Below are 144,179 nucleotides of genomic sequence, written 5' to 3'. Positions count from 1 at the left end.
AGAGACTTTGTTTTTAATGTTTGTTTGGTTTTCTCTTTATAACTTGTCAAAGGAAGCTTTTATTATTTTGGGTTTTTTCAGAGTTCTTAACTCTTCTTTTGTCCTCTCTTTCATCTCAGTGTAGTTAGAGACTGCTTAGTTTATCTCCAAGTCCCAGGAAACCCCAGGGGCTGGCCTCCCAAAGCCTTTTAAAGTTTTGAGTTCACTCACTAGGTACACTGGAAAGGAACAAACTACATTCCTTCAGTGTTGACCTCCCAAGGCACACCTGGCAGTTCAAACCCAGTGTGGATTTTGAAGAGATACACCTAATTCAGCTCATGCATGCTATCCATGATTCTGCTGTATGGATCTTGATGCCAGTAAAAGCCTAAAATTTATTCCAGGATCATCTCAGATAACATGGAAGTGATGAACATAATTGTTCATTCCTCTTGGTAACTGTGATTACAAGCCATGACACTTCCTTGCATGAAACCAAAGCAAACTGAGTTAGTAAAACTGCCTGTTAGAGATTCTATTTAGAGACAATTGCTATTCAGGATCTTGAAACATTTCAGAAAGAAACATAAAAAATATACAAGTCTTGCTGAGGAAACAAGTTTTGAACCAAATAATCTAAAAATATTTTCAATTATCCTTTTTTTTTTTTTTTTTTTTTTTTTTAGAAAATATTGTATTTGGAGAGGGCACAGGAAAAATAGCTTGGAGGTGGTAAAGTTATTGGCACATATTTGGCATGGATGGCACTAGGAAGGCTGACAGGTTTCTTCTTTTCAGGAACCATCTTGCACTCCTTGCAGAGCCAAGTATTCCTGCTTGCACCAGGCACACCCTGACTGGGATCTGTCTCTGCAATGCTGCACTTACAGCTTAATGTATCAAAGACAGTGCACATTAATTTTAATTCCTATGACTATGCCAAGCTGTAAATTGAGGTGGTTCATGAATCATTTAGCTGGAGAGGCAGTTTCCAGGAGAGACGAGAGGCAGATGGTTGTGACAGCTAAACCTCCCCAGCTATCCCAGGTCTAACTCACCCATCTAGGGCTGTATTCTTATTTACTCTGCCTACTGAAGTCCTGTGAAGACAAAATATCACTTCTCCCCTGCAGCTTGTTCAGCTCTCCTTCTCCCAGGAGCCACTCAGAGCTGTCACCTCACCCTTATTTGTCCCTAAGCAGCTCCAGATGAAACAGGAAAGGAAAGCCACACAGCTTCAGCTGTAGCTTGCTGGTAAGAAAGTCCTTTTTTGGTCTCTAAGGGAGAAGAGCTTGTCTCAGCACCTCAGGCAATAATTCAGAGGAATAGGGACAGGCAAGGGCAGGGCAGGAGAAGCTGAGTTTTCTCTGGTATCAGCAATGAATTATCCTAGAAGCCATGGAGGAAGGTGTTGTGTCTCACTTACTCAGTCAATGAGCTGTGTACAGTAGAGCTAGAATGCTTCTGGAGGCAGGAGAAAATGTGGGCTGAGCATGGGATGCTGTGTTATCATCACATTGTGTGGGTCACATTGTCTCTGCAAAGGAGCAATCCTGATCTGCCTTGTAAAGATTTTATCATTAAGGAACCTCCCTTGTGAAGTCACACTGGCTCATTTCTCTGTCTCCTCTCCCCTCTGTGTCTGAGAGGAGGGCAGCTTCTGTGAGCACAGGGCAAGACAATTCAGGCAGGGCTCTGCAGGAGCTCTCCCATCCCAGGATAACCCAGCTCTTGCTATCTCCTGATCCCCTGGATGTTAAGAACAGACCCCACACAGCTCCAGCTCTGGGAAATGCTTTCAGCAGGAGGGATCTGAGATTCCTCAGTGGTGTCAGTGTCCAGCTCTCTGGCAGTTCTCTGGAGCTCAGTAGTTCAGAGCTGTCCTTGGGCCCTCCCTGGTCTCCCAAGGTTCACAAAAAATGTGAGTGATGGATATGGACCCAGGGAGTGCCCCAAGCCCAGTGCCACAAAAGGATCTGCTCTTCCTAACCAGCTCTGCAGTATAACAGGAGACTTTAAAACCACAGAGCTGAAAAGCTGAGGGAAGCCTCAGAATTTGCCAAATTTGCATTGTATCAATTTTGTAAACACCTCAGAAGGGATACAGCTGGAAAACTTGTTTCTAGGGTTTGATAGCACCTGCTTTGAATAGCAATGAACAAAAAGTGAAGAAAAGGAGGAAACAATGTTCTACAGCTCTATTATGTCTCCTGCAGTTCCGTGAAACAGCTCCCTGGTTTGAGCTCATGATCATTTACTGTACATTCATTTTATGGGCTTTGAGTAACTCTTCTCAGGTAAAGGGCTTTTTTCAGCACATATGGGCTTCCAAATATAGTGAAACCAATTTGCTTTGAAAAGCAATATATCTGCTAAAGGGCAGTTTTATTTTACTTTAGGTAAAGCAGAACTTTCATGCATAGCAGAATCCCCATATACAAAGCCCACTAATTGGGGGCAGGGAGAGACAGCATACTAAGACTAGATGAAAACCTGGTGAAATATTTCAAAATCTCAAAGGATCCTGATCTCAAACCCGTTATAGCAGCTATTCCCAACTACTCAAGCTCCCTCCAGCACCTAAGCAGGATGAGCAATCACTATTTTACTACCTGTCTATTAAACAAAAAAATAATTGTTTATATGGTTGGAGTCACGTATCTTAAAGGTGTTTTCCAGCTTAAAATATTGGGTGAATTGCACTCTAAATGTAGTTACACACCTGAATTCCTACCTGCCTCTGGGGTATACATCACTCCATTCACATGGGAATAGAGCAGAGGAATTGGCTGAGAAGGGGAAACAGTTGGTTGTGGGTTGCAAAAATGCATCATCAGTCCCTGTAACTGGGAGCAACCTCTGACTTTTTCTCCTCAAATGACTGAGTAAATCACAGGGCTATCAAGATCAGTTCCTCCTTACCTGCACTTAACCTGTGTCTTACTTTACTTCCATTATCTTGCAGCAGAAAAAGAAGTTTTGGATGTTATTCCTTACCTGGCCTCTCTGAAACCTGGTCTCAGGGGTGTCATATTGGCAATTTGACAGTGAGGAGGAAAAATTGAACTTTTATTGCTCAAGCATCCCCATTGGAAGAGACTACCAGATAGAGAAGGCACATATTTGCTGGTGGAGGGATTCCCTGACCAAGAAACATGAGCTGTGCCCTGTACCACAAGAGGACACAACTGTTGAGATACAGGACAACACACAAACAGGGTCCACAGAGTAATATTATACCAAAATAATGTCCTGTGGGGACATTATAGTTTTTTAATCATTATGTTCTGAGAAACTCTCTGTAGTATCTGGAAAAGCCTCTTCTCCAAACAGAGGGACATTCTGGAGACCTCAAATTTGCATCAAGTGTTGACAGAATGGCACCACCCCTCTGCTATGGCTCAACAGCTGGGGACTGTACAACCTCCAGTCGGGACAGGTTGGTCTGAATTGCTTCCAGGACATGAAGCACTCTTATATTTCATCAACAGTTCTTGTCTTCCACAGCAGTTTGACCTATTGTCTTAGTGAGAGTATTTTTTACTATTTAATACCTGTCACAATAAATCAAACTCCATATATTAACAAGAAGCTCAGAGTAAGTTAAATATCAATGGATTAGTTAAATTGGATGGATAATGATTTCCAGCTAACACAGGCATTTGCAATGTTATTGCATGTTTTAATAAACAGTCCTCCCATTAATTGGTGAGGATGGTGCCTATTCTGAATGCATGTTTCGTGCCTTGCCTCCCCTGCCCCACTTCAAAGAACATTACCTGCTGCTGTTGTGTGGTGGCAAGCTCCTCTGCATATGGAAGCAGGTGCTCCCCAGTTATCACAGACTGACATTCAGCACCTTCACTGATGTGTAGATAATGTCAGCCTGGAAAGGTGGCAGGCAGCATCTTGTCCAGCCCTCCCTGTGGTATGGAAAGATAAGCATCTCCAGCTGTCAAAATCCTTCTCCTTTCTTCTGTATGCAAAAGATACATCCCATTTGTGGCAGCTGAGGATGAGAAGTATGCCCTTGGTTTAACATGCCTTGCAGTTAATCCTTTCCAAAGTGTGTTTAAAGCCAACAGCAGTAACTCAGTATATTAAGGGATTTGGTCAGTGACCATATTCTAATGGCCATCAGACTGAGGGTGCCTCCTTTATATTGTATTCTCTTGTGATACTTTGCATGCATTGCATGTACAGGCTAAAGGGGATGAGGGAATTTTGTAAATCCTGGGGCCTGAGAGAAATGCAGCCCTGGCAGGAATAAAATGTGTGTCATTTCTTCAGGTTTTTGTGTCATTACCTATCTCAATTTGCAGAAACAAGCTGCTTGTAATTGCAGATGCCTGATGGTTAGTACTTTAAGCACTTTAAGCAGCACATGATGGGATAAGCTGGAATTGTTGTGCTTGCTCTAAACAAGGCCTGTGATGACACAATGTGATGATATGGACTGCTGCAAATCTAGCAAAAACCACCTCTAGGCATTGGTACTAGGCAGTAATAATACAGTATAGGTATCTAGTACTTTAGCAGCATAAATAAACTATTTTGATACTACAAGGAAATAATTTTAATCCTGGTTTCTTGATGTTTATGATTGCACTGTGACTGTATTTGTCTGAAAACTGTTGAGTCAGTAGCTGATTTCAATCAGCTGAGACAGAGCTTCCAAGGGTATCCTACTTCTGCCAGCTCTGTGAACACTGGGTATCTGAGCAGAGTTAAAAGAAACACATTTAACACCCTGATGGGAGAAGAGGGGGAGATAAGAAAAGAAAGGAAAGATCAAAAAGAGAAAAGGAGACAGAAAAGTTCTTGTCTTATTAGACATCAGCACATTTGCTGCCAGATGCAGATATTGGTGTATTCTGCTTGCCTTGTCCCTACTCCTGGCATCAGGTAACCCTGCACAGTGCAGCTAAAAAGCAGCACCTGCACTCCACACCCTGCCAAGCACAGTCACAACCAACAGCACAAAGACACCTGGACTTACTGCTCTGGGGTTCCCTGTGCATGGACTTCCATGGGCTGGGGAGAAACCAATTCAAGGAAAATGAGAGAGCTGGAAGGAAACACATCAGACTTCTTCAGGTGGGAGCTGATTACTTTTAGCCACTACAACAAGTTGTCACTGCTCTCTCCTGAGTATTTGTGTGCAACTGGACTTGAACCAGCAGGACTCTGAGCAGCCCTCAGTCATGCCCCAAGGCTATAAATTCCTGGGAGCAGAGGATGGGACAGATCCAAGTCTCCCACAGCCTGGTGGAGAGCTTTAACTGGTGATTTATTGCACAGCAGGACAAGCACCTGGCTGCTTGACTGATGGGAAGCTGCACAGCTCCAGAGTGTGTGCTGCATCCCTCTTGGAGGCAGGCACCTACAGGAGCTGAAAACCAGACTACCTTTGGTACCTTTGGTAAGTCTGCTCTTGGCACTTCAGGTCCCAGAGATGCTTTGTGCCACACCTTACCCTCTGTTCACTGCCTGAAGGATCCACCCCCATGGATTCCTCCAGTGAGCAGAGCCTGGCACCCACTGTCCTGTGCTGGCACTGTCCTGTTCCACAGGTGTAGAGTCACAAAATCCCTTCTGCTGGAAGGGACCTTAAAGGTCAAGGCAGTGATTCTGCAGCTGAGGAACAGCCTTCCCAGGCCTGCAGACAAGCTGAGGTGGGAAAGAATTTCTAGAGATGGGCAAGTTCATCCCAGCCCAGGCGTGTCTCACCAGGGCTGTCACTTTCCTGGGTCTGCTGGTGACACTTTTTCTAATGCAGCCCAGGGTGCTGTTGGCCTGTTTTACAGGTAAGGACACTGGTGGCTCCTTCAAAGCTGCTGCCCACCAGGAGCCCCTCATCCTTCTCTGCAAAGATGCTTGTGAGCCAACAGCCCCTGGCATGTTCTGGTGCCTGGGATTTTCCTCCCTAGAGGAAACTTGCACTTTCCCTGGTTGAACTTCATTAAATTCCTGACATCCCATTTCTCCTGCCTGCTGGGGTGCCTCTGCATGTCAGCACTACTTTGTGGTGCACCAGACACTCGTCCCAGTTTAGTACCAGCTCCAACCTTATGCCTTCCCTCAGCCAGAGCTACTGTGGAACGACACCATGCCTTGGTGTGAGCTAACTGCAGCAGTGAGATTATTGTTTCAGCACTCCAGCCAGGGCTGAGCCTTCTGTCTGGGGTGCTGTGGGCACCAAGAGACCAGGCAGGAATCTGGAATATTAACTATTCTACAAGTAAAATTACAGATCTAGAGAATTTGCAAATGAACATCCAAGGTCTGAAATGCCTTAGATGTGCAAACAGGGAGACCATGCCCTGAGCCTTCTCTGTAACTCACTTTAAATTGTTAATATCTGCTTTGCAACTACTTGTCTGAAAATGTATTTTGTCTAAACAGTCTTGCTGTGCAAGGCTGAAGCAGTGTTTTGTTGTGAGACATGCTAGACACAGCAAAAAACACATTTCTACCTCCAACACAAATGCTTGACTCCCCCATCCTTATGTTTGCTCAGGCCCAACAAAGTCATGTTTCACATTGCTTTTTCTACCCGTAGCCACTAAAAATCAGTTTAAAAGAAAAAAGTGGAAAAAACTCAGAATCCAAAAATTTTTGTGCAGTGGTGTGAGAAATATGGGTGTATTTTTAAGACTGGTTCATTTTTCTAGTTACATCCAATTGAAAAGGAAGGTACATGAAAATGTAGGGGGGTACTGTTGTTTCCATTTTTTTAATTGTAACACTCTGTATTACCTTTCCACAAGTAATCACAGATTCTAAAATATTGGGGTTTTTTTTGCTTTGTTTTTTTTCTGTCTGAACAGAAGATTTTACATGTCTTTTTAGTGCAGGTGGAGTAAACAGAAACAGTGGCAAGGTAAACAAAATTGCAGCTGTCTGGGGGAAAGGTGGGGAAGATGACGAATCCATAATCACACCTCTGTCAGCCTGGCTGCTCTCAGCTCAGATGGCAGGATGCTGCTCTCTAGGTATAATGGAGGTCTAAAAATAGCTGCATCATTATATAACCCAGCAGCAGTCTCATTCCCTTTCTAAAAATAGGCTGTGCAGCAAAGGACAGTCTGGTGATGTGTTGCTCCTGATACCGATTAATGGCATGACTCACACTGCCCAGCTAATAAAAATGAAATGTGTGCCTTGGAGGCACCACACTGGATAGGGTGAATATACACGAGCAAAGAGAAAAAAACAGATTTGGTTTTCTGACCAGTGAAGGAGAAACTGAAATCTAAGCAATTTCATAATGCAGGCCAATATTATGTTATGTGTCTCTAATCATAAAGACTTCAAAAAAGTGAGAAGCTGTCATTAATTAAATATTTAATGTCTTGTGTTCTGTTCATACAAAATAGTTTATGCCCTGTGAGTAATTACTGCAAACCCATTTGGGGGGTTATAATAATCACATTTCCTAGGTCACCATGGCTGTCATGCTTGGGATGCTGCTCAGTGGTGGGATGTGTTCACTCAGGATGCATGACCAGAGCTCCCACTGTCAACCAGGCTGCACAGGCAGAAGGGAGAGAAAGTTTTCTCTATAGTATTAATATTCTTTATGTGAAGTGCTTTGAGATCAATGCAGCAAATTGCACCTAGGGCACACTTTGACCTTCAAACTTTGTCATAAATAGTGAGGCATGTACACCCTGGTTCAGTAGTACTGCCCATGTGCTCCCTCCAGTCTGCAATCAATATTTCCATTCCACACACAAGATTTTACATCTGCCTTTTTGTCTTTAAAGTTAGGGTGTTGTCTCTGCTGCAGACCTTGCTGATGTCTTTATTTAATTACATGGTGAAGGTGAATGTCTAACTCTGATTTGTGACTTTAACTTTGATGAAGAGTGCTGCTGTGGATTCCCCTTACAGCTCAGGACATTGGTATTTGCTCAGGAAGGAAAGAGCTTTCTGCAGTGAATTGCAGCATTGTTTTGCAACATCTTCACCAATTTTCCAGGCTTTCATGTCTTCATTAGAAGCACCATGGTGGTTGTCCTGGTTTGAAGGACAAGTATCTGCCAATAAAGTCAGAAGCTTCTTTTTGAAATGGAGAATGTAAATCCCCTCCCTTCAAATTATGATAATTTTGAAATTAAAGGGGTCTCAGGCAAATAAATATATGGGAATTAGGAATAACAGTTCTTTACTTGGAAAATTAAAATAGAAATACAGTATTAAAAAGAACAATCCCAAAAACACTGACAGAGTCAGAATACAACCTGACAGTCTGTCAACCCTGACACCCTGTCAGTCAGTCAGGGTGTTGGTAGCAGTCCCATTCAATGGTGGCTGCATCCTCCTGCAGTGGCAGGTGTGGTTCAGCTGGAGCAGTGCTCCTGTAGAAGGTGCAGTTTTCCTCTGAAGGTCCAGGGATGATGTGGAAAGATCCAGTTTTCCTCTGGAATCCAGTGGAAAGAAGGTACCTTGCTGTCTAAAATCTCAGGTTTTATCTAGGTAGGGAATGCTTGGCTCCTCCCCCTGGCTGGGACATCTCCCAGTGGGATGATGTAATTTTATCATACAGTGGGACTCAATGGCCCAGCAGCAGATGATATCTTCCTGGAGGGAGGATGGGTTGTAGAAAAGATAAAGATGATTGTCCCAGCTGGTTTAAAGATGGCCCATTAGCAGAGAATATGTGTCTTGGAGATAAGGAATCACTGCCCCACCCAGTTTTAACAGATGGTGATAGAATACACATTTTTGGTCACATCAACCCAACACAGTGTTCTTCCAGGAGTCTGTTTATTCAGTGAAGCAGTTCTGGGCAGGACTAAAGGTCTCTTGGGCAGGTGAGGCAGCTCCTGCTCACCACTGGAATGGGTGCTGCTGTGTGAGCTGAGGTTTCCTGCCTGGGAGGCCACACACAGAGCACTGGATAACACAACCTGAAACTTCAGCCTCCACTTCCTTCTCAGTTACATTCTGCCCACTGCTTCTTCCGACTCCTGCCCTAAGGTTCAACAGTAAATTGACTATTTCCTCACTCTAAAATAGCCTATGGTGTTTTGCTGAGGAAAACCTTAGGTTAACAAGCACCAGAGAAGAGGGAATGCTATGCACAACTTCTTTTTCTTGCACAATTTCTCTGACTTTTCCCGGACTTTTTTTTCAAGCAGTTAGGTGTTCCATTTGCACCTCCAGCAGCCACAGTGTCAGTAATTCTTAATTCAAACGATTTAGCTGAGTTTCCCATCAAAACAATATTTTTTCTTCTTTCCCCTCAGGATGTAGAGCTCTGCTCCAGCTGCTTGCCTTTGACAGATTTACAGTAATAAAAAATAAAGTAAGAAAACTGTTATTTTGCTTTCCAACACAAATCTTTTGTGACAGATTAGACATGGAGGGATAACCTACCCGGCTGGAGGAGTCAGGTATTTATCTGCAGGACTGCACAGCTAGATTCAGCAAAGACATGGCACCAGCAGCTTGATCTTGGTCATGTGCATAACCTTAAAACCTTATAAATCCCAGGGCAATGCCAAAGAGATGCTTAAAGGGAACTTGCACAGAAGTGACAATCCTTATCAGCCAGGAGCTCCTGCACTGAAAGCCTCAGCTCTGCTGCAAAGCCCTTGGCTGAGGAACAAGGTACCAGCAGCCAGCCCACAGCTGCCCCATGCCATATGGGATGTCTCCAATCCTAAAATACAGTTCTTGGGGGCTTCCAAACCTCACAACTATCATGAACCCTAAATCTACTGTATGGTGAGGAAGAGCCATACCCAAAGAGGAGTGCTACCATTTTGATGAATTGTCACATACATAAAGATTTGTGTGATCCTAGGCATTTCTATCTGGCTTGAATGGACCTGAAGAGAGGCTGAAGATGGACAGTGAGGCAGAAGATGGCTTCCCACCACAGCCCCCTGTAAGTACTGAGCTGTAAGGCATTTTTAGAGCAAATATAAACCAAATGACCACTTCTGTGTATTAAAGTGCTGATTGAATTTAAAATACAAAGAGTCAGAGGAACTCTTTTTAGATATTCTTGTGGATCATGAGTTTTCCAGGGAAAACCAGACTGCTTCTTTAGGGACGTGCAGACCCCATGGGAAAGCTCTGGTACAGGTGTTCCCCAATGTCCTGGGCATATCAAACCCCATGCAGCAAGGAAATTCAGGGTAATTAAGTGTGAAGGCAAATGCAAAAGGTATTCTGATGGTAAAAAAATAATTAAGCCCCCAGGCAAATACTGGGGGAGCAGGGGTGCTGTTCTCTGCTCTACTCTCTAGCAGAAAGCACTGGCAGGGTCTCTGACACTGGACACGTGGTGAGGCCAGGCCACTGCTCCAGGCAGACAGACTTGCAGGAGGATCTAAAATTGATCTGGCTGGCATTTCCCCAGTGGCCAGCTCCTGCCACAGCTGTTCACCTTTCACCTGATGCTCCTGAAGGCTCTTGGACTCTCTTTGCCTTATCTATAAAGTTTCCAACCATAAGCATCCCTACCCGCTCAGTGAACATGCTGCAACTAATTTAGAGTTTCTTCCCTGATTGATTAGTTTGGAACAAGAGACAAATCATTAACCCCAGGCCTTTTATTGATAAGCTGCAAATGGAGAAAATGGTTCAATTCTTGGTATTGATCCTTAGTTACATCCACTTCCCTGCAATTATACAAAACATGGCATCTGTTGCTCAGATTGTGCAGGTTAAAGCCACATCTAGGAAGAAAATATGCCTCTCTGTGGCTCTCTGAAAAGCATCTTGTCTTTTACAAAACAACTGCAGGGGCAGAAAAGAAAAAGTAGCAATGTGCTGCCTTAAAAGACATCCTTGTGGTCCTGTGGAGAACAGAAAGGTCTTCATTTATTAGCTGCAAGGAAAAAGGTTAAGGTCCAGGACAACATGGTGATTCAAGCCTTACAAGCACAGACTGAATTTGTTGAATCTTCCAAGTTAATACACAAAGAGCCAGGTCAAAACAAAAAGATTTACAAAGCTAAAAAACATTCCTGGTTTAATAAAAGCTAGTTAATAAAGTTGGGAACTGAATATCCACCCTGCCCATCCCTCTGTCTGAAAGAACCACATAGGCCCTGTCTGTGTCCTTGGATGTCTCCAGGACCTCCCCAGGGGTGAAAGCCTCTCCCATCTCCTGCACTGCTTTTGGCAGGATGCGCCATGGGTCTGCCTGACCCAAAAAAACCCCAGCACCACCCATGCTTTACATATCCAAAATTAATGCAGCAGGGACCATATGCTAAAACATTCTAAGCCAAGAAACCTTACAAAAGTAAAATTTGAAGACTTTACCCTTCATTAACAAAATGCCATGACAGTTCATTCAAAAGTTGAAATTATTTGAAACCTGATGTATATTAATCCAAAAGTAATTCTAAATGGGTGGTTTGCTTAGCAGCTGTAATCTGTGATGAAGTCCTTGCCAAATCTAAAATAGCCTTTATTTTATTCTAGTGATAACTACCAAACCAGATTCTTTAGCCTACATTTCATATTTGTAGGTACTACTGATACAAAAATAATAGCCTGTAGGAAGATCCTGCATGGTGCAGTCTATGCCTCGAAGAGACAAGAAAAAAGGAAGAGCCTGGCAAAGAATTATCACCTTTATTATATAGCTGAGGAACAGAGGCACTGAGTGATTAGCTGTCTTGTTCATAATACCATTGGAAGGCTATAGCCAGACCTAATGGGGTCTGGTTGTGCCAGACAATATGTTCTCACTGCACTGCCATCTTTCTTTACTGATGTAAATGGCTTATTTTAAAAGTGGATTTTCATTGGCATCAGCTTGGTTAAAGACACCCAATTTCTCATGGCTGAATCACACATTAAAGCTGAATAACCCTTATTCTTCTGCTGCAGATGACTGCTGCGGACAGCTGTAGTTAGAGGCACTTGAACACTACCAAAAAGTAACATATTAATTTTAGTTTAAAAAAAAAAAATCACTAAAGTTTTAGGACCTGAAGGAACATTAAGAAAAGATCCTATTATCTTTAACTCTGTCCTGTACTGTCAGGTGACAGGTATGTGATTCTGTACAATATTGCCATAAAAAGCCCAAAATTTACAGCACCAGTAATATCCCTGACATACACTGGAGATGTAATAACCTGGGGCACAACGTTCAAAATCCATCTGATTCCAGGTGACTGCAGCCAGAAGTGTGAACAGTGTAGAGAGGTTGCTGTATCTTGTATCTATTGGTGTTTTCCCTTTGCTGAGGAGTTTTTTTTCATTGATGTGGTCATTTCTCTCACTGCATGCTCAATTTAATGGAGCAAAATCCCCAACAGGATAAATCTTCCTTTGGGCCAGCTGCTTTGTTTACATAATATGCCAGCCTTTCTAGTGCTTATGTGTTTTACAAGAATATGTAATTGGAAGTATGACATTGGGTGCAGGGATTGCAAATTAAGTAATGGTATATTAATTGCTTTCTTTTTGCCTAAGTTGCACCCAGGATCCTCAATTTTGATGTAACTAAATAGAGAGCAAGACAAGAAAATTTGAAGCACTTGAGACTTCTGAGCAGTGTAAAGGAAAGGAGTGATGGCTGGCCCTAAAAATCAAGGAATGGAAGAGCAGACCTGATGCTCCAGGTGTGTTCCTCCAAAGCACCACAAAGGGTAAAGCAGCTGTGTGTCTGCAGCCCCCCTTGGAACTGATCTGGAAATACAATCAGGCCTGATTGTGTGCTGCAGAATGAATTTTCCTGCCTGCTGAAAGGCTCTCCCAGGGATTTCCAACTCTCTAAAGCCCTTCCACACAAATCTATTAATTATTGCTGCTCTCCTGAGGACTGAGAACCAAACCATTGGTGGCACCAAAGGTAGTTTCAAGACTGATGCTTTTCCTTGGTACCAAATTTCCCTCCTGTGTTTCTGCTTTCTCCCTGAATGTGCTCACAAGCTGCAGGAGCTGTATTTAGGGTGGATGCCTCCCAGCTGACTGGCAGCAGGCAGCCACAGTAATGGTCTCTTCTCTTCCTACTTTTACCCAACCTTTATTTTCTCACATTAACAAGCTACTTTATTTGTGAAATAAAATTAGTGGTCCAGGTGCAATCTGTTCCAAGTCTTTCCCAGACAGCAAATTCTGGCAGCACTTAATCTGAATGTTGGGGGTTCTGCTAACCAGTTTTCAGCTTCTAGACCTCACCAGGAGGAGCTGAGACACTGCTTCTTATAATACATTGATTCCATATCCACTAGAGAACCCAGCCAAGCAAAAAGACACTTCTTTATCTCAGAGTGAATACATCTAGGGATTCACCAAAAAGACACAAATGAGAGATAAACCAGATGTGAAGAGGACAAAGACATGGGAAGATGACAGAAGAATTCATAATTTCTTCCATTTTCCAAGCAGCTCTGAGAGCTCTGTGACTGCTTTGCAACACTCATCACACTGCAAACTGTGATGTGTTTCAAAATAGTACTCAGGCAAGAAAGGGTGTTCTATTATTGCCCTAAATTTCCCAGCCCAATCTACCTTTCGCAGCAGGCACCTATGCTTTCATAAAACTACCTTTCTTTTTTCCTCTCTTCCTAGTCATAATTGTGCATAAATCTTTGTCACAGAAGTTTGCTACTCTAGTGAGACCACTTTCTGCAATTTAAAGAGCTGAGAAACACATTATTTGTTAGTCAAAAGGGCAGGAGATAAAAGGTTTGAGATTTCTAACTTAATTTGAGATATTCTGTGCTTGTGTTGTGTGATAATGTTAAAAGCAAAGTGTGGGTGGACACTGGTTTTACAGTATCTGAACTTCTCAGGGCCTCTTCCCAACAACACCACAATAATTCACTTGCTATACAAGCTACCATGCAGAGAATGACATGTTCCAAACCTGTGGAAGAAAACTATGACAGAATTAGTAAGGAAATGTTTTTTACTGAGTGTGTCAAGGATTGAAGGCCAATTGATTTTTCAGAGGAATCAAAAGCAATATGTATCTCCTCAGCATCTTGAAATCCAGGTCCAATTATACTTTTTTTTGTATCTGTGGAAAACAAGCTGCTTTCATGGTTTCCAGAACATTGTTCTCCTATTGCAAGTCAGGTTGCTTCATTACTTCTAGCAGAAAAATAATATTTTGGGGGGAGCCAGGCAACTGGAGAAAGATCAGAGGGCAGCATTTCTTTAAGGAGGTACCACATAAAAATAACAGAAGTGTTCACATTTACAGAAGGCTGGATTTCTGGACTAATACCCACATTTGGAAAGGAACACAGTGATCTTGTAGCAGGAGGGTAGTGCAGCCTCTTACAAGGTAATGAAGTAGAAACAAAACTTTCATGCCAAAGTTACTCCTCTCCAGGTTTAATCTGTGTTCCCCTGGTTCCTGAGTCTTTCCTTCTGTGACAGACCATAATGCTGGAGCCAAAGCCCTGGTACCTGGAGCTGTGCTGGGATGAAGCTAAGGCAGGTTTTCAAACTTGCATTTCCTCTATGGGTGCTTTGCCATATGCCTTTGCTGCCTGATGCCATCGTTGATCAGACTGAAAGAAGAGAGGGTGTGTGAATTTTAATTGTAGCTAAACCAGGAAATCACCTCCTCCCTCCTTCAGTGGCCAACTGTGCTGGATGAGTTCTCTGTGCATTTCAGAGCATTCTGAAAGGATGCAAGATCAAGGTTATACTTTCTGTTATCCATTTATTCTTTAAATATTTTCCTCTTTTCCAGCTAGGTGGCATGCCAGAGCCCATAAACCTCTTAATATTCTAGCTTTACCACACAGCCTTTACAAACAAGGTCATAGAGAACAGAAGGAAAACATATAATTAATAATTATCAAGACTTACTGCTGTGTGGGCTGCAAATCCCTGCTCAGAAATTAGAACCAAATTATTCCAGGCTTTAAAAAAGGTAGTTAAGGTATCCAGCATACCTAAATTATCTCCTCTGAGAGACTACACCAGCTCCATTAGCTCCCTGCATGCATTTTGCTCCATGCTAACACGTACCACATGCTTTAAATCACAGCAGCTGGTTCCTTCCCATTGCACTTTCCTCACTCCCCACACTCCCTGAAATGCCTTTCAAGTTCCCCTTGCCTTGTCCCCTTCACCCCAGCCCTCTGTTAACTCCAGCTGACCTGAAACAGCCACACAGATTATTTAGCAAAGTAGGGGAAAAAAATTTCAAATATTTTTGAAATAGCTGCAAAAATAGGTAGTGCAGTCCTAGTCCCTTTAGGAGCCCTTCAGGTTTGTTTCAGACAGTGACATGAGAGGGAAACACCAAGCAAGGTAAACCCTTGTTTCAAAGCAACTTAATTTAAACAGGGTATGGTGGCACTCATGACTAAAATCAGAAAGTTATCCAGGGAGATATTAAGGATGCATAGATTATAAAACAAGGATGTTACCTAATCTGACTGCATAATCCTGGATACTGAATTTGTCTCATGTTCCCCCAGGTTATCCAGCAGTTTGTTATTATGCAAAGAATTATTTTCTGGGCAAAAGTGTTTATATAACAATCTAGGACTCGTTCATTTATCAGTGAATTTCCAGAGGGAAATCTACTTTGGGTTTGGAAACTTGAAAAGCTGAGTATACATCTCCATAAGGGGTGGGCCAACACTCTCCTAGAAAAGCTCTCCCTGAAAAGTCTGTCCTCTTCTTGGAAAACAGTCCCTCTGTTTCAGATTTTATATATTCCCTCATCAAACATTGTGCACATCCTTTGCCCACAGAAAAGATCTGTGGTTAGTCAAACACTACTTCAAAGGCATCTATTTTCTCCTAGTAAAATAATAAATTATTGACTGTAAGATTGTGATATAAACATATTCACCTAGAAAATAATTACTTATGTTCTTCTGGCAAATAATAGAAGGAAATCAGATTAAGAGCATTTATTCCATAAAAAGGTAAGATTGTATCCAAACATCTGTCACCAAATAAATGTTTCTGCAGCCCAAATCCATTTGTTAATTGTCTCCTCTCTGCCTGGAATGCAGCTGTTTAAGTAATTTCTGCAGTAGCATCTATGTCATTGACAGACATCTGTGCAGAATCGGTGATGTGCAGAGAATATTCTATTTATAGAGAGGCAATCATGCCTTTCTTGTCTTCCCTCCTCCCACCCACAGCTCTTTGCAGTGATATCAGGGGAGTCCCAATCATGGCATTAATTTCTTTTCAGCTGAAATGTACACATGAAGTTTAGTCAAGAACAAATGAGTAAAGGAAAATGAAGATCATTTTTCTTGTGCTGAAAAATATTTTTAGATACCAACCATAGAGATTTCTTAATATTAGAAAAGGGCAGGATTTGCTGAAATAGAAATATAAAAATAACATTTTACAAATAGTATAGCATCTATTATTTATCATAGCACTCTTTGGGTAAAGGCCCAAAGCAAAATATTTGATTTTGAAGATGAAACAAAAAGAGGTGGCAACTATTAAAAAACCTTCTATATTTTCTTTATGAAATTTTTTTGTTGAAATATAACCTCTACCTAAAACAATCTTTCTAGAGAAAAACAAAATACAAGTTTTAGTTCTTTTCAAATGCTCATAGAAGAAAGGAGAAACTTCTGTACAATGTTTCATAAATGAAAAACATTTTATGAAGAGACCAGTTTTATTTAATTATCTATGGCTATCTATGGCTTTCTAAGGATGCTCCCATTCCATAGCAGGCACACTGCACCATAAACTTATCAGAGTAGTTCTCATGTTCCAGCCCCAGAATAACTGAATTTGATCAAATGCTCCTTAAAAGAAGAACAGGAAGGTTCTTGAGACACTTTGCAATGGAACACATACTAATTATGGTATTATTTAAAACATTTCAAAATGTACTTTATTTTACAGTGTGAGGGGTTATTCAAATATTAAAGCTCATATATTATTCCCCTACAAAGAAAATGAATTATTACTCTAAAATGGAACATACACAGCAGGGCAGATAACTCCAACATGACACAGTTGTGAATGTGAAGGCATTCTAGCTAGTAATTGTTGTTTCCAGGAATCCTGTGCTTGACAGCAGGCTTTATATGGGCACAGTTTAAGAAAAAACAAACAAACAAACAAAACTTATGAAATGTCTTCAACACCAAAGAAATTACTACACTGGTCCAATGTGAAAGGGATTTATAGATTTTGTGCTTTTGTCTTCAGAATTTTATTTTTGCTTAATTTTCTGCATTACATATAATGAGAAAATTCCATATGCTGGCTCGAAATAGCAAAGGATCTTATGGTGACTTTGAGGAAGTCAGGGTCACTGGGGTTCTCATGGCTTTGCTGAGACTCAGCACAGGACATTGCACAAAATAGCCAATTGTTTCACTATTCAACAATTTAATTTATGTCAGTGTTGTTATTTGTAAATTTTTCATGGGCACAATCTATGCTAACAGCTCCAACTTCCACTAGAAGTACTTCTAAACAAAATGAGATACTTGCAAAGATAAGAGATAGAACTGTTATTTGTGAATACCTATTCTGCAAAACATGTTAGTTCAGTTCCTTCAAAGTTAGAGTTAGCTGTAGGCATTGTAGACCCTGCTCACTGGAATGAGGATCCTCCACAATTAGTGAAAAATTTTCTGCAGCACAGGTAGGGTGATTTATTGGACTTTCCTGGCCTGAGAGATGTATCAAAACATAAAAATACTCTGCTTTCCCATTCAAGCTCTGCTGAAAGGCAGTGCTGCAGCTGTATGCTGTGTAGACTCACTTCATGTTTTTCATGTCAAATTTTTTGCATCTCAAGCAGTCAGGCTTGGTTCTGATTGAGGCCAGGCTGGAGGGCTCTGGGCAGCCTGTCCTAGTGGGTGGCATCCCTGGGGAGGGGATGTAGAATTAGGTGATTTTTAAGGTGCCTTCCAACCCAAACCAGTCTATGATTCCATGATGAGCAAAACAAGGCTTGCATTGCTAATTCCACCAAGGCCCTGTATAAACCCTCAAAAAGAGAGTAATTCATTTTTTCAAACCTGATAAACCATCCATCAGACTGACCTGCTTTCCCCCAAGCTAAACTACCCAAGAGCCCAGTGTGACTTCTTTGACATGATACAGTCTATGTACTAAGACAAATTTAGGCACAACTTTTGAAAGTCTGAAGAGAAACCCTGAAAGTCTGAAGAAAGTGTTCACAACTACTCGTGCTCATGGGAGAGGAAACCAGAGTCTGACTAGATGTCAGCTTATTTAAAAACCCACATGGCAGAGCACATCACAGAGACAGTCCTGAGTCCCGAAGCAGCACTTCCCCAGCAGAAAGAATGCCAGGAAAACATTTAGCAGAGAACAGCTTGAGGCTAAACTTTGTGTTAATTTGCTTGCCTACCTCAATATTTTCCTTTTACTGAAGGCTTTTACAACACTGCATTTGTCAATGTCAGACATGGATAAAATGCACAGTAGTCAGGACAGAGATTAGTGGAAAACTGGCCAAGGGTTGCTCCCTCCATTCAGTCAAGCCTTGTGTCTTGAAGCATGACAGTTAAATTTTTTAAAGCAGTTACGTAAAATTGGGACTGCATTTGTGTCCCCTGCAGCAGCAGGTCACTGTGCCCTCTGCCCTGGCCAGGAAGGCTCATCTTCCTGGCAGGGAGCAGAGAGAACATCATTTAAATTAACTCCTTGGCTGCCCATGAAGAGCTATTCCACAGCAGGCTAGGAAAGTGCCACACCACTTCTGGAGGCAAAGCCACCTGCTCATGATGAAGGACAAAAAGTCCAGTTTGATGCACTGTCCATGTGTGTGGTGCTCCCTGGGTTCTGTGTCTTTCCTCCTCAATGACAAGGCCACAGGTGCACTTGAAAACCAGGGACCAGATAGATCAATGTGCTATCATCCTTTTTTTATTTTTTAGTTTGTGTCAATTTTATTTTGTTTTGCCAACAACCCCAAGAAAGAGTTTACTTGCTGACCTTTCTTAGATGTGTTGTTACACATCTGACAATCAATTTCTAGAGTTAGCTGTTGTCTTTTTTTTCTTTTCCTTCCCTATAGCAGTTTGAAATGTGTAGGCTGGGGAGAGAAGTGATATAGGTTTGCTGGACTGACACAAATATAACAGGGACACAATTTATGACTCAGCTCATTCATGGTAGATTACATGCTCTTGAGAAGCTCGATGATTTATAGCTGATGTAAATTGTGATACTTACTGTGCCATTAGCAAAGTCATTATCTCTGTCGTGAAAACTTAGAATCAATACATGTCAGCAGAGACAGAAACACTATTGTGAGCTTGCTGATAAAAATGGGTTTGTGGAGAATCATTCTAGGACTCCATTTGACAAGGCCCTTTCAGAATTCTGAGAATACCAATTTTACTAATGAAAACCCTGAATTCAGGTAGTTATGCCCTTTGAAATTATTGGGTATGTGGTAATGGCCAGAGTGCATTAGCAGCCTCTCTCAAAGAAGAATTTTGCAAGTCACAACCAGGAAAAACTAGCCTGTAACATCACGCTGCCAGCCATTTCCTAGATAATAATTAATAATATGTTGAAATATTACTTTTTATCATGAAAATTAATTCACAGAATTCTTTTATTCTGTAATTGAAGAAAATGCATTTTTGGAGAAATGCAGTACTAATTAGAGCCTCTCACTGAGGAAGAGGGTCAGCACCATACATTTAGGACACTGAGAACAAGCTGGGTGTCATATTGGACATACAAGGCAAACATCTGAGCTAGAGCTACAATGAGCAAGTCACTGACTACAGTCACTTCAAAATAACTAGTCATGCAATCTGTTAGTTCAAAGTCAGTTTAAAAATTATTGTTCTTCAACTGACAGCTCTAAAGGTTTACTTCATTAAAAAAGCCATCTTTTAAGACTGTTCACTTTCTGTTTTTTTCAGGAACTACAATTTCTACAGGAAAACAGCTGAAAGAACCACCTGCCCTTTCTCTAAGGCATTGCTGAGGTCTCAGGTTGAACTGCTTTCAGAGCTCTGGAGCATTGGCTGTGGCACTCTAGTCTAGCTCACTCTGGAAACAGCTATACACCATGAAATGCTGATCTCTCTCACATTTCTCACTTGTAATTTGATATGAACAGCATTTACCATGCAATGAGTCAGGAATTTCCATAAGGCTCTTAATAGCTTCACAGTCATTATGTCAGTTCCTTCCCCCAGCTCTTACATGACTGGCTCACCACCTCAAATCCCAAAGTGCTCTTGTGTCTACCCTTGCATCTCAAATGTTCTCAGCATCCCCACACCTAGACTGGCTAACCAAAACCAAGCTGCTTTTATCATGGTCTCTAGTCCAACATCATCTAGTTTCACAGTCTTGCTATTATAGGATGAACACTGCCAGGTTTGAAGAGAACTCTGCAGAGCATTCCAGGTTTGAAGAGAACTCTGGCAGTCTCCAGTCCACTTCCCACTAAAAGTAGGATCAGCAAGAGCAGGTACCCTAGGCTGCCTCCTGCTGCGTTTGAGTGTTTCCTAGGATGGAGACACCACAATCTCCATAGGCATTTTTGTCATTGTTTGACCTTCCTCACACTGAAGATTTTTTCCCTACTATTTTTTAATGATTTTCCTTAACCCTGTTTCTGTCTGTTGCCCCTTTTCACTGCACCTCTATGAGCATAGTTTGGGTCTGTCTTCTCTACCTCCCATTAAATAGTTGTGGATACCCTTTGCCTTGTCTTCTGCTGAGAAAATCAGTCCCCATGGTCTTTCCTTTATATCATGTACTCCAGCCTCATTAATATCTTTTGGGGATTGGAACTGAACTTGCCCAGAAGGTCCATGTCTTTCTTGTAGTGGGCAGCCCAAAACTGGATGGAAAACTTTCAGCACAACCTCATAAATGCAAACTACATGGGAATAGTCATTTCCTTGGACACCCTGGGTCTGGTTTTGCTGAAACTGTGCAGGATGTGATTGGCTACCTTTGGCACAGGGATTCACTGCTCACTGATATTTAACTAATAGCACCAAATTGATAGCTCTCTTTTTGCAAGGTTGCCTGCTAATCATTTAGTCCCTGGCCCAGGTAGTTGCAGGGACTCTCCTTTCCCAGGTGCAGGATTTTGCAGTTCCCTTTGCTGAACTTCATCAGGGTCCAATCAATGCATTGCTCCAGTCTAGCAAGATCTTGCTCTACACAACTTGGCATCAGCTGTGAATTTTCTGAGTAGTGTACACTGTCCTATCACCCAGGCAATTTAAAGACATAAAACAGTCCTGTCCCAAATATGAATCCCTAAAGACTATCACAGTGACCACCAAGTAGAGGGACATTGTACTATTGACTAAAATCCTTTAAGACACAAAATCCAGGCAGTTATCCATTCACCTTATTGTCCACTTAGCCAACAAATCTCACCAGCTTGGCTATCAAGATACTGAGAGAAACCACACAGAAGGCTTTGCTGAAGCCAAAATTCACAGCATCCAGCACTCTGCTCCCTGTGAGCCATCTGTCCCACCACGGAGGGCAATCAGTTTCACCAGGCACAAATTCTGCTGGTAACTCCATGCAGGCTGTTCCAAATCACCCTTTTGACATTCAAGCACTGGGACAGGACTCCAAGAGGATTCCCTGCATAAGGCTGGTCATGCCCTTCTGTGTGCCCAACGTGCTTGACTGCTCCCTTACCCTGTCATCCTCTCCTCTGGGTATTGGCAGAGGAGACTGCAGCCAGCCTCAAGAGCAGGAGGGTCTGAAGGCAGCCTTGCACAGCAGAAAAAAGGCACTGACTGCCTCCACCTTTTCCATGTCCTTTGTCTATCAATCTCTAGCTGTTCTTACCAGCAGGCTCACAATTTCTTTAGTTTTCATTTTCCAATTCTATTATAAAGCCCTTCTTCTTGTCCTTCACCTCCCTTGCTAATTTAAACTCCAGCTGCTTTTCTGGTATCTCTCTGTTTTCTTATATTACAGTAAATTGGATAAATTCATCCCATTGCTAGTAAGAAAAGCTCTGAGGAAGAACTCACTGGAGCCACTCACACAAGAGAAATAGACAAATGCATCTAAATCTTTCAAGACTTGGGAGCAGCAACCAGATGGAAAGGGACAATTTCCAGATGCCAACCCTCCATGGAAAATTTCCAATCCTCAAAGAAAACAACTCACAGAAAAATCATCTTTAAAGAGACATCAGAGAAAGAAACATTGTTCTCTTCTGTTACTGTGCAGCTGAAATCCTTTCCCAAACTCTGATTCTTGTTCTATTTTTTTAACTGTCAATGTTCACTAATTATCAATTGTATTTTAACATTCTGTCAGCACAGTATATCTATTTTCACTAAGAAAACTTTTGGGTTTTTTCCCATGGCACATTAAGATAAGCACTTAATTAATTAAGCTGCCCAGAATTGAATGCAGATGATTAGGAGTGCTACCACTCCTGTCAAGTATGAAACATCATTGTTGGGAAAGATGTAAGACAGCTCAAAAAAAAAAAAAAAAAAAAAAACCCAAAAAACCAAAGAAATCCATGATTGAGCACATATTCAAGGGATAAAGCATTGTGTCCTTCAAATCCTTTCTCTCTCAGGACTTTCTAGGAGAATCTTGGTGCAAAAAAAATTTTGGAAAACAGTAGGAGTGTCCTCTTAGTCTTCACAATGAAAGACCACAATATTTTCAACGTTCAAATATTAAAACCCTAGAAGAAGGTGAAAATCTTTAAAGCTTTTAGTTTGCTTCCAGGTATTAATATTCATATTTCATGTGAACTATGCTGTTACTCATAGAGAGTTCAAGACATTCACTGTCTTTGCTATGAGAAATTTTTGACATTTTCTCATTAAGTATATAAGGTATGAAAACAGCAGAAAGTGAAAACAGTGACTATCAAAGGAGGACTGGACACTTACCTTTTTTTTCAAGTAACTTTCCAGTCTGAGGCTGTCACTGTAGAGCTAAGAGTAGAGTTCATCTCAGTGTCTTGCCAAAATTATGTCCTATTGCCTTTGATGGCAAATGTTTTATCTCTTTTTCTTTTGAACTTTTTGCAATGATGCATAAGGAAAGTGTTCCAGTTTTACTCCTTTTTCCACAAAACAAAGCATACACCTAGTCACACATCTGCTGCTTGGTTATTAATGCCCAGAGCCAGCCTGGCTCCTCCTTCAGTCCTTGCCTTCAGGCACATTTCTCTTTCCATGCCAGGGATCTCAGGCAGCAGGTCTTCACCTGGGTTACAGCTTAAAATGGCAAATGGTAAAAATGGCAGAAGTGCTTTGAAGCTGTCCATTTTTACACCCACTCTTGTACATCACCCCTGTGAGATGCTCCTCTGGGATAATATGACTATTACCTTGATTTCCTCCATCATGCACGTTTTTCTAGCTCCTGAAGCCTCTTCACACATCACTTTGAGAATCACTTTCTGTTTCTCATTTCATGTGGTATCTTGGCTTATGCCCTCTTGCATTTAAACATTCAAGAGCTCTATTACATCTCTGTTTAACCACAATTTAATTGTACTTCTTACACTTTGTCTGGACACAGGGAGCAGGGCTCTTCCAGTTCCTGCACTATATAATTACAGTTAGTTAATTCCTGCAAGAATTACCTGGAAATAATTTTTGTATTCACATATACCAAAGCCAACTCTTTGGGAGTAAATGTTCTTCTAAATAGTTGTATTTGTTGGTGATATCCACCATCTGCACCAGCAGAACCAAGCAAGTCTTAGCCAGTATTCATGTGTCCTTTGAAATCCTGGGAAATTTAACTTTGATGAGGAGACCTTCAGTGTTTTTGTTCTTTCTTTTGGAGCCTCCCCCGCTGTCCTCTTGACACCAAGGGCATTTCACTCAATCACCCCAAGAGAAGGACCTGTCACCTTCAATTCTGCCTGATCTGTCTTTGTTTCCTGAGCCTTCACCTAATATAACACAAGCCAAACAAACTGATCTGGAAAAGCCTTAAAATGAAAGTTTTCCACAGCAGGCATCAAACCCACATCAGCCATTGTGGAAACTGATATATTCATGTGTGAAATCATCTCTGCCCAGCTAAAGCATCCCTTGGGCACTTCTCTGTCCTGGAAGCTGGTCAGGACTCAGGTGCTTTGGTGCTGCCACACCTGCTGCTGGTGGCCTGGACGTGGCACAGGGCTGGGAGAAGGGGAGCAGGGTGCCTGTAGTCTCTGTGCTGATGTGGGTCTTCCCCCACCCAAGTTAAGCATTCCTCTCTTGGATTTCCTTTGCTTTTGGCAATGTAAACACTTGAATAATTTTGCAAACACCAGTGGACTAAAAGTTAGGCTCTGAAAAGTTTTTACACTGGGGGACGGTTGAAAAAACTAGTTAGGGAATCATTTTTTTGGCAGAAAATACAAAGCTAAATTTCTACCTAAATTCCTCCATCTAACATGTAACAAAGCAAAAACAGTGTGTACAGGGGCAGCTCTGGGCTCTGGAAAGAAGGCACCAAATACTCTTTCACCCATAAAAGAAGGCAGAGAGCAAGGCAGAACATGAAGTCCCACGTGTTTCAAGGTTTCTGTGGTGGTTTGCTCACAGAGATGTGCCTGTAGCACTTTGATCCTTGGTGACCATGGGGAAGTCACCCTGTGTCCGTGCTGTGGCAAGAGGTGCTGCTTCCTTGGCCTTTGGGAAGTTCTGTGTGTGTGAGCACAAGGCAGGGTAAGGGACAGCCAAACCTCAGGCCTCCAGGTGAGATATGCAGAATACAGCTGCTGGGGCAGGGAAAATACTGCTGGTGTGTTTTGGTTTGAAAAGCCAGGTGTTTGTTAAGAAAGGCAGGAGCCTCTCTTGAAATGGAAAATGTAAATCCCCTCCCTCCAAATTATTATAATTTTGAAATTAAGGAGCTCTCAGGCAAAGATATGGGAATAGGAAAAACAGTTCATTAGCAGGAAAATTAAAATAAAAGAACAGTAATACAAAAAAAACAAAACACTGGCAGAGTCAGAATACAACCTGACACTCTGACGTCAGGATGTTGGTAGCAGTCCCATTAAATGGTGGCTGCAGGCCTGCTGCAGTGGCAGATGTGATTCTGTTGAAGCAGTGCTCCTGTAGAAGGGCGCAGTTTCTCTCTGAAGGTCCAGTGATGTAGTAGAAGGGTCTGGTTTTCCTTGGAATCCAGTGGAAAAAGGCTGCTTGATGTTCTAAACCTCAGATTTTATTTAGGTAGGAAATGCTTGGCTTGGAGCATCTCACAATGGGATGATACAATTTTATCAGTCAGGCAGTGGGACTCAAAGCCCATTAACAGAAGATACCTCCCTGGAGGAAGGATGGGCTGTGGAAAAGATAAAGTACACTGCCCACCTGGTTTCAGCAGATGGTGATACAATATATACTTCTGGTTACATCCTGCTTTGCAACCCAAGACATGTTGCTTTGGTTAAGGTTCCTGATATGCACACCACGGGGGAGAGGGTGTAGGTACCAGGAGGTTGTTGCAAAAATCCATCCAAAAGCCTTTAGGAGTGACAAGTGGCAAATTCCCACTACACACATAGAGTTCTCCTTTGTGAAGTTCTTCCCCAGTTTTAGCCAGACACCAATTGCTCCTAGTGACACAGAAATTGGTCCTTTGTTGTAGTGCAGCTCCACACTCCTTCCCTTGGCTGTGCCTTTACAGCTCAGCTCTAATGATGGCACTGGAGGGTTGCTTTGCAGCAGTAAGTACAGAAGGAACAAGAAAAGAACATCAAACCCTGAAATTTAGGGGAAGACTGCAGCAGAGCAGCTAATCCTACTTGAAAGGATGGGCTCATGTCCAATTACACATTTTTTTCCAATCCACTGGGAAAGCCATTATACTAATGGCAGTCAGATTGGTGCAGCCACAGCAATCTTGAAAGTATTAAGGATATCTTTGATTAAATGATCTAGTGGACAAAGACTGAGATTGCTTCTCTAGGAAAACCTTAGCATGGATAGTTTTTTAATTAAAATGAGCTAATATGAGATTTTTACTTGTAAAATAGCATGAAAGGGAGAAAACAAAAGTGAGTGATACAAGAAAGGGAAAACACCCCTTTGTTTTCTCTACTAACTGATTATCACATACTGTTTTTAAAATCCCTTTGCTTCCATGTGTAATCAGGTTGATTAAAATCCTCTAAAGAAATAAAACAGCTGCAGAGACCTCTAAAATCACATTCTTCTCTATTGCATGTGCATTGCATTCTTTTCAACAGCTTTGTTTCCAAATTATTCTTTTCCCTTCATTGCCTCTGAAAGTCTATTACTGGATTTATTAAAAGAAAGCTGAATAAGCATGCTGAATACAGCCACAGTGATTGCCTCCACACATGTTGTTCATGCAAGGACTACTGTGCAAGCAGGTTTGAGCTGCTGGCTGTCACTGAGCTGAGGCAGAACAAAGGAAATCCCAGGTGAAAGAATGAAACTGTTCACTAAAGGAAGGTTCCATATTTTGCCCTTCTATCATACACTGAAGAGCTAAAATAATTATTAAGCTGAAGTCAGACCATGACATTTTACTTCAGCCCAGGCTAGGAGGAGAAATGTTCCCATCTTGTCTCTGAAATGACCTGATGCCTTTCCACTGTCTGAGTCTGGGATGAGCTGTGCTGCCACATGCTGCTGCTGCAGGCTGTGCCTTCCAGGGAATTGGGGTGACTTGGGAAGGGTCACACCGTTTGCTTCCCCCCCCTGCTTGGTGCTGATTGCCTGGCTGTAGGAGGGACCAGGAATAAAGTGAGGCTGGAACCAGAGCACACCTCACACATTCACTCACCGTGTGTACACAGCACACATGGGTGTTTGCACCATGCATGGGAGGGAGGGGAGGGCATGAACCCCGGCAGCAGCCCTGCAGGAGTGCAGGAACCCTGGCAGGAGCTCTGCAGCAATTCAGGAACCCTGGCAGGAGCCCTGCAGGAGTGCAGGAATGCAGGAACCCTGGCAGCTGGGCAGGTGGCACACCAGTCCTGCCATTCTGTCAGTGCTCATGCAAACCAAGGTGTGCCCAGTGCTTAAACAGACCTCTCTGGGCCATATCCCTTCCTCCTCCCCATTCCACCAGGTTTTTCACAGGTAGGCTTCCCTCAGGAGGTTTAGCTGCATGGGCACCTGTAACCCCTGACACTAGCAAGGAGCATTGTACCCACTGCTGCAGTGGGAACTGGTGACGGAGCCACTGGTGGCTCCCCAGGGAAGGGGCTGAGTCACCATCACTGGAGGCATTTAACAGATGTGTGGAGGTACATGGTTTAGTAGTGGGCTTGGCAGTGTAGGTTAACCATCTTTTGCAGCCTAAAGCATTCTGTGATTCCTGTCTGGGCAGCAGGAGGGTGCCCTGTTTCCTACCAAGCCCTCCTCCTGTGCTGCACTCCCCACTGTGGTGAGCTTTGTTCCTTGCTCAGCCCACCCAGCAATTTGAGTCATCTCAAACAAAGGGAAAGACACAGCTGCAGGCAGAAGCAGTTCTGCACACTGCACACAGCTCTGTGACACTGCTGGAGTTGGCATAAGCAAGATGCAAGTGCTTTTATTCCTGGCCTCAGCCAGCATGATGGCTCAAGTCTTCACACCTTTTTGATTTGTCCGAGAAATGTACTTTAATTTCTTGGTCAGGACAATGGATTTGTTTGTTTTGTCAGGCAGTACCACTTTAATGCAAGTTACCCAGACAGGCACAGACTTTTTCTGGCTGAGCAGCTTTACGTGCCCCTGGTGAGCCACCCATCCCCTTCCCAGCCACCCTGCAGCCCAAGAGCACTGACCTTGCCACGGGCACCAACAGCTTCCCTGCCACTCCAATAACACAAAACTTCTCTGACTCATCATGGAGACCAAGACATTTAGGAGAGGGAAAAACAAGAGATTTACAGAGACGAAAATATTTATTACCTCAGTGTCATAAATAAGCCTACACGTAGTTTGATGGAACATATTGAGTTTATTTTAATGATTAATAGAACCATATCTAGAAAAAGGGCAAGTTGAAAAAGCTACTTTGCAATTCTGAAAAAGTGATAAAGTCACTCTTGAAATGTTTAAAAATATAAAAATGGAGCATCTGCTAAACAAGAGCAAATAGGGTAAGTCCTATTCAAATGACTGAGGACAGGGTAGATTCTGAAAATATCAGAGACTAGAAATTTCTTTCTGGCTAGAACAAAATGTGTGTCCCAAATAGTTTAAAATTAGTAAACTTTATGTGCTGTTATCCAGATGGAGTAAAATGCTGGCCCTACAGACATTAATCACTCAATGAACTCACTGAGGTCAGAGTTTTACCCTGAGACTCAAATTTTTTTAAAATAATTCATACTTCTGACATTTTTATATGCACTCACATAGCACAGACTTACAGACTTCCCACACTGTGCCCATATATATATAAAATCATTTATAGCAGTAATTGTACTAATGCATTGTAAAACATTTTACTAATTTACAACACTAAGGAGTTTGTCATTTCTCTTTGTCACCCTATTCAGATGTTACTCCCTATTTTGCTCTCTTCTCTCCAGTCCAAACCAGCCAAGGCCCATTCTAGCAGAATATCATGAAAGCACATGTGTTGTGTGATGAAGAGCAGCCCTATTTCACAAAACACACAGATGTTTTTGAGATGCAGCAGCACTGCATTGTTTTGCAGCACAGACCAACAAAAGCACCTCTTATTTATTTAAAATGCCATGATATAGAGAGTAGCTGATTCATATGATGTGTTCCTTGGTGAAAAGAACAAAAAAGATGTATAAAACTAGAACTCAGTGTCAGAATTGCATCCTTTCTGGGTGCTCCAGACACCCAAGAGAAACCAAAGTTCCTCAAGCCCCAGGGCTGGTTGGGGTGAACTCTCAGAAGTGCTCTGACCCCACCAAGGACTGAACACACACCTGCTCCAGGAAGTTACAAAGGCAGACAGGTCTCCTGCACTCAGATTTTTCTCCCAGCAGAAATAATCTGTCAACCATTCCCCAGACCCAGCCTGGCAACTTCACATCCTACAATAGCTTTTTATTTCTTATTGCAAATCATGGCATAAATTCACGTTTTGGTTTCATTAATTGTTATATTTGAGAATTTAATATTTTTGCCTGGTTTTACCCAAATACTCAAGAGTATTTTTCAAGAGGATGTGACATCATATTTTTTCAGATTTATATACTTAGATGTCTGTTACTGACATTTCAGAAGAGGACTATGCAATGTTCATGTCAAACAGCCCAACTGGTCATTGCTCACAGCAGCACTGGTGCATTAGATAAACTTTGTGGTAGAAAAACTTTAAGACCCCTTTCCCCAAGCTTTGTTTACCAGTTTGGATGGTAGATATGGAGACATGTGCATCTCAGTTCACAACCACTGTTAATACATGCAGCTGTGTATGTGTCCTACCCCATACATAAAAGTGTTACAGCTTTGGTGCTTATGGATTATTAAAATTAGATCATTATATCTCTTTCTTTGATCACAATTTAGTGTAACACATTATCTTGATTCTCAGTAACTCCCAACTTTGATGTTATATTTAATAAAATATAAAGCTGTGCTGAAGAATCCCTTGGGTATCTTTAACTTCTTTTCTTTTTTATTAATATATATTACACTATAAATGGGATTAAATTGTCTGATTAGTGAAGCAGGCTCTCTCTGCAGCATTTAAACCCTGAATTCCTCAGGGTATTCCATAGCCATTGTTAAAGCATCTTTCCAAGGTGCTGATAAACTCATGAGAATTAAGCCTAACATTTCCCTTGTGCTGGGACTGGTTTCACGCTCTGACCCCAGCCTTTGCTTTGTTAATTCATCTTCCAGCACAGAAACCTTTGCTTTTGCCCCAGAAATGTTGTAAAGTAGGAGACAGAACTGATGCAGGATTTTGAAGACACCCTACCACCCCAAACCCAAGAGCTGTGTGAAGCCTGCAAGGGGCTGCATCACCACAGAGCATCATCCAAAAGATGCAGCAAGACCAACACCACCCATTGTCCCTCCCAGCAGAAATTGCTCCTTGCAGTGGGCCAGTGCCTCTGTTTATGGCCACCCAGCTGTGTCAGGGAACCTGGCCAGGGCAGAGCCCAGGAAATGGAGCCCTTAGCCCAGAGAAGCCCAGCTGGTGAGGCACGAGGCCCTGGCACTGTCCCTGTGCCCCAACTAGTGCTTGGTCACACTCATGAAGTGCACTGAGTGCAGAGCTGAAGTTCAAACTCAGGCGTGGCACAAAGACTATCCTATCAAAAACTCCTCTGGAAAATGCTTAAAAGCAGCTGGGAAGCTGAGAGAGGCATGGGTTTGGGGAAGAGGAGAGGGAGGGTGACAGGCAGGTGTCTCTCTTTCAGTGGTTTTTGGTTGAGACAGCTCTGCCCTCTGCCCCTCTGCAGCTTTACAGCACGCAGCCCTCACCCACAAGAGCCCATCAGATGGCAATTTTAATTGCCTCCAGCAGGGTAACAAGGGCAAGTGGAGCCCATACTCTGGCTGACTGTGCCTGCACAGCTCTCTGAGAGAGGAGGTCCTTCTTAGCCTGTCAAGCAGTAAAAGTAGTCTTGAGAACCTGGGGCACATCATTATGCTCTTTATTATATCTAATTAACACTATATATTATAGAATTAGTACTGTATAGTTGGACACTGCCAAGCCAAGCAGGTTTTGCCATACTGCAAGCATAAGAAGATTCTTCATCACTTTGGATTTATTTGCTAACACAGTTGTCTTTAAAACAGTCAATGTACTATGTATGTAGAAAAATTCAAATGTACAATAGACTGACCAGTAAATAAAAGCCAGATTAAAAAGACTTAAACACAAAATACCTTTTAAAGCACTATAGCTTTGCCTCCTGAGTTGTCAGGCTTTTAACATTTCAGGTATATTTGTGTGTATGTATATATCTATATATATATAATATTGTTGTGAGATATACTTCCAAGCCTGTAATTGAATAATACTCAATGAAAAGTTATATGCAAACCCACCGGATTATTTTATAAATTATTCAACCAGTTAGTGACATGATAGTGTTGCTACCTAAAGAATAGTGAGGTCCCCCTGCACAGGGCATGACAGAGAGTTTTATAATTCAGCTAAGTTTTTTGGTCCTTCAGTGTCCAGACCCAGCTTGGACATCCTTTATATATGTAAGCATTTTTACATAGGTGAATAGCACAGCTGCCTTTTCAGAGAGCTAAGTCTTCCACAATATGATGAGCAGAAATATTCACAGTGCATAAACTGGTGTTTAAGCATGTCAGGCTTTAAGAAAAAAAAAACAAAACCAAAAAACCCAACCAAACAAAACAAAAACAACAACAAAAAAAAAACCCCACAAACAAAAAAATACCCCAAAAAATAAAGCAAAACAAAACAAACAAAACCAAAAATTCAAACCAAACAAAACACATAGAAAAATTTAAAAAAAAAAAAAAAACAGCAAACAAACAAAAACCCCAAAACCCCAATAAAACCCTAAGAAATACTAGAATAGATTAACTAGAATAGAATAGAATTCCCTATTTCTAGGAGCTGAAGAAGGAGACATGGGACAGGAGTAGAGGCTGTTTCTTTATGTCTACACAGTAGAAAAATATCTCCTCAGATTACAAAGGTAAAAATATTTTATTCATAGGTGACCTTTTCCCTCCTGGTCACTGAAAAAGTAGATTACTGAGCCAACAGGAAGAAACATTTCAAAATATTACTGAAAATTAAGTAAAATAACAATTTTAAAGCTCTGGGAAAAGGATATATGAGGTGAAGGATTTGTTTGCATAGATGCAATAAGTAAAGCTGAGAGCAAGGCAGGAAGGCTCTGCTGGCACAGACCCAGGAGGCACAACACAAAAACGAGGCACAGCCAGGTGGTCTGAGAAAACAGAGGCAATGGGCAGAGCCCTCACAAACCCTCACTAATGTCTTGGATGACAACAGTTTAAGAACTTGCTTAATTACCTTCTGCTTTGCTTCCCAAATGGTACCAAAGCAGCTTTTCCAAAGTGGACTGCAAATTGCATGATCAGCTCTTTGCTTTGAGGTAAAAAGCAGCAGGTGAGGCAGGCCTGGGTCCTTGTGTGGACACAGGCAAGAGCAAAGCCCCAGACCTGAGAACCTGAGTGAACAGCAAGGATTTCCTGAATTAGGAATAATACTGATGAATGTACCAGTCAGCAGCAAGGACTTCTCTTTCCCCCTGGCAATGTCTGGGCTCCCTCTCAGCTGCCAAAATCAGGGTACAAAATCTTGTCATGGCCTCTCCTCCTCTCTCCTAGTGCACTGTCCCCAAAACACCCAGCTCCCTGCTATCCCCCAGCCAGAGCCTGTCCCCTGCCTGCTGCAGGAGATGGTCTAGCAAGGATGAAAGATCTTGCAGTGGTTCCTGTGCCACTGGGAATACACACACCACCGTGCAGAAATCCCTGGTATCACACATGAAAGACCCAAGTCCAACAAGGAGTGGGAAGAGTGACATTTAAGGCAAGAAACATCAGATATTTTAGAAAAATTTCTTATTCAGTACAGAGAAACAACTTCATAAATCACAAAATGACAGACTGTCCCACTAGAAAATAACCACAAGAGAGGAATTCCTGCAAATGCATCTCTGATTTGAGAGATAAAATTAGAAAACCCAAAGTTGACTGTTGTGAAACCATCTCTGCATATTCCAGTAATTTAGAAAGTTCAGCTAAGTGCCTGAGTTGATGTCCTGATTTTTCTGAGGACAACAACCATACTGGTACTACCTTTGATTGGGCCAGGATGTCAACCCTGAACTTTGTGCTGTTGATCCAAAGCAGCCAACATCAAGGCATGTCAGTGCTCACATGAACACAGAAATAAAGTCAGTACATACTCAATTTGCTAAGGAACTTTCCCATTAGCCAGCAAACAGTACCCATTTGCTAAAGACCCATACCTGCTTGTTTGAGAAAAAGATCTATGAAAATATTGCCACCTCTATTTATGTGAGAAATACGTCCAGGAAAAAAAAAATTAGTAGTGGCAATTCAAATGATAAAACTGTAATTCATAGAACTCAGGAACTGAGCTGGCATGGAGGAAAGGAAAATGCTACTGTCTAAAGAAAATTTTGATTTTTCAGGGAAAAATTGGTAAAAGAATGTTCTGGTCTTAAATCACAATATTTTGCTTCTAAAAAGTGGCAACACAGCCTTGGTGACAGGAATGTCTGCTTCCTTCACTCCGGAAGTAATTTGAGATCCTGTCCTTTCCATAAATTATGCTTCCATTATGTGCCCTCTTTTCTAAAGACACACAGGAAAATAACCCAATTTGTTTCAATTAGTTAGCTTCAGTAAACCTTCCTCCACCAAGACTGATGGACATAGGATCATAGAATGGTTTGGGTCATAAGGGGCCTTAAAGATCATCAAATTCCAATCCCCTGCCATGGGAAAGGACAATTCTTTGCATTTCCACCAGGTTGCTCAGAGCCCCATCCAACATGGCCTTGAACATTTCTTGGGATGAGGCACCCACAACTTTTCTGGGCAATCTTTTCCAGTGCCTCAGCACCCTCACAGTAAAGAACTTCCCCTTAGCATCTAATCCAAAGCTACTCTCAGTTCACAGCCATTCCCCCTTGTCCTGTTCATGTCATTGTGAAAATCTCCTTGCTATCGTTCTTGCAGACTCACTTTATGTACTGAAGGCTGAAATTTAGGTCACACCAAAGCTTTCCCTTCTCCAGCCTGACCAATCCCAACTCTCACAACCTTTCCTCATAGGAGGGATGCTCCATCCCTCTATTCCTCTTGGTGGCCTCCTCTCCCTTCCTCACCCTGCTGCCCTCAGTGCTTTGATGCAGCCCAGGACACTGTTGGTTTTTGGGCTGCAAATGCCTGGTTTTGGGTCATGTCCAGTCTCTCACCCATCAGCACCCCCAGGTCCTTCTGGGCTACTCTTGGTCTGTTCATCCCCAGCCTTTGACACAAGCAGCTGCCCAGACCTGGGTGCTGCCCCTTGCACTTGGTCTTGTTAAACCTCATGAGATTCCCATGAGCCACTTCTCAAGCTTGCCCAGATCCCGTTGGATGCCATTCCATCCTTCGTGTGTGGCAGCCACACCACTCAGCTTGGTGCCATCTACCACTGATCCCTTTATCTGTGTCATTAATGAAGATATTAAATAACTGGTCCCAGTATGGACCCCTGAGGGCCACCACTTGTCACTGATGTCCATTGGAACTCTGAGCCACTGACCACAACCCATCCAATCAAGCTCTTAACCAACAGTATTTGATCAATCCCTGTAAAAAATAGTTTCTCTTACCAACATTTCTATACTGATAAAATAAAATTAAAGCATATAAAATGATATTTTGTATATATGTATAAACACACACAATATGGATTTGCAGTAATTAAATCAGTCTAAAGAAACTCCTTTTGAAATAATTCCACTATGTAATAATGAAATCATGCGCAAGGTATAAATATATACCTTATATAGGTACCTTTCTGTTAGGAAAAAAAGAGCTGTGTGTGCATAATCCCTCACCCTCCATCCCACCCTCCACCCAATAAGAGTTATGTGTCAAAATTTTTCTGCTCTAATAAAATATCTTTTAATGAATATTCTTAAAAATAAAATTGAAAGCTCAACTGGTCTGTATTTTTACTGTATTTTTAAGTCCTTTACTCCTAAATTGCTCTTTTTTTCCAGACAAGTCAAATGATGCTGGTACTCTGTTTTTCTGTCACATACCCTTACCTTAAAATCACAAGTCATCCTGCCCCATCCAGAGCATGAGGAAAACAAGCACACTACTTACAACACCATGTAAGATCCAGACATTATAAAATCCATCATTTAAAACTGGTATAATATTTCTGGCTTAAAAAAACAAATGCAGATGAAGCTATCTTCAGCACAAGGTAAAAACTGTCCCCTGGGAAAAAAACTGCTACAATGTAAACCGGAGTAAATGCTGCAATATTTATGAGAATCCTGGCGCTGGGAATCCCCTCTGAGAGCCTCTGATTTTCACCATACATTGATTTTTATCATAAGCAGCTCTAAAATTAGAAGAGGCCATGATCTGACAAGCATCCCTTATGTTTTAGTCCTACAGATGGATGCCATGAGGTACTTTCTCAGCTTGAAACTGTTCCAAAACCAGAGGAACTAATCTGACATATTAAACTGAACTTATATAAAGTCTTGTGTCTTTACATCATGCAACATCATTTATAGCATGCTGGGCTGCGACAGCTGAAGTTATGAAAATGCAGTATCAGAGCTGGCTTTATAGCAGGTCTCATGAATTTCTTCATCCAGAAAGAATAAATTTTGTGTGGGAGCATTCTGCATAGAACCCCTGCAGAGCAATAGATTAAAACTGGATTTTAGCACTTACGTCTTGCTCAGCTATAAATCAGGAATTAGAATTGATAATGGCAGTTATCCATCAACAGCAGTGCAACTGCAGATGAGCCAGAGTAGTTTCATGGTTAAAAGGAGTTACTTTTTATTATTATGCTTAAAGAAAAGCTCTTCTATGTGGAATGTTTCTAGGCTCTAAATAGAGAACGATGAGATCCATGCAGATCATCAGCATGGGTGAGGAAGACGCATTGGAAGAACGCCTGTGGAGGTTCCAGAGCAGGGTTCTGGGGCTGTGGCAGGGTGCTGGGGCAGTGACACCTGTGGAGGCTCCAGAGCAGGGTTCTGGGCTGTGGCAGGGTGCTGGGGCAGCTCCAGCAGGGGCTGCAGCAGGCTGAGCAGCCCCAGCTACCAGAGGCGGCAGGACTCTGCCCCGCGGTTCATGGTCGTGTTGGCCGCGCACCCGAAGGCTCTGCGGAACTCCTCAAAGTTGCTCATGGCCCCGATCACCCTGCAAACAGAAAAGTGATGGACATGCAGGTTGCCTTTTGTCAAACACTGCAGGTCTGCAAGTGTTGCAGTGTTCTCATTTCAGGCTGAATTGTCAGGCTTTCATATAATTTTTTCCACAAATAAACCCGAAATGTTCAGGAGAAGGGCTCCCGGTTAAAGCTGGTACAAAGCAAATATTGTTTCATGCTTTGAGAAGCATCTTGCTTTGCTAGAAACTCGACAAAAAACAAATGCATTTTGTGATATTGTGTCCTTTAGGGCAATTTTCTAATGCAGCCCTTGGCAGCACAGGTGGGAGGTCAGCAGTCCCTGTGCATGGTGGAATCCTGCTCCCAGCCCTGCCAGACAGCAGCAGGAGCAGGCAGGAGGGTGTAACATTGAGCTTGTGCTGGCTGTGGTTTCATGTGGCTCCAGATTCCCCCAACAACACACTCTGCCCACCCACCCACAGCCACTGTGTCCCTGGGACTTTGCAGGCTCAGGGGCAAGGACAGCTCCTGATGGGCAGCTCAGCCGTGCACCTGTGAGTGTCTCAACTCCTCTGATATTTTGGAAATGTATTTTCTGATCCTTCTGCCCTGACCAGCTTCCAAGCTCTCTTGCTTCTACCTCAGGTGGTGTGGGACCGAAAGAGCAGCACATCCCTGCCTGGCACATGTGTCTGCACCTTCAGGCACAGAAGAGCATGGTCTTTGCATGCAGTCATCCTTGGCTCCTGTTTTCATGTCTGCATTATTTGATGCAGTCAGAAACTGGTATTTTACCTTTGCTTGATTGCAAACTGTGTTGTTTGCTGTTTTTTCCTATGCTTTATGACCATCTTGGGATTTATTAACCTGAAACTTGCAATTGTAGTAAAGAGTTTTCTGAGTTAAAAGCAGAAAAATATCTACTGTGATAATATTTGTATACCTTTCCTTTGTTATGCAGTAAGGAGGCATTTTTCTATATTGCAGACAATCAGCTTCTCAGTGTAGCTCAGCATGGTAAAAAATATTCTTATTACATTGATTAGACTTTCTGTGAGTAAGAAAATTTGCAGTCATCTGGCACAAAAATGCCTAAAGGTCAGTTTTATGGGGAAGATTACCAAATGAGGTAAGGCTTCAAATAAGATATACAGCTTTACTGTAAAAAAAATTGCAGATACATATTCAGGGATTGGAACAGCAAGAGCTGGTCATGCAGAACTGCTGTTGGTGGGAGTTCTGCCTGCTATGCCAGGGACTTCACTCTGAAATCAGCTTTCAAAAATAGCAAAGACACATGCTAATACTGAAAATCTGCCAATTAAAAACAAATAAATCTAGAATGTATTCAGTGAAAAAATCTTTATGTGTGCATGCTCACTACTTTTCTACCTGTGGTTTGATATTGCCACACATTAACTGAAATCAGAGTGGAGTGCCTGGATTTCATCCCATTGAGTTACACTAGAGACACCTTTCCTTAAGCAGGTCATGCTGGCCTCCCTTGGTAATCAATAGAAAGATGCAGTTGCACAGTCTAAGTAATTTAAATTTATTACCTGCTGAAAGATTATTTATAAACATATATTAACTTCTAAAATGCCATTTCCTTTTTGACTATGAAGAGAAACTGGTTGGAGTAGCTCAGATGCACACACCTGTGCTCAAGACACGTGTTGTTAATTTCTATAATTTTTATTCTTACCTTTTATAATTAGTTTTTAAAAGGCTGTTTGAGCTTTTTTGGACAGAAAGAGCTGTCAGTGTTGGAGCTAGCTCTATGGCAGTTATGCTTATAATGGTCTTGGGACATAAATTAAACCAAGTTGGGAGAAGTAAATAAGATAATTTGTTAGCCCAGCTGATATGATTTGCAAGAGGAGACAAGCACCAGTGATTTTCTTCAGTTCTGAAACAGAAGCCAGTTCTCTGTATATCACACAAAAACTAAGAAAAAGTTTTGTCTATATTTTCTAGATCTGAAATTAATCTAAGCTTTTCTGAAATTTTCTTTTATAGCCTGATGCCTTCAGGAGTTTTCCTAATAAATACTCTATCCCTAGAGTTCCATATCATAGGAATGTAACTATGTAATGATTCAGAATATAAACATACTTATAGGTTAATAAACCTGAAGATTTTAAAGACAGCAGATGGTTATTTTACCAAAATCTTAACAAGGGTAGGAATTGTGAAAAGGATACCTCAGTAGGCTGAAGGTCAGCCTGATGCTCCTGTTCTCATTGTCAAGATGTATTTTCAATGTTAAAAGGCACACATTTGCATACTGCACTGCTTTTACCCTCACTAGCTGGTATAACACTGTCAGTCAACAGAAGGAGGTAGGATTCTCTAGAAGGCAAATAATCCACTGCATTGTGTGAATTTTGTGGTGGAGTTAACATCCTTTGTCCAAATGAAGAGGTAATGCAGTACTTGACCAAGCACAAACATAAAATTCTTAGTTAAGTAAATGCAACTAACATGAATACCAACAAAACCAACATGTTCTTGGTGAAGAAGCAGAAAAATAACTCTGGCTTCCTAATTCCTATGTAGTCCCTAATCTCATGTATGCCCTTGCCACGGCAGGGAGTTCATGAGTGTCTGTGGCTAGACAAGCCTGTGGGATGCTTTTTGGCAAGGACAGACTCCCTTTGTTAAGGCTGGACTACCTTCAAGCATCTCCTTCAAGAAAAGTGTCCCTTGAAGGCCAGTGGAAGAGTTTGGTCTTGAACTGAACTCACAGGTCACTTTTTGCTTTGCATTATCAATGTAATTCAAGGTTGAGACTTAGGAGGTCTTAATGAGCTCAGACAGATGAAATCAAGGACCCTCCTTATATTCACTGTTTTTTAAAGTAGAATTACTTAGGGAAAGAAAGTGATAGATGAGGCATTTTAGGTACTCAGTCCATGATTACAGGACATCACAGGGATCAGAGAGTGTTCTGGTTCAAATGCTTTTGAAGGTAGATGCAAGCTCCTCAATTTTACAGAAGAGCATTACTAATAGTGAAAGATAAGCTAATAAAACCAGTTCAATTTCCATCTAAACCAAGAGCACAGTCCAATTTTGTGTTTGCTCTCAACCCCCTCTTAAAATGCTATATTTCTGCACTTCTGTTCTGCAGTGATTGATTCTGTGTGTACACTCAGGAAATACCATATTTGCACTACCTGAACTGAGGAGGGCTGTGAGCTCCAGTATATATTTGCTCCCTTGCAGATTCCGGTCTAAAGGAGTTGCATCTCACCTAATAAAATTTAAAAAAAATTAAAAATTTTAAAAACCAACAAAAAAACCCCAAAAAAACCCCAACAAAACAAGACACCAAAAGCCAGAAAACAGCACATTATCTGGGATTACTTTTTATGTAAAGCAAAATGCAATGTCACTGTTCTTAAGATGCCTATTATTTATAGAATCCATAAAATGGAAAGACACTGTAAATTCCTAGTTTGTTTCACCTTTGCCACTCTGCAGTTTTCTCCTGGTGTATTCTCTTGTTTTTCAAATCCCCTAATGGATCCAGTGTATACCCACTGTTTTTCTCTAATCACAGTCACTATCCCTGCTCTTTTTTTGAAGCTCTCTATAAAATGGTAGTTTGTTTTTCAGCTTGTGCTGCAGCATCTCACACTTTAATAATTACCAAACATATTTCTTGGCCTCAAAACTATGTAATTTGTATAAAAGGTGCACATAATGATGCTTATCATCTCTTATGCTTATCATCATAGAATTGCTGCTGTATTACCTGACATATTTATGCCATGTTGGAATGTCAGATTCTTTTGAAATTACACATTTTCCACATTTCCATCAGTGGTCCCCAGTCCCCTGTTCCTGATAAGATACTTAACCCAATCATAACTGACAAAAAAAACCAAATCATAGACAGAATATTTGCACAACTGAATAATCCCTCTTACACTGTATCCACTGCATGAAAAATCTCCTTTAAACTGCCCTTACCTTACCTAAGTCTCTACATTAAATGCTTCTATCAACAAACTCCTTTAAGCCAGGTTGCCCATAGGATTTCAGTGAAGTTCAGTGCAATTTTGTGTGACTGAGCACAGTTTTGACATTTTAAATAAGTCTGTTGAGTGTCTTGGGCTTTGTGGAAATAGACTGAGTGGAGGGTACCTTGCATACACTGCTCTCACTGTGCCTGTGCCCTCCCTGTGAGGGACCACTGGACATGGTGTGATTCCTGCAGTGGTCCTCTAAGACACCCAGATGTTCCCCATAGCTTCTAAATTTTCTTGGAGAAAAACTGAATGAGGGGAAACTTAATTCAGCATAAACAGTGAAAGTGGAATCTTTTTTTTGTTCAATGTAGCCACACTCAAACAGCTGTAGGCCCATAAACTGCTGCACTGGCTCTCAGCACAGAAATTTTTTTCAGCCAGGACTAGTTGCATTGGGTCCTGTTTATTCAGTTTGGGATGATCCATTCCTTCAACTGCTGACAAAACTTTATAGCCTTCTACTTCTCATGTAGGAAGTTTGCTCCAGTTTTTTTACCCAAATAAATAATTTCTGATCTTCTCCCGTGCTCTATGTTTTTTCTTAAAAACCTCTAAAAAACTCACATCCCTTATCAAAGTTTTGTTACAGCATATTTAGCATACAGACGGGAAAAATACACTAAGACTTTCTTCACAGCTGCTTAGTTTCCTTGAACAATGTACACAGTAACAAATGGTGCTAGTAAAAATTGAAGGAGGCTGAGGAGTCAATACATGCAGGAAGACCCTTTTAGTGCAGAGAAGTGGAAAGAAAGTTGCTGTGACAATACTGTGCAAATCCAAGAATAATTTCTGCAGTTCTGGCACTATGGGTAGTTGAGGACAAAGAGGGAAAGAGAAAGAAATAAAAATTATGGCAAAGGTTTCTGCATATACTGTCAAAATCTGTGTTTTGGTGATATAGATTGTTGAAAACAAGCAAGCTCATCTCTGCATTGTACATTGTTTGGGTTAATAGATGGGAATTTGAAACACATTTGTACTACTCACATGGGCATAACTCAGAAAGAAAAGCTGGTTATGTGTGAACTCAAGGCCTGGCAGCAAAGGCTCTTCTTCTCCTCCCCTCTTTTCTGTAATCCATTTCCTGTATGCCTGATAAGAAAGAGATACTAAGTGCCTTTCAGCAACATAAAGATAACCACAGCTTTTCTTTCTTTTATTTTTTTAATAATATGATGTTTCAGATATTTTTCCATCTACTCACCCTGAAAGCTTCTCGCAAGCCTCCATTATCTGCAATGTTTTCTGCTAAAGTTCTCTTCCCTTTCACCTTGGCAGAATGAAAGAACATCAGTCATTTGACCCATTTCTGAACTTTCTACTTGATCAACTTCAAAAAGAGGGGGGAAAGGAAAACAAGGCAAGAACAACTTCAGTCTATTTCAACCAGGTTTGGCTATGAAAGCTGGGTTTCCATGTGGAAACTGCCAGTGAACTATTTTCTGTGATGAGTTATCCTGGCTCTGGTCATAGATCTCCACAGCACAAAATGTAGTAGACAGAATGCACTTAAGAATCCAGTCCCTGATCTTTGAGCTGAGTGTCAGTAATTTTCCCCTAAGGACTGTTTATATCTGGTTACATCTGAGATCAGTAGCCTCTTTCTTAAACTTTGGTCTAAAAGGTTATGTTTATTTCTCTCCATAACTCTTACTATACTACTGGGATGCTAAAATAACTTCCAAGTCATAACATAAATAAGCGTGATTAAAAATAACTGTCAGAGACAGAATCAAACTTGGTAGTGTGTTCAGTGCTCTAAAAATATCTGCAAAGGAGATTCCTGTTGCTTCTCCTGAGTATTGATTCCAAGAGCAGGAGGAATAGCAACAAGAATGTATTGTGGGAAACCTCACTATATAAACTTTGTGAGGAAACTGGTCTCCTGGCATTACCAAGTGCAATATCATTACAAAGAAACCCTAATTTCTGCTGGAGTAGCATTATCTCTGCTCAGCCAGCCTACTAAGGTCCTTGTGTTACCAACTGTATTTGTAATTAAGCAGCTTTACTCTCTCCTGTGCCTTGATTAAGCAAGATAATTGAGCACAGTTTTGAGCAGGGCTCTGAAGGTCGAGGCTGGCTGCAGCCATCAGCTCTGCTGTGCCACAGGGATCAGGGCTGGGCATCAGGACTCAGTTCCAGGATGGCAAAAAAGGGGAATATGGAGAAGAAGAGATAAAACCATCAAGGGAATGGCCAGAAACTCGTGCCCTGCCCCACACTCAGTGCAGAGGACCCAGACTGGACTCAGGACATCTTACTTGATGCCTTGGGTACAACATTACAGGAAAAATGGGAGCCACAGAGGAAAGTGCAGCCCTGTCCTGCCAGCTCTCCCCTGCCCTCAGGAGGATGGAGATGCAGGTGGCAGAGGGGCTTTTAGGAAAAAGGTGCTGGTTCAGCAGGGAAGGGGGATGCACCCCAGCTGCCTTTCTGCCTGGCCTCCTGCTCACACATTTTACTTGCATTGGGCTTGTGAAAGAGACTGACTGGGACTGTAAGACCAGAGTAACCTGACAGTGGCACAGGTCATCTAAAAAGTGGAAGAATTCTTTCTGCTGATCTCAGGCAACACCGCATCAGCTTTTGAGACTACTCTGCACGGAGAGTTTGTGGCAGGGATCAGGGACCATGAGAAACCCTTTATTTGATGAGATGACTTTATGTGATTATTGCACTCTGCAGCTATTTCTATATCCACATTTTCTTTCATTAGGCTTCTCTTCTAGAGGCATTTTCTATTGTATACCAGATGAGAAGGAAGAAGAATAAATAGATTTCTTGATCCATGAAAAATATTCATACAAGGGTCAAAAACCTGCAGAATATTGATGCAAATGACAGGCCAAAATGATAATAAAAAAAAGTCTTTGCTTGCATAGCTCTTCATACAAAAGCTATAAAATATGGTAAAAAACTGGAAAAATCTTCTAACATCTAAAAAGTGCCTTTGGCTGTGCTGTGGATATGTAAGGAATGGGATGACAAGGTTGTGGGTAACAGGATGCCTTTAGTAATCCCATCCATGGATGTCAAAGGCAGTATCTACACTGGGAGGAAATTCAGACCTACCTGATCTCAAGAGACAGTGCAAAAGGTAAAGGGATGGCCAAGTCAATGGCAGAGGCATGGGAAGGGCTCAGCCACATCCTTGGGGAAGGTTTTAATGATCTTTGAGTGGCATTTTTGTAATGACAGTTTTTGTCCTACAAATATTCAGGCATGAGCCTCAGAATTTTTATTTGTAAATTAGCCCAGTATGAAGTATTTCAGGTCTGAGTTGCTGTACTTCAGCTTTGTTATGTCTGAGATCAGCACAAACAAACCTGGCAAAAGTGCTAGAATTATTGATAAGCATTTCATGGGGCCTCACTACTCTTAAAAGGCAAAGATGTACTTGTATTTCTGAAATGTTGGTAGAGAGAGCTCATAGAATTGAGTGGGAACTGGAGTATGTGTTTTGTCCTGAAAACTAAGATTAAAATCGTGCTCCAGACAACATTACTGGAATTGCAGCCACTCACTGCTGAAGGTCTGGGATGTATCCTGTTTATCCTCATTTTGGACATACATATGAATGTACACTTTTTCAAGGAGCCCATACCTCTGACAGACAACAAAACAGAAACAATTCCCATGCACTTTCTTTATCAATTCTTCCCTAGGAGCTACTGCTGTCATATTCCCTTGATTAAACATACAAATGGGGTCTGTGTGCACACATGGAAGAAATAGCAAGAGTTGAATCTGAAATAAAGTAGGGCTTATGCATCCATTTTATAGCTGCAATAAATAATAGGCAGAATTGTTAAAGGAATCTATAAAACATGCTTTTATATTCATTCTAAAAGAGTGACTGCTCAGTTTTCATCACAGACCTCATCTTCAGAAGACATTTAACATGCTCACAATAATTAGACCAGCCCTGCTGAGTGGCTTCATCCTCTTCCTCTGATTCTAAAATGATATGATGGAGAGAAATGGTTTAACCCTGTCACCAGAATGTGGGTAGTGGTATTTGACTGGACTAATCAAATCTGACAGACAATTTTTTACACAATTATTCACTTCAAAAAATCATTTGTTGTGAGAAATGAAGTTGGTAGCCTAATATCCCAATCTACTGGGATTTATAAAAAGAGAATTTAAAAAGAATAAAAGGCACAGCAGCCCAAACTCCTCATGCACCACTGTTTTCAGTCACTGGTGGTTTACATACATGTAGGCCAGCTTGTTTCCAGTAGTAATTGTTGTATTGATTAATCATGCATTTTGTTTTCTCTTTAAATTTTTCTTCAGAGTCAGTCGTCCACCAAGGGTCTAAATTTCCATTTTTGTCATATTTCCGACCTCAAAAAGGAAAGAAAGAAAGAAAACAAGTGTTTTTGCAGGAGAAAATTTTACAACTTAGGAATCTATCACCTTCACAGCAATGGGAGGTTAATGTTCTCATGTAAGTGTGTGTACAAAATGGATAGGATCAGTGAGCAAAATCTTGACCCCACTCAAATCAGCAATGAAAAGCTGGCATTATATTTATTGTCATAATTTCCATTTGCAGAAAAAGATAGTAATGACTAATGAGTTCTGTAGTACATTTTATAATTACATAGTGTAAGAGGCACTTAGTTTTTGTGCAAGTATAATTGTATTTTTTATCCTCAGATCATTTGTCTTTCATTCTGAAAATGTGATGATAACTAATTTATTATTAATTCTTCACTTGATCAGGAAACAAATCCATTTCATGAAAATTTCTTAAGTTTCCTTTTTTGATTTTGGAGCAAAACCAGAGCATTTAAACCCTGCTCATGGAAACAAAGGGAATACATATATATCCATACATCCCATTGCCCAGGCTGATGGTAACAGCAGTGACCTGCTTCAGCCTTAGGTCCTGCTCCCTGTCATTTGTAGGAGAGTATTTAATCTCCATCAGGACTCTAGGCAGTCAGACACAAGTCATGTTTGGGCTTTTCTGACTGTGTGTTTAGTTGCCCATGTGGATGCAGCTTTCTCTGTGATTTCATTCTTCTTTTTTATTTCTTTTTTTTATCTCCTCTTGTGTATTGTCTTGTTCAAGGTCACAAATTCCCTAGAGATGTATTTATTTCTGTATTTGGAAGGTAAGAACCTGGCAAGAAGGAGGGTCTGCTTAGAGAATCAAACCTCAGGTTCCTTTCTGACTGGCAGGAGACAAGGTGGAGATTAGGATTAGATGCTGACCTGCACAAGGTGGGAGTTTATGAAGAAAAATATCTCCAGTCTGGAGTGCTTGCTAACACAAAGTGTTATAGAGCAATGGGAACAGAATATCAGGATACAAGGTTTTTTGGTTTGTTTTTTTTTTAAGGTATTCAATATTACAATGTAAGTAAAGTCAAAACTGCTCCCTGAAGGAGGAGGTTCAAGTTTCTTTCACCCTGCACCTCCCTTCTCCTCCCTCTTCCCTCCCTGGCAATACCTCAACCCACCCAGTTTGTCAACACAATTGCATTGACATTTTATGACCATTTCCCCCCCTCTTTTTAAAATTTAATTTTAACATTTTGCAACACCTTTTCTGTACCACTCTTGTTCCAGTATTTTAAAACTTGTGCAATTATCTTTTGAAAAATGTCAAACCTGAAATGAAAAGTTTTCTTGGAAGTAATTTTATCAATCAGAAATTATCCCTTTCCCCTTCCCACTCCCCCCCTCACCCTGTTAGGATTTTCAGAATCTGTTGCTGATTTAGTTTTCATTCAAGACAGGAAGAATCAAACTTGTGGTATTTTTTACCAAACAAATTCCAATTCAGACAAGTAAGATTCCATTTAAATAAATCTAATAAATACAAGTTTATAAATTTTCACACAACTTAGCACCATTAAAAAAAACCACAAGATAATAAAAATGCTACAGCACGTACAAGTCAGCTTTTTAATCTGTCAACTCTGTAAATAAAAAAGTTATCAAAATGCAGTCAAATACTCACCATTGCTATCAAACCCATGAGTAAACTCATGGCCAACAATCACTCCTATGGCACCATAACTTAATGATCTGTAACACAAAGAAGCAATTTCCTCAGAAAGTCTTCACAGTCGTGAACATTACAGCAGAAAATACCTCATGAAAGATCACTATTGATTTTAAAAGAGAGTGAGGAGGAGGGGGATAGGAGTCTAAAAATAAGACCTACACAATTTTGACTTAAAGATGTTGAAAGTCTTAATGTTAAACTCTTGTTTAAAGTAACATTTAATCTAAAACTTTGAAAGCATTGTGATGGTTCCCTCTTCCAACCAAATCCCTTATCAGCATCATTTGAGCTCCAGTCTCCTTCAGCTGACTGCATTCTCTACATTCTCACTGGGAACAGGACAAAGTTAGAGCTGCAACTACTCTGAAACAAAAACAATATTTTCTAAAGCATTTACAGACCTACATTCAGTTTTAAAAACAAAAGTCATGTAATTCTCTTGCACCTGCCCTGGAATAGGACATGACACACAGTCAGATCTGAGGCTCCTGGGAAACAGAGTAAAAAGCAATACTGTTTATTCCTGACTGACAATTACTTATATATTCCTCATTATATCCCAATAAACATGCCTTTAGCAGAAATAGAGGTGCAATAGGGAAAAGCTCAGGGATTTTTTTACACCAAATGCAGTGGATATCATGGGGGTGGGAGATTTACTCAATGCATCTTTCATTAGTTGAATTGATTTTTGTGATTTTAATTATATCAGTTATTGAGATGCTATTCTTCAAAATAGCTCATAGTATTTCTATCATATTGAAACAGAAGAAAGGCAGAGGGTATTGAAACAACATATTATTGGACCTAATGATCCATAGTGCACTAATTGCTCATCTCAGCCATGCCCAAAAACTATTATATCATTTAATTCCCTCTGCTCCCATGAAAATCCTATACTTTACATTTTTTTCTTTCCGGAATGGTATTTAGCATGTGTTGAAATCTCCCCTACTGGTTTTTAGCCCAACTACTGTTACAAACCATCTCCAACAAATGCAGGTTAAAATTATATATTTCAGCAATTGAAATATCATCCTCTTGTGTGACAAGTTTGTAATCCTGTGTAGCACACAGTGATAATTACCCCTATTAAATGCACTATGTGAAACTTGTTTTGCATATCCAAAGTAAAGGGGTTATATAGGATCTTTTGCAGCTGGAGAAGTATAAAAATAATGGCAGAAAACATGTAAAGAGATTGAGAAGAAACAAGCCCTATTACTAAATACATCTTATTTTAGTTCTAAGGTTTTTTTGTCACCAGGAGTGGCAGGGACAAGGTACAGGCTTGTGCTCTGGCACTCTGGCTCCTTGGAGCTTTCCTGAACTCCAAAAGGTGGGGTTAAGGTTGCAGTGAATTTTGGCCTTTGAATCTGTGAACCCCAACACAGCATTTTGTCCAGCTCAGCAACATTTTTTTTTTTTTTCAGGAATGTTCCCAGTTCTGTTCCTGCTTTTCCCTGCTGGGCACAGCTGGACAGAGATGGGAGGGGTGGGTGCAGCCCACAGACACCACATTAAAGGGGAACTTCCTGGGACTGGGGAGGCTCAGAGAACTGAAAGGAATCAATAAGGTCAGGTAGCTTGAAGCCTCTATTTTAATATATATGGCACTGAAAACCCACAGCTGTGCATGATGGCATTTGAGCCTTATTTTATTTCATGCACTGAGATGTAAAAGTGATAACTGAGCTTCCCTTTATGCAAATAGATGTGATTGGTTTTTGGTGGTTGTGCTGGAACTGGACACTAAAATGCCAGTAAATGTTAAATATTTTCTAAATCAGTTTTTCAGCAGGCACTGGTGACTTTTTGATGGTTTATCTGTTCCACTGCCATGTACTGTTTCCTCTAAGCAGACAGAAAACATCCAGAATATTTCAAGGACAAAAGCAATCTGTTGTCTGATATAAACCAACCACATTTGTTTACTAAATTACATTTTAATACATACTCAAGCAAAACCAATTTAAGCTAAGGTAACCTTTAAGGAAGAGAAATGAGCAAAGCATAAGAACCACAATTTTATCCCTATGGCAGAAGGTCAAAATACAGAGGAATCTGTTCAGAAAGCAAAGCTGGAAACAGGTCTGCAATAACTATAACAGAAAATAAGTTCACCTCAACAAGAAAGGACTTTCTTCTACCCCCAATTACCACTCACAAAGTCACCTGGCCCACAAGGATTCTCTTTGAATGCAAATTAATTTGTTCGTAAATTGAACATGTCTTTCTACATATATTGCCAAATTTCCTGTTTACAAGGACACAGATTGGATGATGGCAAACACAAAATGTTAAAAAAGTTTGATTTTATTTTAAACAATGATTTATTAAGGATGTGTTTCACCAGTAACTGGTTTTATATAACTGCAAAATAACTTTCAGAAACTGCCAACAGAACTCCTTCATGGTCTTATCCTGCCCAAAAATAGAAAGCTATTGAACTGCACAAAGCAGTGATTTTTCAAAATTTAATATATGTGACCTATAATTACCCTTCCTCAGCTACATTGGCACGTGGGCCTGCTCAGGCAGTCTCAGCAATCACTTATGCACATGAAGATATTCTCCTGCACCTCGACAGGCACAGACAAGGGCCCACTGCTAATCTTAGATATTAGCAGAAAGTGAACAATACACTGATAATAATTGGCTTCTCAGGGCATTCACTTCTGTTCAGGAGGTGCTAGTTATCTGATTTACAATTCCATTTAATACCTGCCATGTGCACACTGCTGCATCTGCATGCTGTAGCACTGAAACACTTCCACTTGGGTGCACTTAATTAGCAATTCCTGTGAGAAATCAGTCATCAGTTTAAGACAACAGCAACACATACAGCTCCCAAGGGTAAGAAAAACTATCACACAGAGCAGCACTCCTCAAAGTCAGCTCTTCCAGTAGCAAACAGGAGAGAACACACAGCCCAAGGGCCCAGCTTGCCCTACAGCAGGACAACTCTGTTTTCCCAGGTGCTACCTTTTGGCTGCCTTCAGTGCTACAGCCTTCTTCTCCACACCCTCTTGTTTGTCTGCATGTGTTTGCAATACCTTTCCCTGGTATTCCTCAGCTCTAGGTGGATGAGCTGCCCTAGTGCAGTACTTACCTAGGATACTCTGTTCCCCAAAAGAAAGGCTTCTGAAGCTCTCCTGCTGGAAATCCTGCAATAACAAAATGAAAATAAAATTAAAAAAATAAAAAAAAAAAGCTGAATAGTTGTCACAATGCCCAAGGGTTTAGATTTTATGATCTCATTTGTTTGGTCTCAGAAGGTTTCCCTTGGGTGGTAGAATGATGAAATAGGATCTTGGAGATCCTGCCACACACATGCTGCAGTAAATGCATGTGCTCCTGTGAAAAACACACTCGTGTTTCCTATGAACAGTACTGGATTATCCAGAGGTGCTGACTGATCAATAGACAACACATAGGTAAAGTACAACAAGAATTAAAATACTGTTAGCTTAGTGAGGCTTCAGTGAAGCAAGAAATACAAAAGTGATAAAATATAAGCCTGATTCTATTTAGTCTATGAAAAACAGAGGTAAATGAACATACTTAGGCACTTCTGTAAGGGAAAAATGTATATTATTAAGACTGTAGGGTCAGTCTTGCTACAGATGTTACCTGGCTGCTTCTGGTAGACTAACCAGTTGCAAAAAAACCATCAATGGAGACACTCTGGTGAGTGGTGAGCTACTGATGTTTCACATAGGAATCAAAATTGTTCCTCAAATTCAAATTCAATTATTTTTAATTCCAGACTGACATTATAGTACCAAGATGTTAAAGACAGTGGAGTGCACATGGTAAAAGTTTAACAGCCCAAAGAATTGCTAAATAAAACATACACCCATGGTAAAAGTTCTTATGTGATGGTGAAAAGTGCAATCCTTCCAGATCCAAATGTGGAATTTACTGTCTTGTGTCACCAACTCCCATCTGTAAAGCACAGGCTTTGAAGGTTTACCCACATGGTCATCACCTGGCTGAGGAAGAACATTTCCTCAAGTAACTCACTTGTTTTCCTAGGATCTGCTCCTTTACCCTATGGATCTGTCTTCAAGAAATCACCTGAACACCCAGAACAATACAAAAAGCATATTAATTTGATTCTAACCCTATTCAGTTTTTTTGTTGATAGTTTGGTCATGGATTTCTTTATATCTGAGATAAGTTGTCAGGGAAGATCTTTGTCCTTTCCTTATAAAGTCTTTAAAAACTTACTTCTAAATGAAAAAAAAAAAAATTAAAAAAATTTAAAAACCCAACAAACCAAAAATCCCAAAACAAACTCAGTATGCTGAGTGTAATTCATACCAAGTGATGTGGCACAAGGCATGTCTTCCCAGCCTGCCCAGCTGCTTTTTTCTATTGCTCCTCCATCATTCCCTATCTGCAATTAGCTTATAAAAAGTGTGGGCTTCAGACATTTTCTGAGTGTTGTCTGGGTTTTCTTTTCTTACTTCTCCAGATGTTGTTTTATTGTTTCAAGCATGATATCATTTTCTTTTCCAGCACAAAAAGCCACAATTTTACCAATGTCAAGGGCAAAGTTTTACTGATCTAACTCTGCTTGCCTCCCAGTGCACAGAGAAGATTATTTATAATGCATGTTTTAAACATTTTAAGCAGCAATGGTACACTCATACAACCTGAAGAAAATTGCTTGTTAGGCCTTAAGAGCTTTGTTCAGAGCTGAAAATCTAGTCTGAACTGGTTCCCTTCAAACACTGAAATTCAGAAAAGGTTTTGGAATGCTTAGGTTCTGCTAACTCTAAATGACCCTATCCCCACAGCAATAGATGAGGAACCATGGCCAAAATGAACAAATGAGCCCATACTGAAGGCAGTATGAGCCAAGGCAGCACAGTCACCCCACAAATCATGTTTAATGGTCACACAATCCTGGGTGCCTGTCACTGCACCAAGAGGCTATCAAGATCTTTTAAAGAGCTGCATTTATTTTTTTTTCCCCAGGTATAAATTTGTAGTGAATTTGCACTTGTCTGCAGTAGAGGTAATAAACATTATTTACAGCAAATTAGGTGCAAATCTTCACTCAGGCTTATCCAGCTACACTGAATGTGTCTTCATAGAACAGTGCTGCAACACAGTCAGCTGTGAGTAAAGGCATCAGATGGTTTTACTGAACAAGCCAATGTGAATGGAGGGTAGGAAGCTCCAATGCTGAATCTGTACAACAGGTTGGTAATTTTCTTACTCAGAGTCAGGATCCATTTAGGTTAGATATCACTGAGCAAAGTGCTGGTTGAAGGAGTGGGTTCTGCTTCTGGGCATGTGTGAAAACACCTCTGTAGTTTGCACTAAAGGAAGCTCAGGAAGTATTCTCAGGCCAAAGCAGAGTCAAAGGGAAGTAGAATGTTATTTCAGAAAACCTCAGGAAACTCAGGAATACATTATCACCAGAAGGAGTTGTTTTGTTTTGGTTTTTGCTTTGTTTTGTTTTGTTTGGGGGGGGGGGGGGTGTGCATGTTTTTGTGGTTTTGTTGTGTTTGTTAAAAAAAAAAATCCATGTTTGAAGGTGATTCTTGGTGAGTTAGTAAAGCAAATGTTTCCTATTCTCCAGAGGTCAGCAGCACCAAGGGACTAAGGGTGCTTGTCCAACACTATTCCAACACTAGAAGGAACACACTAAGAGCTGGCAACACTTTTTATGCAATGTCACCTTCAGGCAAGCAACAACTACATCATCCTTGGAGGGAGCAAGATACCTAGAATGTCCTTGAAATTGTAACATGAGATTGATCACCAGACAGTTTCTTATTTTGTGCTGATTTGAATTCCTCAATTTAAGCTTCCCTTCCCCTGTGAAGCCTGTTTCTTTTTTTTGCTTGGCATATTGCACCTAAAAGAATTAATGACAAAACTCAGAGAGCTCATAGGAGGCTGCAGATGCAACAAATACTAATGGGATTATTTATGTGCCACTGGAGTCCAAGCAGGCAAAGGACAGATCTGGAGTAAGACAGACTGACTTCAGGGAATTTCACATCTTGAGGAATAGATACAGGCACTGGGAATGTATTTTGAGCTAACACTTGACCACAAATTTAGCCTGTGTTGTGCATCTTTTAAAGCTCTCTCCCTCTACACCCCCAGAAGAGATACAGGCTGACAGTCCCTCTCTTTATACAACAGGTTATATTTCAGCATGTTAGGGGAGAGAGTGCTGAAATTCTTTCCACAGAATAAATCATATTCACATCTCTCTCCTCTTCCACTGAGCTATTAATCTCAGTGTAGAAAGCTGGCCAGAGAAACTGTCCCCAGGATTTACTTTATCATGTACATAGGGATTGTTGTGAGCCTGGCAAGCATGTAATTCCCTAGATCTTCCTTCTTGAAGGAGGAGTGACATTTGCTTTCTTCCAGTCCTCAGGAGCCTCCCCCAGTCACCATACCCTTTCCTAGAGCACCAGGGGTGGCCTCATAATGAGGCTGTGAGCCTGTAGGTGCAGCCTGGCATTGCCCATGGGCTGCTGCCTGCCCAGTCTGTTTAAAAGTTCCCTACTCTCCTCCTCCACAAAGGGTAAATCTGTCACCTGCTCTCTCCAGCAAGGTGCTATAAAGCTTGTCAGAACTTATTTAAAATTTGAAGGTGTTTTCTTTTTCTCTAATTTTGCAGGGGCTTTTCTGCCATTAATAAATCCATTTACTAGCAAATACCTTCATGGTATCATTATACACACTTTGCAAATGAATATCCTTACCTCAGTATAATATTCTATATACAAATAATTACACACAAATACACAAATAATTACATTTCACCTGATAAGCCCTGAAAAAAAATGCAGAGCAATAATGGAGAAACTAAACCAAAAACAAATGAGAAGACTCACCAGGAAATCACCAGGAAATTTGGAGTTCAAATCTAAATAATGAATTCAAATTCTATAGTTCAATTACATTATTCAGTTATAGTGCATGATGTTTTTAACTGAGCAGGGCAAAGCCTTATTCCCAGTTAGTGCTTTTGCAATTTCCAATAATGAGGTTGGTTTGTTTCTTCTGACAGGCCAGTGAATCCCATATGTAAGTAGCAGATATGAGAGACAGCTGTGCTGAACTGTGTGATGTACAGAACACTCTGCCAGTTGGGGCACTGGCAGCCCTCAGGTGTGTTCAAAAGCTCTAACCTGTTTTTTCAAGTGTCACTGAATGAATGCAGATGTAGAGTTTTAAAGGGATAAGATACAAGCAGAAGACTATCTGCTGGTCAGTAAACAAAGAATATTGAATTCAGAGCAGGAATTAAATGTCAAGACAGGGGTGTTGGTTAGTTGTCTAAAAACAGCCCAAAGGGCAGGATACATTTGTTTAAAATGGCTCCTCAGACTTCTATTTGGGCAACTGAATCTCATCCCAGTGATGGTTTTGATGTCCTCTCTGGGGTCTAGCAGTCAGTCTCAAAGGCAAAGGCCTCATGCACATTTAATCTCAGATAAAACACATGAGGAAACCTTTCAGACACTGTGGAGCACCCCAGACAGCTTTGAGCATCCATCTGTAGGTGACAGAGACCAAGCTGTCTGTCATTACATGGACCTGAATCATACACCTTATTTCAAGTTTCATCCTGTCGATAAAGAGAATAGAAAACAATAGAAAATAACAATTGTGTACGGTACAGCAACTGCTCCATGCAATGCATTAATACAAAGTTTAATTTTATGTAGATCTCAGTGAATAAACTCATTAAAGAGATACAAGGGAAGTCATGGTCTTAAAGCAGAGGACTCTGCAGCCTCTGCTTCAATTCTTGGCTCAGTTTCTGCTCCTGAGGAGATGCTCTTTTCTACTCATGAAAAGGAGAGCACCTGGTGTTTACCAACCTCAGTGGGGCAACATGAAGAGAAACATGTTGTGGTTTGTGAGGTGCCAAGGAGTACTGTCTGCTGAGGGAGTAGGAAATGTGAAAAAATATGTTTTATAAGAAACTTTAATCTTTATTTTATGAGGAAAAATCCTCAATGGATTCCCCAGGGTGAGGAAACGAGGGGTAGGGGGAGAAGAACAAAGGACAAGTTGTTCTATTTTATACATTCATAGATAAGGATTTTAGGAAAGACCCCAAATAATGGAGGTAAGGATCATGCATCATGGTTAAATAAAAAGTGTTCTTTAGTAAACAGGGAAAATTGAAAATGAGGGCTCACTTAAGACACTTAAAGCTTACTTAATAACAGGGCTCAGGAAGTGTTAAGTCCAAATCTGTTATGTTCATTAACCTACAGTAAACTAATGGCACACTTGAAACTACTTCATCAATAGCCTTCCAAATAATCCAGTTCTTCAGGGAAATGTCCCTGTGCACATTCCCCTTATCCTGCCCAGCACCAGGGGCTGTTTGCCAGCACTTCCCTGGCTCCTGGCTGGATAAGAGTTCTCCCTGCAGCTCACAGCATCAGTGAGACCCCAGCACCAATGTCTGCATGATGCTCCTGTAAAGATGACACTTATTGGCTAATATGAGCCCTCATCTGTGTTTTCTCTATGGAGGTTAATTTGAATGCAATTTTTAAACTCTGTTGTAGATTATATCTGCTTCCTTAACATGTACTGAGGCTGCTCTCTAAAGAGGCCTCTTGACTTTCACTAAAGAACAGCAGTAACAGCACAAATGACTTAGAGGGAGCATGAATATAAACTTATAGAGATAATATCAACATTAATTTTCCAGTACATCTGTTCAAGCTTACATCTCATAAGTGCATTGCTTATATTTGCATCAGGTCAGTGTAAATCTCCCTTTCACTACTGTTCACAGCCCACAAATATGACTATTTTTATATATTCTAGAGGAACACATATTTATACTTTGAAAAAAACACTAAACACCAAATGTCAGATGAACAATTCCCTTTTATCCTTCACATATTCAAAGGCCAATATTTTAGTGCTGTAATGAAATAAAATCTTTTCTTGAACAGAAGTATGCTAGCACACTTTAATCATCACTTGTCTATTTTCAGCACATATTTGTTGACTGCTCTAGAGTGCATTAAAATAAACTGATCCTTTAGGAATGTGTTTTTGGTGTTCCAATTATGATAATTAAAAAGATAGCATTCATGCTGCTTAAATGATATGAAGTGTACTTAAATACATTTTGAGACTCTGAAGGCAATGACACATACCTGTTGTCCTCCTTAAGTACCTATAATTAAAGGGGAAATTGACAAGCAAATGCACAGAAACTTGAAAACTCATCTGAACTAGGATTAAAAATTATTAACAACCATTATAAACTTGCATAGTGAGACACTTAGAATTATGGAAAAAGAGGAAATAGATAAATAGAACTCACATACAGAGAACATCAGGAGTAAACTTGTATAATATTAAGATAAATTATATAGAACATTGTTTTAACTCTCTCTTTGTGGCATACCTCACATTGATGCAGCTACTTATTCCTCCTTTGGAGATATTAACAGAATCATTGGTCATTTAAACTATCAATAGTTTAGTAATGAAAATTAAACAAAGCAACAGCAAACACAAAAGTGTTTGCACCAGAAGACAGCAAAATTTGGTACATCTACTGCATATGCAAGATCTGCTATTTTCTCCCAAATCTAGTAATTTTTAAAATCACCTATTCTCTATTAATTTTCTCTTCTAATGAAATAATATCTTTTCTTCCAAGTAACTTAGTAACCAAGTTAAAAACACTAACAGCTGCCTGTGTATGAAGATCACAGGGACTTGCATGGATATTCCAATATTTATGTCAGTGATACAGATCCTGAGAGAGAAGAACTTGTGATCCTTCCATCAGGAGTGTCAGAGACCTCCCTGTGCTCTGAACACAGGAAGCAAAAGCAGCTGCCTAAAGCTCAGAAGTGATCAGGACATCCACGTTCCCCTTCCCTGGTGCAGATACCTGACAATCACTCCTTTTCAGAATCCATGGGTCAAGGCACTGATGTTTCTTTCCCTCTAAACTTTTTCAAGAAGTCTCCAGTGACTAATCAAGTTTGGAGCTGCTGTGGAGTTTTTTTATATCATCACACAGTACATTTCCATTTCCAAACTAATGGTCCTAAATTTTAGAATCAAATTTTGGAACCGGGGATTTTCCAGTTCATATAGAAACTTTCCATAGTCAAACTTTCCATAATCAAATTCTATTATGCATTTTAAAATCGTTATTTCTCAAACTCTTCTTAGTAAACTCACTTACAAAGAGCAAAAACAGATGGGCCTTGAAGACACTAAAGTCCAGTTTGGTCACTGAAGAGCAGAGGCACTCAAGCAGGTGCTTGACACACCCCTCCAACTATCTGCCAACAATAATTGGTTCCTACCTCCTTTTCTTATCTCTAATCAGTCATTATTTATGAAAGGGTCTTTTTTTCTTGTCCCATGACAACTTTCAGTTGTTAGTAATTCTGGGGAAGAACTGCATCAAAAGTGTTCTATGGAAAAAACATCACCATATCAAGCATACTTGCTCTCTGAATTTAAAAAAAAATCCAATAGATTAAGAAAGCATCATTTTTTTCTTAAAGAAACAGCTAAAAATATCTCACATTCTCGTGTTCTCTCTTCACCATTATATCATATGCTTACTCATTTTCCCTATTCAATTATGTTGTGGTCACAACCAGATTCCTACACATGAAGGCTAAAATGACTTGTCTGAACGGTCTTTTGAAAAATAGGATTTGACACTTGCCATACCTATTCTTCCTGTGCTGAGGCCACTATAAGTTATAGGCTATACACCAAAGCTGAGTGTTTGGAATTTTTTTGTCTAAGTTCCTTTGAAATACCTGGGAAAATGTTATCTGGTCCTTATATTTTTGCAGCTCATTGTATTAATTTCTTGTAAAGTCCCTTGGGACTAACCTCTCACAAGAAAAAGCTCCAGGAGTAGAACTTCCCAAACTCCTCCAATGCAAGGAATTATCTTATTTTTATGCCATAGAGACTCTCCTCTCTCAGTGAATTTGACAAAAAGGTTTCATTATTAGTTCTTATGCTCCTAGAAATTTGGTTCTCGAAATTTTTATGGACTTGCTGTATCACAGTTTTATATCTAATTTGCTAGAGTTTGAGCTTAATTGTTATTCTCAAATGATTCTGGTTTCTAGAACTTCTTTCCTGTTGTTTAACTAGGACTTTAAAAATGCCACAGCTCTTGAGGCATGTGAGCAGCCCCCAGAACTTTGTCTGGATTACTACTGAAAACACAACTGCAAAGTAGTAGGGTAGAAGTTCTTCCCCACCAGCATTAATGGGAAATCAGTAGTGATGTGTCAAATGCTTATCAGCACCTTCTCCCAGAGAAGGTTCCTCCTACATCTCACAGGGCCTCTTGCCCCATAAAAACACACCAGCCAGCAGTGGAAGACAGAACTGTGCCTCTCTCTGAATCTTCCCTCCTGCTGCCCCATCATTTTTAGGGCATGATTACAGTTGTACCTCTCTCTCAGGTACAAGAGCGCTCTGTTCAGAAAGAGCCACCTCAACCCTTTTGCTCTTTGAAACATTCCTAAAAGGACTGAGAGCGAGTGTCACTGTCCAAACTTCCAGGTCACTTGCCAGCAGAATGAGGTCAGCAGCTATGACAGAAAATACAATTACACCCATGACTGAGGGTTACATTTGACAACTCTGCCCCCTGACTCTCAGGCACAGCGAGTGTGAAACTTTCAGTGGCTCCAGCCTCTCATCACAGTTTTCTCTAATGTGCCATGGCAGAGAGCTGGGACAGCTGAGCACTGCTCAGATTTGAAAGAATCCAATATTAAAGAAGGTGTAACAGTGATGGCTCTCATTTTTGTCTGAGCAGGCTTCCTCTCCACGCACACAAAACCTTTCCAGCAGCAGTGGTGGCTGGAGGAGGAGCAGCTGGAATTCTTCACTGGTACCTCAGAGCTGTGACCACCTCAGCCAAGTGCTCCCTCAGATGATCAACAAAAATGTGACTGCCTAATGATGGCAGCCTGCTAATTAAGGCAGAGCTATCTAAATCTAGCACTAATTTTATTCAAAAAAAATCCTAATTGTTATATATGCTTTAAAAATGAGATCACTTAGAAACAAAAGAATTTAAGTGAGCAGTTTGAAGCAAAAACTGTTTACAGAAATTGGTAGAACCAAATACCAGCAGACTCAAATTGCCTTCTTCAGTATGGTATATTAAATTTGTGCCTTTCTCTTTGCAACCAAAAAAAGATTCAGGAGAAAAAGGAGGAATCACTCAGTAATTTTTGAGGTCCTGTCTCTAGGGACCACAGAAGTGGTGGCAGCTACCTTCCAGACTCAAATGGCATAGAAAAAGAAAGTTGATTTAGCATGCAAGAGCAAAGAGAATTACCAGGGTAAAGGTAACACAGTTTTACACAGAAAGTCTGATATAGAATTTTAAAGCCTGTTAGAAAATTTCAATTCAAAGCCCATAAAGCAACAGGAATGAGCATCCAAAATCATAACGTATTTTTTTAAAACTCAGCCCTTTTAACTTATTTGTTTTTACACTAGAATATATGCCATCCAAAAACAACTAGTGACAAAAATTAGAGTAAGATAGGGAGTACTGCACATACAGGTGAGAATTTTCAGTTAACTACAGATATCACTCCTTGTCCTTGAAGGGATTGAACAAATCCACTGGGTGTACCTTATGTTTTCTAGTCTATATCACAGTCTTCTCTAGGCACATTTATTGTTACATGTCTGTCAATACCAGAGAACAGAACTGCTATCACTATATTTATGGAGATGTGTGTACACATGTTTTTGCTACAGAAAACGGAAGATAGAAAGATTAGGTTGTAATAAAAGGGATTTAAGCTATCATTCACAATGGACAGAGTACAAATACACACACATGGTCAGTGTACCCTGTCTGGTACAGGGTAACTCATGGAGTTCCAAGCTGTGGGAGCTCTGGGTTTTCCAGAATAATCCTCTCATCTAAGTCTCACAGCTGAATTACCAGGTTTGAACTTTTAATTTTCAGTCACAAGCAATACAATAGGTACAGCTGTTATCTGAAGCCTGACACATACATTCCCAAACAGGCACTTTATAAGGAGGCTCAGAAGGCAGATACTCACTGATCTGGTTGGTAGATGCACTATAAAAAGCATTCACAGTAGTTGGGCTTGTAAACCACCTGTAGTAAGAACAAAAGAAATTGTCTGTCAGTACATTGACATTCACCTTTATGAATCAAAGGAGCAAAACCAAAAATTGAACTGAGTAGAAGAAAGTAAAAACATTGAGAAATTAAGACTCATTAAAGTTTAAGTACTTCTCCATTTCAGTACATGCTACCTACACTTCCTACAACATTGAAATCTATTGTTTAATGACTTCAACTGTGTACAGTCAATGAATGCCCAACAGGAGTGATTCTCAGTGTTCCTATCTTGTGAGCTGTTTAATTTTTAAGTGACCACTGTGCTTGTGAGGCCAGCCATGCTGATGAAACAAAATTCACCCAGCAGAGGCTTCAGTACCAACAGCAGCTGTAAAAACTCTCTTGGGTGTCTTTCAAATAAGAGAAATAACTCCCTGTTAAAATTAGAGACCTTTTTGAAACAAGTAAAGTGGCTTTAGAGGCTTTGCTGAACAACTACTTGAAAAATTAGGATTATGCCAGCTACATGAACAGGTTATTTCTGGGAATGTAAAATAAACAAAATAAACAGCTTCATGTACTGTACTCCACATAGTGAACATTACCATCCTAAACGAACAGACCTCTTGCCAGGCATTTCTTCTCATAGTTTGATTTCTCATATATACTGGAAGAAACCCTAGATTTGAATAGGAGTTGGACTTTGATGATCCTTGTGAGTCCCTTCCCACTCAGGATATTCTATGATTCTATGAATAGGAAATGAATCTCCTTAGCTTAAGCTCATCTATATTGACAGTGGCTTCAACCACTGAATGGAAAATCTTGACTGACTTCAGCAAGACCCAAATCCCCTCAGATGAAATTCTGAGTTCAGTGAGCCCAAGATTTCACTGTATGATTTTATAAGGGAGAAGTGAGGTAAAAGAAATAAAGATGATGATAATTAATGGTTAGTTCATAATAACTTAGAAGTAAGTCTGGTAAATGTCCAAACAGGAACATCCTGATGTCATTAGCAAAATATTACTCAAAAGTTTTATAAAGACATGGGAAAGCAATGTAATTGCTTTGGAAATTTTGTTTTAAAGAGAAGAGAAAGAAGCTGTAAAACAATGAGTAAGACAAAGGAAGATCTGTCAGAATATGGAAAATGTGTGATATCAGTAACAATATATTCACAATTCATGCTTTAAAATAGCCCCATTAATATAAGAGTCATCTGCAGATCCTGACTGTTTTTCTGACAACTAATGTCCTCACTTAAACCATGTAACAAAGGGGAGAATTTTAAAATGGCAGCATTTTATCTTTTATCAATAAATTTAACTGCTTTGTTTTATTCTCCAGGCTGAGCAGCTTATTTTGCAATTTATTTTTTCAAATAGAAAAACTAATCAATGAAGGCTAAAAGAGTGATGTCATGTACATATTTTAACCATCCTTCACATAACAGGCTGTAATTGTCAGAGACAGCTCTCCCTGCTTTGTTTATTAGGAGATTGTGCAGGGGAGGAGCAGGGAGAGGTTGTTTTCTGGTCTGTTTTCTGCTTTCTTCATAATAAGGAGATTAAATGTTAGAGGTAATGTAGTGAGATAATGGAAAATTGAAGAAAGAATGTATATAGTGAGGGGATAATGAAAAAAATTAGGGGTTTAATTAACTACATTTCAATTTCATGTTTGTTCACAGCAGCAATCAGCTGAGCTGTTTTGAAAGATGCAAGCCTGCCATTTATGCCTTGGGACCTGTGCTCCAGGCTTAGCTGTAAATCTGGAGGACTGTCTCTTTTTTGACTGCCCCTTTTTTGGAGAGAAGGCCCATCTGAAAAGGACCCATCTGAAACAGTCAATGCTTCAATTTATATTTTACTGTAAGTTTCAGCAAAGACACCTAATGTTGTGACTTACACCTCACCCTCTTGGCTTGTTCTGCTTAAAACAGACTTTCTGTTCTCAAAAAGCAATTTTGAAGCATGAAAAAGGCTTCTGGGACAGAAAATGCTCTCTTTTTGCAAATTCCTCTTAGCCTTTTATTTCCAGAGGATCAAGGGCCTGAGACGTGTAACAGATACTTCAAAACAGATTAATGTGCATTGGTTCTTCTCTCCATCTTCTGGGGGGGTTCCACAGGTAGCTGCAGAGAGGAATGCAGCAGCAAAGAGCTCTTCACTGCCTGGAGACAGCTCTGTGACAGCACAAGCCTGCACCTGATTTTACTGGGGAGGAGCTGGTGATGCAGGCACTTGTCCCCACAGAACACCTTACTCTGCACAAGAGCAGTGAATGCTGGCAACATTTGGTCCATATTTACTAAGGGAGGGCATCACACCATCCTCTGGCCATACTTTCACACCTGTGAACTCACAGACTTGCATCTTGCAGGTGAAGACAAATCACAGCATCCCTGCCCTGAGACTGCTGCTTTTCTCCTGATCTGCCATCACACCATCCTGTTTGCTGAGCTTGGCATGAGCCAGAGACTGAGAGCAGCCTTGATTTCCCCATGTAAAACTGAACTCAGTTCTTTCCAAATTGCTCTTTCATAATGAGGCCTCAAGAATGACTCTGTATGAAATTCATTATGCTTTTAAGCAGCTGGGAAGAGGACACTTAGCAGCCATATTAAGGAGTCAGGAAGAATGAGAGTTCTCTAGTAACAAGCAGAGTATTTGATATTTGACACATGGCCAGAAGCATATTTCCATTCCAGCATTTTGTTGTGCCATTCTGAGCCCTCTCAAAAAGATGTAGGAAATGTTTTCCACAAAAGAGTAGAAAAAACCAAGATTGCTTTCATCCAGATGAACAGAACAACTTCACTTCTCAGCTGCCATGCTCTTTCAGTGAGCTCCTTGAAATGACTGAGCTTTCAGGGACAGTCCCTAACTAGCAACACACCAAATTACACCATGAAGGTGTGTAATAAATAGCTTTTGCTGCTAAAATTTAAGTTGAAGCAAATTTAGAAACAACTCTCCCGTTTCTGTTTGAAGTCAGATTCCCTGAGCATTTGCTCTAGGTCTGGTGGCAATTTCTGTGTGCTTAACAGAAGGATAGAAAAAAAAGAAAGGTATTACACATTCCAAGCTCTTATTAATTATAAAGTAAATAAATAGAAATTCTTGAACTGTTTACAATGTTTTCACTTGCTATAATTTGTGAAAAAGGGACAGCTTTGAATGATGTCCTGTAACACTACATATCTACTGCAGCAGTCAAAACCTAATTCTGAAGAGTTGACACTTAAGGTTGAGATTTCCCTTGTAGAAACAAAATGTGAAATACACTGAGACAGCAAGTGGGCAGAAACTCTCTTAGTCTGTGTTCTTGAGGCTTTTCTCTCTGATATTTTCTTTCTGTGTTAGGAGTATAATGTGCTACATTGCCAATCATGAACAGGGGTGGCTGGGAACATTTACTACACAGGAAAAAGCTAATTAGTTTATTCAAATTTCTGTAAAGCACAAACTGAATTTGCAAACTGATCCCCAGTTTTTTGAGTTGGAAGAAATCATTCAATTTGTGCTCAACATTCAAAGTTAGAAGTAAATAAATAGTCATATAAACAAGGAAAATGAACTTGTGAATATACAAAGAATTAAGCTGGTTAGAAGTGAAAAGCTGTACAAAGTTTCTGAAAGCTGGAAAATGTCTTCCAAAGAAAATATTATAAAGAAAAACTTCTAAATGGGAGGCAACCTTCAAGGTGACTTTCAAAATTGTATTTCCCCTTCTCATTGTTGGCCTCTTTTATATATTTTCCCATGTAGAAATAGGTTATTATCCTAGGCCAGGCTGCCATCTGTCTCCCTTAGGAATGGGTAACTAGGATGGTAAGGCTGGGTCCAGCCTTCAGTGCCACATCACTGCTTAAAATGAGGTTCAAAGACCAGGAAAAGGCTCCAGGAGGATCCTTTCCAGCCTCTCCTTTCCAAGGCAGGTCCCAGCCACACAATTTCCAGCAGCATCTCTCCAACAGCCTGCCCAGTGTTTTTGATGGCTGATTTTCCCTTTTGGTGGACGAAGCTTTTACACTGTGCTCAGTGGTGTCCAGCCAGAACCTCTCAGAGCTGCCCTCCCTTGTGGCAAACCAAGAGCCAGGGCTTGCACACAACAGTGTGTGGTCAGGAAAAACAGGGATAGGTCCTGGGGGAGACCCCAGAATCCTCTCTTAGCATACTTCCTCTGTATCCTCTTATCAGGGTACCAGATGTCTGCACCCCCAGCACTGAAAAACAGAGAAAGATTTGGCCACGTCTAAAAATCTTAGATTATATGCTGACTTCAAAGGAGAAAGATGAATAATAATGAAGTGCTGTGCCCAAGGAGTCCTCTGATGCTTTGTTACTTGCAAGTAGGATGTCACTCTCTGATTAAGAACATCAGATAATGCAGCAACACACATATGTTTTCTTTCAAGTAGCAGGAAGAAGTGATTTATTGAAAAACCATGGCATTTGTATAAGGTAGATCATGCAAAAGAAAATAGAAAAGGTTCATTGGTCCAAGAAGGCAACACCTCTTTGAAAACATGTTTTCTGCAAAACAACACGAGACACACACGCAGCTTGGTGATCAACACCAGGTGTTTATCTCTGTTATTCATTCTTCCTTCTCTTGTTTGTCTCTGAGAAAAGTCCCTAGCCTGGGAAAGATCTGAGCAGAAGCTGAGGAAGCCAGCAGCCTGGGAAAAATCCTTGTTGGATTTTTCCTCAAGCCTTCAGCAGTGCCTACACTAAGAAGGACAGATTCCATCTCTGATGAAGAGATGCAGGCATGTGCTTGTACACACACAGACACACATATATTTGTATGTAGGAATGTCTATGGCTCCATGGATGAATAAGCAAATGCAAGTAAAACTCTGACTCTCCTTAATTTTTCCTTTCCACATCATCATCACTTCCCCCTGTACTGCCTTTCAGTTTCCTCTGCTCCAGATGTTTTTCACCTGGGCTATAAAGATTGTCTTCACCCATCCCACACTGCCCTTCCAGACCCTCCACTGAGCCTCTCAACATAACCTGTGCTGCTTTGTTCACCATATTCCTCAGCTCCTGCACAAATCCCTTTCATCTTTCTCTCTGCTGATACCTGAGCACTTCTTTTCTTGTTTGACAGAGCCAGATGTGAAGGTGACAGTCATGTCCCAGCCAGCTGTGAGGATGGCAGCTGGCACCAAAGCTGGTGTGGAGCACAGGTGACACTTCCCAGAGCTGTGGTGTCCTCAGGGGAGCCTGGCCCAGGACTGACAAACTCCAGCACCCCAGTGCCTTGCCACAGCTCTCTGGTACCAGCAGGGCTGGGTATGTCCCACCACCCATGGCCTGAGCACTGCCCCACCTGAGCTCCTCCCTGCTCCCTTCTCCTGTCAGGCAGAAAAATGCCAGGGATGGAGGGAACAGAAAAGAGAATAAAGATTTTTGATAATTACCCCTGGTTTAGGTTGTTTTTCCCTTTTTTTAAGATTAAAAACTGTTGAATTTTCCAAACAATTATTTTCCCTTTGTTATCCATATTTCCCCCTGTTTTATCCAACTGCTTTGTCTTGTATCTCCATTCTCCTCTGTCCATCCCCTGAGAGTCTTTCCCTGGTGCTTTGATTGAACTATCATTTTAATTTCACATTTAGCTGAGGAAAGTGATTCCAGTTTGAAATAATATTATTAGAAAACATGGACTGTCTGCTAAAAGAATCTAACATTTTAGCTTTTGGGTGTAATATCATTTAAGCAACTTTTATTTCATTTCCTTAAGCACTCATTTACCTTTTTCAGACCACAACTTTGATGATCATATAACATCTATCTTGAAATATAAATGTTATGCTAACAGCTACTAAACTAGGGAAAAGAAGAAATGAAGCAAATAGAAACAAAAACCCAAGGGCAATTAGCTATTAACATAACACCAAGTTTTATCAAAAATTCTGTGTTCTGTGAAATGTAAAAGTTTATAAAACAGAACAGAAAAATGAGGGGAAAAAAAAAAAGACAGGTAAAAGCATCAGAAAGCAGTGGAGTATGATAATTTTAAAGTAGGAAGTGGCTCAAAAGTGGCTGATATTTTTGAGCCCAGGTTTGACATGCCTCAGACTGATAAGTGAGTTACTGCTTTATTTTAATAATTTTTTTAAAAAATTACTGGAGGCAGCAAAGACTCTTTGTGCCTTGGTGTCCTTCAGCAGGCAGAGTGACATCACTTTCAGAGCCCTTTTCTATCACTGAACAGTTGCAGAGACAGAATAATGTCCCAGCAGGAGCTGTAATTATCCCTTCCTGCCAGGGCTCAGGTGGAGATTACCTCCAGCCCTGCAGAAGGCAGAGCAAATAGCAGTGCTAACAAAGGGAAGGGACCAGAAATCAAACTGGCATCCTCCAGGCCTGAATGTGCTCTGAGGGCTGACAAGAAAAGCACTACAAAGGTGATGAGGGGCTGGCTATTATGTAGTCCTGGAAATAAGATGATAAAGACAGGCATGAGAAGGTGCTCAGTCTTGTAGCAGGCAATTGGGTAACACTTGGATTTTTTAAGCAGGCCCATGTGACAGCTGTCAGATTACAGTGCTTGAGTCAGGGGCTGCCTCCCCACTGGTTTCTTTACAGGGGAGCTTTCCATTGTGCCAAGAATCCACAGGTTCTGCCCCAGGGCTGACCACTGCTACAGAGGGGCCAGGGCTGTTCTACTGCTCCCTGGAGCTGCTGCTTTGAAGAGAATATGTGGGTGCTGGTGGGAGCCAGGGGGAAAAGCAGTTTAAGTTTTCCCAAGGTACTCAAAGGAAAAAAGAAAAGAAAAAGTTAATAACAAAGTTTAGCACCCAGTGTTGTAAACAAGAAAAGTGCGTAAAAAATGTAATATTTTAATTAAAACATGTTTACAAAAAGTGTTACCTTCCTTAGACCAATAAACTTAATTCTATCCTTGGTTCTGCCAACCAGTCTATCAAATTGTGTCTACTTCTACAATAAATCACTTATTCTACTTTCTGAAAAAAAACCTGTGCTACTGTATTTTTTTGCTGGTTCCTAGCTTTACATCAACAAGAATACACCATCATGGTCTAGCCCTGACATCCAGGAAAACCCCTAAAATTATCCCCTTGGGCTGACCAGTGCAATGGCAGAGAAAGCTGTGATGAGAAGGTAAAATTCACTATTAAATCTAAGCTATAAATAACACACAGGGCCAAATAAAAACACTCTAACCATGGACAGCCCTCGTTTGTCCCCTTGCCTCACAGGCAGCACAGAGCCACCCCTGGAACAAGGCATGGTTCAGTGTGAGTAGGATTCCTGGAGTCCTGAGGAAATACCTGATTTCAAAGCCTGTGTGTAGAAGGAGTAATTTTCAAGTAGCATGATGAGACTAATTAAGTTCTGCTTAGGTTTTAATTTGCATTTTAAGGATTTGATTACCCACCAGTAAGAAAAAAGAATTATTCTCTCATGTGTTTTATGACAGTTTGTGATACAATCTGTACTCTCATGTTTACAAATAAATAAAAAAAACATATGTAGATTAAATTAAGTTTCATTCTGTATCATTGCTATCAGCAGCAGGTAACTAACAATGCTGATTTATATTACTAATAATAACATTCTCTTACTATGATTTCATTCCCACAAAATTTATTTCATAAATCCCTGCTGTACCATTTCAAACTCTAACTGTGACCAAGAGACATAATCCATTTTAATTGTGATTCAATTACCCCTTTTTTCATTAAATTAAGTTTAAGCTTCAAGCATGTGACTACTCTGCATATGAACAGGGATACCTAGAACTTACAAAAACAAAAAAATCCACAGGAGTTTCTGAATAATGGGAGTTTGCCCATAGGCTTTCTGCCATAACATAATGCTGTTAACATAATTCTATTAAAACTTGCCATATATAACAGTATTTAATACATAAATTAAATAATATAAGTTAAAATATTGTTAGAGGATTATGTAAATTTGCCTTTTGTCTACTCACTCTGTTTTTGGAACTTCTTTCCTAAGCCAGTAGAAATCAGACTGGGCTGCGTATTTGCGAGTTTGCAATACATTGCCAAAATAATCACTTTCTGTAAACTTCAGCTGCATCAAGAAAGCACAGACATTTTTAAAGCATGTCCAAAGAAACAAAAGCTAACAAAAACAAGCAGAACTTTTATTTTATATGAGATAATCACCTAATTTTTTAGCTATTATCAAAGCAAGTAAAATTTTCACACTTGGTAGGAAGAATAAATATTTTATGATCTTAGTAAGAGAACAACCAGTGGCTGAACAGATCTGCACAAGGGTCTGGAACACTGGGAAAGCTCTTCACTGTGCAGTGCTGCTGAAGGAATCACAAGCACCCAACAGTGGATTGCACACTGCACATTTCTATGGCTGTTATTAAGAGAGCCTCTTTTCCAGGAGGAAGTAGGCTTACTTTTATTTGTAAAAATGCATTTTAAAGCCACTTCCAACAATGCAATGAAGTCCCCTTTTTCAGTTTGCTTTACATTTTGTAACAAAAACTTCATATTCTGTGCCTTCTGAGAGTTCTGCCACATAAAATATTTTCAGCCATAGGGCTCCATTCTTCCATAAGTTTCCAAATCTAATAGCATTCACACACACAAAACTAAACAGGCAAGGAAAAGGGATATTAATAGGTTATAAATCCTTGTCATCAGTTTAAAACAATTCTAGGATTTGTGAGGATGTTGCTCTTCAGATGTAAACTATGATTTTGCAAGCATGGTTAACAAGAGTTTTTCACCAGACATTGCCACTTATCTGAGTAAATAATTCCATGCACTGAGTGACAGAGTTGCTCACATGCTCTGTCTCATTACAGTTTTCACTGCACCATCTACCCTACAATATTCCTGGAAAAGGACTAGGCTGGTAGAGTTGGTTCTTTTAATAAAAGATGTTTCTTTTTAGTGTTTGTTGATGTGCTCTGCAAAGATGATGATCACTCCTGTATTTTACTGGCTCAGGAGTGAACTTGTATTTCTAGTTTGTCTGTGACTTTCAGTAATACAAATAATCAAATATATGCCACAGCTGGAAAATAGTATATTATTATTATTACTATTATTATTATTATTATTAATTTTCTTCCTGCCTTAGTTAGGCTAAACAAGTACTGGGGCAGGAAGGAGTTCTCCACAGTATCCTTGTCCAGCAGGCACCACAATAAGCCTATACATCAGCTAGGACCTCTTGGCATGATTATAAGCATCAATTGTAAATTAAATTCACAACCTGAAGAGATGAGGAGAACTTATAGAGGGCATCCTAAATTGTGATATTCTGAGGTAAAATGCATTAATCTTTTCAAAAATCATTATTTTGAGAAGAAATGCTTTTGGTTTGTTCAATTTTTATAACTAAATGCAAAATTATTACAGTGTGTGCTTAACCTTTAAAATGCTTAATAGCAGGAGGGTTCTTTGCACCTAGGCAGATTTTACTCCCACCAGGCCTCATGATCTCACTTAGATACAACAGCATTGACTTTTTACACACAGTTTAGAGCTAGCACACTTCAAAAATAAAATAAAAATAACCAGGCAAGAACGAGTCCAGGTGCATGCCAAAAAAAGACTGGCTTTGATTTTAGACATCAGCAAAACAGAGCAAAGAATGGCTGCAATAAATGAATAAAGCTGCAAGGCTGACACTTACTGTTTTGATGTCTTCATTAATATATGTGTCATTCATTATAAACTGAGGGTAACCAACTTTCGCCATGACTGCTTTTGCCTTTGAAAAAGAAAAAAGAGAAAAAAAGTTTTGACAGATAAAAACCACTTCTCAGCACACAGCTTTTTATCTTTCATGCTCAGTTTCCACTTTGTATTGCTATGCTTCCCTGGAGCCATGCTAATTTAACTTCAGAAGAACTTGCCCACAAGGTAAACTCGGTGCCAGGGTGAGCTGGGCAGCAGAGGGGCCAGGTCCTGCAGTCAGATTATCACAGTGGGGCTGGGGCTGCCTGCAGAGCTCCTGTGTCCTCACAGCAACCTGTCTGAGTGCAAAATCCTGATTTTCCCCACGGGGTTTGTGCTAATCAGATGGTCAAATGCCTGTTTGTGCAATGTTTTCCAAAGGACAACAGGAAACAGCCTGTTTGGCTATGGCACGGTGGCTGGTACACATCCAACTGCTAAAATAGATTTAGTGCACAGATGTGAATCTGCCCTGGTCCTAGCTTTCTGAAATCCACAGGGCTGTTCTGTGTTTAGTTCTCCAGTTTCCCTCCTTTACTTTGCAGTCTTTGCCCTTTCCCTAATGTCAGTAGAGGTGTCAAAATAGGACACTTCACTTTTAATTAATCCTCTTTCAGTCGTGACTTGGTCCCAGTGTTTATGCACAACCTGAGCAAACAGTCCAGTGTGAAGGAGCTGTGGATGAGCATTCCCACTCTGTAAATCATGGTGTGAGTGTACAAACAGCCTTGGTAATGTCCTCACAAAAACAGCAGCAGGGCACTCAGTCACCCAGAATCTCTGTGGAAACAGGTTTCCAGAAGAAAAGCACAAGTATACAAAGAGGTGAAATGTGACATGTCCATAGGATAAATTACAGCTATGATAGACTAGGATAGCACAAAACTTCCATTTTTAATGTTTTCACAAGATGTTGAATGTAACTCCTACATAAGTCTTTGGAATTCCCCTCACCCCTCAAAAAATGCTCCTCCGTGGTCATCAAATTCTGATGTCAAAAGTCAAATTAATATTGCAAATATGAAAAGCAATACATAATTGGCCTTTAAACTAAGTACAACCATACCAACCCTGCATTCTGCTCTCTGTGAGCAGAGCCTGGACCTCTCATGGGTCCAAGGACTTTATTTCCTTCTTGCTGCAGGGACTGACTGCTCAAGGGAAGATTCCTCATTCTCCACATATCCTTTCCCCTTCTCCCACTTCACAGTATCTCAAAATAGCAGGGCCTCCTATACAGCAAGACAAAAAACCAGCTGTTCCACAACTTGAAGAAGAAAGGTAATGGAGAATTGCCTCCATTTAACCAAAGTCATTCTGTCTCCTTTTTTATTTTTCAAGAAAGCCTCTTTTCTTCTTCAAACTCCTCCAATTTCTCAATCTCACTTCCAAACCAAAGTTATAATCCTCCGTTTGTGACATCACAATTAATTGTGGTTGAGATAATTAAGATGTCACAAACAGCAGATAACAACTTCAGGTAGGAAATTAGCAGCAGGAGCAAATGATCTCTTAAGCAAGAAAGATCCCATTGTCATGCAAATTGCCCTAGTAATAAAAAAAACAATGGAAGAAAAATGCTGAATGGGAAATATGAAATGAGCCAAATTAACTCTCAACAGAATGTTTCCTCACTTTGCCAGAAGGTTCAGCAGTCTTTCATGATATTTTAAATGCCGTGGTGTGGAGGGAGAATGAAAAGCCAGGAAGGGAGCACGATTCATCTGCAAGTTTGTATGTAATCAAGAGTGTCTAAATTTTTCCTGGTGGTGTTGTCAGGTCCAACTGACTGAACTTTGCAAGGAATGAGAAACTTTCATTTTCCCATGTTTCAATGCTAGTTAACACTAGCTTTGGAAAAGGAAAGAGCAAAACCCATAAATTTTAATTTTTGCTAAGTCAGCTACTTAAACAAATCTGGTGAATCTCAAATGTTTTGCATGAGTTCATCACTTGCTTTGTGACTTTCTTTGTGAGATTGAGATTTCTAGCATGAGAATAAAATAGTCAGACACTACAGAGATGTTTTTATAAAGGTAATATAAAACCCTGGTAAATAACAGAGTGTCTCAAGATTTTTGAAAGCAAACTCAAAAGGTAATGCTGCTTCTAGTACTTGGATGCATTGTTAATGTCTAAGGCTATCTGTGTTTTGTGAGATAGATAGATAGATAGATAGACAGACAGACAGACAGACAGACAGACAGATAGATAGATAGATAGATAGATAGATAGATAGATAGATAGATAGATAGATAGATAGATAGATAGATAGAGGGAATTGTTATATTATTGCATTTGTTACTTAAAAGGCATTACCACAATTTGTGTGGTTTAGCAATCTGAGCAAATAAGACAGACAAAGCTGATGCTGACAGTGAAGGATGTTTGGCTCCTGGTTAGGGAAACTGCTTCCTCTAGCCAAAGCAAAACTCATGAGAGAACACAGGAAGCCTTCTGAAGTCCTTGGGAATCCCTCTGACTGAAGCTTTGCATCAGGTGCAAGCCTTTTCAGCTGAGCCCAGCACACAGCCCAATTTATTTACACTGACAAGTCAGAAAGTACCATATTGAGAGCAGGTTTCTAAATTTGCAGTAAATATCACTTGTGTAATATTTAACAGCAGTTGGGAGACTCCTTATTTATACAGCACAAGGAAGTGGAAAACGTTTCTACACCTTGCTTACTCTTTGATAATGATGTCATTATTTTCCCCTTGATAGGATTAAAAGTATGTATAAGAGACCAGCAGCCTTCCAGGAGGCAAGCACAGGGAGTCAAATGAAATGTGACAAATGTACAGGAACCAGCCATGTGGCAATTGCACATGAATCCACCATAAATCCACCATGCACAACTTTTTATGGCTTAGAGGCTCATTTAACTCCTCTCTCTAATCTGCATATTGAACAGCCATGTGTACAGGAAGAAAAGAGGCAATGGGGTCCTTCCCCCAGGCATCATTAAGCACTCAGCCTGTTGGGCTGCTGGATAAATTAAGGAAACTCATCACTACAGGGCTACTCTCCCTCCATCACAGGCAAGAGGCTCTCAGAGGTGCTTTGGGGTAAGTCATGATGACTTTTCTATCCCAGCAGCCAGAGAGAGCAGGCTCTGAGGCACAGCAGCCAGGGTGGGACCACTTCCACCACTCCTTGTGCATGGAAGCTTCCCCACTGACTTCAACACAGCCAGGATTTTACCATCTATCTGTTCACAGGGAGAGCATTGCAAGTCAGTTTACTACACAGACAAAATAATAAAGGAGCTTTCACTCTCTGCTTAACAACCTGCCAATGTGGGAATGCACACGTGTTTCAAAGCAGCCCAGATTCCAGCCTATTCAAATTCCCACTTGACAACCAAGTGTGTGAGCACACTGAGAGCCTTTTTGCCTCTCAGAGTATGACTTGGATATTTTTACAACACTAAGTACTGACATATTTTACTTACTGTAAAGAGAAAACAAAAAAAAAAGCACATATATCATGACAAAGTTTTATGAGTCTGACAGACGTCTTCTGTATATTAACTTGACTCAATAACTATGTGAAGATAATTTTTAAGCTTCTAAATATATAAAAAAGTTAATACAAATACAGGTCACTGAAAAATTAGCATGAAATACCTTGTGAAAGCTAAAATCATTCATGGCAAAGTAATGCTCCATTTAATTACAAAGATTAATTCAGCCTTTATATATGTGCCTGGTCTTTTCATTTTTCATTGAGAACAGATGATTCAAAAGCCATCTGGTAAAACTGCTGCATAAATATCTCTGCATCTATCTAGGGTTTACATAGAAAAACTAGGAAAATAGAGTGATGGATCTTGGCAAAACACAGGAAAGTTCCATCACAGGGCTAAAGCCCAATCCTACAGATGTCAGTAGGAAGTCACTACTGACTTGAGTGAGAGATGGGTTGAGCTCACCCTAATGATGCACAGTATTTCCTTTGTGGGAAAATGAATTACCAGGGATTTTCACATTGTCATCTACAATGGAAAGTGAAGTGGCAACTCAAACATGAACACTTGGCTTGAAATGACAATTTTTAACAGTACTTGATCTGCAGTGAACTGTCTAATCTGTACTCAAGATTACAGATTATCATTATTTATCTTTAAAACTTGGCTTAAGTGTCCTCTTTTTGTTGCATGTCACAATAATAGAAATTGTGTAGACTTTTCAAGAGCTGGTGCTTCATTTAATAATAATTCACATACTACCACTTCAGACTGCACCATAACCAACCCATCTGTATTACAATAATTGTTTTGAATGCTCTAAAATAATTGCTGAAGACAGAAAATGCAGCTATTATTCCATCTTTGTAATAGCTTGAGGCCAAGGTTAAAGAAAAAGTAAAATAAATAATCAAGTGACTTATGTGAATAATGACACCCATGTACACATAAAATTGCTTTCAGTAAAATACACATTATGGTTTCACAAGTAGCTGAGTCCATTTAACAACTTTGTACTGCCAAAAAAAAAAAAAAAAAAAAAAAAAATCCTAGTCCTTGTTCTTGTTCCCTGTTCCTCTCAGCTCTGTCCATAGTTCTTGTGATGCTGCCTGCACCCACAGCCTCCAAGGGCTGCCTCAGCTCCTCCACACATCTTTCTGTGGGACCACTTAACACATCAATAACACAGCAGAAATTGAACCAAACTTTTCCCCAGCTAATTTTCTGCCAGATCACTGAGCTGAATCACTCACTCTCTACATGGAGAAACCCAACAAGTTCTGGAACTTTTACGAAACAAGTGTTGGTGACACATGATGTGACAAAGTGGAGAAGGGTTAAGTGGTACAGGAGTTAACTCCTGCTCTGAATAATCTTTTCAAAACAAACCTCATTCAGAGAAAACTTAATGACAAGACAATTCTATTTAGTACACTTAAAATACCACACCTTATAATCCTAGGAAACAGAGAGGAAAAGGGACACAGCAACTCCTGAGACAAGTGTTCATTGAGGTTGTATATTCAGTCTTAATATCTACCATTCAGCAGGACAATATTATTATTACCATAAAGTGTAAACCATCTAAAAGTTTAGCAGCACTTCCATGGACAAAAGAGTCAGAAAAAGCAAAGTACATCAGTGCCACTTCTTCCTATCCTAAATCTCTTCTGGCTCTCTGGAATACAAAGACTCAGTAATTGGTTCAAGCAGAAAAGTGACAAAAGTTTCACTGGAATTAACTTTTCATCTTAAACTAATCCCACATGACATTATTGGTTTTTTTAGCAATAGAACTGGACTAGGTCAGAGAAAGTGTGGAATTAGCATCTTTATTTCAATCTTACTTGTATAAACATACTAATTCACTGTGATATTTTCATAAGCACAACTCCTCAGTTCAATGCAGCACTACAATTAATAGACCTAGTCATATTTTCTCCTTCCACCAGAAACTCGTTCTGCTGCCAGCTTTGCTTTAATTTTGCTAAGAAAGAAAATTTCTTTGTCCATTTTATTTTAGTTCAATTTTCCACTTGCAACATCTGTATGACAATTAGCATGATTCCATTATGTCATACACTGAATATTATATGTGACAGACATATATCCTGCCTTTTACCAACAGAATGTCAGATCTGCAATACCTCTCTTTGTGGCACACAGAAAGGATTTGCATCTTTGAAGACATAAGTGCACTCATACTGCAGACCAGCACAACCAAGTTGCTGGCACAGGATGTGCTTAGCTGCTAACTATTCCTGTCCAAAGCATTGGGTGAGTTTTAAGGGTCTTTGGATTCTCAGTGGAGTTGGAATGATGCCCAATGACCAGCAGGAAGGATGATGCCCAGACATGTGAAATGACCCAGCTCTGGCACCCCACCAGCAGTGGCAGCTCCACGTGGAGGTTTCTGCTCTGGATTTCCCCTGCACACCTGTGGATCACCTGGGCATGGCTGCACCAGGCTGTGGGGAGTGGGGAGCTCCTCCTGCTGCACCTCAAACAAGCCAGAAACTGAGGGGTTGTGGTCTGAAGACACAGACTATATTAGTGTCATGCTGATAGAGATACAGATACATGCCCCATGGTAAGTGCTGATAAGCCACCTTTGATAGGGCTCATGCCAAGCTTGGACTCTTACTTAGCACTCTAAAATAACATACTCCTCCTGACTTTATTTTCAGGCAACACTCCACATTTTCCAATGCAGTTATCTCTGAAAATCAAACAACCAAACACGCTCCCCCAACTCAAAATTCTCTTTGTATTTTGAAATTACCTTAGATCTCTTTACTGTCAAATTTTTGCACCAGGATACTGATGATTTGCAACAGCAAAAAAAAAAAAATAACATAACATAACATAACATAACATAACATAACATAACATAACATAACATAACATAACATAACATAACATAAGCCACCTTTGGTTGTTCTTTGTCACATTGGTGAGTAGCAGAAATTATTGTATTCAGTTTTCTATGAAAACTCCTTCCTGGACCCATTTCACTGCTCACCCTCAGAACACTTCATGCGTTGACCCATACTCCCATGTTCATGTGCTAGAAACCACCTTGATCCAAAAATCTTTTGTGCTCTTTTGTTTTAGCTCTGGACAAGCAGCAGGCTTAAGAAAACCCACTGTGCTAATAAAATAAAAGTCCCCAGGGACCCAAAAGACCTCTGTGTTCTGAGATCCCTGGCACGGGACACTGAGAGAGGGGCAGCCTCAGAGATCAGGAAAGGGTGAGGAACTCTCTCCCCATCATAACAGTGTGGGAAATGATTCAGCACAGCATTTCTTTTCCAGTTTTATGCAAAACTCTGAATAATCTGTTCCAGAAAGGGACAACTTCTGACCTTAGTCTCTGCTTGAATCAGTTTACATTCATTTAACATTTTCAAGGTTAAGCAAAGGTTGCCGAGCACTTTTTTTTTAAACTAAAGAATATCGTGAAAAATTCCCTTTTCATTTCTCATTTCACAAGTGAGCTTCAGCCACAGTCTTGATGCAACTGAAACCAGACATGGCAGAGACTCCTTTTAACACAACTCAAACTGAAATAGTGACTGAGAACTTAAACACCAGTCATGGCTTGCATGTTCTGTCTCTGAAGAGGAATTCCTTTTGCTTGAACAGGGACCCTGACCAGCACAGTACCACTAAGTGAGTCACTATCAGCTGTCCATGCCTTGCCATGTATGGGGGCAAAGCAGATGTGTACATAATCAAAAATATAGGCTGCAGAATATAGAAAAATATATTCAGAAAATGCTCTACTCTCTACTTAAGATCAAATTTCTCTCTATTCCAAACCTTTATATTTTTATTTTAAATAAATTATATCTAGGTATTTTCACACTGATGAAGCTCATCCCATATGCAGAAAACAGAGCACAAGGCACTTCACAGCTGCACAAAGGAGGGCAGCTAGGGAAGCCTTTATTCTTAGTCACAGCATCCTGCCTCTAAAAGGCACTAAAAGAGCAAATTCTTGAGTCTGAGGAGCTCCTTGTGGTGAAGCTTCTTCACAAGCAAACTCCAGCAATACCTGAAGCCATTTACAATCTCACAGCTGTGCTGCAGCCCCCAGTGTCTGGTACAACACCTGAGCAGTTGAGTGCTGCTGGTTCCCACTCCTGGCTGGGGACAGTGCCAAGGCTAGGGGTCCATGGTGGGGTCCCTGCCCTGCTGAGCTCCTCACCCACTCTCAGGGGGCATTTACAGCACATGGAGACCACCACAGCCAGGAAATGCACCTTCATTGCCAAGAGTGAGGGAATTGGCCCTGCAGACTCCTCCACACAGAGAATGGCTCTTCTGCACCTGCACATCTGCTGCTGCTGAGCTGGGGGACTACATTGTCTTTGCAACCTTCACAGGAGACAGGGCTACTTGTTAAAACAACAAGAGAGTGAAAGTTAAAGCTGAAATGGTCCAAGACTTTCAAGGGCAGTGGAGGATCTCTTGCTCTTTGGAAGAATTACTCTGTCATTTAGCATAACAATCTTCTTGTGGTGCATTTCTGCCATAAAACCTTCAGGTTCACCCCGGTCCCTGAGCATCTGCAGGTGTCTGTCCATCTGTCTCCCTCCTATTTCAAGCATGAGATTTTTCACAAGTGTTTTGATGTCATGCACCCATTCTGGCCTTATGTAGTCATGGCTGAGTCTGAAAAATGACAGCTGTGAGATCAGGGTTAAATACAATTTCCTCTCCCTTCACCTGTTTTCCACTATCTGTTTGCACGGTGCTCAGGTTATTAATGGAACTGACATCCCTGCACAACTGAGTGAGCAGTAGCAGCAGCCAGATAACAAGGGAGAAGCTGACAGCAGCAATCTAACCCCAGAGATAAGAGATAAGCAAACATGCCATGGCTATTAGTTTCAACTCTGGCCAATGGAGAAGAATATCTCCTGTGGTTACTGATCAGGAAAGCCCAGTCTTCCTGTGAAGGTTAAATTCAATTCAGGATGTGATAGATTATTCTTAGAGATCAAAAATTAAAGTTTGTGATGAGAAATAAATATTTTATGTAAAACAAATAAGAAAGAAAAGGAGATGTTAATCTGATAGAAAGTGAAGACCTATTTTTATTCAGAGAAAAGCATGGAATACTTCTACTCTAGAAGGAAACTATCATTCTCTATTTTTCCCAGGTGAAAAAATGTTACTCTAAAAATTGGCATTTTCCAAACAGCTATCTCAGGAATGGTACAGGAGTGGCAGCCTCAAAATTCTGACCAAATTCCAAACTAGGTAAGTAGTGCAAACTTTTCAAATCCCTTAAGTCATTTCTGAGCAGCACCTACTTTCCTTACAGCTTCCTATTGAGTTGTCCCCTTATTTTTATATGTCCATGCACATGGTAGAAGGATTGGGATTCAGCCTCTGAAAGGGATGAGTGGGAGGGAATTTCATCTATGCCTATAAGTATCTGAAGGGGAGGTGCCAAGGGGATGGAGCCTTTTGGAGGCTCTTTTCTGTGCTGCTGAGCAATAGGACCAGAGGCAGAAATTGATGCACAGAAAGTTCCACCTGAACATGAGGAAGAATCTCTTCCCTGTGCAGTGACTGAGCACTGGCACAGATTGCCCAGAGAAGGTGTGGAGTCTCCCTCACTGGAGATGTTCAAGAACCATCTGGACACAATCCTGTGCCTTGGGCTCTGGGATGGCCCTGCTTGAGCAGGGAGGATGGACCAGGTGACCCCACTGTGGTCCCTTCCCATCTGACCCATTCTGGGATTCTGTGAAAGATGAGTTAAACCAGGAAAATAAACCCCTAGTGACACATTTAATACACAAAGGAATTGCAGAGATGTTTGAAAAGAGTAAAAATGTGACACATTTCAACTCTATGAGAAGATTTGCACATTGCTTCCTGCAATGCAACTATTACACTACAACCAGGCTCTCAAATTTTTTGCATCCAGAGACTACCCTAATTTCAGAATGCTCACTTCCACAAAGGAGAAGCATGGTTAAGGTTTAATTGGCATTCAACAAAGTACACTTTCCAATTTAGAAATAGCAAGGTTGTTTCAAGAATATCTGAATCAAACTTTCCAGTAAAACCAGTAAATTAGAAACTCAGCAGTCACCTCTATAGGCTTTTGAATAGGAATGAAGTGTCTAACTGTAATTAGAGCTTTTGGAAGTTTCTCCCACTTTTCTTAGGTCTTCTGAAGTATGTCTAGCAGTTTCTATGAGTGCTCTGAAGCAGTCTTACACTTTGTGAAGTTCTCTGTCATCCTTGAAGCAAAGATATAAAGTCATCCTAAAGGAAAATGTAAAAGGTGTCTAGCAAGCCTTAGTTTTGAAACTCCATCTCTCTCTTACCTAGTATTGTTCTATCAGTTTTGTGCTGGCTTCCAGTCTAGACATAGCCATTGAAGTCAGAGGTACTGAGTCCCAGGGCTGGTTCCACTGTCATATTTTTGCATTAGTTTTCATAGGATGGGTCCAGAGGCCCCACAAGATTCAAAAGGCATTTTTCATTTTTGCAGAGCACCCAGTAACCACTTTCAAGACTGGATGATTTGTCATCTTTGTGCAAAAATAGCTTGGCATTAAGTAAGATTAATTTCAGCTCCTGAAGCTGTGGTGCCCAGCCTTTTTGTCTGGGCTTGCCCCAGATTGCAATGAAATGTTATTTTTCAGAACTGCATCTAGTGCATACCTTGGACAGGCTATGTGAAGGAAAGCAGGAGGCTCCATTCTCCCAGTATGTATTGCTGTGCCAAGACTTTACAGAAGCAAGATTGAGCACAAAAAGAGACCAGGCAATGATGATTCTCTGGTTTCTGCACTACCATAACATAGGAGAAGGTGACATTCTTCAAGACAAGCAAAAAGACATTTGTTTTACCCACAGAGCACTGTGAGGTACTGGGACTCCCTGTTTTGGGAAGTTGTGGATGATGAAAATTGTTGTGGGTTCAAAAAGTCATTAGACAAACTCACAGAAGGAAAATATGAACAAACATCAAGACACCAGTTCTGGCTCAGGAAGCAAGTGAGCTGCAGTTTGTCAGAGGCCAGGGCAGGACAGTGGGAATGTGTCCCTCTGTGCTGGCCCTGTCCTGATGTTCATCTCTCAACATCTGCCACTGCTTGGCCACTGTCCGAGGAAGACACTGGACTCTGAGCAGTACAGCTGTCATGGCCACAGTGAAATCACCCAAATGTGAAGAGAGAGGGACCATGGAGAGCTGAGGAAGGGGGCTGCAGCTCAGAAAACTGACTGCAGGGCTGGGCAGGGCCAGCACATTCCAGCTGGGAAAGGAATGGCTTCAGTGGGATAACCCACGGACACCCACCTCCTTTAAAGCACCTCTACTTTGTAAAATCAGGGCTTGTAAGGATGGCCCTTGACTTCCTAAGGGCTATTGGCCCAAATTACACCGTGCTGTCTGGGGTGGATTGCTGTAGCTCTCTGAAGAAGCAGAACAAGCCCTGTAGGCTAAACAAAGGTACCTAACGCTGCCTGAGAGAGCCACCTATAGCTGGGCATGGTCCTGATATTCTCCTGTGCTCCTCTCAGCTCAGTCTTCAGACTCAGAGAGGCGGAGAAAACAAACGTTGCATGTACAACTTCCTTAGAAATAAAGCAAAGCTGCAGGCAAGTTCAGGAGCCAAATGATTGCACAGTGACCTTGGGATTTGTGCTCCATGACTTAAGGAGGTTAATAATGTTACAGAAAAATCTTACTAGAGGAAAAACAAGCTCTTTTTTTGGCTTATAATCCATGCTTTAAAAATAGTACTGCAAAGCAAGAAAATATAACTTCCAAATAGGAAGTTATTCCTGTGCCATAGCCTAACAGGATATTTTACAAGAGAATTGCAAAATTTAAGAAGAACATCCTTTTTCAAGCCTCCAGTTAAACTCAAGAACAAAGGGCATTTTAAGAAGGAAAAATAGTGATTAATAAAATAATGGTTTCTGCCCAGGAGTGGGAATAATTTAACATGTCAGTAATGATCTTCCATTGAATTATCCTTTGAAGAGCAGAAGCAATAAATTACCATTTTAAAGAAGTGAGCCCTCATCACACAAGTTACGACAATGGAGTTTCGGTTGGGTTCCCCCTTTCCCCTGTGGCCCACCATGCCAAAACACAGCTGTCAAAACCATTTAGCCACCACAGCTGGCTGCATTCTGCACCTTCACTGGCAGGGAAACAAAAACTCCCTGCAGCCCTGCATCCCTGCTCTGAGGCTGTGGCTGGCCACAGAACTCACAGAATATCTGAGCAGTGCTGCCAGACACACCCTTGGAGCTGCACCCAATTGAGCAATTTCTCTATTCTGCAAATTAGAGCAAAATGTAATCACCCTTACAAAAGGGAGATAAAAGGGCAAGAACAGAAATCTGTTTGGGGTGTTTGTTTGTTTGTTTATCAGAGCATTTCACTGAAAATTCGGGGGTTAACAGACATACTTGAACAAATTGGAGATAATAGGCAAATAGGGTACAATAAAGAAGGGCTTGAATAGAGCAGAGCAGTGAGGACAGGAGAGGAAAAACAGCATCACAGCACAGAGCCGAGCGCTTCCCCCGGACCCAGAGCTGCTTTGGAAGCAGCGTGAGCTCCATCCAGAGAGCCAGGTGAGAACTGCACTGAAGGCACCGACTCCTGACCCTGACAGAAACCTCTGCTGTAAGATTGCCTTTTAGACGGTCTGGTTTAAATTCACCTTTAGATCACAGAAAGAAAGGAACAGAGGGAGGAGAGAGGTAAATTATTAGATGTTATCTCACTATATTGTTCTGTTACAAAAGGAATGCCAAACCTTAACTCCAAACTATACAAGGGCTAAAGAGATTATTCTCAGATATCAAGGCTGCAAGACAATTGTTCCCTGTGTCACATGGAGTAGTAGATTTGATCCTTTTAACATCAAATTAGTAGTGTCCCCTCTGAGTAACAAAACAACAGGACAGACACAAAGAGTCACAGACTGAGTGATTAGACAGAGCTGACAAGCTGCCTAAAGCAAAATTCAAGAATAGTTTCTACCAGAGGGTCTTTTCTAAGTCCTTCAGAGGTCGATGGTTCCTTTGATTGCAGAGCATCAGGCTGACAGCAAGGTATACAAATTTGGCCTCAGCAAAGCACCAAAGAAAACAGGAAAGCAGAAAACACACAAAACAGTGAGTATCTGAATCACAGAGAGGATTTACAATTAATTCTCTTCAAAACCTGGCATGTCCTTTACATTACAATCTAAAGACACAATCATCACAAGACCCTCTATGCTCATTGTCCAGACACCCAGATCCCACACTGACCCTCTTCTTCTTTCAGGAAATGAGTAAAAAAAAAATGTTAATGACCCAAATATGCCTGGAATTAAAGAAAAACTAAAGGCAAATTAAGCAGATCACATGGAGCAGACACAGTAAACAAAACCACCATTAGGTTTCTGCAGTTCATTTCCTTCAGAGCATTTGAACATTTCAAGAAATTCAATGAGATTAAAAATACAGAGGATTAGCAAAGTATCTGAATCAGTCATTTCCATGTAGGGCACAGTTCTGCCATGGAACTCAGGGCAGAACCTCCAATCTGCACTACTACAAGGGACAGTGTGACAGTTCCTGATGAAAACAAAGAAGACCAAAACATCCTTTACCTAACTAATAGCTTCTTTTCTTAATTGTTAGAATAGGATTAGAATGTTTTGGTTGAAAGGAAGAACATCTTGTCCAATGGCTAGACCAGCTCAGGGTGACCAAAATTTAAAGCACCTTATTAAGGGCATTGTCCAAATGCCTCTTAAACACAGCCTTGGGCCATCAACCACCTCTCCAGGAACTCTGGCCCAGTGTTTGACCACCCACTTGGTAGAGATAAGCTTCCTAATGTCCAGTCCAACCTCTCCTGATGAAGCAGCTTTGAACTGCTCCCCCACATGCTGTTGCTAGACCCCAGAGAGATGAGATCAGCAGCTCCCTCTCCACTCCCCCACTTCAGGAAGATGGAGAAATGGCCCTTCAGCCTCCTTTTCTCCAAACCACACAGCCCCCAAGTCCCTAGCTGCTGCCCTGCACCCTCTCTCTCCCAATTTATACTTGGAGCCTGGTATTTCTCCAGCTGGGGTGCAGAGCCCAGCATGTGGATGACATTTATTGACAAAGAAATGCAACTTTTACAGATCTCTACAATAAAGTAATACTGGGGTTTTTTTCACTAACCAATCTTCCTCATAAAATTCATGCTGTCTGTGCTGCTTTATTAAAGCCTAAGTATTGAAAAAGTAGCAGCAGAAAGTGCTAGGCTCATGAGATTTAATTAGAACTGTGTAACAGATTTTGAAGGTTCTGTTGTACTATAAAACTTAGATTTCCCCTGTGAATTGTCTGACCCTACATGTAATGAATCTATTTATTGAATTAAAACATGGCCATCCAAGAGTTCCAGGACAAACAGAAGATCTATCATTAACAATAAATAATATTTAACAAATATGCACACATTCCATGTCTGGAAATCTACCAAATGTCTCTCTAGGCTCTTTCCTTCCAGCCAAGCAGCTATTTCTGTGAATCTGAACTTAAACTTGTAGATGTAAGTCATAATTTTTGCTGCAGTATCTAAGGCATTACATAACACTAGTGTCTTACAAGTTTGACCTGGTTCCTATGTCAGCAAACTAAGAAATGGTTTTTCAGTTCAGTGAGGATGATTTTAAACCATTTGCTATTCATCTGACAGCACTACAGCTTGTAGTATTATTTTAATTGTACTTATGGAATTTAGTTTGTCATGCATTGCTCAGCCCAGACTCACCCCACTAACTTCAGAACCTTCAATGCCATGTCTAAATTGGGAGCAAAGTGCTGTGTGCTTCCAAAATGTGTCAACAGAGGCAAAGAGCCATCTCTACTTACCAAAGATCTAGCCTAGCTTCTGATGAAAACCCTCCTTGAAATGGGAACAGGAGAGGTTTTTTAGGAGTTCATTGGGTTTTGGCAATATTTGTACTGTTTCCCTGCTGAAAGGCAGGAAACAAATTTTGAACAAAATCAGTAAGCTGGTTGCTATATAGAAGTATCTTTATTAAGGAAATAATTAGAAAATCTTCCTGTTCTTATTTTGCATCAATTTTAACAAATATCTAAATTACAGATCATTATATTTCTAATGGTATTTCTAGTAAAAAAAAAATACAAAACAAAACATAACAGCCAGTAAGAAGTAATAACTGCAGCCCATTTACCACTAGGTTAGCAGGAAATAAATGTCATTTTACTATTGTTTTCTTGCTATAGAGCTTATTGGTGCATTTATGCAGCTCTATTTCATTTGCACATATATGAAGAGCACTGCTGTATAAAATGTAGATGGACTGCACATGGAATTTAAATCTTTCCAATGATAAAATGGCTCAACAGCCTTTTTATTAGAATTACTGAAAAACTTTGAAGGCCATGTTTGCTTTTAAATCAAAACACTGCTATTTTTATTGAAGCACAGAGAGCAGGAGCAGTTCAGCTGCACTTGCCTGTCAGTTTATTCAAAGAGGGCTCTTACTAGTTCACTGATATTCCATTCCCTCAATAAATACGGACACAGACCTACACAACGCCCTCCACTTCTCTTTTTATATGCTCCCTCCAATTGCTGCTCTGAGGGCTGAGTTCTGCATCTGGACAATCTTCCTTTCCACTCATCACATGCTGTAAATGTGGGAAGAGAGTGAAAAGGAGGTTTTGAGTACATCCTCCTGCCTTCACCTTTGCCTCCTGCATTTTATTGTGACTTTATCTGAAAGCAGTCAGGACCAGTAATGCCATCCTTGATTATAACACTGCCCAACTGGCATTATTCTGTCAGGAAATGGATGTTCAGCTGGGATTGTCACCACCCTCTCAAAAGACACCTCTCAATTTAGGCTTCCCACCACAATACTGGAAAAACTATGAAACCTGAAATATTCTCACATCCCCTTCTAGGCTGGATCCTCCATCTTCACAGCAAATCCCCTCAGCTGTCACAGGTGTTTTTAGACACTGTTTTCTGTCTGTAGATTGGTGTGTTCCTGGGATCCCAGTCAAGGTGAAAACTTTGTCAGGAAAAGCCAGATCAGAAATAGGCTTAGTCTGGCTAGAACCAGATAGGGAAAGGTGGGTGCAAGGGAAGAAGAGCAAAGATAAAAAATAATTTCTGTAGAGAAGCAGGAGCTCAGATGGCTCAGTGTCCAGAAAAATAAATGTATCCTTCCCAAACAAAATGATCACTAAGTAACTGCAAGTACAGCCCATGACATACTGTTAACACTCAAATCAAATATTTATCTTTACAGGATTTTACTTACTCAACATTTATATTTATTACCTTCTCATGGGCTTTTCTTTTTGTTTCAGTGTCCATCCAGTCGTTTTCCTTTTCTAGCATGTCAATAAAAGCCCAGCGAATTCCTTCAGTCAATTCTTCCATCTGCAAAATATTTAGTAAAACCCTCCTCAGTAAAATATATCACGGCAGAATTATTTTAAGGAAAGGTTTGGTGTATGTAGGAGGAATAGACTTGGTTAGACCACAAATGGGAACAGATCAGATGGTCTCTGCTGTCCTTTCTTGAAGGCTAATTTCTGCTTTCTCCAGTATTAAGACACTTTTTCTGAAGGTAAGTTTTTTACCATCTTATTTCCCTTCTGGTATCACACACCCTGTTCACTGCTGATCATTCCATGTCATCTTTGTGAGAATACCCATCTTGAAATCATAAAAAGCACTGAGAGATTTGCAGACCTTTGGGGACATTTCTCTCCCTTAGGTTCTAGATCACTGGCCATGCAGAAGGAGCCAGCTGAAAGGCATTTGCACAAATAAAGCCTTTCCTGCAGAGAGAATGTCTGTGGCCTGGCTTGGTTAATGTGAGACTGAGACACACCTTATTAACACTGGCAAAGAACTAAATTTGGGCTGACAGCATCATGATCCAAATACAAAGCAGTATCCAAACATTTAGCCTGTATTTAGCTGCATTTGTGAAGCATTGCTACCCTTTGGTTACCGCAGGGAGGGAGGCCCTGGCTCACACCACTGAGCAGCCTGAGCTGCTTCTGTGGTCCTGGACCACCAGTGACAGCTTGGATCTCTGCAAAACTGGGAAAGCCCACACCCACTTCATCTTGGCTGCTTCTCCAGACACCTCTGCAAAGCCAAGACCACATCCCAAGCATGTGAAAAATAATAATAATAATAATAGGACTGCTCAGGGAGTATGCACACTAAGAAAACCCTGAAAGGACAGAAAATAAGAAATATAATGGCTAAGATATGCATTATATGAGTTTGAAGAGCCCTCACTGCTATGGATCTGTCTGGCAGCCCAGAAAAGTGTATGCAACCAGCTGCCTCTATTCCCACCAGCAGATGAGCCCCAGGACAGATAACCATGGGAAATGCTGAGAGAGTGAGGCAATGAGAGGGACCCAGCCATTGTCCTTCAGCACAAACCAGAGCTGAGACAGCACTGGACATGACAGACACCCATCAGATGAAGACTTATTGGAACTTTGTGTTATCAGTTATGTTACATTTAAAAATAATGAAAATGTCAAGCAGCAGAGATTTGTATAGTCTTATTCTATAAATCTAGTAGATCCGAAATGTCATTAAAAGCAGGGACTAAACCATCAAAAGTAACATTACTTTTAGTTAAATTGTCATGAATATATCAGATGAATATTTTAATCTGGAACTGTCCTTTATTTGTGGTGCAGTCAGAAAAAATGTAGCAAAGTTCCTTGGATTATTCATTTTTTCCTACCCTATTCAAAAAACATTTTCTTAATTTTAGAGGCAATATGGGTCAACCAGAGCAGGTCTAGCATTAAATATGACTAAAGAGTGAACATTCACAGTAAACTGCATCCCAGGAAATAGGGTAACTTAAAGATATTGATGACAGAGCACTGACTCAATTAACTTCTTTTACTAATGAGGTGAACTCCCTGCATTTGGAGGTTACAAGTTCAAACTCAAGCTCTGCAGCTGGGCCCTGGTGTATACTTAGGCTTTCTGCAGCAGCTGTAGCTGCAGGGGGCAGGGGCAGAAACCCATTCCTGCTATCAAAGTTATTACTGAAACTGCTCAGGCGTATCTGTAAAAAACACTGCAGGCACTCTGAGTTAGCAGCAGTGCTATATTTAGGCACAAATAATGTCTTTCTTGATAAAAGAAGAGAAGTATCTAAGGTATGAAACATCAATCATAAAACATGGAGGAGGGAAGAATCCATATTATCCTTAACTCAGGATTTCCTTATCATAGACAGATACATGCCCTAAGCCAAAAAAAAGAAAAAAAAAAAAAAAAACCTGTACAAATAAGAGTGCTTTACTCATATGCTTTCTTACTGCTTAAGAAAGAAAAGTAGAACTGAAAACCAGTGACATGAAAATGATAACACCACAAATCATTGACTTGAAAAGCACTCTTCTAAATGAAATGCAATGAATTTCATATGTGTCATTTTATCTCCATGGGCTGTTCATTTTAACACTGAATGTTGTGACCTACAGTATGAATTTTATATGCATTTGTCACTATGGGTGCTACTGTGAATTCAGACTTGATAATTTTCCAAAGCTTCAGTCTAGAAGACATGTGCACACTAAGAAACATTCTAATTAACTTCCATTTCAAGAGAAACCAGTTTCTGCTCTGCTTCTTATAATTTTTCCTCACACATGCAAATATGAAAAAGTGTCCATCCCCTCCATCAAGGGTACATTTTTTATACTCCTACTCTTCCCACTTATCTGTGCAGGATAACACACTGCATATGCCTGGCATATTTTTGCCACAAAATGGCCAAATAGCACATTACAAACTGGATCAAGAAAAAGGGGATTGAAAAGCTGGATCTCAAGAGAGGAAACTCCAGATAAAGGCAAATATAAAAAGAAATGCAGAACCTGGGAGGGAAACAGGCAAAGATTTGGGCAAGCCAAGTAAGTGTGTGCTTTCTAAAATGAAATTTTCCCTGAGAAATCAGTCCAGGTAGATGAAGTCAAACAGGGAAACTCAGGCTACTGAGGCAGAGCAGTGCAGGGCTTCCACAGGGTGCCATCCCTCATTTCCTAAGAGGTTGTGCCTCTCCTGCATGGAGAGCTAAGTTCAACGATCTAATGAGTCAATTAAAAATGGATTACTGCTGGAAAATCAATGGCTACAAAAGCAGATATTGGAAAACCTTATAAGAAAAACATGAAATGAAAATAAGTCATAAATTATCGTGAAGGGTAATTAATTATTTGAATATGTTATTGAGAGAAGTGATAACATAGCTATTCTTGAAATTTTAGAACCAGGGTGAACATTTCTCTAGTTTCAAAGGTATGGAATAATATTGCCTTCCACTGTTCAGCAGAAAATATTTGAATCACAAATATAAACCCTCTCTGTGTGGCTCTCAGCTTCCCTTAATTTGGGCCAGACATCAGTCACGTTTCTTGCTCAGATTACAGGTGTGGCAGTCACAGCTTAGAGTAGCCCTAAAGCAGAGAAATCTCAACCAGTTTTTTGATTAGTCAGTAAAAACTTTACTGTAATAAATTACATTAGCTATACAAAACTATTTCTCATCAATACCCCTCACTCTGCTCCTGCACAGCCTGACTGTCACTATTTACATAAATTAACAGCATTAAGCCTATTTTTGAACTGGCTGCTTATTCATCTGAAGGACTGCAGGTGGAAAGAAGGGGAAGTGCCCAGGTGTGCAGAAAGGCAACACTTCTTCAAATTAATTAAATTTTCTCCTCATATTTTGGGGTTTTTAAATTCAACTAAAACATTTTAAAGAGTCTTATCTCTTTTAAACTTCGTTCCAACATCAGAGGCAATTTGTGAGGAAGAAACCACTAACTGAAAATTTCCAGAAAGAGACTGCCAAGGACTCACCATCTCCTTCTTGTCCTCTTGAAAATGAGCTTTCACAAACATCTTACCCACAACGTAGGGGAGGGCATTTTCTACCAGGTCCACACATTTATCCCACTGGGGCAGCAAGGTTGTAGTGCCATGGATCACCTGTGGACAGGAGCATATCAGGCCATAACACCATAGTGTTTAAGAAGAACCCACATGCAGCATAGGCCAAAGCATATTTGTCCAAAAGCCACCAAAAGGAAACAGTAATGATACTCTACAGTTATTTCTATTTTCATCCAGTGCTATGACAAATATTTTGAACACCACAAATACCTGTAAGATTTTAAACTTCAGAACAGTACAATGGGAGAAGTGACTTAGAGAGGAGTAATCCTGGTATTCTGTCTGTTAAGGAGAGAAACAATTTTCTCTAGAAAAACTCTGCTGTGAACTATGTCCTGAAAATGCCTCTCCTCTGACAGGGTGAGAAGCCTGTCAGATTTTCATGATTATCCTCATGAAAATCAGGTTAGTCCTTATAAAACACCTCCTGCAGAGCCCTCCATTGCCACTTACTAATGACATCTAACACAGATGGGAACATGTCCACACCTTTTTGTCAAAAAGTCAACTACTTTTATGACAGTTTGTGTAAAAAAGTTACTTTCTGTTCCTTTCCCAAATGGAGCATTTTCAGGAGAAAAGAGGTTTGAATCATCAAGAGCACTGAATATGTTTGTCTTCTCCCTAAAAATAAAAAAAAATCACTCTATCTTGCAATAAAAGGATGTTGCATATTTTACTGAAGGAATTTTATTAATTGCATACTTGCAGGCTCTGATGATGTCACCATAAATGAGCTTCTAAAGAAACAGTCAAGAATGGTCAACACAACAAGGAGCATTTGCTGCCTTGGTTTCTGTTTCTCACATGAAGAATGTTATTACTGTGGGTGCTCACCTAGCTAACATTACATTGCTCATCAAGATGTAAAATAAATAAAATAAATCCTGCACACAGCAAGATAGAAGATGGGTCCATGTGAGCAATAAGCAATGCTGATTTAAGAAACTTTTATTATTTTCAAGGTTTAAAGTGTTGCCTTTCCACTTATGGAACTTTTTAAGCTTTTCCACAGAGAACAGGTGGGATAGGGATTTTGGCCTCTCACAGATTATAAAAACCTCTTAAGCACAAATTTTGCATTTTCTGAGCCCTTTGTCTCATCATTCTCCTGCTTTGAGCACAAGATTAAATGTCCAGCAAAACTGAAGGGTTTGAATATGTCTTTTTCCAGCAGGAAAAGATTTCATTTGAAAATTCCAGAGCAGCTTAACCCTCAGCTATTGAAGGTGAGATATTTTGGTAGTTTAAAGATTGATTTTCCCTTTCATATTGTCTGTAATTAAGCATAATCAATGACTCACACTTAAATACACCAGTGAATTGCATTTCCAAATGCTTTTTTATTAATACTGTATATGCAGTAATAGATTTTCGATGGCAAAAAGTACACTGCTTCTAAAAGAAAACCCAATTAGTCAAACCAATACATAATAAGGTGATTTTTTTTTTTCTAAATAGAGCCAAATTTGACAATCAACTCCTTTTCCAAATTCTTGAACCTTTATGCATAACACAACAACACACACCCAAAAAAAGAAAAAAAAAAGAAGAACAAAAGAGAAAAAAATTCCTCTCTGGGGTCAGAGTAAACCCACAATTGAGCTCTTTCCTGGTGCAGGGGGAATAAGGGGAGTTATAGCATTAGTCATCAGAGCTTGAAATTCCTTCCAAAAGCTGTGAGTATGCATCAGCCATAGAAATAGTCAGGAGACAGAGCTGGCTTTTAGACTGTGGCATACTATTATTACAACATAATAATTATCATTATTCTGAGGGAGGCTTGACTGTAAGGAGGACATAAAGGCAGCACAGGCTGTGAGACCAATAAAAATAGAGCTGAGAGGAATAGATTATATCTCACAGCTGGTTTATTGATATTTATGTTACAACAGCCAACAGGAACTCCCTCAAATGGTCCTTCTAATATTAATGTACCACTCCAAAACACAGTACTTCAGGTAGTAACAGTGGCTATAAATAGCTGGTTTCAAACCCTCCCAGTCAATTCAGAGCTTCAGGACACAATTAACCAACCTCTTCCCCAGGTGCCACTGCACATTTACAAGGTCTCAAAGTGCCACTGCAGAGGAGCTGCTGATAGTTGCTGATGCTCAAAGCACTTTCTCTAGAGTCAGCAGGTTTGTCCTATTTCTAAAGCTGAAGTCTTTTTAAAGTCTCATCATGTATTCTTCCTTCTCCTTGCAAAGATTTTAAGGCCCTGGTGCCAAGATTTCTACATACAGGGTATAAAAGCCACCAAAAGAAAATGAGCACCTGGTAAAAAAAATAAAAAATACTCTACTTGTGATGGTTGAGGCTGACTGAATTAATGAAACAATGAATGTATAAAATACATCCTTTCCCTTAAGGGTCACTGATTTATCTCCTGGTCATATCTTTTCTGTAGTAATTCAATGTTTTATTCACTTACCTAGCAAGGAGTTATTGGGTCCTTTTTATGATCCTAAAGTGCTTCTAGTTCTCCAACCTCTGACTGAACAGATCTATTCTACAACAGACTAATCCAATGCCTTGGACTCCATTCCTCATGTCATTTTCTTTCACCTGTGAAGTCTGTCCCACTGAGCTGCTTACTCCAATTAACTTTAGCTATTAACTATTAGCTACTGCTGCTTACTTCACTCTACTAACTCTCTATCCAGGTCCCAGGGGCAGATAACAGGAATGACCTTCTGACTCACTGCTTTTAGCGTGCTGTAAGCTTTCACAGACATTAGCATGGCCAGGATTGTTTAACTTGTCCATCAGCGCCTTGGAGGAAGGGGCAGGGGCTCCTCAGTGAGTTCAGTGATGGCAGAGCTGGAGGGGAGGCTGAAACCCCCAGAGCTCTGCAGCCCTTCAGAAGGGCCTGGACAGGCTGGAGAGAGGCAGAGGAATGGTCTGGAATGCAGCAAAGGCAAATGCAGGGCCTGCCCTGGGGAAGGACAGCCCCAGGCACAGCACAGGCTGGGGCTGCCCTGCTGGGAAGCAGCTCTGCAGAGAAGGGCCTGGGGGTCCCGGGGGACAAGGAGCTGTCCCTGAGCCAGCAGTGCCCTGGGGCCAGGAGGGCCCCTGGGATCCTGGGGTGAGCAGGGAGAGCACTGCCAGAGGGAAGGGAGGGGATCCTGCCCCTCCACTCTGCCCACTGAGGGGAGCCTGCAGTGCTGGGCCCAGCTCTGGGCTCCTCAGCACAGGACAGACATGGAGACCCTGGAGGGGACCAGGGGAGCACTGGAATATGATGAAGGGACTGGAACATCTCTCTGATGAGGAGAGACTGAGGGAGGTGAGCCTGTACAGCCCTGAGAAAACTGAGCAAGGACCTCATTAATGCCTAAGAACACCTGAGGAGGAGGTGCCAAGAGGATGGAGCCTTTTGGAGGCTCTTTTCTGTGCTGCTGAGCAATAGGACCAGAGGCAGAAACTGATGTACAGCAGGTTCCACCTGAACATGAGGAAGGATCTCTTCCCTGTGCAGTGACTGAGCACTGGCACAGATTGCCCAGAGAAGGTGTGGAGTCTCCCTCACTGGAGATGTTCAAGAACCATCTGGACACAATCCTGTGCCTTGGGCTCTGGGATGGCCCTGCTTGAGCAGGGAGGGAGGATGGACCAGATGACCCTGCTGTGGTCCCTTCCCATCTGACCCATTATGTAATTCTATTACAGCCTTGATGAGATTATTAATAAGCACTGAATCACTTTGAATTAAATTTCTCCCTAAGCTTCTACATCCCAGAGATGTGACAGCAGCCAGTTACCATATTAAAATGCACAATATCCAAAGCTTAATATTTCCCTTCAGAATTTTTTCTGGCCATTACATAACCCAGTGTAACTTAGTATTATGCTACAGGCTGGCTGATAGCCAGCATCAATCCATTTTATCTGACTAGCAAGGAATGTCCCAGGAGGGGACATCTACAAACTTGTCACTGTGGTTCTGACAGCCAGTTTCTCATATTTTACATGAAGAAAATAGCATCTTTAACAAGACTATTTTGAATGTGATCTCAGAAGTGCAAGAGTCTGGCTTTCCTGTGTAGTTTCCATCAAGCTATTGGAGTATATTTTTAGGTATGTGATCAACTCAGAACTATTCCAGTATTACTCAAAGAAAAACAGTACAGGTTCTTTAATTAGCCACCTGCATGCCTCACCAGGGAGGACAGAACACCCACACCTCCTGCACCATGCCAGCCTCCTGTTGTCAGCCAATTTTCATAATGGCAAACAAGGTTCACCATCCAAAGTGGCTGAGACACGAGACAAAATACCATTCAGTTTCAGCTTCATCCTTGGTTTACTTAAGGACACCTCACACTGCCCACACAATTACAAGGTGGCTTGCTATTCAGGGTTCACTTAATCAAACCTGTGTGTTTTACATAAATTCCCATATTACTGAACAGATAATTAGCTCTGCTCTCACACCTTGTGGCAGTTTTCTGGTTCTTTTGCTACCCCAAGGGAAGGCACCTATCATCTTCTCTGTGGAAATAGCTGGGTATATTTGTGCTAGAACTCTTGTAATGTTGGCATTAGAGCATGGGAGAGTTTTGAGCCAGCTTTAACAAGTGAAATCCTAGACTTCAGTTTTACTAGAGCTGTATTCACAAATGGGCAAACAATAGTTGTCAAAAAGTTTAGACTTTGGTCAAAAAGGTTTGGCCTGAATACCACAGCCCACATAACCTAATTCAAGTTTCTGCAAAACAAGACCAAGTTTTTTAAAGGGGAGGTTTCAAAACCTCTTTAACATAATCTAAAACACTTTTTGTCTTTAGTGTCATATTGTCCTATGAATGTCTTAGTGTCATACACAAAAATATGTAAATCAATTGTTTTAGAGGGTGCCTTAAAAAAAAAAAAAAGTTTATAAATTTCTCCAGCATGGAAAACATTTTGTGTTTTGCAAAGGGATAAGCAGCTATAAGGGAAACCAACAGTGTCAAGACCAGGACCCTTGTAAATGCTGTGAAATCAAAACTCACCCGAGAAAATTCCAGCCACCGATACTGAAAACGTCTGCTGAGGTTAAATAACCTGGAATAAACCATCCTCCACACCAGGTAATTGGCAAGGGTCCTGTTAAATAAGCATATTTGTATCAGACATGTAAACACATATGGTGTACCACAAAGCACTCACAGGAATAGCTCTACAAACATTTTACCCAAATGGTGGAAATTTCACCTCAAAAATTAATGAGTGATGGCCAAATTGATAAATCCCAATTACACAGAAGATTCTGTATGGTTGCAGCCATTTAATATATGATTTCCCCATGATAACCATCTTCTGGGATTATTTATAACACGTCCATCACCTAGTATGTAATTTTTAGGTAATGTTTTTTTCCCAAAAGGCTGCTTTCATTTTCCTTAGAAGTAGCAAGAACTATGTTATAATAATAGTTGCATCGAAATTCTATCCAGAGACTAATTTTTTTTCCCTTTTGTAGATCAAAGTGAATGTTATCTTCCCTCATTAGCAGGGCACATAAATGGTAACAGAATAGATAACAGTCCATCCCACATACACTCTCATTATCTCATATTTGTATCTTTCATTAGAAGTTATCAATATGCCTTGAAAACTTCTACTATTCACAAAGTTATTAAAGTATTAACATTCCTATTTTGTCAGATGGATAATTGAAATACTAAAAAAGAGAAGTGTCAGTAACAAAACTCTTTTAAGAATTGAGGCTTAGAGATCAAGGAAGAGCTTGTTTAAAATTCCCAGGAAATCTGGCATCCATACTCCTTTTCTAAAATTTTGGGCACCTGACTGGAGGATTTACCCAGCCTAGATTGATCTCTCTCCATGTTCAGCAGTGGCTGTATGAGCTAAAGGTGCATTGTGAAATACACAATAGTCTCAAAACAAGTCCAACAATAGCCTACACTTATTATTCTCATCTTCTTTTACACATGACATATTTTTCAAGGATAGTCATTGCTTCAAAGCTAGGATATTCAAATGTTATTTGTTCCCCACTGGGATATACATAACATTTTTGACAGGCCACAGGTTACTCTGTAGGTAGGAAAATGGCTTCTGTGCAACTGAGGCTGCTGGCATGGACTGAACAACCCCCCATCTCTAAAAATCCCATTTCTGCAATTTTCAATTGCCCTAAGTGTGGAGCAATGCAGCTGCTGCTACATTAATAATGCTGCAATAATGGAGTGTCACTCCATCAGCCTCACTCAGAGACACATCCCAAGCAGCTCCCTCCTCTGAATCATAACAGCTTGGAAATACACTTTGTGGGCATGTTGTCTTGACAGCAGCATTTGCTTGAGACAGAACTTCAGTTTTGCCTCTAACCAAGCTCCAGTCCACCCACACAAAGCCTTCAGCTCAAGATGTGTTGCTGCATCTCTCACCCTGGGAATATTCCCTCTTTTAGCACACAGACATATTCTATAGTGCACATAAAAGCCCACAATTATTGTAAAATACATCTGAAGAAGATTTTTTAGCATGAATAATGTACGTTTATAAGACAGTATGTGTCAAAAAAGCCAAAATAGTTAGCTCTGTTTAGATAATCACACCATTTTAAGATAATATTTAGGAACATTAAAGATTCATTTCAACCTAAGAAATGCCACAAAGTTCAGATTTTTCCCTTAAGTTTCTGACAATGTGGAATTTTCTCACTCAATGACAAGTGAAGCACCCTAAAAGCACTCAGCTCTCATTGTTTTGGTAAACGACTCCAGAAACCTCCCAAAAATCTGCCTCAGATATTTCAGCAGAGCTGAACAATATCCTGCTGTAGCATTTATACAAATGTCACAGATTAAGAGGTTAAAGATTTGCTTCCAAGCAAAAGCCCTAGGTAAAATCCTTAGCTAAATAAATCACTACCATTATGTATTACAATTTACTTAATCACCACCAAAACCAAAATCAATTCTCTCTTCTGTGCACTTGTTTTCACACAGCAATGTTTGTTTCCCCAACATTTGGGTAGGGCCTCCCTCAAACTGGTAGTGAATGAAAGGCTGAAATTCATAAAGGCTGGGTCTCAGAAAGGTGACGTATTGAAAGACAGCAATATCAAGAATTCAGAAATGTTTGTGTCACATATAAGTAATGAAGGCAGATGACAATTGCAGGAAATATAATTAATTTGGGTTGTTTTAATTTGGGGAGGAAAAGGCTGACACTGGCTAAAACCAAGCTGTCTGATGAGACAGTAATAATTCCAGACTGCAACCACAGCAGAATCCACAATGCATTAATCAGCAGGGGGGCTCCATTTCAATGCTTATTAATGGGGGGTGGGCAGCAGGTGGAAAGGTTGAGGGTGTTTGTTGTCTTGTGTTTGAAGCACAGTGTGCTTTAGTTTGTTCTTCAGAACAAAATAAAACAGTAATTGATCTGAATTTGTTTATCTATTTGAGGGATGATTATTTTACATTTTGGGCTAACTATGCCAACTTCAAATCACTTGGTTATCTTCAGATGGCTTAAAAACTGACAATTTTGCTGATAAAGTTACTACAGTGCAGATCTTGGGGTGATTTGCATCTCAGTTTCACAAATAAGTTCACTGAGGCCCAGAGAAGTTAATCTCTACACGTGAAGCAAAATCCAGTAGACAAATAAAACATAAAAATCCTCTCTGCTCTTTCAATGAGACCAGACTATTTGTTTTTGTAACCTTTCAGAAGAGTACACTCTATTTTAACTTCCAAATGCCTGTTGCAGAAAGTGTGGGCTCACTTCTAATCAGTATGACCCTTATTGTGACACACATTCCCAAAGGAAGTGGTACAGAGATTGTTTGCTGGGACAGTTAAAATTATACCAGTACTTATGAATATTTACTAAAGTACTTTCTGTCCTGCCTGAGAATAAAGTAGGTTGCTCATGTAAAATTCTGTGAGTTTGCAATATTTTAATCAACAGGCATGGTAGCAATTAAAGAGGACAGATTTAATATGAGATAGGTGGAAAAACTAATTGACATTTAAAGAAAAATATCTCTTTCACAAATTTTAGATCTGTTTGAAAATCATATTCAGAATTGAGTCACGAATCAAATTATAAGTACCAAAAAACTTTTGCCTCTGTTGCTAGAGGCACTAATTCAAGACAAATTACTGGAACTTCTCTAATGTTTCAGATAAAGACTAAGACCAGAAAAGAGATCTAGTGCCTCCATCCATCTCTGAAGAAAATTCCTCATATGCTATATGAATTAGAGTTCTTCTCAATTAACAGTTCCATACTGCAAAGGTAAGGGAAGGTAAGACAAAGGAAAAGGAGCCCACAAGAAAAGAGGAGAGGGACATTTTGCAAGGACATATAAGGGGGACTGGCTTTAGACTGAAAAGGGATAAATTTGTCAGCTATTGGGAGGAAATTCTTTACTGTGAGTGAGATGAGGCACTGAACAGGTTTTCCAGTGAAGCTGTGGATGCCCCATCCAAAACATTCCACAATTCCATGAAACTGCATTCTGAGATCTATGAGAATCATAAAGCTGCTTCTTTCACCAGCTGCAAAGACCTCCAGAAAGGATGCAATTTAGAGCATCCTATTTATGGCTCACATAAAGCACCAGCACACAGGTAACAGGGAAGGGATATAAACTCCTAATTGGTGCCAGCACAGTTCTATCTCCTCTCTCATGGCACAGCTGTACTGGAGCTCTGCCATTGCTCATTTACATCACAGCTACATACACACATCTCTTCTTCCTGCAATAGAGATAAACCCCACTAAAAAGTATGCCAAAAAGCTGGAGGAATCCCTGAAGACCTCTTGCAAAGAAGGTCTGGCTTACAGCACCTGGCATGACTAAGGCTGGCTATCCCCAGTGATGGAAGCTGATGGAAACTCCTGCAGGCTGCTTGCTGAGCTGCTTGGGCAGCTGGCCATGGGGAGCCCAGCTCCTGGGCTGGACCACAGCAGAGCCCTGGCCTCTGACCACCCTGCTGCACCTATTTCAGACCCCACACTGAAACTTGATTATATGCAGTTAAGTAAAATTCTGCTAAATTCATGCCACACCATGTTAATGTGCTCTCTTCTAGTAATATTGCCCTGTGAATGATTTCACAATTCAAGATTGCTCAGCAGGTTCTCTCAGGGAGAAATTTTTAATACAAGGATTGTGAGTCTGTACAACTTGCCACCTCCAACACAAACTGCTTCTGCAGCCAGACTTCATTTTCACTCCACTCTTTCCTCCACCTGAAATAAACTTAATGAAACACTTTACCAGACCACTGGGTAAAATATTGGGGCATGAGCCATCTTTTTGTGACATTTTGAATAGTACCCAGGCTAGCAGGGTGCTCATTCAGGCAGAGGACACACAAGGCACTGGAATAAAAGCATAATTTAGGGATAGCCTTGTAACTAAAAAGAATATGAACTTGGTGAAAATACCTGTTTTTTCTAATGACCTTCCATTTCCTGAAATGATGATAAGACAATTCCCATTGCAAACACTGAAGCAAATCTAAAGTTTTGAAATGCTTTTCTAGGAATTTCATGTCTAGATATTTACAGTAACAAATAAAATTCATGTTGTTTACATTAAATAAATCTTTAAAATGTCATATGGAGAAAGAAAAATAAGATTACCTAAAAGAAAATATTCTTGTTAAGCTTTCAGGGTTCACCCTTCAGGAAAATGTTGAGACCTCATTGTTAGGAGTTCACAATGAGATGGTTTCCTAATTTTCTCAGGCCAGATAGCAAGGCTACCTCTGACATTTTAAGTAATGAACATTATCACCTAATAGATAAACACGACCTTGGTTATCGTGCCTGGGCTGTTTGGATACATTTTACACACAAGAACTTGAAGCCTGCTTGGGTTCAGTTTAGTACTATTTGCCGTTTCTAACATTTTGTGATGTAAATTTCTTAGGATAAGGCTGAGCAGAAAATGCCTAAGCCATTAACACCTATAAGATGTGCAGAGTGAATATACTGGAAATGGTTTTGCTCCCCCTCTCCCCCTGACCTGTGAGGTCAGAAACCTGAGCTTTGATAAAGACAGGCATTACAATTATTTCAGGTCATCACTCCAGCCTCCTTTTGCCACAACACACAGGCTACCTTAACTTCTCTTGAATACTCAAATTTTCCTTGAATAGGAAACTAATGGAAAAAGTCTCCAGGTACTACTCTGTAGTTACAGAATACATTTGCATGTAAGAGTATATGCAGAGAATAACTAATTCCCTGTTATCTTGCTAGATATACATCCTCTAAATGACACATTTATACCCACCAATGTAGCAAACTTTGAGTTAAAAGCAATTAATTTTTAAAACTTTCTTCAATAGATTAATATTGGTGGCAGTAATGCTACTTATCTGAATCTCTTTTTTAAGAGGATATTTGATGATCTGTAGGCAAGTCAGTAGTTTTTATTTTATTAATTGTTTGATTTGTGTGCTATTTTTTACAGGTACTATGAAATAATAAATATTTCATGAATTAGTAAATATTCCATCACTAGAGACACAGAGCAACAATATAAGAAAAATCTTTGTCTTTTTTTCCCTGAAATACATTTAGTTGTGTCCATACTGTACAACCAGCAAAGACTGATATTTGGAGACAATCATCTACACAAAATTTTTTTTCAAGTTCAGTACCATGCCTCAGAGAACAAATTATCAGAGAAATCCTTTAGATGTCATCAGTAAGGATGTTTCAAATGGGATGTTACCTTTTAATCACTGCCCAAAGCTGTCTTGCTTCCCTGTGCAAAGCACATCTGCCAAGTTTAGTCTGAGCTACCTGCATTTCACAAATATGATCTGCAGGTGCAAAGGATTTCAGAAGATACAAGACCCTAAACAAGCAAGAGATGCTGAATGCATCTGGAAAAGAGCAGCTTTACTGCAACCTGTGTTAACCAGAGAAGAAATGTGTTGAAACTGAAAATTCTCCTGCTGTGCACAAAGTAATATCTAAATCCTCTTTCTGACAAAATCAAACAGACTGTTTGCCTAGAGACTTGATTCCAAGAATAGCTGAAACTCATTATAAAAAGTAGAAAAAGCCCAGCATTTTACATCCCCTTACAAGTGTGGGTAAAACCATCATAGAATCCTTACTTTTTCCTTTCATTTTCTAGTATCCTGAATAAATCTTTGAAGTACTGGGGAACACGGACAATCACATTTTCTGAAGGACCTATATCTTTAAGCTCAGGATAGAGCTTGGTGTCAATCACCTTCTTGATGTACCCCAGCCAGTCAAACTGCAATGACAAAGAGAAGGCTGGTTAAAGCAGATCATGAACAGAGATGATTTATTAACTAAGTTACTTTAAAACTAATGGGTTCAATGTTTTACTTTAAACTAAGAAACTATCACACTTTGTCATTACATATGTTTTCAATCCTCATTAAAGTTGTAACTGTATTTAAAAGAACATACACTGTAAATGAGCACATGCATTCTTCCACATGCTGCTCTGAATGCTAAAGACAGTTTTAATAATGCAGGTCAGAAATTAAAATAATAATTTTTCAACAATCCCCAACCAACCTGTGGGATCATGGCACTGAGCTCTGATATGTTCATTTTGTTGTACATCACCTCACTCGTTCGATTTTCGTATGGAATCATGATCTGGTGAAGAGAAAAAAATGCACAAAACCATCAAAACAAGGTTTATCTTGCAGGGACTCTTACATATTACCATCCTTCCTAATCCCAGCACAGAAGTATCACACCACCTGTTTTCCAAGCATTTTGGCATTAACCTCTGTTTCTGAGGATTGCATTTAACTAGAAGAAAGGGAACATAGTCCCTTTTACATTTAGCTAATTACTGGGAAATTTAATGAGCTGCATGTCTTCTTTGGACTTATGAGACTGATTTAGCTCAGGAAAGACATGTTAATACAGAAGAGATATGAGTACACCTTGGCCATTAGTACTCATTCATTCCTGATATCAAGTAGAAGCCAACTTCAGATTTAATAGATCAAATCTGAGATAGGTGCATCTTCATAACTGGAAATGCATCTCATGTCTTGGATTTGAATGTGTTCTTGCTAGGGCTGTACTCCAGCTGGGAGAAGAGCAGTGAGTTTTTCCTCATTTCACCCCATCCTCCTGATTTGCATAGCAGGAAACCTGAGTATATAGGCCAGACATGAATAAAACCTTCCCCAGCCAGGCCTCTCCTCTGGTGACCAGAGAAGCCAGACCTCAAGTTCCTCTGCAGTGTCCAAGGATACAGCAAAAGAAACCCTAAATATGAAGCAAGGCCTGTATAACTGACAAGAAGGGCATGCAGACTCCAAGACAGCCTTGTGGTTCATAATAGGAAAACAAAGTACAAGATGTAGCAAAAAATTTTCTCAGAGAAACAAAAATTCCTGATGACAATTTCAACCCTGCTGTAAGGTAAATCCTATACAAGAAGCTGTATGCTGGGCAGTCTAAAGGACAGAGATTGATGCCAGACTAATCAGACAGCTGGCACTTCTCCAACCAAAATTCTCCAGTAAGTGTTTATGGCTTTAGTATTGTTCAAGCCACAGAGGAAAAAGATTTGCTTTCTTTTCCTTTTCTGCAAATTTCATTTATCTGAAAAATCTTTAAACACTTCTTGAAGCTATTTACTTTCTTCCTCTCAAAACTTTTCCTCTTGGTCCAGTGATTCAAATTTAATAAAAATATTCCCTGTACACAGCAAGCTCTCTCAAACCCTGCCACTCCTTCCTATATCCAAAGTGTTCTTGCTGCCTCTTCCTGAGCATAGAAATTCTCCATTACATGTGTTTATTTGAAAAGATGCAGAGGAACACAGGATGCAGTAAAACCTCCAGTGACAAATAGGACTACCTGAATCCCAGAAAGGTGTTTATATAATCATCATGTTTATTAGGGTTTATGCAGCAATCCATGTCCATTGACTCATGCCTAATATCTGGATAGATATTAGGGGGATTATTCTTACTAAAAGAACCTGTAAGCAAGCAAGGCTTGTTGCATAACAATGTGCATTACTGATGCTGGGGGTTGTTACATGATCCATGTCATCTCACGTGGCAGCTGCCCTTACATGCTTGGTGGATTAATGCTCTGTAAGACACTTGCTAAGCAAAGCATCAGAGCTTATTATCTTATTAGCATCTTCTTATGCCATCACTGATAAACAGAAGAAATATTTACTGTTTTTCAAGTGTGCTGGGTCACAAAGAAATATTTGTACATTAGTTCATCCATGCTAAGTAACTGAAAATGGATATTGGACTTGGATTAGACATTTGACGAAATTTAACCCCTTTCAGAAGAGAGATGGAAACACTAATTGGATACTATTGTGGTGGCCCTCATTTCTGTACAAATACACCACTAAGAAGCATCCTGTAGACTGCAACAGCAGAATCCAGATAAAATACATCTGCTGCATCACCTGTCCCATGCAAAGGGCTTCTCTGCTAACAGGGGACAGCATTTCACAGGGATAGGTTCTTTCCTGGCCAATGTGAAGGAATACTCAGCTCAGCTGGCAGTTCTGCAAACCAGCATCAAGTCTGTACCCTTACTTTTGATGGTTTCCCAGCACTGAGGCCAACCTTTCTTTCTAGTTTTAGTAGAGGTTGAAATTATAACAAACTTGCTGCTCCCATGAGTGGGATTCCTGTGGCAGCCACACTGAAACAGAGACATGGAGAAGCAAAAACTCTCCTTCAATCTTCAATAATCCTGTGTCCTAAACAAAACTCCTCTCAAAAATGTCGCCAAGTAAATGTCAGAACCAAGTACCAGATTTAAATACGTTTAGCTTTACTAAATTCAGCAGATCCCCTAAATCAAAACTTGTGCATTTTTCACCCATTCTCCCAGACTAGTCAATGAAGACACTTCAGGATCTAAGTGTGGCACTGTTGCAAACACCTCTCTCTCACACCAAGATCCAACATCCCACCTCAGTCTTGCACTTCTTTTAGACTGCTCCACAGAGAATCAGCCCAGTCTGCTTCTTAAACAACAAAGCAATACGTTCTCAACACAGGTCCACAGCAGGAGCACAGAGTCTACACAGCTTCAAATTTATAGAATCACTTAGGTTGGAAAAGACATGTAAGGCCTTGAGTTATATCATATTTTTCCAGCTGCCCAGTGGGTACCAGTGAATTGGTGTAGATGCACTTCAGCTGGGATACTGATCTCATCATCTTTTTGGAAGGAGAAGTCTTAATTCCTATGGGAACATCCCCAGGCATTTCCACAGTTTCTAACACACCAACAAGCCCTGTATCTCTGTTACCATATGGATCTCCAGCTCCACTGAGATGGCAGGCCAAAGGACCTTGCTAATAAATACACCATCCCTTAAACACTGCCATGACATCCCCAGGTTTGCCTCTGGTCAACCTGGCTGATATTACAGTTTAAAACACCAAGGGTATTTGGCTAAAGTTCTCCCCTTGAAAATAAAATTTATAGTCTAACAATTAACTAAGAGAGAAATAATATTCATGCTTTCTTCATCAGGATCTGCCTCTAAAATCCCTATTGCTAATGCTGTTGATGTAATGGATTTTGATTTCAAGAAAGGTCCTTATTAGATTACCAACCTCTGCTATTTTAACTTCCAGTTTCAGAACTGATTTCATGTCAGATTCAGCTCGGGAGGCGTTTGCACCCAGCAGCACTGCTGTGTCAACCATGAACTGCAAAAAGGCATCTCGGTACTGGAGAGAAAGAGAAAGGCTGAAATCACAACAGGGTTTGCTCTGGAGCAGAGTTGTAGCAGGAGACCAGAAATCCCCAGCTATAGAAAGGAGTTTAATACTTTCATGCCTTAGGAATCAAGGTTGTGCTTTCCTTACCTTGAATGCCAAGCAAGTTCAAAAGGAGAAATATCACTGTAAAAATACCATGCATGACAGAGACAACTGCTGTGGTTCAGGGAGTACAAATCTCAGGAAATGCAAATGACAGCTCTGGATTAGACTGGCAACTTTTAGCTCTTACAAAGGGATTAGACAATGTGTAAAACCTACACCAGTGTTTTAGGCCAGCTAATACAGGAACCACCATGGGACTGAAGTATTTGTATACAAGTGCAAGATTCATTTAGGAAACTCTGCAACAGTGTTTTGATAGAAGTGGTGTTTTCTGCTAGATACCCTGCAAAACCAAATCCAAACAATGCACAACCCTTTCTCAGTTTGGAGTTCAACAAAACAAAACCAACCAGTGAGAAAAGATGAGGGGGGAAATGGTGGCTCTATTTTCCAGCTGACAATACTTACAGATTTGGCTTCTGTGGTATTTTCTAGGTAATCCTCTCGAGAAGCCAGAGAGAGGCTTGCTTGATCAAGCTGTTAAAAACAACACAAGGTAACATTTAACAGCTGAGTTCATCAGATTCAAAGATAAATTGATAAGCAACTTTGGAAGGGTTCATGTTTTTCTGGCAATTACGGTAGCTGTGTGCAAATATCTAACATACAAAACACTGCACCAGTCTGGGTTAGACTGGGTTTCAAAACAACAGGAAAATGCTATGCTATGCTGACAGGTACTAACTGAATCATATTACTGTGATCTGGGGAGCCTCAGATGACCCTGCATAGCTAAGCCACCTAAAGAAAAGAATCACAAGTGTGATTTAGAGCAGCTACATCAGTGAGTAGGAAATGTAAATGGATCTACAGGACCAAGCCACTGGTGTTGGTGACATGCATCCATCTTATGCCTGTTCCAGGGGTGCAAGGGTCAGCCTGGGACCACACCAGCCCAGTGTATGCACCAAACACCCCTGAGTGCTGGACACGAGAGCTGCTCTCTCTCTGGGAGGCATCTCTGGGTTTTTTGCCTGAAACTGAGGTTACACTTTTGAGCTTCACTTTTGAGCACTGGGTGCTGTACTCAGTCTTTTGCACAGTTGAACTGCAACTGAAGGGAATAACAGCCAGGACTGCATCACAGGATATTGTTATGTCCCCACTACTTTGGCTGAAGGTGTCTGGTAGTCCAGATGAATCTTTGACCCTCATTTATCTTTTCCATCTAAACATGGATCAGGTTTTCTGGTTTACATTCACCCTAACATTGGACTTAGGCCTGAAAGTTTGAGATGTACATTTAGTGTTTTGACTGAAACACCTACATGGGATTATTTGCATAATTTTTCAAATTCCTAACCAGGAAAAACTCTACACAGCATTTTATAATTATTACTGGGAACTGAGATTACCCAGAACTTTTCAATGTAATCAAGTTAGGTTAGGGTATGAAAGCCAGAGCTGAAAACTTAAATCAACCAGCTTCCAAACTCTGAATAATACACTGATTGAAGCAGAAACAACTGCTTTGATGTTCTAAACATTTTTGGTTTGATGCTGCAATTGTTTTTAAAAGATAAGTCTAGTGACAATAGATTGCATTTATTTATACAATTCATATAAGTATTTTTAATCTTTTAATCTACTTTAAGTGATTCATATTTCACATTTTCTACAAGTAAAAAATAAATGAAACTTAGAATTTAAAGTTAATAAATAAATGTAATATTTTCCTCTACTAGCTGATATTCACAACCTTTAAAACATACCATAAACAAATAAAACAAACCATCCTCAAAAAGAAGTAATTGTCATACTGAGTGCAATTTTCATTCTTTGGGAAACAGCATCACTGTCTTTTCTCAGTACAATGATGCAAAAAGAATATACTCTTATGCTTTGGGGAATTTCAATTATGTAACTGTTACATTAAATGCTCATTCAAATTCCCTGGTCTTAAGAATTAGATTTGACAGCACATTAAACCAAGAGAGCACAAATACGAGAAATAAATAGAAGAAGTCAGCCAACTGCTTCAGCACTCATTAAAAAAAAAAAAAAAAAAAAAAAAAAAAAAAAAAAAAAAAAAAAAAAAAAAAGATTATGTTGAATGGTGAAAAAAGTTTTATTTGGAGTTTCCACTTCTTTTATGACCCATTGATGATTTTGCAATGCTGAACAAAAAGAATTTTGCAATAAAGCCATTTTCACAAGCAGATTGAAATACTCTGTGGTACATCTACACCCCAGGGAATTTGTTAAAACATGGAGAAAGTAGAGCACTGGCTGATGCATTCTGCAGATAAAGATCCTAATCAAATTAACATCAGAATACCCTACAGAATAATATGTTATTCACAGCATGTAGTGCTTCAGTTAGACATTTAATTCCTAGGTGCCCCTAAGCATAGGGAGTGAAGGAACTGCTGGTTATAAATCATTTCCAAGAGACCAGCAGTGAGGATGTCCCTGCCCAGCCATCTGCTGACAGGTGACTTGCACTGAAATATTATGACAGGAGATACTCACACAAACATCTCCCTGATTCTAGTGCTTCAGTTCTCTTAAAGAGAAGGAAATCTGACAGGATCTCAACAGCATTGTAGCAGAATGACACATCCAATACAGCAAACTGTTGATCTGCTGTTGACTATCCAGGAAAATGTCTTAGAGATGGAGAAAAGTTACCCTTCAACTTTATGCCAGGAAAATGCCTCAGTCAAAAGACATATGGAAGAACTGACTTAGAACTGACATCCAGTGCCACCACAGTCCCTGAATACAGGTATTGCATATAATACAGGGAGGTGTTCTTGGCTACATTCCTACAGCTAGCCAAGATGCTTGTAAAATAAGGATCACAGATCCTATTTTGCTGTGATGAATGCCAACATTCTTATTTGTTCCATCTCTCTTGCCTTCATGAACAATTTTCTTGTTGCCATGGAGGGAGGGTCTGCTCTGGATACTCATCTAAAGCTCTTAAACAACAATGCATTTGGCCCAGGCATTCAGTCTTGACACAGTTATACAATTTTATGTGGAGTTTTGTCAGACTACAGGGAGGCAACATTTCTTGAGTCTTTTTCTTACTTAACTGTTGTGTAATGCCATGCACTGTTAACAAATTGGTAAGGTTTTGTCTAAAGGCAATATTCAGAAAAAAGGTAAATTCCCTTATTTCATGTTTAAAAGCACTTGGGATAAATCTGTGTTGTAAGGTGCTGTATAAGCACCAGATTAAGTGCTTCCATCTGAAGAAAAACAGCTTAAATTCAAAATATCTGCTACTGATGGACCATTTTTCATCCTCACAGACAAAAAGTATTGTTCATGCAACCAATGAGTCATAAGCAGCACAAAGAATTAGATATTGACTTTTTATTCTCATGCACATAGACCCTGGCTATTGGTCTACTGGGACATTATTATGTTTTTTTCTGTTTGAAAGAAGAAAACTTGTACAGAAATACTTTTGAATAGCATGTTGTTGCTCGTGGCTTCTGCATTCCCATAAACTGGCACCTACATACATCAGCAAGCCAGTAGATAATAACAGCAGCAATCAAATGTAAGCATTTGGCACATGTTTCTAAAAAAGAGACCATGAAATACATGCAAAGGAGCCAAGCAGGAATGCTGCCCTGTACCTTCAGGATGTAGCGGTTGGAGATTTTGTCGTCAGCAGCCACATACAAGCGGATGAACACGGAGCTGCTGTGCTGGCCACGGAGAGCAGCCAGGGCCTGGACCAAGCTGAACCTCCTTTCTGACCACTGCCCCTCTGGCCCAATATTGGATTCCAGCACGGGCCAGCGGAAGGGTGAGTGCTTCAGTATGCTTAACAGGGGTTTCACATCAGCTTTTTCAATTTTATCTGAAATGTCAAAGTGTCACAACAATTACGTTCCAGACAATTCAAGCCCGGCAGCAGCCACAAAAGACAAAGATTTATTGGCATCGATTGATTCCCAGGCAAGGCAATCACAAGAGCTGAAACTCAAAGCCTCTGCTCTGCCTGTGAGCACAGCAGCATACAAGTCCAATCCTCTTTATCTGTATCAAGAATAAGAAAGGCAAGTAAGAGCCTTTCACAAAAGGCAAGGGTTGGAATTAGGTAAATTTTAGAAAAAACTCACTCCTTGCTGAGGAACTAGCATAGAAACATCACTGTTTTGGGGAGAGGATTATTGCTCATAATCAAAGCTAGAGGGGCAGCATCTGGGCACCAAGGTTGTAGAGCAGGCTGTCTCACTTGCTGGCAGATAGGCCATGCCAAAAAAAAATAAATCCTGAAGAGTCAGAAGGATAAAGGGGACTCCCAAGCCTTCTTTCACCTCTGCAGCTACCTAAGGGTAGTGATGTGTCCCAAATGAGTGTACATTATCTTACAGCAGCATTTACAGCTAAGGAAACGCACTCTGCAAGCATGGCTAACTTGCTTGACATGCAGATACTAAAGCTAAAGAGTCCAGACCTGTCTATACCCAGCCCTGGGGTAGTGTTTTGATTAAACAGATTTAGAGAAATGTAGAAGGTGATGAGCAACAGGCTCCTGAAAATATCAGTATGAGAATTTCATAAGAAGGTTCCTCTGATTTACTAACCTCAGGCACTAAACCCACAACCCTGAAACACAGTTTAACATCCTTTTGCACAGATAAATATCTCTTCACAGTTCTGACAAGTAGAGGTTTCTCTAAAACTGTGCCTGGGTGTACCTCAGTCTCAATAGCCAGCTTCAGAGGTGTAAAAGACCCTCTGCTTGCAGTTGAACCCATATCAATAAAATTCAAGCATCTGCACAGAGCTTCACAGGGCTCTGCAGAGAGATAAAAAAGCCTGCCTTTATAAATGCAGGGAATGAATGTATGCCCTCCTCAAACAATCCACTTACTCTCATTCATGCAGGATGCATAAAGGATCTTTGCCTTCTGTACAGCTTCACTGTCTCGTCGTTTGCTGATGGGTTTCTCTAGCAATGCTGAAAAAACAAATAACTTTTTTCAAAACTTTGGAAAACGTAGACACTGTTTGCCTGTTTCAGCATTTGATTTAATCATAGCATTTGTTTAATTAAGTATGAGGCTCCATGTGTAGTTTCTTAAGCAGTAGCACAGACATAATTGCACCTTTTTCAATCCCCAACAGAGAAGGATTTTTTATTTATTTATTTTGAAGAGAACTGACATAAAGCCAAATGACAGATGCAGCTGGTTACTCATCCTCACAAGCAGCTATCCTCAGCAAACTGAGGTGACAGGCAGTCATGGGGTGAGGGTGGGAACAAACACACAGAGCAGGGAGTCAGGAATTGTTTTCAAGTGGCTCAGCTTCTGGTGCTGGTACATTATGAAATCAGGACCTAACACAAGGTTACAGGATCCAAGGAGCAAGCTGTAAATGAGCCATGATGCTGCTGCAGATACAAAGCACTGTGGCTAATTGCAGATACAGCTGAGATTCAGAGATCTGTCAGCTCAGGTGCTGCTCAGCTCAAGCTCTGCCAGGCCAAGAGAAGCAGCAGCTCTTGAGCACAGCACAGGAACAGGGCTGGCACACTCTGCTGGACCTTGTTCTGATTTTACAAGTCCCAAGCAGGTCCTGCACAGCCTCACCTCATTGTTGCTGGCACCACTGCAAGGGGTGGCTTTGCTGTATCCAGTCCCTCCTGTTGTGTGCCAGCCAGGGATAACAAGCCTTGATAAATTCAAGACTCCCCTGCACCAAAGCACCAGCCTGGGTCTCAGATGAGCAGAGGCAGCACAGTGCAAGTGTGCTGAGAGGTGCCCCACACAACAGGGGGAACACAAGAGTCCCAGGGGCCTGTGAATGCACAGAGCCACTGAGAGTCCATAACACCTGCCATGGCAAGAACAAACAGATCCAGGAGTGGACTGGGGACAGTGCAAGGCTGTTCCTCTGCCAGCACTGCCTGGGGACATGCAGAGTACTGAAGAGGTGATGAATAAATGCCACTTGTCCTCTCCCTTCAATCCCTTTTTTCCTTAAATAAACAAACAAAAAACCCCATTGCCCAATTAATTTGCTTAGACCCTTAAGACATTTAATAATGAGATTATTCCCTTTTAGTTATGAATAAGATTTTTTCATAAAAATACTTCTGGAGAGGATAGCTTTGGTTTCAAATCCTCAAGTATTTCCCAATTTGTGAAATACAATATAATGCCAATCATCAATATATATGTTCAGTGTGCACAATTCTTAGCAGCATAAACAGACCTGTCCACATTTTTTAAATGGCATTTGAAAAGAAATGATAAATGAATCCTCCATAAAACTAAGGATGAAAAACTACCCTCCCAATAAAACCACTACAACAATTTCTGTCTTTGCCAGTCAGCTATACAACCATGAAATTTTGAAACTAATAAAATCCAATGGCTAAAGCTCAAGAGAAAAACAAATTATAAGAGCCAATAAAATCACCTCTAGAGATAAAACTGCATCAAATTGTGTTAAAATCAGACCTGATGTTTTCCCATCAAACCATGTCATTAATGTGACATCTACCCCACCTCATACTGCAGAGAGTGAAGTGGGGTAGAAGTTGCCAGCTTGCTCAGAATTATTTTATGAAGATAATTCTAAATTCCGGTGACATAAAATCCACTGATCAAACATGGAAGACTTAATAACTTAAGAAGATGCTTGAATCCTATGGACACTGAACTAGGGAGTGTGATCCATGAATGATCTTTAGGCTATGGAGATTTCCCAGCCTTAACCTCAAATTTTCAAAAAGATTTAGAAGCTCAAACCTAAGCACTGATTGCATCCACAACTTCTACATTAGCTAGTGTAAAATCCAAATTCAGGATTTAGAAATTTGCTTCTTATTTAGCTCACAAATATATATGGATTTTACATATCCTTGAGTATTTAAAGATGAATAGCAAGAAAAGGCAAGAATAGCAAGAAAAGGCAAGAAGAATAGCCCACTGATCAAAGATATATGTAATCAATTAGTCTGTCTAGAGGTTGTTTATTCATGGATAGAAAGTCACTAGTGTGACTGAGATCAATGCAGGCCCATCAGGCTCTCTTTAAATTAGCAGTGTTGGGTGCTGTGAGTAGCCTGGCCTCAGCTGCAGGCTCTGACAATCCCACTCCATCCTTCCATGCCTGTCTGGGTCAATGCTCTCTACAGGGCAGGTTTTGGGAGGGCAGCAGCTCAATCTCTGCTCTCCCAGGACTCTGCAAGCTGAACAATCCTGCCCCAGGCCATCCCACACCCCCTGAGCAGTGATTCAGCTCCTGACACATGCCATGGGTTTCAGACTTCCATCTGCAGTAAGGGAAATGCCAGCCAGGGGCACATGGAGAGCAAATTCAGCCCCTCTGAAAAAACTCACCTGAACTATAGGGAAAATTGTCCTTCCACTTTGAAAAACTATAATAGCTTCAGATATTTTCTGTTTTGACTCCAATATTTAAGCAAAACCTATATTGTCTTTCAAGGGATAGGAAGAGAAATACCACCAAGGAGCAGGTAATGTTGTGCCTCCTAAGATACCACAGATTTGCTGTTTAGGTTTTACTTTGTCTTTCCAAGCTTCAGCTCTCTTGCCTCACTAAGGAATTGTGTGTATTCATACAAATCCACTGAGAAGTTCAGTCTGATAGGCTTTCCCTAACTACAGTTTTCTTAAGCTTTGGCCTAGTTAGTGATATCAGGGCTACCAACATTTTGACTAAAACACTTCACTTAGCACTGAGATAGACATTGAGCTTGTTCTTGAAGCTATCTTGCTTGCTTGCTTTCTGTTTTCTTGTTCCAAACTGAAAGTCCTAATTCTTTAAAGCAATCTTCCATTTTAGGATACCAAACTTCTACCTCTAAAGAATTGTTAGGATTAAATGGTTTTGATCAGATTAGGAAATACACATCACTTCAACAGTATTGAAAATACATGCTTAAAATAACAGCTCATTTGTCAGCTCTCAATTGCATGATACAGCACTAGATACAAAATAGCAATCAGACTGCAGAGGTTAAAAAGAAATCACAATCTAGACTGATTTCCAGGCATCTGAAAAAGCACAGAATTGTTATTAACATCAACCAAAATTTAATAATTTCTCACTGCTACTGAGTTATACCACTAGCCTGCCTGCAAAGCAGAATATCCTAACCAAAAATCACCAGGACAAACAAAGTGAACCAACATAGTTTAAGCCAGCTGAATCTACAGTTTGGATATACTTAGCCAAGTATATGTCTGAATGGGGTTTTTTTTAGCAAAACAGCTCTTTTTCAGTTACATCTTTCACTTTCTTCACTTTTAAATTCTTTTCAAAGTCATTCCCTTTGGGATAAAAAAAAATCTCAGCCTCTATTACTGACCTCAGCACTTCATTATCCATGTTTCCATATGCACAGAATGCCCAAATGCAAGATTTATGATTCCCTTCACATAAAACTTAGTTATGGCAATATCAACACCTATTGGCAATTGCACTCCACAGTACTGCAGTACCATATCTCGTTAAGCAGCTGCCACTTGCACAGTCAGAAACTGGTTAAAGGTGTTCACAATATCCTAAACTTGCTGAGGGTGCAAATGCCTTCATCATTCACTTTCTTGTACCAAGGAGCTGAGGGTGCAGAAGTTCCCACTGCAACCAAGATTCTTGAACTTCTGTCACCCCAGGTCAGGCAGGTTTGCATCACTGCACTCCCTGACTCTCATATAAAACACAAAGACTCAGCATCACCAGCAAAAAAAACCATTCCATAGCTGGGAGTGATCTTCACTTGTCTGAACTGGAGATGCTCAGATATCATCAGGGAAAAAATGGCTCAGCTGGGGGTGGGGAGCTGGGAAGGGAAGGAAGAGAGTTTATATAGAGTTGCCTTCACACAGTTCTTTTTCAGGGCAAGAGGACTAAAAAAGGCCAACTTCCTGTGGTTCACCACCCTCGAGTAAATAGCAATCATCTGCTGTTAGAAGGGAGAGCAAGGCACATTGCAAAGAAAGCTCTGCATGTGTGTTTATTTAACTGCATACTATTCTAAAGCTGCTAAGGATAGTCTTGTGGCTAAGTGTTACCTTTAATCTCACTTTCCATTTCCAGCCCTTGTTGATTTTCCAGCCCACTGTCTTGCACAGCTTCACTTTGGTTTTCAACCACCATATTTTATTTATGGCACCAAGAAATCCTGTACCTTTCCTTCTTCTGACTTGGACTGCATGAAAAATGATTGTAAAGCCAGATTTGCACAGAAAAGTAACATGCACACCATTTATTCAGATTAGAAATATTGATTCAATGTATCAGTGTCCTGATCAGATTGTATATATACTGCACCCTTTCAGACAGTTTTCTATATTTATACGGTTGTGTTGAAATCCTGAAAAATACTATGCTATTCATGAGGCTTTTTTCCTATTCTAGTGAGAAAAATAAAAGTTTTCTCTGCACTTTACAACCCTAGATATAGAGAAATCATTGTGTTAATAAAGAGAGTAGCATTTTTTTCATAAGTATTTGTCCTTATCCTTTTACAAACATTTGCTCTGTGTGGAAAATGCAAGTGTTCACACAGTGATATCTGACAATGATCTGAAATATATTATAATGCTTTGTATCTTGAAGAAAAATAACTCCATGGGCAAATATCTCCCAGGGAATATGCTTGAACTGTAAACAAAACAAAAATTATACAAGAACCCCAAGGGACATCCCATTTCCTGGAAAGTTGTAACCCTGGAGGAGGGTAAAGCAAGAAACAGACAAATAATTCAGCCTGAACTCCCAGAGCAATGCTAGAACAGACAGGAGTCTTGGACTTCAAAACCAGAGAAGTATCTAAGTGGGGAGATGACCTTAGTGTGTACACAGGCTGGTGACACAGACTGGAACACAGACTGCCCTTTGGCTGTCTGAATTGTTAAAACAATGCTGGACAGAGGGCAGAAAAATATCAAAACAATTGGGTTTTTTCTTTGGAGGGTGTGGCTTGAGAAATAGAAGGGAGGGACAAAAAAAAAGCATGCAATAAGGGAACATGATTTTTCTCACAAGAGAAATGAAAGGGTGATGGGATCACAGTATCAAAACACCTTTAGAAAATTCTTGGTGCTAGAGAGGTCCTTAGTCTATTGGAAAAAGGCACAAAGAAAGCCACTGTTTAACAATGAAGACAAATTCAGCAGTGGCAGTGATTAACCATTGGAACCAGCAAGCAGAGGAGATAGTGGCTTCTCTGCCCCTTAATATTTTCAAGACTTCATGCTTTTTTGGGAGATAAACTTTACCCCAAAGTCAATTATGCTTTATCCCAGTGCAATCTACTGAGTTACATTATATGGGTAATGCAATTGTCTCCAAGTATGTCTCCAGAAAGATCATAGGAAATAATCCAGTGTTACTCCTGCAATTGCACTCTATACATTTAGGATACAGATCTCAAAGCACCCTTAGACATGACAGACCAAGGAGACACAGCCATTATCCATTGCTGCAGACAGAGAAAGGAAGTCACAGATTGCTCCTTATCTGGCCCATGTCAGAGTCCTGGTGATTGGGATAGTGATTTCCTTTATGAGCACAAAGCTTGCTGAACTTGATCCACACACTCAAAGAGCTTTATCCTTTGGAGACAATGAATTCCCCTCAGCCCCTTTAATTTCAGAGACTTTGGGAGTTGCTTGGCACTGCCCAGATGATGCTCAGTACTAAACTGAAAGCAGCTTGTAATACATTCTGTTTGGGATCAGACTCAGAAAGGAGCCCAAGGGCTGCACATTCAGCAGGTGTATTTGCAAATACCCAATGGCAGAGAATTTATCTTTCAATAGTTGAGCAATAAAGACTCTGCTAGTCACCTTTTCCTCACTGTGCTGCACAGCTGTAAGAACTGAGATTCTTAGCTGATGAGAAGAATAATTAAAAGAGCTGTTCTCATCTCCAGCTCTCAGTGACCACCTTTGTTTCCTCCCTAAGTTAGCACTATTATGTGCTACCTCTGTGAAAAAGCAAAACCCAAGCTATCCTTTGGAAAATTGCAGATGATCCTCTGATGCCAGCAGCATGTTCTTTTAAGGATGTCCTGTGAGGAGTAACCTCTTAAATGTAGAGAAAAACCTTCTCAAACCATGGTTGGTGTTAGCAATCAAACCAAACACACAACACAGCTGTGCAGAATGTCATTCCCTGAGGTTCCTGAACTATAAAAGATAATCATGATTAATCTAGTCATCCTCAAGAATGTCTAACCCTTAATTCCCACATTTTCTTCACATTTAGGAGGTATGGCAAAAGGGTTCCTGTAAAGTAACCTGTAAAAACCAAGTATCCAACTGCACCTGTGCCACTGGGGTTGTTTGGCACTCCACCTGCAGCATGAAGGCATCTCCCTCCCTTGGAACTCCCAGCACACTGGATTTCAGAAGTCAAGGTCAGTATGGTTCACAGAGCAAAGGTCTGGCCAGGATGCCAAAGGGCACACAAAAAACTTCAAAACCACACTGCTGTTACAGCTAGACAATGTACTGTCTGAAGCAACATGAGCCTGCACTTTCCAAGAGTGACCATTTCAGAATGCTTTGGGGCCAGCTGACATTCATTTAGAGTACCCTGTTTCCAATTCCTCCTTTTCAGAGTCCAAAGTAAAGGAGAGCTGGCAGTGGTAAGTTTTGTTGTGCCTATGAAGGGCACAGTGTTCTACCCCAAAATAAAAGCACTGGCCACAGCATATACAATTATACACAGGACTGCTGAGATCATTTGACCAATGGTAACGCTTTTGTCTTGATACATGAAAATTAGAATCTAATTAGACTGCAACATTCTAGGTTCCAAAATAGTCAAAGAAGAAAATCTGATACATATATTTTTATTCTCATCAGTTTGGAAAAGGGACTCTTACAGCTGGAATGGGGTCTAGAGGGGACAGTGAAGAATATTATCTATCTGTATGGATATATGTATGTATGTATGTTTTAAAAGTGACAGACTTGAATGATATTTCAAGCTGAACATATTTCTTGGGAACAAGACAAGTATCATCAAGCCAAGATTTTTTTCAGAGTTAAATCTGTTCCTTCAGAGCATCTTCTGAAAAAGACATGGACATCTGCTGTAGGACACAGCATGTAATGTTTCAGCACAACTTTATCCCTCTCAGCAGGTTAATAGCTCAGGTCAAACTCCCACAAGAATGCACCTGCCCAGCTTCCATTTCAGAATTGTTTTGCATCTGGAAGTCTTGGAAGAAGAGCAAAGCAAGATCTTGCCTGCCTGGACAATACCACAGAGATAAACCTCAGTGGATGTGCAGATACCTGCTTACAGTTCTCATCTGATACCTGTGCAAGCCAACCTCAAATGCATAATTTCAATCAAATTCATTAATTTAATGAATTTAACTCATTAAATTCCTTTATGCCTTTAAAACACAAGTTCTTCTGAGAATGTCTCCTGATAGGCAACTGAAGTGTGCAAAAACACTTCTTTCCTCTAGTAGCAATTGTTAGCAATATTTGGTTACTGAGGTTTCCCTACAATATGAGCTAACCTAAGCTTATTTCTTTTTGTAAACTACTGGTTCTGCTAATGGCTCTGCAGTGCTTCTTGCTAGTTCAGGTATCTTATGCACAATCTGACAAGTGCAGTCTGGAGTCCTCTTCCCCACCAGACACTTTATTAGAAGTGGACTGCAAATGATTGGTTTTCAAATGAAAAATTGTTTCCAAAAGTCCAAAATAAGAAAATGCACTGTCTAAAGATAAAATTTTTACTCCCTCAAAAGTAAACAAAAAAGGTAATCAAAAATTTTCTCACCACCATAAATAAATTAAATAATTTCTAAATTTTTACTGACATTAAGGCTCTTCTTCCTTTTCTTTGTGCATTGGTGGCTTTAAACAATTTTCAGTTTCAGAGCACAAGAAGGGAAACAGTCCAAGCCTAGTGCAGTATCAAATATATTTCATTGAATTTCATAAATACATATTTAGAGTTTCTGATGAATTACAGTCCACATTTCTCTACTGCTTGCTAAATATATATATACGGGAGAAAAAACTAGCATCAAAGGCTTGCAAAAAAATCCTTCTCCATATGCTTAAAACTATCCTTGCCTAATTAAAGCTTTTTGCTTTGAGTGTCTAAAGCAAAATAAAATAGCAAATCAATACCCCTTTCTGGTGCTTATAATGCAGTTTTAGTTTTTTCCAAAGTTTACTTTATTTCCACTTTCATGCCTTTTACATTCCCTTCTTCACAGGCTTTCTACTGCTTTCTCAGTTTTTTTCTCTCAGCTCCCCATTGCTAATAATCAGATCACCAGAATCATCTTACTGGAATACATAAGTGCTTGAAATAATCACTCAAAGCCAATTTCATAATGGCAAACCCCTTGCTCACCCAGGAATATGAAACAATGCAGAGCACTGGACTCCTCTCAGATTGCCCTACACCTGCTGCATTGTGTGTTCCCACTTCTCTGGAGGGCAGAGCCACCCAGGATGTCAATGGATGGAACCATTGGTCACTTTTGGAAGACCCTGTCTTAGCTTACAGAGCCTCAGATATACCTTAGATACTCAATATAAAAGTTTCCATATTTTCAAACCAGTAACTAGTCTGGCTTTTTTTCTTTAATAAAACTAGCAGAGTATTCTGCATCTCCATAAGTTCATTCCTCAGAATGGTCCCTGTGGAGTTGATGCCTGAATCTGGGTCTGCCTTGTTTTGATAAACTGCGTCTCCCTCCTCTCCTTGTTATATTTTGTGAGCTGGGATGGGGGGTGAATTTGGTTTGTTTGCTTTTTGTTCAGTATTTTGGTTTTTGGGGAGTTGGTGGGGCGTTTTTTGTTTTAGGGCTTTGGTTTTCTTTTGGTTGTTGTTATTTTATTTTTTTAAGGTATTTAATCATGATCAAGACACCAGTTATCAATTCAAGAAACTATCTTTTGCATTTGATATAATTAATGTCCATCAGCCAATTTCTTGATGGCAGCATTCATCTCAGCATGGATGGAGCAGTGACTCTTGAAAATAAGAGGCTCTCATTATTAATTCTTCTGATATTCCAATGGAACATTTAAATCATTATTAATTAATTTTGCACTCATTAGGATGTAATTAATATGAATTTGTATTTCCACAGGAATTCATGAAAACCTAGTAATTAATCAATTCATATAGGTTTTAGTTCCCAAGGAACATAAACCAAGTAAAACAAACAAATAAGCCCAAATACCAATTTCATTAGAGGATTCTGTATTTAGAAAAATAAGCCCAACTAATATACTGACATTCTAGGGTTTCCCCTCGCCCTTTGAAAAGAAATTCCTCATTTCTTTCCTTGCATATCCGTTTTAGCAATGTGGAAGTTCTCATGGAAATAGGATTCACACAGCTGTGCTTACATGAATGCTTCCTAATGCTCCTCAGTGCCCCCATACACAGCACATTTCCAAAACAGAGATGTTGTTTGTTTACACTTCCAGCATTTTGTGAATTCTCTGAGTTTATATATCAAAAGATAAGCCCATCATGTGAGTTCCTCCAAAAGTCAACATAACAGTACACAGACTGAGACCAAACCAGAAATCGTTTCATAAGGAGGTGAGAGACTCTGCTCATAAATTTAATTTCAATAGTAAATTTTACTCTTTTGAGTAGATTGCCCTCTTCCCTGCCCTGCCCCTCTGGCCTCTCAGTATCATGCTTTAAGGGATAACACGTCATTATAATGTTATAAAAATATTTTAAACCACATTCACATTAGAAGATTGCAAATTTCCCAACTGTTACAATATAGAGCTCACATTAAATGACAGCATTACATTTATTTCATCACAATAATACTTTCAACGTGTATTTGTGGAAATTTTTTGTCGAAACAGGGAATCAGATGTCATGGATTGCTGTGCCTCCAAGGTATCAATCCTCATTCTGTAAAATTACCCACCCCAACACAGCCATCAAAAATTCAGTATCTGCAAGTATGAATGATATATATCATAGAAACCCCAAGTTCACTGTAAATTTAATAGAAATATGTGCCACATGTGGAACAGGAGTGAGCAGGATGCCCCACTCTGGTTTTAGCTGAGGGCTCAGAGGAAGATGCCATTCCAGACCCAAACCAGGGAGATGCTGTGGGAATCCTGTGGCTCAGTTACTGTGCTGCCTTTAAACCTCATTTAGGAACCAAAATTGTCTCCTCTCTGTACTCATGGTTTTCCAAAATCACTCATTACAAACACAATTTTCATTCTGAGCAGCCACAAAGCCTGGAATAAGTCCTGGCTTCTCCACTTTTGACTTAGGTATTTCATTTTACCAAAAAGTTACCAACTTCTTCCCTGGAGAGATTTACCTGATTTGTGCCACTTTTTCTTACATTCAGATAAATAAGCCACTATAGGAACGATCTGGACCACTGAAAAAAAGTGTCTGTACCATTGAGAAGAGATCTATTTATTCCAGAAAAGACCAAGTAAACAGCATGAAGTGCTATTGCTTTTTTCTGCTTTCTTGCCCAGCAGTATATTGGAGGCAAAAACATAAATATCCTCTTTTATTTTAATTACTGCTGGTATTCTTCCCCCTACTTGGGACAGCTCTCAAAAAGCTCAAATAACTTTGAAGGAAACACATCACAAGACACAGGTCAGCTAATATGGAAACCTGGGGATGAGTGTTAGCAGCTGCATTTCAGATTTTGTGGGACACATCAAACTATCCCCATGGTCCCAGCTGAGCACCTGTTGAATGGTGGGAGAAAAAACCCAGCCCAGAAAGAGCTCAGGGCACAGGGTCCTCTACAGGACAGCAATAACAACTGCTCAACACCAACCCCTGGGATCAGTCTGAAAGGATATCCTGCAGTCAAACACCACAACTTTCCAAAGAGACATTTTACTTACTAGTTTTACTTATAAAGAATTTATTTTCCAAAGGAAACAATTGCAAATTATCTTTGGAAAAGTTGCCTATGCTGCCAAGATATTTTGTTTGCTGTCTGTCTCATGTTCTTCAGAAACCCACACACCATATTCTCCTAAAAGTCCTTCATTTCTTTCTGTTTTCCACACTGGAAATGCCTCACTTTAAACTGACTGACATTCAGAAACCAGCCACACTACAAAGCTTAGCACAGCAAATCAGCCTGAAGTAGGTGTCTCACTGGACCAGGAACAGTACAGAGACTTAATTTGTAAACTGGTTTCCACAGTCATAAATTAAATTTTAAAAGACCTGGAAGACATGTTCACAAATGATTCACATAATTCAAATCAGCTCGTTTGCAGTGTTGAGATTTAGGAATGTTTGTGGAGTTTTGTTTTGCTGTTTTTATTTTAATTTATTGCTTCCTGCATGGTCACTCAGAGAAAGAAAAAAAAAAAAGCCAGCTGTGTACCATTGTACTTCAAACTTTAAAGAAAGGAAAAGAAGCTTCTGGGTTCACAATCAACATTCACCACAATTAATAAGCACTGAATTACACTCACACTTCAGCTCTGAACTGCTCACAAAAAGCCATTTGCTTTTCAGTGGCAAGACAAAAGCATCCTAAAACCTTAATGGAGGTATTCAAATAAAATGGAAAAATTCATCAGGAACTCAAATAGATTCACAGGAAATATTATGGTAAGTGCAAAAACATTGAGTAACTCAGAGAGTTACTGCAGTCTTGACCTGACACAAGGCTGAAGCTGCTGCAATTCAAGATCACCTCTGTTCAGAACAGAGGCCACAGCCAAAGGATTCTCTCCATTTTGGGGGACTCCAAGGGCTTCCTCATCAGAGGCCTGTTGGGCACCAGGAGAGTTTTCTCTTAACCAATGTGAGATCCTTTTTAACATGCCTGTGGGGCAGCTGAAGAGGAAGGGCTGGCTTCAGGTCAGGGACAATCTACTCCAGCCAGGGATGGTCAGGGGGAAGCAGTTGTACCTCAGTTCTCTCCAGGAAAGTTCTATATGAAATTTTAACCTAAATATTACATGTCCCTTACCTATATTTGGGTCACAACCCAAACCACAAACCTCTACTTTTGAGATTTTTTTGGCTCTCTCCAATTATCTTCTTTACATTCCTCCATGATGCCTGAAATCCTGCTGAAGATCACATTCAAGGAAAACCTACCACTACTTTCTCCAGGCTAGAACTTTATTTATTTTGTATAGCCAGGAGATCAAAGTGAGTTACACATGTGGTTTGTGGATTCCTCTGAGTGCAGAAAAATAAACCCAAGTGACCCTCAAACAACATATGGAAAAGAAATTAAAGGGGAAATGATGATGTGATTTTAGCTTGAATGCATCTTAAGACATCTAGAGAAACCCAAATATATATACATATATATAACAATATATATATATACATATATTCCTACCCCATTATAAACCCAAATCTTAAAAAAGAAGTATTTTTTAACTATCACGTTTTGCAGATGTAGAAGAACCCCAAAATTAATGTTTCTAATCCTGATCCTTTAATCAACCAGAGATTTGCAGACAAAAATTTGACCACCCAGTATTTCTTAGCTATTTTCCATTGACCAACTACCATTTCCTCTCTTTGGAATTCCCTATTAAGGCACCAAAAACCTTCACTGATACAGAAAATGTTCTACCCTTTTTTGAAGCTGACACCTACAAAGTTGTTTGTTCTTGGGAGTCCCAAGAAACCTCCAAAAACCCCTAAAAAACTCCAAAAAAAACCCACAAAAAATGGAAACAAACCCCAAACACACACACACAAAAAGAAAGAAACAAACAAACAAAAAATACCTCCAAACAAAGAAACCACAGACAAACCAAAACACCAAACCCTAAATAAATTGAAAAGTTGCTTTGTTCTCAAACTCACAAGCACCTAATGCAGGGCTCAGTACATTACATTACACAGCCACAACTACTTTTTTTTGGTAAACAGAATTAATTCTTACACTTGCTATCGATTATCTACTGGAAGATCATCTTCTGTAGCAATTTCTGCTGAACAAAAAAAAAATATATAAAAATCAAGCTTCCAGTACATTGAAGATACACTTGTTCAACCTGTGTACCAGGTCTTTGCCCAAAATCCCCTTCTCAGGAACAGGAGCAGGGACCAGAAAACAGATTAGATGTCCACATAGTTTATTTTAAGTAACATAATTTTTTAATATATAGCCTGAATAATTATTTCCATCTATATCATATCATCAAAGAAAATCAAATATGAAAAATGTGCCTTTCTGGCCAAGCCATGTTATCACTTTAAGATTAATAGTTTTCTTTAATATGATAAGTATTTCAGAGCATAGAACTTTCATAATAGCCATGCTTTTTAAGACTGAGGCTTTTTTAATCTACTGAATGTCAAACAGGGATATTTAGATGTGGCACAAAGTTGTACTGAGTTCCTGTAAAGAAGAGATTAAATTTGCTTCCAAGGTCTATTCAGCCCTATAACTTTTTCTCTATTTTCTCTTGCTAAAACTTCTGCTAGCAAAGTTCTGGTCATACACAAATTAATAACTCAGTGTTGAGCTAATATATTGAAATAACTCAAGAGAAAACACAATTATACCTAGAGGCTGAAGTTATGCTTGTTATTTCAGCTACCAACACTTTTCTTTTCCTTGTTTTAAATTACAAAGAATATATTTTGTACAGTTCATGAAGTAAAAAGTTAAGGAGGAGATGGGAAATGTTATATTAAAAACACACCTGTACACCAACCAGCATTTCACATCTTTGTCCCTGTCTGTGCCATGGGTGTCCTATTAAATAATTTGGTGTAAACTCCCTTTATCTGATATGGAGTTTCCATTAAGCAAGCACTTCCCACTTGGATGTTTTTTCTTTGCCTTGCATTTTTTCTAGCTATGTATTAGCAAAGGGACTAAAGGGACTGCAGAAAGAAAATCAAATAAAAATCTGGCTTAGCATGATGTCCTTGATTAGGACCTGTAAAAAGAGGAAATTAAGGATGACAGTGACAGTTTGCTACTCTATATTCAATTAAGACTGGCCTCTTTGTGGCTATGTCTCATGCAGGATGTGCAGTTATCTAATACAGCCCAATTCTGGCTGCACAACAATTAGAATGCAAAGCAAGGCTCTGGCAATATTTCTTTTCCTTTCCTTGTGACATTTTCAGCAAATTTTAAACAGAAATCTTGAGATCATATATTATGCTGAAAACAAAAACTCATATTCTGAACCCAAATGCTGCTTTTAAAATACTTAATGATGTGAAAATTGAATAAAATAAGGCTGAAGAAAGCAATTGGAGAAGGGCTTTGATGCCTACACAAAATCCAAAGAAAAATAAATGCTATATTTAAAAGCAACCTCTGCTCTGTGGTGAGCTCAAGCCAGGCTCTTATGTCAATGAATATGTCAATTATGTACTCAAGGTAGGCAAGCTTCAAACACACCACCAACAATATTAAATCCTGCATGTCTCCCCTTTGTTGAAAGGCTCACTTTTAGCCAGGACTGTAGGAATCTGGCAAGATTTCCCTGCCCAGCAATAACCATTCCCCTTTCTCCCCTGCAGGGCTGCCTGGCAAAGCAGCCACGCTGCAGACTACAGCCCCAGCTCAAGTCACATGCAGGTTAAAATACATTTCTTCCTACACATTTCCACCCTTGGGGCTATTTTTTCCTCCAGAAACACTTTCTAAAGCAACTTTCTGTTTCACTGATGGTAGCTCAGGTACTTCAGGGGCAGCCTGGAAGGGTGGGAGGGAAACCCAATACCCAAACAACTCCATCCCCAGAAGCCTGAGCATTACCTCTGCCAAGGGTTGGGTGAGTCTACTGGAAAATATCACTCTGGTTTGGCCTTATTATATTCTTCCCTGTGTTGGCCACTGCTACAGAAAGCCTGCTGCCCTGGACTGATGATTGATTTTGGGACATTCTTACCTGTGTGTGCTGAGCTCCTGCAGTCTGGTCTAACCATCTACTGCAAGGGGGAAAGAGTTAAATCCCCTTGTCTTTTCCTTTTGGTATAATCTGTATCATTTCATCCTTCCATTCTTAACTGGTGGAATTTCCAGTATTCCCAGCAGTTCTATTTTTCCTCCTAAATTCTGTTTATGTTAAATTCAGTATCTCTCAACATGATTTTCAATTTAAAAAAATAAAAATACACTTAAAAGAGAACATCAAGATGTTATCCAGTGATAAGAACTGTGGAGATTTTTGGCAACTTCAAACCCAGCCAATTAAAAAGCTACAGCAACAAGCCAACCAAATACTTTTAGAAATTATCTATTTACCCTTTAGTTTGAGGTCCACATTGTGTCTCAGCCAGGGATAAACACCATAGTTGGACATATCTTCAGGAATAGGGTTATTATAAATCCAGCCATCACATGCAAATCGATAGAAGTTCTCACATGGATCTACAGATTGATTTATCTTGCTCAGGATGCTAGCAGCTGTAAAAAAACACCACAGAGATTTTGTGGAACACATTTTACTGAATAGAGAATTACACAAGGCTACAGTCCAGAAATGATGATTAATGAGAAACAAACAAACAAACAAAAGAGACAAAATATCTGCAATGAATCTTCTTGAGTGTCATACAGCAAGGACAACTTAACTTAGCACTGCATGAACATGAGGTGCTGGAGCCAGACACAGAAGACAGGCTCTCCATTGTTACCATGACAGAATTAATTGCCTGAGGAATTTAGTAGTGATACATATTAAGTAGATTGTGATTAGCATTTCAGTAACTATGCAGTGTTTACCTCTTGTGCAGTTGAATACTGCACAAGAAAACAAATCCAATTCTCATCTACTGTACATTGGAAAAGTTAATTGCATTTTCAGCTCCATTTTGTGACTGCTTCCTTACCAGTTACTATTGTCAGTGAAAGAGAGGTGACAACAAGCCCAAGACTCAGGAGCTTTTCAGTACCTAATTATAAAATCCTAGAACAGTTTGGGTTGGAAGGAACTTTTAAGGGTCAACTTTCTGCAATAAGCAGGGACATCATCAACCAGACCAGGCTGCTCAGAGTCCTATCCAACCTGACCCTGAACACTTCCAGAAGGAGGCAACCACAACTTCTCTGTGACCTGTGCCACTGTTTCACCACCCTCACCATAATTTTTTTTTTCCATATAACTAGTCTGAATCTACTCTCTTTTAATACAAAATAATGTAAAATGTGTGCCAGATCTGGTACAAAAGCATCTCCCTGCTTAACAATTCACTTGCTAGTTTTCTGGTAACTGGAAAGGAAGCAACAATATATACCTGAAGGTCTAGTCACTCAACATTTTGTTTCATATTAAAAAAAAAAAAAAAAAAAAAAAGAAGAAAAATAATCCCTATGGGAAACTTTGAGTCAACCTTGTTAGACTAGTATTAGACCAAATTAAAACATGAATTTTAAATGTAAAAAATAAACAAAACTGAAGCAACCTGAAGAGTGACTTTTTAAGGTTTGGGGTCATAATTCTTTTACCTCATTAATTAAGCTTTCTGAGTAAAATGTATAATGGGAAAAAATTAAATGGTATAAATATTGCATTAACATACTATAATCATTATATAATTGAGAGGATAAAATTTCTGCTTACCAGCTTCAATGCATTCTGCAGTCAAACAGTACTGTTGCTTTGGATGAAACTTTATAAGACCTTGGCTAACTGCAAAATGGAAAACCAAAATGAGATCATTTGCAATGGATTTTGACAACTGCAGCCAAATGTTGTGTACTCCATCATTCCAATATCAGTGCAGCCCCTGGGCCCAGTGCCTCTCTGAGTGCATTGATTTAGAACACTTAGAATGTATATAAAGTAAATGTTTAGAATGTATACTGTGTAAATACTGCAGCTTGCACAAATAATTTTCTGCTGCTAGTCCCACTGTCTGCTTCCCCCTCTTTGCTCAGAGGCAGCACAGAGCAAGGGCTGTCTCTGCACTGTCTGGAGCAGCATCACTCACTGACAGTGAGCACACACTGAGACACACAATTCAGCATTGTTATCACCTCCAGAGCCTGGAAACACAGAACAGAATGACTTGGGTTAGAAGGGACCTTAAATATCCTCTGATTCCAGCACTGCCATGGACAGTGACCTTCTGCTAGAGCAGGCTGCACCCTCCATGGCTGGAAATGCAGCACAGAGCAGCCTCACCACCCTCTGAGTGCCCTCACACTGTCCTGCCCTGCCCAGCACACCCAGCAGCAGCAGGACACTGCCAGGATCTCCTGATTCCAGCCTGGAGCACAGCAGACTGCAGTGGGCACAAGGATAGCTGTGCTTTGTAAGGCACAACCCAGCTTCTGCCTCAACTGCCTCCCAAAAGAACTGGGATTGCATTTGCTTCCAAAAGCCTTGCTGGGAAGTGAAATTGTCAGTTAATTTTGTTCATCTTTTAAAAATGTGTGTTACAACTGCCACTGAAATTTAAGTACAGGAATTGTTAATTTCAGACAGTGCTCTCAGGCTGCAAATATGCAGATAATTGATACTTGGGATTAGGAAGAGAGAATCCCAAGGGGTAGGTGAAATAGTACTCACTAGATGTGCTCAGTAGGCATAAAGAAATGTCTCATTATATCCATTATCTTAATAACAGTCCCTTGCAAAAATAAAAAAAGCAAATAATACTGAACAAAAAACCCCCAACAATGGAATATATTATGGTACCATAGCTCCAACAGTGCTGATAGTTATAAAGCAATTGCTGCTGTAGTTATATGTTGTTCAAAAGTGATAGAAAAATGTGAAATATCATTTCAGCCCAGGGATTTTTTTTTACCAAAAGTCCTAAAGCTAGAATTGAATATCAAGCTGTTTCATCTATTCCAGTCTCACCATTTTAATGGCAATTAATGACAGAAATAGCTGGATTTCAGTCCAAGTTTCTCAGAAAATGGGAATGTAAAACTATTTCTGGACAGCTTTTCCAAAGCTTGCATTGGTTTAGTGAAATACAACACTTCAAATACTTTTGTAAATTAGCCAAGAAATACACAAGATTTTGAGGCATACAAAGGTTGTAATTGGAATACTGAAGACCAGGAGAAAATAGAGAAGTGGAGATCTCCAGAACATGATTTTGAGCCACTACAAACATGAACTACAAATAATGGATAATGACCCTTTTAATTAAATGTTGTGCTCCTCCCAACTCACCTTTTTCCCAGATTAGAATTCAGCCCTTTAGAATTTGTCCAGGTCTTGAATGTTTGATAGACTTTTTTCTTAACAAAGCATAGAAAGGGGGGAAAAGCCCAGACATAATTTCATTTTTAATCTTAAGCAGCCCTTGTGGTTTTGATACTTATCAAGAAAAGCAAATAGCATTTCAACTGGGAAATTTACAGTTTTATGATTAGAACAAATTTTTGGCAGTAACATTTCCATTGTAAGTAATAGCTAATTTTGACAGAAGAAACTTTGCAGAGTTTTGTTGTTTTGCCTTTTTATTGTTAAGATAACTAATCATGACATTATTACTTGGAGTCATGGTTATAACCCTCAGCATCCTAGCTTCTTCCTTGTTTCCAGATTCTGAAGCAAATACACATCACAACTGAGTTTAAAAATTTAGTCTATAAGGGGAAAGGCATACAAAAATACAGATACAAATAATGTGAACATTCCTGTGACATGAGAAGCCCAAAGGACTCCAAAGTCAGGAGGAGAGGCTCTCAAATTGAGATTGAAATCTGCCTGACTTCTCACCCAAGGGATGGTTCTCCCACATCCTCCTTAGACCTGTAGGAACTGTGAGAAGAAAGCAGGAGAAAGCTACATTTCACTCCTCAGGCTGGAAAATTGATTTCAGGAGTACCAGAAACTACAAGTTTTTCAGACTAAATGAAAACTGAAGGAGAAAAATTCTCAAGGTGCCTGAAATGTTTCATATGGACAGGAAAAACAATTATGTCCATTTCTACATTTAAATAAAACTTTAAAAAAATTAAGCTCAAACTTACAAAAAAAAAACATATCACAATGAAGCATGGAAACGTCTAATTGAAAAAATGTTAAACCAAAACAATGTAACTTTTTTTCCTTAGTCCTTTAGATTGAAAATTTCAGACAATTTCGAAACAAATCCTAAAAGCATTTTGTTTGACCCAAGGCCAGGATTTTTATTTTCTTTGCAGTTATGCCAGTGAAAATTCTGACACCGAATCCTTGCCTACAGAACATGCCCCAGTCACATTTGTAAAGTTGTCTGCAAGAATTAATATATTTGCTTGAATTTTCACACCTGCCCTATGGATAAAGCAGTTCTGTCTCTGTGAAGCTGTGATGGCAAATGTCTATTACTTTTATTGCTCTAAGCAATAAACAAATCTAGTGCAGGCAAAAAGAAATAAGGTATCTCCACTATTTCTCCCTGTTGTTTATACTCCATTCTTTAAGTGAAAATTTTTTTTTTTTTTCATCTAGAAATTTGAAGATTCAAACTTGCTCATGGTTATAAAAAAGTTTTTTTGACTTGAATGAGATCACGAACACAGAAGTTTGCCTGCAAATGTTACAGAAATTGCTCCAGAGCAGAAAAATTCTAACCAAGAGTGAGCCTGGTGCTTTAAAGATTCTATAGAAAACCTGACACTGTTTTCTATGTTGTGACTATAAACAAAACAGACCTTTGATCATGAAGGATTGGAGGAAAGCAAAAGATATGCTTAGAGGCAAGGTTTCCACCAATGTAGGGAAAGCTGTGTTGGTCTAAAGAAACAAAAAGTTGGGCTGAGTGGTTCCAAAAGAGGATCCAACTCTGCAAACGTCTTACATGATACAACACAGTTTCCTCTTTGGCTGGAGTTTCTGGGCTTATTTATACTTCTACACCTGATGTCAGAAGTGCAGGCATATGCTTTGAAGTGTTATTCTAACAAAACCAATGTATAGATAATTCCAAATCCGGGAGAGGAAATATGAATTCCTTCTCTGTTGCATCTAGTTACAGCTTATATATCTGATGAAAATATTTCAATTTCATCCTAGATGCAGTCTTTGCTGCTTTTGTAAAGGCAACTTTGCAATCCATCATAGAAGAACAGAAAGGTCTAAAAATGTGCACACATATGCACTATTGCGGCTTACTACAGGAATTTTAGTCAAGCCCTAAATGAAAACCAAATGAAGGAAAGCCCAAAAGATTCCATGAAATGTGTGCACTGCACAGATTCATTTTCAGGAAAGAGAGAACACGACCCCCCACCAGTCACAGCCGCTGAATCCACAATCAGCCTAATCTCACCTGTTTCTCTGCGTCCTGTGCAAGAACCCAGTTCTGGTCAGAACACATTGACATGAGCATCCAAATTTAAATTCAGCATTCAAAACATTACACGGGTTCACACTGCTCTAGGATTCCCACAGCCAGAACTCCTTTACCGACACATAACCCTTTCAGGACAAGCACGAGAGGGGAAGGAGCAGAGGGTGTTGTTGGCAGGGGTGGGCAGCCTCGGGCGGTGTCACTCACCCAGCAGCAGAGCGGTGCCCAGCACGGCCGCGCCGCCCGCCAGCACCCCGAGCGCGATGCGGGCGCCTCTGCCGCCCGCTGCCCTGCCCGCGGGCACGGCCTCTGCCTCCATCGGGACAGCCGCAGGAAGAAGCTCGCTCAACTCTGGGGCTCCCCTGCTGCTGTGGTGTCAGTGCTTCGACTGCTCACGAACCGTGCCCATGAGCTCTCCTCCTCCTCCTCGCTCCTATTTAAAACTCCAGGTTTCTGCCATGAGCCATTTCCAGGCGCTTCCTGCTCTCCCTCTCCGAGCAGAGCCACACGTAGAGCAGTGGCTGTCTCCTGAGCTTTGTGCTGCCCAGGAGAGGAAAGGCGAGCGGTGGCACAGCCTGTTCTGCAGCCCCGCTGGTCAGGGGTTCCCAACACGAGCCTTGCACAGCGGCGCTCAACAGATGTTTTAGCTATCCCAAGAGCTGCACACCCTCTCCAATCAAAGCAGCGCTGCTGACAACTTCTACAAACACAAGTTCTGTGGAAGGTTTTCTTTTTTTCTCCTTGAACTTATTAAAAAAGACTAATTATCTGCTGACTAAAGTTTTTCTCCCTTTAAACCAGTGCTGCTGCATCATTTGGCTTCACCAGAAGAGGCACCCACTCAGCAGACAAATCCCTTTTTAAAGCTTCCTAAAATCTCTTAGAATATCATGTAGCATTTTATTTCGGGAAATTGGTATGTGACACTGTGTGCCAAAAATCACAGTCAAGCGGCACAAAGCAATAATCAGCACAACCTACAGAAGAGTCCTGCTCTAAAAGCTAGATCTGGCTTTTTCCAGGCAAGATATTTCAGTCCTTGCTGGTACACAACACATTTTAAGCAATAATGCTATGCTTCCAAGTCAAGTACTACTATGAGTTTAGTGGAAAAGCCTCTATTTGGCACTTTAAGATGGTGGGGGATTAAAAAGAAATCTTATTTATATGGATTTCTCAGTGGACTAGAATTGATAGTCCTGTCTCCGTGCAGCAAACTTTTGCTATTCATCAGGTAAAAAAAAATTAGCCATTTCAGGGTGAATTCTCTGAGCTGATTGTGACATTCAGCCCTCTGAAGAGCTCTTGCTTTCTTGAGAGCTGGACTCTCATGCAAAACATAAGGATGCAGGGAGAGGCAGCACCATGCTGCTCTCAACAGCAGTTTATGTGCCTGAGTTACTTACTTTAATGGGGACTTAAACATCCTTATCTCAGTCCCCAACCATCCTGATAAAAAGTTGCACAAGTAGAGAGAAGAAAGACATACATGTGTCACAAAATGTGTGTGGTGGCAGTTGTCAGTTTGGAGACTGAAATCTTTTTCCTGTGAGCACCTGCACACAAGTTGTCCTGGGTGCCCCATGGACAAAAACAGAAAGCCCACTCTATCTAGAAGAGGACTTAGAGTTTGAAGGTCCTGAAACTTTTCAACTCCCTCTACTGCCTCGCTGGGGTCCTGCAAACAAAATGCCCCCAGTTCTTATTCCTGTCCCTCTTCACCAGGAAGTTCCAAGAGGGCATTCTCATCTCTGCTTGGTACAAAACAGGAAAAAAACATTTGCTCCTTTTCACCTGCCTATTGTCCCACATATAACCCTTGATTTTGACATCCATCAGCTGAGGCAGGAGAGGGAAATGATGCCACAGAACCAGGAGGACCACATGCCTCCCAGCACAGAAATTCCCACTAATGCATGAATGACTCCATGGGTGAGCAGATATCTGGTCATAAGAAATACTCAGCACAAGACTGTTACCAGCACAGTTCTGGGAATTTGGTATTTGTGTGACATTGCTGCAATTGAGTCCTCATATCAGAAATCACTGTGATCTCAAAGGGGCTGCCAAAAGGGCAGAGTATTGACCCAGAAAATGAATGGACACAGTGTGATCTCAACACTTAATCCACTGTGTCCATGATCTGAATGCTGAGTAAACCTCAGAAGAACCTTTTGACAAGTATTTGCTGTAGGTTACCTGATGGTTTTCCTACTGTACCCCAACACTACAAATGCTGAGCTATTAGACCTATTGATACTGTCAGCTTTATGTCCCTCCAACCAACCCTGAATCATCATGTGCTTACTCAATTCCCCCATAGTTTCTCAATTTCAGGTTCCTCCCCCTTGAGAAGTAGCAGTACTACTGAACATCATGCTCTATCAGTGTTTCACTGGCAGGATTTTGCTTTCACTGACTGTTGTATATAGGTAACCTTATAAAATAAGGGCCTTGTCACCCTTGTGAAATCATGGCTCAGGGCTGCTGCTTAGGATAAGTGGAAGGGAACTGTGGGAGAGGGACTCAGCTGGAACAGGGGTACAGAGATGTGAGAGATGTGAGAGACCTGCTGGGTGTCCACATCGTGGTGCATGGTGGCTGGTTGACTGGGGCTTGTTGTGTCCCAAAACTATGTAAACTGATAACTGGGTAACTGCTTAAAAAGGGAAGGAAGTTGCAGTAAAGGGCTCTCCTCTGCATTGCCTGGGAACTCTGCATCACTCTGCAGATCACAATTGATCTCTTTCTAGGACAACATCAAGCCAGAAACCAAGAACAGCTTTCAACAGACAAAGCAGAAGCAGTTATTTCACTTAGAAAATCTGTGTTGGGGAAGAGGGAAAGGAAAGACAGGGAAAGAGCAGGGAGAAGCTGGACAGTTCATTCCCCTCTCCCAAACATCAGAAGGTGAGCACTATGGGAACATGGAGCTATCCCAACAAAATCCAGCAAGCTCCAACTACAGGAGTCCTCTGTAGTTGTCAGCTCCAAGCAAAACCTAATCCTTGAGGCAAGAGAAATCAGGTGTCAGCAACAGAATGACTTTTCCCTGTTTGGGTTTGTTGGCTTATTTACATTGTGGCATAGTAAAAAGTGTCCTTCCCTCTGGCTGTAGAGCCTGCCTGTAGTCAGAACCCATCTTGGTTTCTCCAGCATGTACAGAACTATGGAATTACAGCTAAACCATAAACAGCTGCAGGCAACAGTTGCAGAGGTTCTTTTCTGGCAGTGTTTGAAAAGGTGCACAGAGCACATTAAGTTCCTGGTACTGATGATCCGTGACAAAAGCCTGCAGAGTTTAATTCACATTTTTGATGAGTGTTCTAGGATTTGCTCATCCCAAGTCCAGCAGCTCTTTGGCAGGCACAGGATACACAGCCACACTTCCTGCTGGAGCTGCGACAGCACTCCTGGCCACTGCAGCCCAATAAAGCACTTAATGAGGCTGTGCAAGGACTCTGCTAAACATCATAAAACATTGAACAGACACAGGGAGCAAAAAAGTAATAACTAAGTGGTACATGCTCCAAAATATGCTTCATTCACTCAGAATTCCACCTGACCAAGATCCCACTCAAACAACATGATCATTCTGGCACTTCCAACAAAGCCAGGACAATGCACAAACAATCCTATCCATGGTCATATGCCAGAGCTGGCAAACCCTCTGGAACATGCTCTGGGCTGAACCACAGCAAGTGTCCCAGCCTCTAGGAAAGGTCTGTCTGTGAATATAAGTGTGTGTGCACATGAATGTACACTCACAAACACACAGGTAAGTGTGTGTTATCCTGCTCTTCCACAAGCAGACACAATTCTCACTTCCAGCCATTATGTCAGAGTCAGAGAAGAGCACTTATCAGAGCTAAAAATCAATAGGACCATGTCAGCTTCTCCTCATATAGCTTGGCCCAAGGAAGTGAGGTTTGATTATTCAGTTGATCAATAAAATTACATATGTTGCCTAGTTTTCACTGGGACAGTCAAAACCAGTTGCATAGGTGCTGGTGAATGTCTGGAACAGCAAAACAGCCTGAGGTCAGCACATGGTCATCCCAAGCTTGCCTCAAGAGCCTGTGTGCAATGAGCCTGAGTACTGTAAAATATTTAATCTTTCTGGCATTTAGATAACTTCAAAACATATTAAAACAATCCCTGACAGTTTCTACACAAAGAGAAAAAAATCCCAGTTCAGTTCTAGATGTAAACCTCAATGTAACACAAGTAAAACATATTAGGATACAAGGTTATACCAACACAGGAGTTACAGACATTGCCTCAGAGGACACTGTCCTCACTGTGTACATTAAAGACTTTCCCTATCTGGGAGGTGCCTAATGCACATTAGTGCAATTACAGCATCACAGCTTTGGTGATGGATGTACTATTGAGCATTTTTAGCCCATGGTAAAAGGAAAACACAGCCACCACTACACTGATGGAAGAGACACCAGATAGAGCTTGAGTGGCTCCCTCATAGAAACAGATATATGCTGGCTTCATTGAAAGGGATTAATTAATGTGGGTCAGAGTAAAGCTGTACTCCATCCCATTTCTAGGGTTTCACCCCTGGCCTTGAACTGTTTTTTGAACTATACAGCTGCTGCAGCCAGAATTGAGCTTTACATACACAAAGTGTGCTCAAGAAATGCCCAACATGCTGCACTTGACAGCTCGACCAGTTGCCATCAGATCTCTGAATTTTATAAATTACACTCCCTTGGCTACAAAAGCTGCCAAATTCCTGCACTGCAGCCAACAGAAACCACACTCTGGCACTACTTCATGCCCTTTATTCATGGGACAGATACAGCTGGAAAGAAATGACTCTATTGTTTTTCACTGGTACAGCCACATCACAGAAGGCCTGAGTGCATCTGTGAGAATGTGGGTCATTAATTAGGAGTCAATACTGAGCCAACAGGATTTGCAGGGCTCCAAACACTGCTGGTGGCAAGCTTTTCCATTAACTATAACTGCAGCTGTAAGAACACCCTGCAAAGCAGAAAACTTTGTTCTCCAACATTTAATACCCCAAATCAATTTTTTTCTTTTTCAATTCTAAGTAGACTAAGCTATTCTCATTATACCAGGAAAATTTTTTCCCTGCTGCAGAAAACATTGCATTCTCTGACCAAAAGATGCTTATATCTAACCCAAACAGCTACTGACTATGAAACCCAACATCTGGGATGATTAAAGTTACGCTGCTCAAGTTTTCAAGGTTTTATTTGCTGCTTTTAGAAAAGCACTTTAATGAAGCAGTGCATATGTTCTCCACCAGAAGGGATTGCTTTAGGTCTTCCAGCAATTTTTTGTCAAGACACACATTAAATTCCAGCTAAACCAAACACTACTTCTCCTAAAGACCACATTCACACTACAGCCAGAGAGTGTTTACTGACCCATCACACGGGCATCCTTCCCATCTGTCATCCTGCTGCACACATTAAACAAGGGTGCACACTGACATAGGCTGTAGAGAGGCATTTCAGCTGGGGATCAGAAATGTACAAGATACCCTGATGTAACTCAGAGCAAATTTCTGCTTTTTTTCATATATTCTAACTGTACACAGGCTGTAAAGACACTGCTGGGAAATGTCGCTTTTCCAGTGACCACAGCTGTAGGTGCAGGGAGATAGAACACAAATATCTGTTGTTTCCTTAAAATATTGCATCATTCCACCAGAGCTTTACCCACTCATTTTGCTTTGCCCAGATGTTTGCTCACAGCTGTCAAAGTCTATTTACATAAGTGGAAGCAAGAAGCTTGGTTACCAAGGAGTTTGTGTCCTGTGGATGAATTTTCAGGTGTGCAGCAAGACACCATTCACTGGCATTTTCAATGAAAAGAGGAGGAAAGCCACCAGCCCTTTCAGCATCTGCCAAAGAGATCCCTCCACTGTGACCTCCTGTTTCTGGGAGAAGCATGACTGCCTCTGCAAAAGCAATGGTTCAGCCTGCTCCCCCACTTGGATCTGCAGCAGCACAAATCTGTCTGGCAGCAGCAGAGCTCAGAGACAGCTGCAGCCAGGAACAGAGCAATCACTCCACAGAGTGCCCTGCACAGGCAACAGGCATTCTGTCACTGCTCCTGCTCAGTTTGCTCGTGCTAACTTTTGTAGGAAACAAAAGAAGTGAAACAAAAGCTCCTCCAAGTGCTTTAACCCCAGGGCAGTAGAACTCAGCAGCCCATCAGGCAGGAGCTCTGGTGAAAGCTCTTCTCACACAGGGGCTGCTGGGTCACATCCCCTGCACAACAAATGCACCTAACCAAACGCAGCAGAAAAAAGAGACCTTTTCATGCAGGCAAAGACTCGTCAGAATTAATATCTCTGAACCCAAATCCCCTCTGTCAAATTTGACTGAAGTTGGTAGGCAAGGTCCAGCATTACTTAGCAAGGCTGGGTGGGAGAGAGGGGACACAGAGACAGGAAAGCACAACTGCATAATCTCTGTTTTCAGAAGAAATCAGCCTGGCAAAAAACAACAAAAAAACCCCAAGAAAACCAACAACAAAAAAAAAAAAACCCACCTACAACCCTGAAAAACCAAATCCTGCTCTTCCAGGGTATGGCTACAACCAGCTCAGGGTCCTCCTGAGCATTTCCTTATTTCAAAGCATTTTATTCTGCTGAGTTCTTTTTTTTCTTCATCTCAAAATGAGATTAAAATTTTCTTTGCACACAGCTAAAAAGCCAGAAAAATCACACATTAAATATGATGTCCTAAATAAAAGGCCCCTTGACAATGTGAGATTTTGTGAGTATTAATTCAGTGGAGCTATTTCTATACATTGTTCTTGTCCTGATCTTGGTGCAACTCCAGTAACTGCATACATACCTAATAACACTAAGCAGCAGCCCCTCAGCAGAGTTGAAATGTATTTAGTCAGCAAATTCTCTGTAAAGGGGAGACCAGAGTTGGATCAGATTGAAACCACAGCATGAGGCCCCATGGGACAGGATCATTGAGACAAATATTTGCTTTCCTGAAGCTGCAGAAATCCTCAAAAATCAGCGAGGCACCAACTATAATTATCTTTACAAGTCAAATTGCTATGTCTCTGACAGCCCTTCCCTTAAGTTTCCAACATCTCTATTTCAAATAAAGCTTTGTTGTCTTCTTTACTATTAAAACTGTCAAACATACCCAAATTACTTGTTACAGATCAAAAGCTGGATCATTACATGGTATTGCTCTCCATAAACTTTCACTAACCTAACAACAAGTAACTGGATTAGGGAAATTGATGAAAGGGCCTCAGTATGGCTCTAACTAGGTATTCTTAGATATTTAAATAACCATGCAAAGAAATCAGCAATAGTGCTAGCAAAGTTAATAACAATGACAAAAATTGACATGACCAAGCTGGCTTAAAGGGAAGGGAAATTATGCTGTCTAAAGCTAAATCCTTTTCTACAACTTGCAGAAAAGATCACACTCTTCTGAAAAAGTTTCCTTAGCTTCTTCAATATGCACTTCCCAAGAAAATGACAGAATCTTAGTCCACTAAAAGACACTGATAAATTCATAGGTTTTAAATAATTTAATGCTGTTTCTGTTGCTAGTTCTTTGAAATTGCTGCAAATATGATCAGGCTCTTCCTTGGTTGAACTGGTTGACTGAAATGGGACATTCATTATCCAAATTTAAAACAATACTCAAGTAAAACTTCCATGAAGATTGTGCTTTTAATAAAGAAGTGATAGATGTGATAAGTGTCTTGCAATTTGGACTACCAACAGAATTCAGACTGGCCAAAACAAATTCAGAGCACCTGCTTTACCTAAGCAAAAATCTGCAGGTTGGCAGTAAGTTTCCAAAAACAAACTAGGAGTATCATAAAGTATTTTAAGTAGTAATTAATGAGAGAAAATAAAGAACATGGAGAGGCATATTCCACCTCCCCAAAACAGAGAAAGCACTCACAGCCAGACTACAACTGGACTAAGATACACAAAAGAATTTCCTACTGGTTTATCAAATCTGATTTAACTCCACATCTGGGTACAGCCCCCACCATGTTCAGGGCAGCAGAACACTGGTGAGACCTTGATGAAAATTCCCATGTGCCAGGAGCATCAGTGAGATCAGGATCCCAGGCTGAGCTGCAGCCAGTCAGAATATGGTCCCATAGCCCAGGACATCAGCTGTTTTAGGTGAAAGCTCTCCATTTCCTTACAGGTCTTTCTTACACATCCTAGACACCAAGACCTGCTCCTCTTACACAGGCATTTTCTGACTTTCTCTAGTTCCAAGACCTTCCCTGGAAAAGCAGTCTGAAAAATGCAGTCCATGTTCCTGCTTTTCACCAATGACCATTGCTGAAATGAATTCATTCCCTTTGCCATCACTATTCACACTTTTTAGAGCATCAGAAGGACACACTCCAGGATGATGCAAATGCACTTCACTCTGAGTCAATCAGAGAAACTCACACTCCTGTCTAGGCTTTCATACTGTGATGCCATGATATTTTCTTGGGGCATTACAGCATTTGTCTTTGGAAAATAAGCTCTTAAGAGGTATGGAATGTTTTCAATCTCATTTCATAAAAACATTTATGGCTTGCTGCTTTTATTTTAACCACATTTTTCTTTCCTATACTTGGGCATAAAAGCAAATATAAAACATAATTTTAAGCTAAATAAAATACTGAATGAAATTAATCCATTGTTCTATGAATGTGAATACACTATAAAATATTTAAAGCCATTCAAACATATTTTTATCAGCATGACATAAAATGTATTTTAGTGTGTTTGAAGTTCAGATGTATTTGAGTATCATTTGTTCACAATTAAAAATTGGCCAAATTTCTGTTCATTGGAAAAACAATTCACTCACTGCCAGCAGAAAGCAAGCAGGTGCTGGAAACCAGGTCACAAGCATGACACAGACCTAGACCACATTGCTCTGCTCTCCCAAATAATACATGTACAATACAGAAAAACACTTCTACTGGATGAAGGAACTCATTATGGTCTCCACAGGTACCCTGCCACTGTAACTCACTGAGCAGGGGCTGGCCTTTGTGATAGCATATAACAGCAGTCCTTCTGCAAAGGTACCTAAAACCACATTGCTGATTTTGCTTGTAGTAAAAATGAAAATAAATAATGGGCCTCACATTTCTTTCTTTTTAAAGAAGAGAGCAAATAAGGTCAAGAGCTAGGAAGTTCAATGTTGCACCAAATGAGTGCTGTCCCCACATTCTTTAAAACAAATTCCTTGTGAGAAAATGTATCTACAACTTGAGTAGTATTATCTTACTTTTAATCTAACCTCAGAAGAACAGAAAAAAATCAGTCCATGTAACCAAAAACAATTGGGACAGCCAAATTGTTGACATAAAATTTTATTTAGAAGTTTTGAAGGTTTGAATGGCAACAAGTAACTGAAAAACATCATGCCACCCTACAAAACTTCACGACCAGCAGAGTACTGACAAAGGTTTTAATTCCCAGTAGATCAAAATTACTAGTGCACCTTTTACGTGCTCTCAAAAGTTCAAACTATTTGATACTTCTGGATGACTGAAATCACAATACAACAGAATATCTTTAGTTGAAAGGGACCCATATGTAGATGGGGTCAGAGAAAGACAAGAAAAAAACAAGGAATAGCCCCCTTATCTCCTCTCCATATTTTAAAGCAAGTATAAACCATGATGCTCTGCAGCCTTAACTTTAAACATTTTTCCCATATCCTGCACCTGGCGTGACTTGCTCATCAATCCCACCACCAGTTCCCATTCCTGCTCCCCACTGAGGTCTGCCAGCCCATCAGGAGCCAGACAGGTCTATTTTAAGCACAGACAGCTTTTTCTTCCATTCGTTTTCAGCAGTGGAGCTGAGCAACATCAGTTTCACATTTCCCTTTAATGTCTCTGCTTGCTTGTTTTTAACCCATTTGGTTTGTCACACAGCCAGGGGGGAGCTCCCTGAAACTCTCATGGCAGAGGGGACAACACAGGGTGAGGCCAAAGCAACGAGAGGGCAGAGGCAGCTGGGACCATCCACATGGCACAGCTTCTGGAATAAATGACTTCACAGCAACCCTCTCCCATAAGCTGTAGCATTGGTGGGACTGGGTTAAACACACCATAGAAAACATTTTAGTCAAGTCTGAAATATTTATCTTTGAGAAGGTAAAGCCAATTAAATTTCCATATATCTCATAAGCATTTAAAGCACTTCTAGAAACAGAAGTCTAGAGACAGGGTCAAAAGGGACTCTACCTTCTATCTACAGCAAACCAAATGGTTAGATCTGTATTGGGAGCAAGCTCTTAAAATAGTTCCAGCACAAGCCCTAGGCTTAAAACACACACTGCAAGAGAAAAGCTTCAGCAGAAGTTTGGCTCTTTAGATTTAGCTCAAGAGTACAACCTCTTTCATGGTTCCAGAAGTTCCAAAAGTTGTTAGTATTCTCATGCCTCCAGGCTAAGCAGTCAGAAACTTGAAAATGGTTTGGACTCCTCTCAGTTCCAATGAGGCTGTCTCTTGCCCTCCTTACCTAGAAGAGCACTTAATTTCTCTGATTTTCCCAGTCATACCTATTGTATCACCCTTTTTTAAAAAAAAGATGGTGTTCCAGGGAGATCTAAGAAAAATGTCTATCCTACAGGAGTCCTAGAGAGGTGGTGAATGCCTCAAGCCTGTCAGCATGTAAGAGGCATTAGGGTAATGCCCTTTAACAACATACACTAACTTTTGGTCACTCTGAGGTGCTCAGAAGTTGGAGCAGATACCTCTTTTTGCTCTAGATAACCCTTCCATTCCATTCATCATTTTACCAGTTACCAAATTCATTCAGTGTGTTGCCAATTAAAAGTGCAGGGAAGTGAGGAACAAACCTCTCACACCCCAAGTCTTTTTTCTTGGGCTCAAATTCACTCCTGCCCCTTCCTTGCCACCCTGAGAGGTGCAAGGCACTGAGCTGGGCTCAGTCACCACCACCAACTCTACCCTGCAGCTCCATCCTCCACACACCCTTCCCTTGCTCCAGTCCTTCAGGACAAACCTGCTGCCAGAGGGGCTGCATTTCCCCAGGCACTATCCACGTGTCCCAGTGCAGGGTCTGTGGGGAGCAGAGGGGATCCCTGCTGCAGCAGGTCTGTGCTCCACTGGAGTCCTGCCCAGGCAGCGGGGGAAGGAAGCTCTCCCCTGGTTCCTGCAGCACTTTCTCCTCTCACCTTGCTGCTCACAGGGCTGTTCCCAACTCCACCATGCAGCATTTTGTCACTTCTCACCCTGGCACTCCTGCAGCTCCACTGCTACCCAGCCCAGACATGGCATGACACCCACTCACCTGCACCACGAGCAGCCACTTCCACTCTGCAGCACTGCAGGAGGAACAGCAAAACCAGAGCTCTCTACACACAAGGCCAGTTCCCAGGAGACACTGAACTGCAGCCAGAGGTGGGTGCAGCTCCAGCAGTAGGTGAAGATCTGACAAGGCAGGAACAGACTAACTCAGGGGCCTCTATGGGACCCTAGAGTACAAACCTTAGGTGGAATAGCTGAGGCAAGAGCATTTCTCTAGCCTTCAAAAAAGACTGGGGAAACATCATTGCACCTGTAACCACCTGAAAGGTTATACTGAGGTAGGGGAGTCACTCTTTTCTCCCAGTAATAAAGACAATGGCCTCACTTAGTGCCACAGGCAGTTTACACTGGCTATAAACAAAAATTTTCTTCACTGAAAGTGTTGTGAAGCACTGGAACAGACCATCCAGGGAAGCAGGTAAGAGCCACCAGCATGGAGTAGATGTGACACTTGGGGACATGGTTGAGTGGTGGCAGTGTTAGGTTAATGGTCAATTATCTTCATACCTCTATTAAGTGCATATTCACTATAATTTAGCCACATGGTTGTCTGCAAATCAGCTCCAGAAAATGCCAGCAGATCACTTTCCTTAGTATTTAACTGTTATATATACTATAAGAATTTTACAATCATAGTAGAAACACTTTAATTCAGGACACAGGTGAAAATTTCTAATAGTATTCAGTCTGTTCTAAATAGAAGAGTCAATGTATGTTCCTGTAAGTATTCTCTCAGTCTCCATTGTGATTTTAAATAATGAGCACAAATGAGTCAAAAATTTGTTTCCTGAAAAAAGCTTTCCAACCCAATTAACTAACCAGTGGTTATAAAACATCATTGAAAAGACCTAAGTGTCACAAGACAAACCAAGCACTAGGAAGCAATTTCACAGGATGTCCCAGTGAGGAGCTTAAGAGCAGAATCATGACAAAGCATGGAATAAGATAATTTTTTAAATCAAGCCAATCAAATTTGATAATCAACTACAGTTAAATGGGGAAATGTTAGATAACACTAGCAGCTACTAGAACAAAAGGCTTCATGGAGCTGCACATGTTCATCTTTGTTATTCCCACTACTACAACTATTGTTTTATTCCTGTGGTGCATTTCTTTGCCTATACAAAGAACAGCATAAAAAGGTTTCATTTATACACCAATAAAACACTTTTGTATTTAGGTACTGCACAGGCAATATGGCACATTGTGCTGTGCATTCATTGTCGAGTCATGAAACATCCTCTCAAGTACCACAAGGTTATCATGGCATGTTGAAGTCATACAGCTGTAGCAGTGCTTTTTAGTTATCATCATATATTTAGCAGTTCTGATTAGTATTTCCAGTTCCATGAGCTGAAGACAGCAGAGATGTCTCTGGTATCCTTCTGACTTTCTCCCTTCCACGCTCAGTGACAATCCATGACAGTTAAATCCCACAGCTGCCTTGGCTTTGGACTTCATGAAGTTTGTATTTATTTGCTTCAGTAAACAGTTTACCCTTGAACACTCCTTAATCTGAAGTTTCCTTTAGTCTTCATTTAATTTCCAGCAGTTAAGCTCTTTTCCTTCTAAAATACTTAGAAGACATCTTGCACTCATTACTCAGTTAAAAAAAAAAGAGAAACAAGAACAAAACAAACCCAGATGTTTCCAATTTCTCTTCCTTGTCCGTCCAATACCATCAGAGGAGAAGATGGGCAGGGAGACTGGCATTTTGTCTGTCCAAATGTGTCCCCAAATCCACACACCACATCTGTTGTGCTGTCTTGTTTCTTGGTTCCTCCTCCTGGCTCATTTCCCCACTTCCTTTCCAACTTAATGCCTCTTGCCCCTGCATCCTTTCTGTTCTTAACACCACAGGAATACTTCTCATTACACTTCCAATTATGAAGTTAATTTCACATTTTCTTCTTTCTACCTTCTCCACTTCTACCTCTGAAGCTCAAGTTCACTGCAGTGTATGACCACAGTATGAACTTCACATCCTCCCAGTTGCCATTCCACATTTCAGAAAGGCACTTCTAAGCTGCTCAGTGCTATTATTAATCACTGCAGCAGTTACTTTGCTACTTCTCTCACTTGTTCCCTCAGCATTTCTAACGACTCCAGCTACTCCTCTCTGTGGAGAAAGTTTGTCAGCTTTCTCCTATTACCCACAGGCAACATCATCTGCAGCCTCCTATTCCTCAATTAAAACAAGAAATTGAGTTCTTTTCCCCTCACCCGTCCCCTCGCCTTGTTCCCTCCAGCAAGCTGTCAACACCTCAAACTCTCAAACAGCAAAACTAAAAACCCAAGATACCTATCCTTCCTATCATGCATGCAGGCACTCTGAAACTACTCCTTATTCTACCCTCAGTCTGTATGTGTCTTTTTTCCCCACTCACAACCCTTCTGCTATCACTGTACATAACACAGATGTGAGCACTCCTTTCCAGTTAGATGAAATTCATGCAATTTTCTCTACATTTTCTGGAAGTCATGTTTTTCTTTCATTGTATGACGTTATTCTGGGATGTGATTTGGTAAGATTAATAACTTCTTTGATGTGCCCATGCTGTTCATGCCCTTCTCCCTGTTTCCTAAACTTCTGTGTCAGTTTCCATCATTCTGAATGTCACACTGACTTCTCCTAAGCCTGTCTTTTCTCTGTGCCACACAATGAGTCACATTGTCACCCAAAGCCAACTTACCCCTTTAGCAGAAAAACTCCAGCTTCCACTTAGAAACCTTCAAAAAATTCACATCTAAAATGCTGTACAGAAAATTAACCCTTTTTAGGCAAATATCACCGAAGCCTCAATTCCCCCCCTTCACAAACATCAGTGTGCTATTCCACACTACACAGTATCTTAGCATTTATTATATGGAAAATAACTGAATTTATTAATCTGAGACAGAAAAGATACTCAATAAAAGGACCAGGAAGTAGCTTTATAAGACAAGGAAAAAGGAGGTACAATGGTAAGCATCATACCCATCTTTTGAACACTGAATCCACAATGGGTTTAACAATTCCAACACACAAGTGACAGCGTACCTTTATTTTAACACGTGCACTGCACTGATGCAGTTGATACACCACCAGCAGTCTTCTCCTTGCACAAACTACTATCAGTCAATAACTTCTAGATGGAAGTAGCATTTAGTGCAAAGAATAATTAAGAAACCTCCAATGTTAACCATGTCTTGGGAACTGTTTGCATACATAGTGTAGCAATCATAGCCATTTCCCAACTGGCCTTAAACATGGAAAACTGATCAGCTATAGCAGTTTGCATTTGAAAATTCTAACACAAAGACTCATTTTTCTTTTCAAAAAAAACCCCATACTACAGCAACAAATAAATAAAGACTAACAATGTGTATATATTTGCTCAGAATCAATTCAGCAACTTAAAAAAAATATAATGTTCAGAGTTTGAACTGCTTTATACTGCATCTATCACTTCAAAACACTACATTAAAAAAAATAAAGAAAAACTAAATCTTCCAACACTCTTCATACCCTATTAGTTGGAAAGTTAGCAAGCACTGCTGCCTCTCAGCTATTAATATGCAATTCAGGTCCCCCTGTCATTCAGGGAATCTCTACAGGACACCCCCGCACACCCAGCAGCTCCCTGTGCAGTGCTGCTAAAGGGAAGTGCAAGCTCTGGTGTCATGAGCAGATTAAATCATCTTCCAGCTCACAAGTTACAAACCAAACCACCCCCACTTTTGACTGATTTCTACATCTGCCAAGCTCACCCAGGAACACAGATGCTCTGTCCCTGTGTGCTTCATTTCACCCACATGAATAATCACACTAAGAACCAATGGAAATATTCATGCCTGCAAAGTTATGGAAACACTACTTTACAGGATATCTGCTGCTAGACAAACTGATTGCAGTCCTGGATCATAAATGAAGAGTCTCTACTAGATTACAGGTAATAATATCAAAGTATTTTCTGGGATGCCTACAGAGCTAGAACACTCAGGGAAACACAGGAAACTTTACTCTATTTAGAGGGAAGCACTGTTCTTTGGGAATATTCAGTGATTCACAAGCTGTAGTCCATGGAAGAACTGCACCCTGTGTATATTGTAGAATTAACTGAGATAATTTAAAATAGTAAGCTGAAAAATGTTTCCATTGGCTAGCCAAACTAAAAATATTTTAACAGTTTTAGACCAATTATAGAACAAAGAAAAAGCAAGTTCTGGCACATTTTCTAGTATCAGTCTGGAATTCTGCAAGGACTACTCAGATTCCATGAAGAGTTTATATATGTGGGATGCAATAATGTTTTTCTTTATGTATGGTTTAAGAACATAAAGAACAGCTTTTGATTTTTTCTTTAACAGTATTTTGATAGGGCAAATCAACTCTCTCCAATGAAACTAAGAAAATGTTGAATGAAACATTATCATGGTTCAGGACCAGTGTTTAGGGAAATAGCACACTTTTTATTCTACCTTGGAAAGGTGAAAAATGCACATATTGGTCATATCCTTATTACCTCCTCTCAAGTGAGATTTTTAAACAAATATTTTAGCTGATACATAAACTCTGACAAAAATATAACTTCTGACAGCGTGAGGAACTGCTAAAGAAAAATGCATCTTCTTTCAGAACAGAACTGCAGTGCACC

At 40.4% G+C, this 144,179-nt stretch overlaps 1 protein-coding gene across 1 annotated transcript; it reads right to left on the bottom strand.

Annotated features, from left to right (window-relative positions):
* Positions 1 to 35,644: 35,644 nt before the first annotated feature.
* Positions 35,645 to 128,524, bottom strand: PHEX (phosphate regulating endopeptidase X-linked; the record flags this gene model as incomplete). The annotated part of the gene is made up of 22 exons (XM_079298160.1): positions 35,645 to 35,756; positions 38,907 to 38,983; positions 40,755 to 40,859; positions 40,972 to 41,037; positions 43,990 to 44,120; positions 45,748 to 45,815; positions 48,908 to 48,962; positions 58,899 to 58,957; positions 66,905 to 67,008; positions 68,599 to 68,676; positions 84,467 to 84,568; positions 88,046 to 88,174; positions 93,136 to 93,229; positions 99,247 to 99,392; positions 99,683 to 99,766; positions 102,733 to 102,849; positions 103,414 to 103,482; positions 106,599 to 106,825; positions 107,846 to 107,932; positions 123,209 to 123,370; positions 124,527 to 124,595; positions 128,413 to 128,524. The coding sequence occupies 22 exons, from the start codon at positions 128,522 to 128,524 to the stop codon at positions 35,654 to 35,656; spliced, it is 2,244 nt and encodes a 747-aa protein (XP_079154286.1). The 3' UTR covers positions 35,645 to 35,653.
* Positions 128,525 to 144,179: the final 15,655 nt, after the last annotated feature.

Source organism: Erithacus rubecula (genome assembly GCF_903797595.1).
Source record: "Erithacus rubecula genome assembly, chromosome: 1".
Lineage (NCBI taxonomy): Eukaryota > Metazoa > Chordata > Aves > Passeriformes > Muscicapidae > Erithacus > Erithacus rubecula.
Note: the sequence above shows the minus strand (reverse complement) of the source record. Positions and strands in the feature narration are given on the sequence as shown.